Source organism: Hevea brasiliensis, chromosome 1 (genome assembly GCF_030052815.1).
Source record: "Hevea brasiliensis isolate MT/VB/25A 57/8 chromosome 1, ASM3005281v1, whole genome shotgun sequence".
In the NCBI taxonomy this organism is placed as follows: domain Eukaryota; kingdom Viridiplantae; phylum Streptophyta; class Magnoliopsida; order Malpighiales; family Euphorbiaceae; genus Hevea; species Hevea brasiliensis.
Window position 1 is genome coordinate 116,166,644 of NC_079493.1, and position 122,716 is coordinate 116,289,359.

The 122,716-nt window shown below is 33.4% G+C and overlaps 10 protein-coding genes across 26 annotated transcripts; 7 read left to right on the forward strand and 3 right to left on the reverse strand.

Moving 5' to 3' along the window:
- The first annotated feature begins 3,709 nt into the window (after positions 1 to 3,709).
- Positions 3,710 to 28,607, forward strand: LOC110640779 (pentatricopeptide repeat-containing protein At1g76280). Of its 15 annotated transcripts, none has more exons than XM_058148246.1 (20): positions 3,710 to 3,870; positions 4,292 to 4,458; positions 5,799 to 5,860; positions 6,798 to 6,950; positions 9,600 to 11,076; positions 11,872 to 11,957; positions 12,066 to 12,113; positions 12,219 to 12,279; positions 12,409 to 12,496; positions 13,085 to 13,278; positions 14,863 to 14,970; positions 15,363 to 15,545; positions 15,811 to 16,320; positions 16,860 to 16,955; positions 17,083 to 17,256; positions 17,685 to 17,912; positions 26,716 to 26,859; positions 26,961 to 27,149; positions 27,455 to 27,574; positions 27,827 to 28,607. In XM_058148246.1, the coding sequence occupies exons 7-20, from the start codon at positions 12,100 to 12,102 to the stop codon at positions 28,235 to 28,237; spliced, it is 2,520 nt and encodes an 839-aa protein (XP_058004229.1). In that variant the 5' UTR covers positions 3,710 to 3,870; positions 4,292 to 4,458; positions 5,799 to 5,860; positions 6,798 to 6,950; positions 9,600 to 11,076; positions 11,872 to 11,957; positions 12,066 to 12,099; the 3' UTR covers positions 28,238 to 28,607. The 15 variants fall into 15 exon arrangements, with proteins under 15 accessions (XP_058004229.1, XP_058004193.1, XP_058004217.1 ...); XM_058148210.1 differs by having other exon boundaries at positions 9,600 to 9,751; positions 10,975 to 11,076; positions 11,872 to 12,113; XM_058148234.1 differs by lacking the exon at positions 11,872 to 11,957 and having other exon boundaries at positions 9,600 to 9,751; positions 10,975 to 11,076; positions 12,022 to 12,113.
- An 866-nt stretch (positions 28,608 to 29,473) lies between these two features.
- On the forward strand, positions 29,474 to 35,361 carry LOC110640786 (Golgi SNAP receptor complex member 1-1). 3 transcript variants are annotated; one of them, XM_021792276.2, is made up of 5 exons: positions 29,474 to 29,708; positions 30,879 to 31,131; positions 32,190 to 32,357; positions 33,610 to 33,701; positions 34,903 to 35,361. In XM_021792276.2, exons 1-5 carry the CDS (start codon positions 29,674 to 29,676, stop codon positions 34,904 to 34,906), a joined length of 552 nt encoding a protein of 183 aa, XP_021647968.2. In that variant the 5' UTR covers positions 29,474 to 29,673; the 3' UTR covers positions 34,907 to 35,361. The 3 variants fall into 3 exon arrangements, with proteins under 3 accessions (XP_021647968.2, XP_021647966.2, XP_021647967.2); XM_021792274.2 differs by having other exon boundaries at positions 29,481 to 29,708; positions 33,588 to 33,701; XM_021792275.2 differs by having other exon boundaries at positions 29,483 to 29,708; positions 30,892 to 31,131; positions 33,588 to 33,701.
- A 24,960-nt stretch (positions 35,362 to 60,321) lies between these two features.
- On the forward strand, positions 60,322 to 61,675 carry LOC110635554 (zinc finger protein 1). The gene is made up of 2 exons (XM_021784938.2): positions 60,322 to 61,397; positions 61,555 to 61,675. Exon 1 carries the CDS (start codon positions 60,532 to 60,534, stop codon positions 61,390 to 61,392), a length of 861 nt encoding a protein of 286 aa, XP_021640630.2. The 5' UTR covers positions 60,322 to 60,531; the 3' UTR covers positions 61,393 to 61,397; positions 61,555 to 61,675.
- A 2,049-nt stretch (positions 61,676 to 63,724) lies between these two features.
- On the reverse strand, positions 63,725 to 66,165 carry LOC110635564 (uncharacterized protein At2g39795, mitochondrial). Its single transcript, XM_021784949.2, has 3 exons — positions 65,827 to 66,165; positions 64,752 to 65,074; positions 63,725 to 64,407 (listed from the first exon to the last, which is right to left on the reverse strand). The coding sequence occupies exons 1-3, from the start codon at positions 66,064 to 66,066 to the stop codon at positions 64,245 to 64,247; spliced, it is 726 nt and encodes a 241-aa protein (XP_021640641.2). The 5' UTR covers positions 66,067 to 66,165; the 3' UTR covers positions 63,725 to 64,244.
- A 10,763-nt stretch (positions 66,166 to 76,928) lies between these two features.
- Positions 76,929 to 78,765, forward strand: LOC110635572 (deSI-like protein At4g17486). Its single transcript, XM_021784957.2, has 3 exons — positions 76,929 to 77,355; positions 77,855 to 78,142; positions 78,321 to 78,765. The coding sequence occupies exons 1-3, from the start codon at positions 77,217 to 77,219 to the stop codon at positions 78,563 to 78,565; spliced, it is 672 nt and encodes a 223-aa protein (XP_021640649.2). The 5' UTR covers positions 76,929 to 77,216; the 3' UTR covers positions 78,566 to 78,765.
- A 3,118-nt stretch (positions 78,766 to 81,883) lies between these two features.
- LOC110635578 (uncharacterized) lies at positions 81,884 to 87,176 on the reverse strand. The gene is made up of 11 exons (XM_058148287.1): positions 87,036 to 87,176; positions 86,780 to 86,864; positions 85,270 to 85,354; positions 84,172 to 84,246; positions 84,040 to 84,076; positions 83,561 to 83,644; positions 83,378 to 83,438; positions 83,187 to 83,293; positions 82,735 to 82,800; positions 82,203 to 82,355; positions 81,884 to 82,092 (listed from the first exon to the last, which is right to left on the reverse strand). Exons 2-10 carry the CDS (start codon positions 86,862 to 86,864, stop codon positions 82,260 to 82,262), a joined length of 696 nt encoding a protein of 231 aa, XP_058004270.1. The 5' UTR covers positions 87,036 to 87,176; the 3' UTR covers positions 81,884 to 82,092; positions 82,203 to 82,259.
- Positions 87,177 to 88,954: 1,778 nt separating this feature from the next.
- LOC110635606 (nuclear pore complex protein NUP96) lies at positions 88,955 to 96,094 on the reverse strand. The gene is made up of 6 exons (XM_021785024.2): positions 95,801 to 96,094; positions 92,496 to 95,104; positions 91,475 to 91,598; positions 91,171 to 91,319; positions 90,446 to 90,543; positions 88,955 to 89,349 (listed from the first exon to the last, which is right to left on the reverse strand). Exons 1-6 carry the CDS (start codon positions 95,829 to 95,831, stop codon positions 89,154 to 89,156), a joined length of 3,207 nt encoding a protein of 1,068 aa, XP_021640716.2. The 5' UTR covers positions 95,832 to 96,094; the 3' UTR covers positions 88,955 to 89,153.
- A 106-nt stretch (positions 96,095 to 96,200) lies between these two features.
- Positions 96,201 to 106,807, forward strand: LOC110635615 (protein RAE1). The gene is made up of 12 exons (XM_021785035.2): positions 96,201 to 96,389; positions 96,513 to 96,574; positions 96,827 to 96,913; positions 97,151 to 97,228; positions 97,349 to 97,542; positions 98,211 to 98,352; positions 98,976 to 99,056; positions 99,583 to 99,711; positions 101,591 to 101,668; positions 102,459 to 102,530; positions 106,075 to 106,155; positions 106,271 to 106,807. Exons 2-12 carry the CDS (start codon positions 96,518 to 96,520, stop codon positions 106,319 to 106,321), a joined length of 1,050 nt encoding a protein of 349 aa, XP_021640727.2. The 5' UTR covers positions 96,201 to 96,389; positions 96,513 to 96,517; the 3' UTR covers positions 106,322 to 106,807.
- Positions 106,808 to 110,283: 3,476 nt separating this feature from the next.
- LOC110636356 (ethylene-responsive transcription factor ERF003) lies at positions 110,284 to 111,271 on the forward strand. Its single transcript, XM_021786019.2, has 2 exons — positions 110,284 to 110,453; positions 110,737 to 111,271. The coding sequence occupies exons 1-2, from the start codon at positions 110,371 to 110,373 to the stop codon at positions 111,191 to 111,193; spliced, it is 540 nt and encodes a 179-aa protein (XP_021641711.1). The 5' UTR covers positions 110,284 to 110,370; the 3' UTR covers positions 111,194 to 111,271.
- Positions 111,272 to 115,760: 4,489 nt separating this feature from the next.
- Positions 115,761 to 120,532, forward strand: LOC110635631 (ATPase 9, plasma membrane-type). The gene is made up of 14 exons (XM_021785049.2): positions 115,761 to 116,070; positions 116,163 to 116,282; positions 116,375 to 116,473; positions 116,564 to 116,701; positions 116,799 to 117,440; positions 117,529 to 117,648; positions 117,865 to 117,987; positions 118,080 to 118,184; positions 118,267 to 118,576; positions 118,671 to 119,185; positions 119,293 to 119,466; positions 119,556 to 119,738; positions 119,818 to 119,996; positions 120,083 to 120,532. The coding sequence occupies exons 1-14, from the start codon at positions 116,017 to 116,019 to the stop codon at positions 120,177 to 120,179; spliced, it is 2,859 nt and encodes a 952-aa protein (XP_021640741.1). The 5' UTR covers positions 115,761 to 116,016; the 3' UTR covers positions 120,180 to 120,532.
- Positions 120,533 to 122,716: the final 2,184 nt, after the last annotated feature.

Consider the following 122,716-nt stretch of genomic DNA (forward strand, 5'->3'; position numbering starts at 1 on the left):
CACCCTCTCTTCACAAAAAATCTCCCTTACCACTAGAGCAACACTTGGGCAGCAATTAGAAGAAGAGAATGTGAAAGAAAGTGAGGGTGAATAAGCTAGAAATCAGTCAAGAGGTTAGTGCCATAGTCCTTGTTCTTAATTCCTTCTAAACTTGAATTTAAGCTAAGTTGAAAAATTGATAGAAATTGAACGAAAAATCCATGATTATATTCCATGAAATTTCGGCAGCCTTAGGGTACATTAGGGTTTCATTGATTAAATTGAATTATAGTTGTACATGGCTGCCATTTAACATGAATTTTATGTCTTAATTTATTGATTGCATGTATATAGAGAATTAAAGTTATTGGAGTTAGGGTTTGGGACACCAAATTTGGGATATTGCTCATGTATTGGTGAAAGGAAGTTCTAATGGTCAATTAGTGACCATTTGGTTATGTTTGATTAGGAAATGAAGTTATTTGTGATATGGGAATTGAGGTTAGATGTGCTGCCTTGAGTGACCTGCAGGGCTGGATGTGAGTCCAGCAAGTTTAGGCAGCTATAACTGGAGTTGTGTAGGTTCAATTAGTGCAAAGCCAATTAAACATGAAATTAGATACATAATGGCACAACTTTGATGAAGGAATCCTGCCCAGAAAACCACAAATAGACTGACATAAAAATTGACCAAATTCGGGTAACACATATTCTGCCTGGACAAAATGACCAAATAAACAATGTTCATTCATTTGGTTATAACTCAGTGTAGAAAGGTCAAATTGACCTGAAATTTATATCAATGAAAAGTTTAGACAATTTAGAACAACTTTCATGTAGAACATAAACTCAAATTCTGAACTTAACCAATTAAAATTGCTAACCAAAGTTGAGCTACTAAATCTAGCAACACCAGAATTGCCCAAAAAATTCTGGGTAAAAGTCCATTCGACCAGTTATGATAAAAAAACCATAACTTGAGTTAGAAAACTCCAAATGGAGCAATTCAAAAAGTAAATTAAAGAAGACACATAAATGAACAACTTTCATGAAGATAATTTTATCAAATTCCTACTGTACAAATGACTAATTGAACAGTAAACTTAGTACTTGAAATCTGAAAATTTTAAAATAACCAACACTAAGCTTTATAATGGTATTGTCAACCAATGCCAACAATTTTAGAATGCAAAATTGGTATGTTGGGGATATTATAACCAATATACCTATTGTTTATGAAAAAGTCAACATTTTAGTTGACTAATGGAATAAATAGTAACAATTAAATTTCAATTTCAAAAAAAAATTGCATAATTAAAAGTGTTAAATGCCCTAGTAGGCCTAGTGTGATTGGTTTGGATAGGTTGGCATGCCAATAGGGTTCTGATAGCAGTACTGCGTATGGCTTCACCCCATTCTATGATATGATAGCCTATGACTATACTGATTATGATATTATACTTGGCTTTATGCCTTATTACTTTTATGGCTTATTAGCTATTCTGTCTGCACACAGGGAGACACATTGTGACCGATGGTGTGATGGCCCGAGGTACCTGATACCCAGTGCTAGTTTACTCGTTTATCCAGTCCGGTCAATTTGTATAGGTTACTTGGGCATGAAAAAGTATAAATGTAATTAAATTGATTATTAAAGGAAGTAAGGAAATTAAATATCAAGATAAATAACAAGAACGATTACAATAAAAATAGGCTCAAAATCATCAAGAAAACGATTAATAAAATGCTAGAAATAGTTAATATTATAAGATGTAATTAGTTTTCGACTGAACAATAAGTTAGTAATTATTTATTTCTTATAAGCACAATAACTAGGAAATATTTTTTTACTTTTATTTGTATATTATATTTTCTTGTATTATTGGCACCACTAAGTTTTATGCTTAGCGCGTCGCTTTTGCAACGCGTAAGTACTGAAGATTTGGCTAGAGAACCCAGTAGACCATAGACTGGGAGATTAGAAGTTTTGATCTGCATTTGGGTCCTGAGTGTCACCTCCTCAGCAGTGTATATTTTGGTGGTGTCCACCAGCTTGTATTTTATTTTTTATCATTGTAATTAATTTTGGATATGTAATGTAAATTATATATTTTTGTACATTAAATGTGCATATGATGTAAATTAATACAGTTTCAAATTTCATATTTGGATTGTGTATGTATGAAAATGATTTGAATTTCTTATGTATTTATATGAGTGAAATTTATTGATGTTCCGAATGAGAAAACGAATTTGAGAATATATATAAAGAGAATTGTAATTGTTTCACACATGTGGAAAATCATCAAATTATTAAGAAATGAGGAGAAACTCCGTCAGTTTCTTCATAGAAATTTAATGAAAATTGAATGTGATAATTAAGAAGTAATAAATTGAGATAAGATAAGATAGGGTACTCCGACACCAAGTGTGACATGCCTTGTTCGGCTATACTATTGACGGGTGAAAGGTGTCACAGTATTACTAAAAATGACAAAAGTCAGGTTCATTATTTTTTTTTTTCATATTTTATTAAAATATAATTAATTAGCTTAAATTTGAAACTTCACAATTTAAAAAAAAAATTCTAATAATTTAGTTACAGGAAGATTTCAAATTAACACATTGGATTTTGAATTCAATTAACAAAAATATTAATTTTATTATTGGACCCAGTTCGATTAAAAAAATTAACAAATAAACTCTGCTTAATGAAATTAATTATGCTACAAAATAACAAAGAAAACATGAAATATTGAAAACATGAAATATTTTTTTGGTTAATTATGTTAATAAAATAAACAAATAAACTCTTCTGAATCAAGTTAACTATGTTTTAGAAAAACATGAAAAACATGAAAAACATATGATTTAATTGATAATTTTTTAATTTAGAGTGAAATTATAAATTTTTAGAAAATTCAAGGTTTTTTTAAATTTTTTTCTAATTTTTAAAACATTTTTTATTTATAAAATTATATTTAATTCAATTCAATTAATCAATTAAAAAAAACTTAAAATTAATTCATTCAATATTTAAATATTTTTCACTACAATTTATTTTTAATTCATAGCATAAAACACTTGAATGTGTTGCATACTGAGGCAAAATTGCTTAACATATCAAATCTATAATTTTTTTTTTTTCAAATGAATTTAAATTTTTAATAATATGTAATAGAAGATTATTCAAGTTATTATGTAAATTTCATAATACCTAAAAATTTTAAAATAAATTTCAAAGAAAAGTTACTAATTGTTAATATTTAATTTATTATTATTTTAATTTATTAATGTTTTGGGTACATTAATAATTTTTATTTAAAAAATATTATAAATATTTTTGTTAATACTATATTAATTGAAATTATTTTAATAATAATATGAATATTATTATTTTAATTTTAAAATTAAATAAATAAAAAAATCTTATAAATTTATGAAAATTATTAAAAAAATCTGAAATTTTAAATAATTTGTAATTTTAACCTAAATTAAAAAAAATTAACAACACTAATTAAATTCTACATTATTTATTTTTCTAATTACAACACAGCTGATGTGGTATATTGATATGATTTTTTCGTTATTTCACTAATGAAAATATTAATGGTAGAATATAATTAAGAAAAAAAAATATAAAAAATATATTAAATTTAATTGATAATTTAATTAGTTGCGGTAAAATTAGAAAAAAAGAAAAAGAAAATAGAGTGGTCGGTATCCAGCAGAGTCCCTGTTGAACTTTTCATCTTAAGACCCTCGGCTCTCTTTGTCTCGACTTCCTGCAGGTTTCAGCCGGCTCCCCCGCTCTTCACTCTCACAGTCACTCGATTCACTCAGTACTCTCATCGCCATCCGTTCCTCTCCCTCAAATCGGCAATGCAGTGTGTGAGTGGATGTGTTTTTGTGTTTGTTGGTTGAGCTGCAACAGAACCGGCAATTTAAGCACATTATTCACTTATGCTGGTGTCTTTGATTATTTTTCTAGGGTTTTTTTTTTATTGCTCTGAATTGCATATTCTTCTTAGTGATAGCTATCATATTGGTGGCTCTTTGACTTTGCATGTTCATTTTGTGATCTGGGTCATGCCGATTGCGGTGGCATTAGCCTTCTACATCTGAATTTCCTCGTTGGGATTTGAGAGACAGTGGTTTGTTTTTTAAATATGTGATGTAAATCGTAGCAACTAGAAGTTTTAATTACCACATAATTGTGATTTGGTAGGGTAGGGATAGTGATGCTCTGATTGTATTATGGACACTCAATTGACAAAAATCAACAATTTCTTGTGATGTTCACAATTTGCAGAATCTAAGGATTTAGGTTTATATCAGAATCCTTCAGTTGAGCATTCTATTGATACCAGAAGCAAGGCAGCGCCAGCTATTGGAGCATGTTTAGTGCTTAACATATTAAAGAGGAGATTTTGGGCTTTTAATCAAGCAACAGAAAGGTTTACTATCTAAAAAGATATTGTAAGTCTCTCCAATGAATGTTCTAATTTCTAACTAATTAGTGCAATTGGGTTATTGGGATGTTGTCATATGAGGAATTTTAATCTGTCAATAAAGTGAGTTACTTCATTGGGTGGTTCGGCCTTATACCTCAATATTGCAGCAGGAGAACCTACTTTCTTGTGATGATTAACAACTCCTTCAGAGTGAATATAGCTTAAATTATATTATTTTTTCTTTTTTTAATTCGTTTATTACTGAATAAGAAATTCTAGAGCTATTACCGGAATCAACTGTAGTAACTGCAATTATACAAGACACATTCAGAACCCAATCAAAACAGAACCTAAACACATGAAACAATGAGACCCATGAAGGGAAATTTTCCCCTTTTCTATTATCTGTTTTATAGCTAGGAAAAGTATAGTACCTTGATATGATGAGTTCTCGAGGAGCCTCTCAATGAGTTTTCTTTCTATTAAGCTGTCGTCAACAGCTAAAACATGAAACTTTAAGTCTGCAGTTATGGACATTGCAGCAAATTGAAGATCCAAAACACTACTCAAGAAGAACAATGAAAGGAGAAGGCCAGCGATAAGGATGCTCTTTTTTTTTTTTTTTTTTTTTCTCTCCAGTATTTTGGATTGGTATATTATATTGGTTTCTGTTCCTACCTAAGGTGGAGAGGAAGAAGAGGGAGAGAAAGCGTAGAGCTTTTTTGTATTGAAATGAAACCCAACAAAATCCACAATCCACAAAGCAAGATCTGACCAGATTTCTTTCCAAATCTTGCAAAATTTCCAAACAGAATTAGAGGGGAAGAAATGGTAAAAGAAAACAGAAACAACAAAATAATAAAAGAATAACAAAAAAGGAAAACAAATCTTTATAGAAGATGTTAAGGAGAGGAGGGAAGGTGGTGATTATATATATATATATATATATATATATATATATATATATATATATATATAATTTTATTGGTATGGATAAATTTATGATTTGGTGAAGCATCATTATTTTCACCACAATTTTATTAGTTAATGATTTTATGATGAAAATGAAGCAGATTCATATGTTATTGAACAATAATTAATTCAATAAGCCTGCCTCAAATATTTTGAATATTGCTTGATGTCAAAGGTATTTTTATCAATTGTTAGGTAATGAGCTACATGGTTCTTCTGAAAAGCTCAAATTCCTCCACCAATTAGTGGCATATTATGCTGTTTAGAGGTTCCTAATTTTTTTGGCTGACTGCTTTGTGTGAAGTTATTCTGACGTGCTAGTAATTTAAGCAAACTACAAGAGAGCTGCAATTTTTGCATTGCTAATGGGTATTTTTTGGTTCTGAAAAATAGTTATTCAAACGGCATGGAAGGTTGGGAAGGATGGTGTTGAGGCAGGAAGTAATCTGGTGCCTGTAAGTTCACTTTGTCTCCTTTACTCAGTTCCTTCTTTTGGCCTTTTGTGGTTAGTATGTTGCAGTTTAATTTAATAAATATATGTTTTTTATTGTTTGGTTGAAGGACTCTATACCTTAAATTTTAATCCTAAAATTTATAATGCTTTCCTGAATGCCTAATAGATGTGTGGTGCTTTCTTATTTCATTGGGTTGCTTCTTGAATTTAATGCCTAATTTTGTTTCATTTCATATCACCTTGTGTATATATATGTTCATATCAACCTTGCGTATTTAGCCTTCTAAATCAATTATTTTCTTGTAATTTTCTAGATGGATAATGAGGCTAATTAATTTAGTAACATGCTTGCATTTTTCTAATTTTTTTTTTTTTCAGAATTATGTCAACCAACAATGGGAGAGTAGCACCTGTCTTGCCTATTTAATGTTGATGAAATGTATATTTTGGACAAAGTCATAGAATTGGGTTAATGCATAATAGTTAATTAACATTTTGTAATTTGGATATTTTTGCTAATATTGATGAAATTTATATTTTGGACAAAATCGTAGAACCGCATATTTAGTAGATGCAAATGGACTGTACTTCAGGGACTGTATATTTATTTAATATTTAATTTTTCTTACCATAAATTATAATTTTTAATGATTGTGTTTTTTAAAATTTTAAATGATTATTTTTGTTTATTTAATTTTTTAATGATGATTTTTTAATATTTAAACTTTAGTGGTATCTATGGTGGATCATAGTTTTATAGGTAATGAATTATTCTACAAAAGTTTTATAGGTAATGATTATATTTGGCAACTACCCGTCCGGCCATCCATTCATTTTTGACAACGGGTTGGGTCGGTTTTCAATATATTCACAATGAATTTTTCTTAGATTGATTGTTGGTTTGGATGGAATTTTCATGCAAACCGACCTCATAACAGGCCTAATTTATCACAGCCATCCAATCTTTCCGTCACCCTTCATTCTCGCCTCTGCTCAGAAGCAAAGTGTCACCCGCTCATCAGCCTCGCTGCTGCACATAGGCAATCTGCTGCCCCTCATTCTTCCTGCATCACAGTGGCAATCCATCGTAGGTGAGTGGTTCAGTTTTATTTAGAGAACAAAAAAAAATTTGGGTTTATATATATATAATTTTTGGGTTCACAACTCTTTGTTGTTCTTAACTTGTAGTTGTTTATTCCCTCTTGTAAATTAGATTGTAGTGCTAGAAGTTTTGTGTCTTTTAAATTATGCTGGGGATCTATCTTGTCAATAGATGAAATTATGAGTTGTTCAAGCGAAGTTTGATGTTGGCTTGCTATGCAATTTACCATTTTCTTATAGTGGCGTAAAATCAGTTTGTTTAGCATGTAATTATATAATATTTTATTCAATTTTTGAGCAAATGCCAACTTAGAATTACTTATAGCGAAGCATCTCTTTGCTTTTAGATTTAGAGATTTCTATATATGGTTTATGTTTACTTTCGAAGCAGAACTATATGTGGTAAAACATTTCATGTTTGAATTCTATTTGTTATTTTAAACTTATGCTTGATAAATAGCAAGCAAAAATGTTACAAACAGCAGCAGGATCAGAAATTAGACATGGATGGTGGAATTTTTATTTTAGAGTTTCGTCCTTCCTCCTTACTTTTAGTTGTTACTTTGTACGTAAATTACTAAATAATTGGATTCAGGCGGGTTCGGGTAGCATGCAGGTAGTAGTAATTGGATTTTGGACTGGTATGGGTAGCAATAAATTATATTCTAATTGCGTTTGGGACAGATTCGGGTTCGGATAGTTTTAAATTTGCGGGTAAAATATCCATTGCCAACTCTAAATCCGACTCACAGCAACTTTAAGCTGTGATACATGCCTTAAGGTAATGCTAGGTGGAGTAACATCCATTCTGAGATGTATTTTCTCCATGTCTATTCATCTTATCAATTAAATCATTTATTTTTATGGTATCTCCTCCATCCTTGTAAGATGCTTTCTTCCTTGCAATCCTCCCTTTGTCTTGCTGAGTTCAAATGGTCCTCCAAAATTAGTAATCTTCTTAAAGTGTGGACCAACGCTAGTATGTTCAATATCTGCTAAACATGAGATGCCATACTTCCCTAAGGCCTGCGGAGCAAACAAATGTTAGAAATGTTAGAACCATTACAAAACTTCAAGCAGTGTAAGGTTTATCTGGATATATTAGATACCTGTTCAATAATGCTGTTATCAATTAGAGGAACTCTCTGCTTGTTTAGCATTCCATTCCATAACCCTTTTTGTAAATTAGCTCACTCACATTCTTAGGATTCAGATATCTTGAAAAACAACAAAAATTTTGTAAGGACAGTGGATTAATTGGCAACAATTACAATGCTACACAAACAAACGCGTGGATCTCATGCAGAATGATGAAATGATTTTCAGGAACTTCAAAAATCATGGGATAATTCTGAGGGAGACTCATGATTTCTCCATAATTAGCACATGACCCATGGTAAGTTTCATTCGGATGAGGTCCAATTCCTATTTGCAAACAGAAGGTTAGTAATTATTAGAGAAATAAACAATGTCAAGTTTTATGTGGACGAGAGAATATTATATGAAATGTACACCAGAAAATGCACCATGTCATGAGACATTTAGCAATATAATTAAAAAAATTTATGACTAAACTGATGGAAATTTCCAAGATTATGCAAGTATCAAAGGGCTTTCAATCATTATGGACCTAACTCTAGGATAGGATGGGTCTAACTGACTGAATTAGGGGCTCCCAGTAGAGACATAACCCCATCAATGAATGGTAATGATGATTTAGGCCACATGGTAGAAAACCTGAAGTTCGAAATAGCTGTGCTAAACAAGGGATGATATGTGCATGCCCTGAACATGCAAACCTTAAAACCCCTGATCGTATGTCAAATAATGGAACAAGATTCCAACAAGTGCTGTTTCATACTCCTTGAACAAAAAAAGTACGTACACAGTATAAAAGTTCATCGCCGTTTAGACTTGAAAACATACACAGAAAACACACATGCACATATTAAAGTCAACAGAGGTGTGAAAAGAATCCTAGATATGAGCAAAATCCATTTTAAAAGTTAATAGGACTACCAATAGATAACCTAAATTGAAGCACCTTTGATGGGGCAATTGTTTTATTTCTTGTCTCTGGGTATTAATTTCAAAGCAAAAAATAAATTGCTCAAATATGATAGTATTTCAATCTTCACTCTCAAGATGCATTTCAAAAAAAATTTCCTTCAAACTATAGGGAATGAGCTCGAAATTCCATATAAAAAAACACTAAAATCATCTAGAGCAAACTAAAACAAATCAATTGGGCCTTCTCTTTGAACTCCTTGATAAATTGTTCAGGCCTTTTAATATCCTCCACCTTTGACCTTCCTCTTCTTGCCTCCATATTTCCCAAACACGAACTGTGTTTTCCTTGGAAGTGCTAATGATTCTTCCTTGTGTTTTCTTTTCTTCAAAATAACCTCTGGTAATTTGGTATATAAGCCAATGCTTTGTGTCCCCTTCTACCATTACAATTCTCTTCACCCAGAGTGAAAATCTGAAGTTGATTGATTCTCAATGAAAAATTCGAAACGCACAGAACATTATCTGGGGGCTGTTTTGGGTTGCCCAGAAAAACATTCATTAAACTATTGAATTTAACCTCTGTTTGGTTGCTGAGGAGAAAATAAATGCCTCTTTTTTTTTGGCTGTAGTTAAAGGGCAAGTGAGTGAACAACAAAATTGAAGAAGAAGAAAAGTATAGAAGTGATAGTTTACTTGTAAGAGCTGAAGGAGAGGTGGGTCGTGAGCTTGACAGTGATAGTTTTCTTGCAGCTTAGTGCTCACAGTGAAGAAGAAGAAGAAGGTAAGCAAGAGAATTGATACAGTGTCAAGTTCAAATTTTGATTTTCCTGTTAAAGTTAATTTGTGAGAGCTTAAAATTCTTTGTCTAATTCCCTTTGAACATGATAATTTTGTTTACTGCATTCAAAATCCCTTAGTATTAGAAGCTTTATTCCTTTTAAGAGCGCTTCTCTAGCCCCATAAGCTCTATTTTTCCCCTGCAAACTATGCCATTAACATCACCACCAGCACCTACTGCCGTTGCTAGAATTACTACCACCAATTTGATTCATATGGATGAAAACAGAAGTTTGGATTGATAAATCTTACTGGTCGTTCACTTTTCAGATAGTTGAAATTTATTGGGTTTTCAGTTCTGTGGTTTTATTGGTTAAGTACTTACAGACAAAATGGCCCTTTTATACTTTTCTTTCTTCTCTATTCAGCATATTCCATTCTGATTTACAGTCTTCTAATTCTTTCCATCATCTTCATTCTCTGCAACACCTCCCTAGAAATCCTCACATATATTTCTTTTCAGTTAAAAGGAATCAAGACCAAAAAGGCAACTTAAAAACAAGCTTGATATTTCTCTCTAGCTTTGTCCAAAGAGTCGTTTAAGATATTTGATTTTTTCCTTTGTTTTTGTCTTTATTTGAGTTGGAGAATTTCTTTTTTTTTTTTTTTTTGGAAAGAGTTTTATTCACAGAAATTGTTGCTTTACCTTTGGAATGTGCCAATGTCAATGAATAGTATTGTCAAGAGGAGCCTGGGCGAGGCGAAATCTAGGCACCGGAAGCCCCCAGGCAAGGCGCCTTCAACTAGGCGCTGCCTAGGTGAGGCCCAAGCGAGGCGTCACCAGGCTCTCCCAAGGAGAGAAAAAGGCAAGAAACTAAAAAAAAAAAGAAAAGAAAAGTTGGGAAAGAGAAAAGCTGACTTGATTTGTTTTCACCTTTCGGCATCCACATGATGACTAGAGAATTAGGATTTTGAGTTTGCATGGCATAATGAATGAAATTGAACTATGCATCTAGATTTTTAAATTATATTATGTGCATTATGGTTTTTGCTTTAACATTTTGTGTTATTAGAGGAATGTTTTGGTATTAAGCTTAAAAAGTATAATCTATTATGAAATATGAATATGAAATTTGACAATTTATTGATTGTGTAGTATGTTAGACTTTTTTACATTGTACATTTGATTATTTATTAACGCCTCACTTCGCCTGGGTGAGCGCCTAGGGCAATGGAGGATCTTCTCGCCTTAAGGGTGCCTAGTGCTTTTGACAATACCATCAGTGAATATTGATCACATCAGTTGAAGAAGAGAACAATGTTCATGGGGTAAATATCACCAAACCAATGATTGAGCTCTAGTTGTCTGTTTTGAAACCTTAATATGGCCTCAAGGTCAAACCCAAGGGCCAGTAATAGACCAAGTTAGGGGCCTTTGAAGAGGCTAATGGCTTGAAGGGGTGTAATTGTTGATGGGTTAGGCAATGAGGGTTTGGAGAGAGAAACAGAGTGCTTTGATTGATGAATTAATTTGGAATGGAAATTGGGTCTGTAGAAACTAGGAAGGGGGAGCAATATATTTGTTGATGTTTCTTTTGTAGTAGTCCAGGTAACTAAAGCATGCTTGACAATGGAAGAAAGAGAACTGCTCAAGTTGAGTTGAGAAGGATGTGAGGGAGGGTATTTGGTCAAGTTCATTTGTTTGGGGATTCAATCCAAGTGCAAAATTTAGGTAATTCAGGTAGTGGATGTAGAAGAGAAAGAAACTGATACCAAAGAGAGTCCTTTGCTTGAAACAGTTGATGTAGAAGAGAAAGAAATTATACTATTAAAGAATGACTTATTCTCACCTTTCAAAGATCCTAGTTATGTTTGCACTGGGTAAACTTTCAAGTTCTGACTCTATGGGGTATTAAGCATTGGAATTTGATGACAAGCATATGTATAGGTGAAAAAGAAAACTGGAAAGGAGTAAATGAGGGTAAAAAAATATTTTACTCATTAAAGGGGCTGTGCTTACAACCTTTTTGGCTGTGGCAAAGCAATAGCTGCGCCTAATTTTGTAGACAATTTCAATTTCCCCACAATTATATGGTTTTATGTGGTTGTTCCTGTGTTTTCTAGATTAGGGGAGGATGTTCAAGATGATGGCATCTTGCTTCATTTACCATTGCCCAGCCATTACATGGTGGATGTCTTACCTGATACAGGTGGTGCTCCTTTGCCTCATCTAAACTGGGCTAGTTGTGACATCTATGCATTTATCCATTTCAGTCTAAATATTTCATCCAGACAGCACTGTTGTATATTGGTCTCAGTGAGCTCGGACTTTTTGAAAAACTTTCTGAAAGCATGCGCAGATCTCTGTAAGTATAAAAATCTAGATATACACATCAATAGTAAATAATAGAATGGGTCTATCTCAACTTTTCAAGTCCCAATATTAGCTTTTTTTCATTTGATTTTTACAGGGGAAGAGTTCCTTTGTGGTCAATTGCAGACTTGTTTAGCAAATCAAAATTGCTTAAACATGTATGGTATTTTAAAATGTTATCTCCTTGTTAATTGCAAAATAGTTAATGGTTCACAATTTTGACTTTTAATGGTGTTTATACAATTAATGACAATGTTGTTTACTGCATAACAATTATGTGGTCACAGGGGCAAATAAATGTTGCTGGTGAACTGGGATTCTGTCGAAGTATTGCCACTTCAGTTGGTAATAATGTGCATATCTTCTATCTGGAATTTATATTACTGATTCATTTGCTTGTTATGCTAATTATGATATGTATCCTATACATGCACTAAAAAAAATAAAGAATAATTTTAATGTGCAAGTGTTGTTTTTTTGCATGCATATTTAATTGGTCTTTGAAAATATTTCTTACAAGCTAAAGAAAGTTTTTTTGCATCTATCTGTTTTTGTTTTTAGAATTTGATGGACTTCACCATTTTCAGAGTAAATTGGGTATATGACTGTAGTTGGATGAATACTGCATCAAACACATTACAGATAAATTCTCCTAGTTATATATATATACTCCATCCCCCGTTCCATCTTCTACCTGTTTGGGGTTATCATCAGGACCTTTCACCAACTGCTTTATAATAGGCACTATTAATCGGCATTATTTCTTTCACTTTTGGCTTGATAAATGCATATATCACTACTTCTGTGATGTTGATCTGAATAAACGTTTGAGTGCTCATACTTATCAGTGTGTTTTATTGCACTCTTGTATATGTATGTTTATAAATACTTAAAGAAGGGACTAAGCAACATGTAAATCTTTCTTTTTAAATGATATTTAGTAGTGCATGATCTGAAATGCAGGTGGTGCTATTTTGGGGTATGGAAAAGAATTGACTACAAATTCAATTCAGAAGCAAATTGTTGATGCACTTGACTTGGGTGACAGAGGCAGAGCGTCCAATCTGCTTTCAGATCTTGGCCATGCAAACAAGTCATTAAGAGCTGCTGACTTTGTTGATATTTTTAGATACTGTGCAAGATCACCTGATCCATTGGTAAGCTAATCAACTAGGAAATTAGGTTATCTAATATTTCTTTCTCTTTCATTTTTTTTTTCATTTATGTCTTCCGGATATATGATATAATTTTTATTTCATTAAATTGAAACATGTCTTAAACTACATTTCAAAATCAAGACAGGATTTTTTTTTTTTTGCTTTTTTACCTTTTTTTCTTATGCTGTTGGGAATCTAAAATGGAAAGCTAAAGTGAACATGAAGACCAAACAGTTCAAATGCTTATATATATATATATATATATATATATATATATATATATAACATCCTATGTTAAGGGTGACCTGGCTAACATCTCTCCATGGGTGCATTAAGTAGTCGATATTGAATCTTGTGGCTGCCATGCTTATGAAGATTTTGAAAAAAGGATCACATGATCAGTGTGACTTGGATCAAATTCTCTGATAATGCTTTGGATTATTATTATATAGATGCTGGTAGTACCTTCTAGCTTATATTGGTATTTTGCTCTAGTTGATTTTCAACTCAAAAAAATAAGGCTTAATGACCAAAAGCTCTTGTATGCAATTATGGTCATTTATTTTCTGTTTTGTCAATTACATATATACAACCGTTTATAGTGTTGTCAATTGTAGCCAAACTTGGAAAGGTACATGCTAAAAGCCTAAACCTCTCAAAATTGCAAACATGACGTGTCTCTTATTAAAAAAATTTCATATTAGTATATGATATATTTGAGGACCTAATGGCTAAAAAATCCAAACCTTTGCTGACATTTTCAATTTTAGTCAAAACTTTTAATTTTATCAATTAGATCCTCAACCTTTGACATTTTTTTTTCCCGATTTTAGCAATCAAGTTAATTGATAAGCGAAAATACATGATATGGCTAACATGGCAATGGCGTGCTAATTAGGAAAAAAATATATTTTATTAGTGTTCCATATTTGTCATTTAAATTTATTTTTATAAATTAAAAAACCTACTTCAACTTGAGCAATTTTGGGTACAAATGACCTAATTGCTAAAATTGAAACTAATATGAAGTTTGAGGATCATATTGATAATATTAAAAGTTTTAGCTAAATTTTAAAATGTACTTGATGATTTTGGCTTTTTTTGGTCATTTGGCCATAAAAGAGGGTAAGAAGCTGCAAAAGAATATTAATTATATATATTTTTTGTAAAAAATAATTTTTCACAAGAATCAAAAGAACTTAAAAAAGTCTATTTGTTTTCACTTCATTTTCTCACTCTGCTTCTCTGTCGTCCCTCCCTCCCTACGGTTTAAATATGGTTATGTGAAATTTTTATGAATAAAAATATATGCAACATAAGCAATTTGGGGATTATTGCACATGTAGTTTCAAGTTGGCTACAATTTACACCAATATGAAAGGTTGTGTATATGATTGAAAAATTTAAAAGGATTGGCCATTATCACCGATTGGAGCAAATGTTTGGATATTCTTTATCATGGATCAAAAAAATAAGTAGTTAATCTGGTGCCACAAGGGTCCTTTTTAGTTGCTATAGTTACCAGAGTTAATCAGTCCTTTTTAGTTACAATAGTTATATCGTTTTGTTTGCTTTTGGCTGCAGTTTGCCATGGAGATATGGAACGTAATGCAGGAAAAACAGATTCCCCTCAATAACATATCCTGCCTGTTTATGACTCAAGCCCTTTGTAAAGGTGGTTATTTGAAGGAGGTATATTCATTTGAATTTATTCTGTGAAAGTATTTTGGATGTCGTCATGTTTATGCATTGGAAATATTGTCATTATTCTGATCTTGTGACTAGTTTACAAAATTTTATGAATAATTGCGAATGTTGGAGATTTAGTCTTCTCACCTCTTCTAGATTGTTGACTGATTTTTGTTTTTGGGATGACTGGGTTTTCTGATAATCAGAATGAAGTTGTTTTTTCATGAGGGATGAATGTGAATGATGTTTGTAATGAAAAATGCAATTAAGCTGCCATATGTGTTGTTGAAAATTGTGCTTGAAACGCATTACTCCCTTTTCTTTGGGATGGGGATGTAAAGAGATTGGTATTTGATTATTAAGTGTTTGTTCTCTTCTCCTTGTGGTTTGTTCAGGCATTGAATCTAATTAATGTTATTGGAGAAAAATATGGCACGAGTCCTAGTCTTGCTGTTTATAATAGTTTCTTGGGAGCATGTGCAAAATTGTGCAATATAGTTTATGCCGATCAATGTTTGGATTTGATGGAGCGCAAAACAATGGGGAAGAATGAAGTTACATACACAGAGCTTCTCAAGGTTTGTAAAGAGTACTGGTAATTTAATTGCTTTTCTACTGAAAGGCATGCATAAGAGCAAGTCTTAACTCATATTTCCCCTTCCCGCCTAACACCCTCTCCTACACCCCAAATAAGTGCATAAGTTAGAAAGCTAATAAAATGAAGATAATTTACAGTTGAGTGACTAGTTTTTTTGTTGTTTTGTTTCAGCTGACTTGTTTGTGAAGTATTGAGAGTATTGCTGGCCAAGTTCATCATTCTAAATTTTCCCCTTTCTCTTGCAGCTTGCGGTCTGTAAGCAAAACCTGTCTGCAGTCCATGAGATATGGAAGGATTATATCAAATACTATAGTCCAAGTATTTCTTCTTTGAAAAAGTTTATATGGTCATTTACAAGGTTAAGAGATATAAGTTCTGCATACCAAGCATTGCAACATATGGTAGCTTTGGCCCTTCAAGGAAACACTTCTATTACTAGCACTGCCGAAGGAAGGTTGTATTCTTCAAGATTGGACATTCCTATACCTTCTAATGTTGAATTAGGCCTTCAGAGATTTGACATGAAGGAGTTTGATGAGCAGTTTGATCCCGTTAAAGTAGATCCCTGTACTAGGAGCATAGAATGGAGCACTATTTCTAAAATCGGAAAAGAAGTTGACAGTTCTGGAATAGTTGGATTGGATAAAACTAAATGTGTTCCTGCCATGAAGGTTCTGAGACCATCTTTTACCGATGTAATATATGCATGTGCACAAAACCAAAATTATAGATTAGCAGAGCAGTTAATGATTCAGGTCAGACATTTTCTTAACCTTAAAAATATTCTGTGATAGTCATTTGATGTAATGATATTTTTCCCTGTACTTGTGTAACATCTCTTGTGCTTGTTTTAGTTATACCTTTATAGAAATGGAATAAAAAGGTTTTTGTACTAGTATTGTTGTGCTTGGTCATACTGGAATCTTCTCTACTACCTATCATAATAATTAAAGCAACTAAATACAATGATATTTTGTGCTCTTCTATTTTCAGTTAGTTTTCCATGTTCAATCGAGAAATCATCATTTTACACACTACAAAAATATTTGATGGTTGATCTGAATACTTCTATGTTGTTTATGCACCTCTATGAATAGTTAAGATTATCATTTTTAAGTTATGTTATTATTAATATGAATCATGATAATCATTATATATTTTTTTTCTGGTACTTCTGTTTGTTATGTTCTCCCCTTGTTTTTTCTTTTCTTCATATTTAAATTTTTTTTGCATGGCCAAATCTTTTGATATACACTTCTCATTCAGTTAAAATTGTTTTCTCATTACTGTGTAGATGCAAAATCTTGGGGTGCAGCCTTCAAGCCATACATATGATGGTTTTATTAGAGCTGTTATTTCTGGGAGAGGTATAAGTGAAGGCATAAAAGTGGTAAATTTTTTTCTTTTCATTAGGTGCTTATGCCATTATGTTTATCACACTTTTCCCCATTCCACCAATATATTGACATTCATGTTTTACATGGATGAAATGATTACCCCCCTCCATGTTTCAACAGTTAGAAATAATGCAAGAGAGGAATTTGAAGCCAAACAACTCGACTCTTGCGACTCTTTCAATTGCTTGTTGTCAAGTCTTAGAACTTGATTTGGCAGAGAATTTACTGGATCAAATTTCAGATTATCAATATCAACATCCTTATAATAGATTTCTTGAAGCATGTGATACTATGGTGAGTTAATTTCTGTAAACTTGATACTTCACACCAGATTGGCATTCCTTGTAAAGTTCTGTTTTTCTCTAGTAAGAAGTTCCACAAAGAAAATATGAAAGGGGAATTTCCTCACATGGGACAGAGAAAGAGTACTTATAATCCACTTAAGTCAATAGAAAATGTGTGCATTGAATTGAAGAGTTGTTGATTGGTGATTAGAAACAGTATTGCTATGTGATCTTGCTTGATCTGCTTCACAGCTATTGATCAATTGTTTGCGTAATTAAAGTGCTATGCCATATGGATTTCAATTATAAAATTTATTGGTTCTATGTAACTTGTAATGTTCTTCAGGAATATTATTTGACAACTCAACTCAAGCTCATGGGTACTTGAATTGAGTGTTCTCATAATCAGCGCAAAATTGTTGTTCAATAATTGTGCAGGAGCAACCGGAGCGTGCCATTCGGATGTGGGCTAAAATGAAACAACTAAAAATCCAGCCAAATATCTGGACATATGAGCTGTTATTTTCATTATTTGGTAATGTGAATGCTCCATACGAAGATGGCAATATGTTGTCACGTGCAGACTCTGCTAAAAGAATTAAAGCTATTGAGATGGATATGACGAAAAATGGTGTTCAGCACAGCCATTTATCAATGAAGAATTTGGTAACTCCATAATTCATGTTTTTGTTGATTTATTTCTTTTACTAGGTACTGGCCTTGAGTAGCTGACTTGTTTAAGTATCAGTATTATTGTTAGATATGTTTGTCTGTGAAGATGAATGCTATCCACTACAAAATTATAGAAACTAACAAATCATGATTTTCTATTTTGTTGATAAATAAGTGGATCCCTCCTGCATAGCCACAGTACCTTCTCATTTAGTAAGTTTCTGGATGCTGCTTTTGGGTAGAAGTGCCTTGATGTAACTGTAGAATTTGGAGAATTTCTTTTATATTTCTTCATACAAAAATGATTTATAAGGATTTTAATTTATATACAAAGGCTAGGACTAAATAGGAAACTAATAATTGCCAATAAATACAATGATTCCTAATTATATTCTAATTTATAGCTAATTTAAACTAATTAAGGAATTTACACTAATTAAGGGATTCTGACACTCCCCCTCAAGTTGGTTCATATATGTTGCACATGCCTAACTTGTAAACTAGGGTATGAAACCCCTTACAACTTAATCCTTTAGTGAATGCATCAGCTAACTGGTCTTTCGACCCTATGTAAGAGATACTTAAGGAACCATTGACAACTTTTTCTTTTATGAAGTGTTTGTCAATCTTTATATGCTTGGTCTAATAATGCTGAACTGAATTGTGAACTATACTGATGGCAGCTTTGTTATCACAGAACAAGGACAAACCATTAGCTTTCAGCAATTTTAATTCCTCCATCAACTTTCGTAACTATAATAGTTTACAAATACCTTGAGCCATTGCTCTAAACTCAGCCTCTACACTAGATCTAGCTGTCACATTTTGCTTTTTGCTTCTCCAAGTGACTAGATTACCACTAACAAAAGTACAGTAACTAGATATCGATCTCCTATCATCAAGAGATCCAGCCCAATCTGCATCTGTAAAGGCCTTAATCTGAAGATGGCTATGCTTTGAGAAAAGAAGTCCTTTCCCAGGTGCAGATTTTAAGCATCGCAAGATGCGGAAAACAGCCTCCAAATGAGGCTCACGAGGATTATGCATATACTGACTCACTAGACTCACTGTATATGCTGTATTTGGTTTGGTATGCGAAAGATAAATCAGTCTGCCAACCAACCTCGAATATCTCCCTCAACTCAACTCAACTCAACTAAGCCTTTATCCCAAAAATTTGGGGTTGGTTATATAGATTCGCTTTCTCCACTCTAAACGATTTTAGGTTAAATCCTAAGAAATGTGTAATGCTTCTAGGTTATGTTGTACTACTCTCCTCCAAGTCAATTTAGGTCTACCCCTTTTTTTCTTTCTATCCTCTAACCTAATGTGTTCTATTTGTCTAACTGGAGCCTCCGTATGTCTACGCTTCACATTATCAAACCACCTCAATCTCCCTTCTCTCAACTTATCTTCAATTGGCACCACTCCTACCTTTTTTCTAATACTCTCATTACGGATTTATCTAGTCTAGTATGGCCACTCATCCACCTTAACATTCTCATCTCTGCAACTCTCATCTTAGACGCATACGACTCTTTCAGTGCCCAACACTCACTACCATAAAACATAGCCGGTCGTATGGCTGTACGGTAAAATTTTCCTTTCAACTTATTGGGAATCTTACGATCACATAAAACTCCCGTAGCACGTCTCCACTTCAACCATCCGGCTTTAATCTTATGACTAACATCCTCCCCACATCCCCCATCTACTTGAAGGACTGAGCCTAGATATTTAAAGTGATTACTTTGGGACAGTATCACTCCATCAAACTAACTCCTTCCCTATCACCAGTTTGGCTTTCACTGAACTTGCAATGCATGTATTCTGTCTTCGTTCTACTTAACTTAAAACCCTTTGACTCTAGAGTACTTCTTCAAAGTTTTAACTTTCTATTGACTCCTTCTCGTGTCTCATCTATCAGAACAATATCATCCGCAAACATCATGCACCAAGGAATATTCTCTTGTATATGTTTCGCCAATTCATCTAAAACTAATGTAAAAAGGTAAGGGCTTATGGCTGATCCTTGGTGTAATCCAATTAAGATCGGAAAATCTCGTGTCCCCTCCCACTGTGCGCACAATAGTAGTTGCTCCTTTATACATATCTTTCAACACTTGTATGTACCTAATAGATACCCTCTTTTGTTCTAACACATTCCATAAGACATCTCTTGGCAATCTGGCAACCTCTATTCCAAGAAAGTACTTTAGCCTTCCCAAATCTTTGATTTCAAACTCCTGTGCTAATCGCTCCTTCAGATGAGCCATTTATTCCCTATCATCACTAGTTACCGCAATATAATCTACATAGACAATAAGCAGAGTGATCTTACCCCTATAGTGTTTTATAAACAATGTGTGATCAGTATTGCTTTGGCAGTATCCAAAGGAAACCATAGCCTTACTGAACCTGTCAAACCATGCCCTAGGTGACTGTTTTAAGCCATACAGTCTTTTCTTCAATCTACAAACTTTTCCTCTGGTCTTCTTATCCTCAAATCCTGGAGGAATTTTCATATACACTTCTTCTTCCAAATCACCATGTAGAAAGACATTTTTAACATCAAACTATTGCAAATCCCACTCAAGATTTACTGCACATGATAGTAAAATTCTGATAGTATTCATTTTAGCAATAGGAGCAAAGGTTTCCTGATAATTTACCTTATATGTCTGTGTGAAGTCTTTTGCTACCAGCCTAGCCTTATATCTTTCAATTGAACCATCTGTTATATGTTTCACAGTGAATACCCCATAGTTATTAAAGGCTCAAGGCACACTAAGGCGCCAAGGAGTCTTGGAGCCTAGGCGCAAGGTGCAACGAGCAAGCGTACGCTGAGCGAGGTGAGGCGCAAAAGTAAAAAAATTTAAAAAATCCATAAAAGTCAAATAAATGTGATGCTTTTCTTTTTTTTCTTTGGCATATATCTTGAACTGGGTTTGTTAGTTTGAGTTTTAAGTGGTAGTCCTTTTTGCCAATGAAAGTACTCGCTAAAGATGGAAATAAAGAAGGCATGCCTTTCTAGAACCTTGTGCCTGGAACAAAGGCGCACACCTAGGGGCATAAGGCGCTAGGGTTCGAGCCTGGCGAGCCTTGAGGCGCGCCTTTAATAACTATGGAATACCCACTCTTGCATCCAATTGGTTTTTTTCCCTGTGGAAGAGTAACAAGTTTCCATTTCTCATTCTTTGTCAGAGCTTTCTATCTCCTTCACCATGGCTGCCTTCCATTTTGGATCAAGACACGCTTTCTTCTAATCCTGTGGGATAGAAACAGAGGAAACAGACAATAAAAAGACTCTATGGGATGGAGATAGAGAATAATAGGAAATAAAGTTAGAGATGGGATGTTTAGTACAAGTTCCAACACCTTTTTTGAGAGCAATAGGAATATCAAGATCATTATCAGAAGAAGAAAAAGTAGATTGAGAATTAAATTAGACTCTTCAAGAATCAAAGGAGACTCATCACATGCCTCATGATGTTCAGGAATTGAATTCAGGGATTCCGATTGATCAACAGTTTCCTACTCGATAGCTATATTTGTCTTGTTTCGCCGAGTATAGATTCTCAAATCTGATCTATTTAGTCTCCCTCGAGATTTAGGTGACTCCCCCTGAGTGTCATTATTAGGTATAGGCTTTAAGTCCATATTTTCACTTTAAAGTTGAAAGTTGGGAGAAGACAAAGAAGAAGGGAAAGACACCTATTCTTCCTTCCTATGCTCCCCTTGAAGAGCTGGATGAAAATAAAGATTCAGATTCCCTAAAGGTAACATCCATGCTCACAAAATATTTTCGTGTAGGAGGGTGGTAACACCTATACCCCTTATGAGTACTAGAATAACCAACAAAGACACACTTGAGGGCTCGAGGTTCTTAGTTCCCCCTATTAGGCTGATGAACAAAGCAAACACAACCAAAGACCTTTGAAGGAATAGTATATGAATTTTTATCTTGCAAAACCTCTAAAGGACTCTTAAACTTTAAAGTTCGGAGTAACATCTTGTTAATAAGTTATGCAGCAGAAAGAATAGCATCCCCCCAGTAAGGTTTGAGAATATTCATTGTAAACATGAGACTTAACAACCTCAAGTAAGTGTCTATTTTTTCTCTCAAATACTTCATTTTGAGCACTAGTGTTAACACAACTAGTCTAATGCAAAATTTCATACAACTTCAAATATTCCTGAAAAACTCCATTCATATACTCTGTGCCATTATCAGTTTTCTGTATTTTAATATGAGCATCAAACTGAGTGTTAATCATTTTGTGAAACTGCTGAAAACATGAAAATACTTCATTTTTTTATTTCATTAGATATACCCAAGTTAACTTACTACAACAATCAATAAAGGTTACAAACCATTAATAACCCGATAAAGACTCAGTTTGAGTAGGTCCCCACACATCAGAATGGATAGTCATAAAAGGAACTGAAGCCTTATTATTTATTGCTGGATAAGATTGTCTATCATGTTTGGTAAACTCACAAGTATCACATACTAACAATTCAGTTTTGCATTACTTACACAAAAGAGAATAAAGTTTCTCTTAAACAGTAAATGAAGGATGTCCAAGTCTACTGGTCACTTGATAATTTCTTCCTCGGCACCCATATACTGTCCCAACATGGCCTGATCAACACAATCATTCAATAAATATAACCCATCTTGTAGTCTACCACTGCCAATCGTCCTCCCTGTTATCAATTCCTGAAATATACAGTGAGTGGGAAAAAATTCAATTTTGCAGTTGAGAGCTTTTGTGATAGAACTGACAGAAAGAAGATTAATAGAAAAGTTAAGTATATGTAAGACAGAACTAAGACTTATAGTAGGAGTGCATTTAATAGAACCTGTTTCAGAAAAATTGGATAAGGATCCATCCGCAGTGCAGACTTTTTCTTTGCCTGAACATGGAGAATAGGATATGAATTTATTCGAAGAGCCTGTCATATGTTTATTTGCTCCAGAATCTATAACTCAAAATGAATTATTATGATTGGCAAGAAAAGCATTACTTGAGTTGACGAAGTTAGAAGAGGCAACTGTAGTGGATTGTGATTCAAGCTGTGACAGGAATCGCCTTAGAGTTTGTACCTTTTCATTGGAAAATATCCCAGTGATAGCAATATCTTCAGAAACACTCACAGCCTCAGATGCATTTGCTTGTGGTCTCGCCGAGCCCATCCTTTTTCCTCCACGCCCTTTAGTTGGGTGGCCATGCAGCTTCCAACATTGTTCTTTGGTGTGCTGGGATTTCCCACAGTAGTCACAATACAAGTGATTCTTATCTGATGGATCATGTGACTGTTCTCGTAAGGAGTTAGCAGTCAGCCCAATCTTATCAACAGCTGTAGAATTGATCATGACACTCCTGCTGAACATAAAAGTGTGTCTACCTTAAGGTAGGCAAAGGATTCTTACCAAGCACTTGGACCCGAATCTGATCATACTCTACATTTAGCCCAACAAGAAAATCATATATGCTCTCTTTCTCAATCAATTTCTGAAACTTAACTGTATCAGCCGGACATGAAGCCTGAAAGTCCTCATAAAAATCCAACTCTTGCCATAGACCACTCAATTCCGCATAATACTGAGCAACAGTCAACTCACCTTGTTTCGTTCCGTGAACCTTGTTCTTAAGCTCATGAACTTGTGCATCATTCCCAACTTAAAAATAAGTCTAAGAAACAACACTCCAAATGGTAGTTGCACTGTCCAACAGTAAATATCCATGAGCTATATGAGATTGCGTAGAATTAATGAGCCATGACATAACAAGAGAGTTTTCCGACTCTCACTGATTGTAGGTAGAATTAGCACTTTCTGGCTTTTTTTTATCTCCAGTGATATACCCCTGCAGTCTTCTAGCCTGAATGAACAGCAGACAGGATATAGACCATTCCAAATAATTAGTTCCATCCAACTTTACAGGACTAATTTGTAAAGAGGGATTATCACTGACAAATTCAGCCTTTGTTTCAGATGTTTTCTTTTTTCCATCAGTCATTTTTTCAATTAAAGGAATAGGTATCGAGGCAGACAGCAAGAAACTGAGCAACGGAAGGTACCAAAAAAAATAAATGTGCAAACCAGGTATGAAAACACGTTGGTCAGAGGCGCGCCGGACAGGGAAGGTCGACTGTAAGAGGCACAGCCGGAGAAATCACTGGAAAAGGGTGCACGCGTCTGCGCGCGAAGAATGACGCGAGGCTTCTAAAGGCGCGTGAGCTCATGAGCTTCACCGGACGGCGGCGGGACTCCGGGCGTAGGCCGATCGGTTGGTGTCCTTCCTCCTCAGGTGGGTGGTGACAGTCACCTACCTTCCTAGAACAACGTAGAAGCTTGACCCACAAAAAACTACTCAGAACTACACTGTTCAACTCAACTCAACTAAACTTTTATCCCAAAAATTTGGAGTCAGCTATATGGATTCTTTTTCTTCACTCTAAACGATTTTGGGTTAAATCCTCGGAAATGTGTAATACTTTTAGGTCATGTTGTACTACTCTTCTTCAAGTCAGTTTAGGTTTGCCCCTTATTTTCTTTCTATCCTCTAACCCAATGTGCTCTACTTGTCTAACTAGAGCCTCCGTATGTCTATGCTTCATATGACCAAACCGCCTCAATCTCCCTTCTCTCAACTTATCCTCAATTGTCACTACTCCTACCTTTTCTCTAATACTCTCATTACGGACTTTATCTAGTCTAGTACGACCACTCATCCACCTTAACATTCTCATCTCCTCAACTCTTATCTTAGATAAATATGACTCTTTTATTGTCTAACACTCACTACCATATAATATGGCCGGTCGTATTGGGAATCTTGCGATCACATAAAACTCCTGTGCCACGTCTCCACTTCAATCATTCTGCTTTAATTCTATGACTAACATCCTCACATCCCCCATCTACTTGAAGGATTGACCCAAGATATTTAAAGTGATTACTTTAGGGCAATACCACTCCATTTCCTATTACCAGTTCGGCCTTCACTGAACTTGCAATTCATGTATTTTGTCTTCGTTCTACTTAACTTAAAGCCCTTTGACTCTAGAGTACTTCTCTAAAGCTCTGGTTTTCTATTGACTCCTTATCGCGCCTCATCTATGAGAACTATATCATCCGCAAACATTATGCACCAAGGGATACTCTCTTGTATATGTTTCGTCAATTCATCTAAAACTAATGTAAAAAGGTAAGGGCTCTTGTATCTCCTCCCACTGTGCGCACAATAGTAGTTGATTCTTCGTACATATCTTTCAACCTTGGTGTAATCCAGAACTAAACTGTTCACGTAAAAAAATTTTGACACAGCTCTGATACCATGTAGAAGACAGAGAATTTGGAGAATTCCTTTTATGTTTCTTCATACAAAAATAATTTACAAGGATTCTAATTTATATACAAAAGTTAGGACTAAATAGAAAACTAATAATAGCCAATAAATACAATAATTCCTATTTATACTCTAATTTACACTAATTAAGGGATTTACACTAATTTATGGATTCTAACAGTAACTAACAAAAGAAAGTTATGACCGCTGGAATAACATGTAAATCAAGCATGGCATAGTTTAGCAACAGTATTGGATGCCTTTAGACTACTGATATTTAACACCTCTTTGACCTAATGAATTGACACAGAAAATCTGGTAGAATGGAAAATGCAGTTTGTTGGGAATGCTTACGCATGTCTGCATGTAGAGGTTATCCATAATAAAAGGTGAAAATGCTGCATGGGAAAGCTTGTTCTCTGTCATCCTGTCTGGGATTTTTCTGTAGATTATTTATAATTGCATTGTTTGCTTAATTTTTTCACCAATCCATTTGAAAAGTTAAGGTGATATTTTAGCTAGTTATGAATTAAAACTATTATTTGGCCCTTACATTGTAAGGACCTTATATTTTATTACAAGTTCTCATCGTACACACTATTTTTGCTTGCCCTATGATGTTCACGTATGCACGTACTATTTCCACTTGCCCTATGATGACTATCCTGTGAAACATTTAATATATCTTTTTTTCATTGCTGAGGACCTGATGCAGTCAAGGAAGATTAGATTTAATATTTATTCTTATTTTAATTTTAAGGGGATGTTGGTACGACGTTAATAAGGGGTAATTATTACCTTTGTAACTTTTAATCCCTTATTAATATTGTTTGGATACTTAAAGAGATTAGGTTAACTTTTCATCTTATTAATATTTATAGTCATTTGAGCTGTTAAATGTTAACCTATGAGAGATTAGGTTAGTAATTACCCGGTTTAAAAGTTAAAACTTACAAGGGTAACATTTAACCCTTAATTTTTTTAACATTCTACCAAATACATTCTAAGTGTAAAATTAAGATCTTTCATTCAGATTTTGTATTATAATTAGGAAGTTTAGGTTTCTATTTTTAGAAATTTTATTAGGAAGTAGTATTTAAATTTTTTAGGAATTCTGGTGTTTGGAATTTCCTAGTTAGTGTTAGTTTGATATTCCTAGTTAGATGGTTTAGTAGTTTTTTTATTTGGGATTTCTAATAGTAGTAGTAGTAGTAGTAGAATTAGTTATTAGTTTTTTAATACCTATGTAATTTAGGTATTCTTCCTAGAGAGCTTATTATGATTATTATTGACAATTGAGAACTGAAGTAATAAGAAGTTTGAGAATTTTATTCCATTCCCCTTTTTTTATAGAATTCCTTTCCCTTTTGATTGTTCTGTTCGTTCTACATCAAGACCTCACTATCGTATTGGTATTTATTTCTTTTGGTTCCTTTTAGCTGAAAGCTTTTGGAGCGGAAGGGATGGTAAGAGAGCTTATAGAGTATTTACACAGTGCAGAATACCTTTTCTATCGCAGTAACACTTATTTGGGAACGCCTATCTATAATACAGTCTTGCATTCACTTGTTGAGGCCAATGAAGTGAGTGATTTTCGTTGTTTCTTATCTTTAGTTGTTACTATTTGATTAGCAGTGGGGATATCCTTTTTTTCTACTGATTGTATGTGTGGTTGACGATGCAGAGTCACTTGGCAATTGGAATATTCAAAAATATGAAATCAAACGGTTTCTGGCTAAATGCTGCAACTTATACTATAATGATTGATTGTTGTTGCAACATTAAGTGTTACAAATCTGCATCTGCTCTACTCTCCTTGATGTTGCGTGATGGGTTTTATCCACAGGCAGCGACTTATACTGCTCTCATAAAGGTATTTGTCTTTTTGATTTCATTCAGAGCCTCAGAGGGTCTTGTCCCATCTAAATTTTTGTGCATCTATTTGAAATGTTTCACATTTGAATGAACAAACCAGAGAATTTTGCTGTTGGATGTGCATTTTTCATAGATATGAAAAAATGGAAGATGGAAGTTTATATCTATTATTTACTGGTGCATGTGCCATATGTTAGATTCTCCTTAGTTGCAGCAGTTCACTGCAAGCACCTGCAAATTATGTAATTAGCTCTGGATCGGGAAATTTTCTCACTGCTAGCCTTTTTTTTTTTTTTTGGTCAGAATCTGTTGGATGATGGAAATTTTGATGAAGCCTTGAAACTTTTGGATCTAGGGAGCTCAGAAGGGATTCAGCCCGATGTATTGTTATATAATAGTATTCTCAAAAAAGCATATGAAAAGGTATCTCATATTCCTAATTCTCTACAAATGATTCAGCCCGATGTATTGTTATATAATAGTATTCTCAAAAAATCATATGAAAAGGTATCTCATATCGTGTGCGCGTGTGAATATGCATGCATGCACAAATCAAAAGAAAAAAATTTTTTAATTTCTATGAATTCAAAAAACTGGATTTGAATGTTATAAAACTACTTGAATATTGGCATGATATCTGTTTGAGTGTTGTCTCTTGTGTGAAACAAAATCTAGGGAAGGATCGATGTTATTGAGCTTGTTGCCGAGCAGATGCACCGTGAGAAAATAGAACCTGACCCATCAACCTGCCACTATGTGTTCTCTGCATATGCAGAACGTCATTTTCATAACACAGCAATGGAAGCTTTGCAAGTTTTGAGTATGCGGATGATTTGTCAAGAGGACCATGCTTTTGATGAAAAGAAAGCTGAATTCGAGGACGATTACATTCTTTCTGAAGATGAGGAAGCTGAGTCACGAATACTTGAATTTTTTAGAGGGCCTGATGAGAATATAGCTTTTGCTCTCTTGAATTTAAGATATTGTGCCATTTTGGGGTTCCCAATTTCTTGGTCACCAAATGAAACATTATGGGCAAGAAGACTTTCTACTAACTATGATACCATAAAGAGAATCACACACTAGATATTAGCCACTGAAGTTCTTTTCAGATCAACTTGGCCATTAGCATTTACCCTTGATCATGTTCACGGTGAGGGTTGCAATTTTGTCTGGTGAGCAATGATATAACTGCTTCATATTTAATAGTGATGGGCTCTGTGCAGCACAATATTTACAAATGTAGATCTTTTTACTTTATTATTTTTTTTCGAGAATCTGAGGTTTTATAGCTTGACAATGTTGTAGAAGAGCCGGATTTGGTTTGAATCCTTTGTAGCTGTCGGAGGTTGTCTTGTGTTGGTTAGGACTTAGGAGGTCTAGTTTTATTTGTTATTCTTGTAATTTGATTGAAGGAATTATTTGTTTTTAATAAAAGATATAGAATATTTCAGAAGATATATATATATATATATATATATATATATATATATATATATATATATATATTCTAAATTTAGTTTCTTACATCAAGCCTTGTCTTTTTATTATTACAATATTAATCCTAATCCATCAATATTTTCAAAATAAATCATATACTAAAGAATTTCATAATTAAACTCTCAATTTTATTAACACAACCAGGCTAGCAGCTTTTTTTATTAAAAAAAAAGTGAACACTAAAATGAAAATTTTAAATATATTAAAAATTTCCTGACTTGCAAAACCATCACTTTTAACACATAATTCAAAAAAGCTGATTTTTTTCTTTTTAAATAAAGTGGATAGGTGATTGACTTCAGCCAAATTGTGTGTATATATATAATTGATAAAATGTTTAATTTAATTACTGTATTTATTGAAAAAATTTAATTTAATTTATTTTAAATTTTTTGTTTAAATTAATTTAAAATTTTAATTTAAATTTAAATTTTTTTTTATTTCTTAATTTAAATAAAAAAAATTAAAAAAATTCAATTTTTTAATTTTATGACTAAATTTTTTTATTTAAGTCTAAAAATTAAAAAGTTTAATTTTTTTAATTTTTAAATTAAATTTAATTTAAATTGAAAATTTTAAACTAAATCAATAAAAACTTAAAAATGGATTAAATAGGTTATAGAGCTTTAATCCATGTATAATTATTCTCAAAAAATAATATAATATGAATTAAAAAAAAATAACGACAAAAAAATGGGTAATTAATATTTAAGCTATCACAGCGGATAATAAAGAAAACAAGAAAAAACACTAGTCAAAGAAAAGGCGAAGACTACATAGGAGGCAGCCAATGATGGAAAGGTGATAAATAAGAACGGTCGCATACTAAATTAATCAAGCAATGAATTGGGAATTACGCAATCCTCCGCGTGCACCCTACAATTGCCGTTGAGGGGAGCGGACCAACTGTCTCCGTCCGCAAACAAACCTCCCCTCTCTTCTTCTTCCATCGGATCTCAGATACCAAATCCTTCCTTTTCTTCATTCTTCAAAGAGTAAGAACACAGATTCAGAGCAAATGGATGTGCCTAGCTCATGGGACGCTTTACGCAAACAGGTTCTAATATTTTCCTTTTCTTTTCCTTAAATTGAGTGGAATTGAATTGAATTTTCCTTCGGTTTCTGTTTGTCTGCTGGGATTTTATGGGAATTCACATCAAAATTACAAGTTTTTAATGGTTGCCTTATAGTTGATAGATTTTTCATTTTCTAAATATTTGAGAATAGTATAAATCTTTGGGATGATCGGTTGCTATTAAATTGTGAATTCGTATATTCGACTGCAAGGTAAATTCTAGGCGTGAGCCTTTTTTTTTTTTTTTTTTAAACTACTGAGTTTTGTTTTGCTGAAGCAAGCGTGCAAGCATGGTGGGTTATTGCATTTGCATTAAGCATTGAATTGGCAAAGAGTAGTTGAGTAGTGATTTGGACCAAGGTTGAAAAAAATCTATGGTTGAAGTTATTTTGAACCTGGCTTGCAATTTGAATAACATTGGAAGTGATGTATTTAAACTAGCATTAAAAGTTCCATTCAACGAAATGCTTGGATGGTTTTACCTGGACTAAACTTGTTCCTCAATGGCTTAATCCACACTAACTTATCTTCTTGAAGGGTCGAAGCACCATGGTTACATTGACTCAAAATACAGATAATGCATTTACTACGAGCTTCTAGAGGCCCAGCGATGTGAAGAGATTTTGCCTGGTGTTGGTTGTCTTAAGTTTTATGGAATCTTGAAGATCGAGCTCCAGGGATAGCTTTAACCTCTTGAAAATTTAAATATGTGCAAGATGATTGAATAAGGATTATCAAACCTATTGGGATGTACTGGTTCTGTGGCTTCAAATTTTGGAAAACAAAAATGGAAAGAGTGTTTTGCCGATGGGAAACTACTTTATTATGCATTTCTTTTTCTTTTTGAATTATTGGTCCCAGAACTTATTTCCCTTATCCTAATTAAGCTCTGTTCATTTCAAATTTGGGCAGAAGTACTTATACTTATTTCCTCATGTAGCAAAAATAACATCTATTAACCAACCTTTGTACTACTCAAAATCTTTTATGTCTTGAAACATGGAGTTGTAATGGTGGGTTTTCAAATTTTTTTCTAGGTGATTGGTTTGTTTAAGATAATTAGAACTCTTGCTCTTAGAAATCTGCCTGTCCTATCCTTTTTTTAAAAAAAAAAAAACTAATTCTTGCCGAGCTCTACTAATTGGTTGCTAGGCTATGCATGCAGGCAAGGAAACTTGAAGCTCAGTTGGATGAGCAGATGAATTCATACCGTAAACTGGTTTCTGCAAAGGCTTCTACAAAAGTTGATGCTGCGGAGAATGATCTTGAATCTGGGTTAGACCGACTACTAAAGCAGCTCCAACAAGTGAATTCACAGATGCAAGCTTGGGTGTCATCTGGAGGATCAGAAATGGTTTCTCATACCTTGATCCGGCATCAAGAAATTCTTCAAGATCTTACTCAGGTATTATGGCTATTGTTTGATCTTTTGGAAGTGTACTTCACATTTTATTGTAATATGTGACCTTGGGTGTAAAGCATTTTATGTGTGGTCCTCAAAGATGATTTGGGTTGCTTTATTAAGATGTAGATACATGAGTTATGCATCTAATGAACGTGACACTACACTAATTGTGATTTCATTTTTTCTTTTCGCTTGTATTCTTTTAAACGTTGCCTACTGAGAAGACATCATACAAACAAATTTCATTTTGTTCCTTTTACCCCCTATTTAGCCATTCTTTTTCTTTTTTTAAGTGCAATATATCTTTTCCAATTAATTGGATTTTTTTTTCTTTTTTATTTGAGTTAGTGAAAAGAATAAGGGCCTGGGTTTATTTCTTCTCCTTTGGGAATGAAAAATATCTGCAGAAAAGGATTTATATCTCCTATCCTAAACTTTGAAAAATGAAGTTTTTTTTTTTTTTTTTTTTATTAACCGAGATGCTTGAAATATGTTGGCTTTATCATGAGATGTTGTTAAAACGCAGGCACATTTCACATGGGGCATATATGCATTTAGTTTAGTCAGTTATGCTTAGACCTGGCCACCTAGAACCGTCTGATTCGGTTCCGGTTCAATCTGGGCTGGTTCATTTGGGGTTCGAATCAAAGATGGGTTTGTCCAGTTTCGATTCTGAACTGGCCCTTGGCCAGGTCTAGTTAATGCTGACTTACTATTCTCTTCAATTCACTACTCTCTCCCTTTTCCCTTTCATTTCATTCATACATTAGTTTACAGAAGCATATGAATCTTTCACATTTATGCATTATCTGCTTTATTGTCCATTATACTTGTTTGACATGTCACTGGATTTTTCTTGTAATCTTGTATTTGCCCTTTGAGGCCTGAGCCTCTCTTGTGCCCTAAAACAACAAAAGAGAGAAGATTGACTTTCTTTTTTTGTGAATTTGGTGGGATTGGTTTCTAGCTTTCAACACAGTAAAGAGTTCCTTAGCAATTCAATGGATCATATTTCCCTAAAGATCACTAATTTTGGTGTTCCACACAATTAAGTGCAGGAGTTTCATCGACTCCGTGCCAGCCTCAGAGCTAAGCAAGAACACGCTTCACTCCTTGAGGATTTTAGGGAGTTTGATCGAACTAGATTAGACTTGGAAGGTGGTGTAGGCTCTACAGAGCAAGCTCTTCTTAAAGAGCATGCATCCATTAGCCGAAGTACAGGACAGGTATGATGTACAAAAAATGTCTCCATTTACTGTGGTTCATTATGTCTGTGTCTTGAGCATGTCAGTACACATTCATATCTTTATTCTCTGTCCCCCCCTTTCTTTCTTTCTTTCCAATTCCTTCAAATGCTATAATAAATGCCAAATTGGGAAATGTAGAACTATTACATGCATATCACACTTTCATATTTGAAAGCACTGTGGGTATCCAAAAGTCTATGCCTCACGGGCATCTTTTCATGCTTGAGTGTAATAGTATACTTAGATGGCAGTTTTGAGATTAGTTTACCACATCCTTGGTTCTGATAGTGCGCCTCTTCTGGTGAATTTAGTTTAGCTTTAATCTTTTGGTGATTACAAATGGTTGCTCAATGCTCGCTTGTAGCCCTATGATTTAGGTTTGGCTGTTTCTCGTATATGTACTCTATGTCAATAAGCATGTGCATGTGCTGTGGATAGAGAGGAGTGAAAGAGGCTTTGAGGAGGGCATGCATAGGCAATTTCTTCACGGTGTCTGGATCAAGGCGAACTACAAGTTTGCATAGGTGTTTGTTATTTGACCCAAATGGACTTTTAGGCACACCTTGGTCAAATGAGAAAACATATTCACCTTTAATATTTGAAAAAGGTAGTCCCTTTGAAGGTAACACTATGATTTAGGAGTGTCAAAAGATTGAATTCCCTTGCATATAAAATTCCTCAATGCTGTTGTTTTTTTGACATTGATATTTTTTTCATTGTATGTTGTGCAACATGGGTTCCACCTTTTACTTGTTAGTGATGTAGGGAAAAAGATTCCTAGGTGGATTCCTTAGTGCGCCATAGTGCCATCTGTTCGCTACATTGTGTTGTGGGAGTGTAGCACATTTTATGTAGATAAATGTGGCGATGTAACTTTTTTGTCCTTCTTTTATAGCTTACAGTAATTATGTCTGTACCATGCATTTATCATTTGCTTCCTATAACTGGCTATTAACCTTCATTTTTCTTTTGGCAATTCCCTGTGATACTCATTTGCTTGATAACATTTGGTTATTCTTTCTAATCTGAGCTACAATGACACAAATGATGTGTTACTGTGTTAGTGTTATGTTCGTTACACTTGGTATATCATGATAAATTTGTTTGATAAAGCAAAATTAAAAAAATGAAGCGGACAATTTAAGAATTGCTTGGGAGTTGTAAAATGCTTTTTTATTGATGTCCTCTGCTTGTGTTCTGGTACTGAAGACGGATAATGTGATTTCACAAGCTCAAGCAACTCTTGGTGCACTTGTTCTTCAACGTTCAACTTTTGGGGGAATCAATTCAAAGCTCAGCAATGTTAGCAGCCGCCTTCCAACGGTATAGAAACTTTGCCTAAATACTTACTGATGTTTAAATATTTCTCCATTACTGGGTGTTGTCCTAGATTGATTTATGTGTCCACCAAGAAGGAATAGTTCCTTTCTGTGATCTGTAATGCATGAACTATTTAAACTGAATTTAGATGTTTGATGATCAGTTGATTAATTATTGGCAACACCTGTGAAGCATAGAAATGCATCTGGAGCAGTACTTCAACGTTTCTGATGTGTTTCTGAAACGGAAACTCTTGGATGCATATGATATGTCCCTGGACCTTTTTTGCAGTTTGTGAAAAATTGGACACACGTTTATATATATATATATATATATATATATATGGGCACTTTGTTCCGTCATGCTTAGAAGGAAAAATTCATTCCTTCCTTTCTCACTTGTTGCTACCGCCACTCTTCCTGGTCTCTTCATCTCTCACCTGTCCTTGAGAACGCCGGTGACCAGCTTGTCCTCATTTTCATCAGTTGACTGGTCCCAACATGTTGTCATGCTTTGAAGAAAAAATTCATTCCTTTCTCATTAGTCGCTACTGCTATTCTCCTTGAGCCCTTAGTCGCTACAGGTAAATCACAACCTGTCATTGGAAACACCGGTGACCAACTTCTCCTTGTCGGCATCATTTTGGCATCCCAACCTCAATCCCTGCTGGCTGCTATGAGTTTTTATTGTCTCTCTTTAACCAATTTCTGTTCTTTCTTTTTTCCCATTTCTTCTTTCTATTATTGTCCACTTTTATAATTGTATTTTCCCCTCTTTTTTAAGGACAATAGCTGTTTTTTTTTGTAATAATATTCAATTAAAGAATTCTGATTAATTGATTTAATGATATTTGTGTAATTAATGATAAAATTTACTTGAATATATGATTTTTAAAAAAATTTTATATAAAAAAAATTTATAATTGTATCCCTATATTTTAATATTGACACATTTTCCCCATGTTTCTGTTTCCTATATGTTTGAGAAATCACATTTCCCCATGTCTGTTTCTGCATTTCCGCATATCAGTGTTTCCTTTTCTGTGCTATCTAGGGTGATGCCACCATAGATTAATTAATGGCTTTAAGAAAATAGGAACTTTAAGAATCAGATGTTAATGGCAATGAATTTCATTTGGAATGTCATAACAAGTGAGATGTTGTTTATGCACTTTTTGATGTACTACTTTGATATAATGGTGCAGGTAAATCACATCCTTGCTGCAATAAAGAGGAAAAAGTCAATGGATACCATAATACTTTCCCTGGTTGCATCAGTGTGCACTTTTCTTATCTTTATTTATTGGTTGACAAAGTAAGAATGTCATGTTGTGTTCCTAGAGGGTGCCTGTGGTGACACAACCCTATCCTTGACTTTTGACGTTCTTTCTTTGATTAAAGAGGGTTGTGGGTTTTGTCAAGTCCACAGTGATATCATTGGTGGATAATACGTCGTATTTTCATCTTCATAATAGTAATGATATGCCTTGTAAATGTCAACACAAAATTTGTTTGGACAAGATGGTTAATAGGAGGCTGAAACTGAGGCATCAAAGGGATTACTCTTAAACTCTGTAGTGGCCTTGGATTAGCCTGGGATATCAAATAAGCTGTAATTTGTGATGCAATTCATGAAAGGTGCATATGGTTCAAATTCGTAACAACATTTGGATTATGGACAGGGATGGTAATCACATTTGATAGATCAAGAGATCAAGGTGTATGATTTCAGAAAAGATGGGCTACTAGTGCAGTTATTGTGTAGCATAATGGTTGCTTGCATTTGATGTTCTGGGTGCATCAATTTGGTTTTGGAAATAATCTCAGGACAGTATTATTGTAGTCGGAACTTACTGTTCATTGTTAGAGTTCTCAAATCTCAAATAGCATTTTTGTTGAGTGTCAACACCTCAAAATCATGGAGTCTAACTCTTGTCTTGGCTTCTGCGAAGGATCAAGGTAAGTGTTGGATTCTAATCTTTTTCTTCATTAAAATATGATAATCCATAACATATTATTGAGACAGTGAACACTTAATGTACACCTGTACTAGTGGTCGATGCAAAAGAGAGAGAAAGCAAGAACAAAATGTTACTTAACAGTGCATTTCATCCACTATTTTTGCATATAAATCAATTGACATTTTGATTATAGAAAAAACGATCGACTCTTGAATGTGGTGTCTTCCAATGCATCTTCAAGTCTATTTGTTTGGCAACTTCAGGATGCATAAATTGACAATACTCTTCATTGCTAGACAGAACACCCTTTGAAAATGGTACATCTCTTTCTTCAAATAATAAAATCACCGATGATTCTAGGGTTTTGAACATATTAAGTGATCAAAGCATGGAGTAACTATAATTCTCATATGATGCCTATTGTTATCAATGCCTTAGTTTCACAATTTCATTTGAAAATAAAAAGAATACTTGAGAATTTTAAATTAAATACTGGGTAATTAAATATTATTATATTTCTAAAAATGAAAAATTTTATGAGATAAATATTTAATTATGGGTATTTTATCTGAAAAGTGAAATTTGTAGGAAATTCTAATCATGATTTTTTAACAATCGTGTTAAATTTGGAAAGGTACCACCGAAGAAATTACCAAATTTTCAATGAAGATAGAATCAAATTATTGGCCTTTGAGCAAATCCATGTGTCAACAGAGTTAATTTTTTCCAGAGTTATGATGATTCCACCACCAGAAAGAGAAAAGAGAGAGAAAAGGGAATTGAGAGTGACATATAGAAGTGGAGAGAAGTTGTCATCTTCAAGTAGCAATTGATAAGGTTTGATATTTGAAAGTGGGTCAGATAGTGATGGAAAAGTTGATGACCTTCTCTTCAAACTGCTTCCAAATCAGCAATGATACATACAAGATAGAGAGACAGAAATCTAAATTAGAGATTTATGGGTCCAATTTGTTTAGACAAAGCAAGCCAAACCCAACAACACAAAGTAATTTGTTTTTCTATTCCAAATGAAATTCAAAAGCAAGCAAGTGCACTCATACCCCGTTGCTTCCCCTTCTTTTCCTTCCTTATTACACCCATCAATTTCTCTGTTTCATTACTAATGTCAATTATGGAGATTATCTAAAGAAGATGTGATCATTTTACACTTAATATATATAGGAAGCACATTAAGAGAGTCCCTTTACATCAAACTTGTTGATCTACTTGTCGGCCACTCACAGTCTCCATTCATACACAACCATGAAACGACAAAATTACATCTCTTGTTTACATGTGGGAATGTCCCATTTGGGTTTTATTGTTTAGGTCTCATCTCGTGCACATGGGAGTTTCTGTTTGGAGTTATTTCCCTATTGAGAGTGTCCTAATCCAATCTAATCCATGGGACTGAGGAGGTGGAGGAGGAACAATGGTGTTTTTGGAGATGGGGATTTTTTTTTAATGGGGATTGTAGTTTGTACTTTTTTCTCTCCATTTTACTTTCCCACATTAAAAAAAAAAAAAGTTCACTTAAAAAAATCTCTCAGCACTTTAAATTTTTAAAATTTTCGTGACACACCTTAATAATTCTGTAAATATCTTATTAAAATATTTTTTGAATACTATTCATATGAACCACCTCCAACATATCACCCATCTCCTTTGTTCAAACCTACTCCGACACCTGCCAGATATGAGCAAAAGAGTCCATCTTCCTCAGAAGAATCCCATCCTCCAAAAAGGAAGATTGATAAAGGGAAGGACAAAATGTATCCTGATCCTCCTCCTCAGCATATGGTGTCCATACCCTCTGAGCCAGAACCAGAAGAAGATTCTTCTAATGACTCGTCTGATGACAGTGAGGACGGACGAATGGATATCACGACCTTTGCTCATGGTGATCCTCGATATGACCTCCCAAACAGGTCCTTCACCGACTACAGATTCTACAAGTGGCACTACAGGCCCTACAGGGCCTCCTCAAGACCCCCATGTTGAGATCCCTGATGATGAACCAATTCTAGTTTGGGCTACCAGGCGCTCCACAACAGGCCAGGCCCAGGTCAGGCCCATGGTTCACCTTAGATGATGTTCCCCCATCAAGGTGGAGAGACCGCCTTGCAGAATTTAAAGCTTGGCTTGATGTTCAAATGCTCCGGGAAGGTGCTGACTCCCACACCATACTCAGAGAATTCATCTCTCGAACTGTTGGCACATTGCAAGACTGGTTTTCCTCCATTGGAGAATATCAGAAAGCTCAATTTTGCCACCTGACTCCCTTACAAGCAATCAACGCTCTCTTTGCTGAGTTTCTTGGAGATGCATCCTTATACAGCAAGCAGTTAAGACAAGAGTTCTTTGATATGCGCTGCTGTTCTTTGAAAAGATCAGACATTGAGCAACACTACCAGCGCATGACTCAACATTATTATTTGCTTAATGGTTACAATGATGTCAACCTCCGGCATACCTATATTGCCTCCCTACCAGAAGCATTGCAACCAGAACTCCACAGAAGTATTGCTGCTACCAGAAGAGCAATGAATGCTATCACTATAGGGGAAATTCATCAAATGACTCTGGCCTGTCTTGACAAAATGTGTGAACAACAGAAGTTGTTCAAAGATATCATTGACAACAGCAAAGCTTTGAAGAATGTATGCCAGAAGTCTCACCTTGCCATTAAATGCAAGGAAAAGAACTGTGAATGCAAACCAAAGAAGAAAGCACATTACAAGAAGCATCCCTCTGGATTCAAACCCCCTTTCAAGCAAAAGAAAGGAAGAAGGTCAGTAAAATACTTCTGAAAGAAAAGGACGGGTACAAAGAAGTCCGACAGATGCTATATCTGTGGCAACCGAGGCCACTATGCCAAGAACTGCCCTAAGAACCCCAATAAGGCAGTTAAGCTATTACAACACATACAGCAGGCTTCTCACATCTCCCTGGAGCATGATGATGTCGAATCCTTGTTCTCTGAACAGGATGAGCCCGATGAAGATACAGTCTTTGCCCTTGGAGTAGACACTGGATCAGAAGAAGATTACTCATTCACTTCAGAAGAATCCAGTTCAGAGACTGAAGCCCATTACCCGTCTTACCTGGCCCAACATATCCAATCCTCCCAATCCACCTATGGCCCAGACACTATTCCAATTCCTTTAGTCCCGATCCATATTCTTCCCAGCAAGTATGAATGGCCCATTAGTGTCATTGGCTTCTTGGATACCGGGGCTCACAAGAGTATGATGAACCCAGCCATCTTACCCTCAGAATACTGGGTCCCTCATGAAGAATACTTTAAGGCTGCAGATGAAAATGTTTTCAAAACTAGCCTTATCACTAAGCACCCAATTGGGATCCAGTTCTTCCCCACTTGTATCCTTTGGACTAAGGTCATCGGGTCGGATCTTCCTGACAAGGATTTGCTGATAGGCTTTGACTTGTATCAACAGGCGAAGCATTTGAAGATCCTCCCCACAGGATTGAAATATAAGAGAAATTTTCAGCCATTTACTTCTGTCCCAAGGTTATATTCTCTGGCTGATGCCTCAGCCGAATTCCAAGAGCACAAGGAGCTCCTTTTAAGGTCCTGTGCTGACTCCCATGCACATTTTTACCATCACCATCCCCTATGGAAAAACCCGGAATTCTTTGTCAGTCTCCTATTCAAACTCAATGAAGATATCAATCCGACAAAGGCCTCACACCCGGGAATGAATCCTACAGACTTGGCTTTAGCCCAAGAAGAGTGCAGACAGCTTCTCCAACAAGGCCTCATAGAACCCACTTCCTCCCAATGGGCCTGCCAGGCCTTTTATGTTGAAAAAAGATCGGAACGACTAAGAGGGAAGAAAAGGCTTGTCATAGATTATAAGCCTCTGAATCATTTCCTCCAAGATGACAAGTTCCCATTACCAAAGCCTGAAGCCTTGTTCACTCAACTACACGAAGCCCATATTTTCTCCAAGTTTGACCTTAAAGCGGTTTTGGCAATTGGGTATTAATCCCTCCGATAGGCCCAAGGCGCATACGCATTCCTCTGACCCAATACCAATGGGCAGTCCTTCCATTCGGCCTTAAGCGGCCCCATCGCTTTTCAAAAGTCCATGACAACGATATTCGAGCCCTTACTGCATAGTGCTCTTATTTATATAGACGATATCCTTCTTTTCTCCAAAGATGTTACAAACCATAGGGCACTCCTCTCCACATTCCAACAATTGGTGGATTCCTATGGAATTATGCTATCAGAAAAGAAGAGCTCACTGGCCCAAACTGATATCGACTTCCTTGGAATGAGATTCAAGGATGGAAAATACCAACCGGGACCTCACATTGCAGAAGAATTCATGAAGTTTCTGATAAGGACTTGTGATAAAACAAATACAATTCCTTGGTATTATCAATTACATCAGGAAGTTTATCCCGCATGTGGCGCCCACACTTGCCGGTATCAAAGATGCTTAAAAGGATTCCCACCATGGAGGGAAGAAACGGACATGTGCGATCAAAAAATTAAAAGAAGTGGCTTTAACCCGCCACCACTAAAAATTCCTAGCATTGGACACCGCATTCTTCAGACTGATGCTAGTGACACCCACTGGGGTGCAGTCCTCATCGAAGAAATTCAAGGAGAAAAGCACATATGCGGACATGCTAGTGGAGAGTTTCCAGAACCTCAGAAACATTATCATTCAGTCTATAAAGAGATATTAGCTGTCAAAAATGGGATAAAGAGATTCGAATTTCATCTGATTGGCCACCACTTCACTGTGGTTATGGACAGCTCATCATTCCCAAAGGTTCTAGACTTCAAAAACAAGTCTCTTCCTGAACCACAATTACTGAGGCTTAAGGACTGGTTCGCCAAGTATAAATTCTCAGTTCAGCATATCAAAGGAAAACACAACTTGGTTCCTGACCTCCTATCCAGGCCCAAAAACCTCCACCTGATTCAGTCTTTCTCCACACTTCCTTTGATCCTTATGGCATCATCCTCTTCCTCTCCACATACTCCTTCTCCAATGCACAATTTCCTGGTTCCTACTCCAGACAGTTTTCCCCCTGGATGTTCACCAAACCAGCCTATCTCAAAAATGGCTAAGTTCGCAAGGGATCATCTGTTTCACTACCTGAGTGCAAGAAACACCCTTTATCCTTGATAACCCTTTCCTCACCTGTTTCAGCATCCAACTTGGCAGAGAACTCATCCTAGAAGAACTATGGCTCCTCTGGTGCATGGTTACACTCTATTCCACAGGACTGGAATTCCCGCTCATGGCCCTGTATCAGTATGTTATGAACAATACTAACAGGACTCTCCTGTCCAGATTTTTAGAATGGTTCAAGCCCATTTCAGCATGGCGCTACAGCCTGAAACGCATCATAGACACCCATGGAATAGAAGACAGGCCCATTGCTGCTCAGCCCAACATCAAAACCTTGTTCATTTTTCACAAGCCTTTCTCTAGAAGGCCCGATGGACTCCTCTGGACCCAGAATACTGAATATGAGTGGAGGACTTACGAAGGGTCAATTATTGACAAAGATGCCATGGGACCCTTGAGAAAGCAACTAGCTGAGTACCTCTATGAAATCAACAGCTATTATTGCCCGGTGCCTCCCCATGTGAATTGTACATCACTTAGTCCCATCCGGTCTCTCACTGATGAGCCCATTGACTGGACCCATCCCATGTGGCAAGATTCTCAGGATCCAATGGACACAGAGTCACGAGAGTCCATTCAGAGTGCGGACCCACCATCTCCTGTTCACCAACAGTGGCCAAAGGACTTTTTTGGAATCGACTCTGATGATTCCGACTTTGACACCCTCAATCTGTCCACCACTCCATGATAAAAGTTAAAGTTTGTCAGTCAATAATGTAATAATGTGTATCTGTCTTTATTTATGTTGCTTTAAGAGTGTCGGTAGCCAGTTTCTAACCGGTTGCCTGTAATATCAAGAGCCTCCTCGCCTATATAAGGAGTTGCTCTCTTCAGTTGTATCCAGACTCAGTTTTTTTTCAATAATATTCTCAGAAGTTCTCTTCCATGGCTTTCTAAACCCTTCTCCTTCTCTCTGAAAATCTTTAAATGTGTATCATACTCTTATAATCAGAGATACGTATGCTCTACACTTGCCTCTTTAAGAGGATCCTGTGTATCAGAAATATCTTTATTTTGACATTAAGGTGCGACGGTCCCATTATCACTTATATAATGAACAAAAGGGCACAGCCAGAGAGTACCTATGGATAGGGAAGAGGCATAGCATGAGTTCATTCTATGAGTGGTAAGGGCTCCCGGCTTATCTTGGTATCAGAGCCTAGTTATGATTGTATTATACATACTTTATTGGTGAGTAGGGGAGAATTTTTCCAACTCTGGTATTTTCTCTTAATCTTTGCATCTCTGTTTTCTGCCATCTTCTCTTACCTTGGTATATCGGCTGGAAACCAGTAACTGCTTAATTCCTTCCTAGAAGGTAGAGCGATCTCTGGCCACAACGCCACGTACCAAATATGGCTTGCCAAACACCTAACCCTGTTTCTGAAACTCATATCCAAACCCCTTCTCCCTCTGAGATTGTTAACCTCACCTCTTCTCTTTCTTTCTCTTCACCACTTCGAAGGACACTATCCTCCAGAATTGATAATCTCGTAGAAATATCCACTTTACCCGAAGATGCTCAGGTTGGAGAATCTCTCCTTCCTCTTCTCAGTCCATACAACATCTACAGACGATCTGGATCTTTAACCAGATCTATCAGATCTCTCATTTCATCTAGAAGATCTTTGTCAAAAGAATATGTTCAGGCCTCCAGGATGGATCAATGCTCTCTCCAGAGTTCATCTGCTGAACAATATGTGACTTTAGAAATCCCTCCTCAGCTTATCCCCAGATGGAGACAAGAAGGGTTTTCTCATCTTCACTTTGGAGCTGTTCGACTTATCCTCAGTCTACATGGGAGACGAGGTCTTCCAGTTACAGCTAGAGTGTCTCTCCTTGATACACGGTTCTTGCAGTATGAACATGCGGTTATAGGAACCTGCCTCACCACCTTACATGCTGGGAGTGTGGTGCTAACATTCTTCCCAAACTATAATCTCTCGCTAAGAGATCCACATCTTAGCGCCTCTTAAAGTTCAGGTTCAACTCACTGGCGCCGCTCAGGTGACCTCTTCGATGATGGCCACCTTACACCATCAAATTATCTACAGATTGCAGGATCATGCTGTAGATCTCTCACAGCCATCTGTTTCCAATGATGCTCTGCTTGTATTGGCTGATACTGAGACCACCCCAACAATTGTCCAGATACCTAGGCAACTGCCTAGAAATGAGCTTGAACAGCTCATTCCAAAAGATTGGTTAACCAATTACGAAAGGCTTCATTCAACCTCTCAGCCAATCCAGATTACTGAGTCTTCTTTCAGGAGAAACCCTGACGGAACGGTGCAGACCACGTTTCAACCTCCTCGGCATTCTACAGGCTCTTTGCCTGTATTCCAGACCATGATGGTCCAGCCATTAGAAAAGGAGCAAGACTACTATCCCATTGGAGCAGTAACACCAGACAATCATTACATCTATCCTCAGAAAATAGATGGTCACTGCCCCTGGGATCTCCCAGGTTCTGGAGCATGCGATGAAGATTGTGACTGTCAAGACAATTACTGGGAAAATGAGTATGACCATCCTCTATCTGATAAAAATTGGAGGAAGCTCACCAAGCAAACAAGAAGAGCCTCTTGTAGGACTCAACAAGTTCTCAGAAGAGACTATCCAGATAATAGCCCATGGATTGGTATCCATGAGGAAACCAAGCAGAAGAAGCCTCTTCCCATCTATGAGCTTGCCCTTGAGATCATCAGAAAGGAAGGAAAGAAACTGCCCCCTTTTAAACCAGTTTCTTCTCCTCCTCCTGCACTTCCCTTAGTACAACCTTGTATGATGTTCTCACCTGCCTCTTATGAAGCAGACTTTCCTCCATTAGCACAACAGACCGACCAACAGACCAAGATCTCCACCAGACCTTTCATTCACTCAACTAAAGTTGATAGTGAAGGTCAGACAACCCCGATCACTCAAGCTGAAGAAGTTTTAAACTGGCAAACCAAGAATGCTGCTGTCCAGAATAAGACGCTACAGCGTATTGATTCCAAGATTGACCAGGTCCTCACCAGGACTCAGCATGTTGATCAAAAGATTGACTCCTTCACTGCTTTTGCCCAAAACATGTACAAGGACTTACAAAGTAGAATTACCCAGCTTGATAGAGATTTGAAGGCTTTAATCCAACAACGGAGATTTGGTGTGGAATTCAACCAAAAGGAACAGGAGATAAGAAGGCTGAAAAAACAGTTGGCCCAAGTTGAGGCAGACTTGCATAAGCCCACAGAAGCTCCAGTCTCTTTCAGCCCATTCAGCCCTTTCTCTACTCAAACAACTCCTAACCCTTTCCTTCCTACATCTGAACCTGCTTACTCTCCTTTTGGACCTTTTAACTATTCATATGAACCACCTCCAACATATCACCCATCTCCTTTGTTCAAACCTACTCCGACACCTGCCAGATATGAGCAAAAGAGTCCATCTTCCTCAGAAGAATCCCATCCTCCAAAAAGGAAGATTGATAAAGGGAAGGACAAAATGTATCCTGATCCTCCTCCTCAGCATATGGTGTCCATACCCTCTGAGCCAGAACCAGAAGAAGATTCTTCTAATGACTCGTCTGATGACAGTGAGGACGGACGAATGGATATCACGACACTGCTCATGGCTGATCCTCAGCCAACAGCCTCCCAAACAGGTCCTTCACCGACTACAGATTCTACAAGTGGCACTACAGGCCCTACAGGGCCTCCTCAAGACCCCCATGTTGAGATCCCTGATGATGAACCAATTCTAGACTTTGGGCTACCAGGCGCTCCACAACAGGCCAGGCCCAGTTCAGGCCCATGGTTCACCTTAGATGATGTTCCCCCATCAAGGTGGAGAGACCGCCTTGCAGAATTTAAAGCTTGGCTTGATGTTCAAATGCTCCGGGAAGGTGCTGACTCCCACACCATACTCAGAGAATTCATCTCTCGAACTGTTGGCACATTGCAAGACTGGTTTTCCTCCATTGGAGAATATCAGAAAGCTCAATTTTGCCACCTGACTCCCTTACAAGCAATCAACGCTCTCTTTGCTGAGTTTCTTGGAGATGCATCCTTATACAGCAAGCAGTTAAGACAAGAGTTCTTTGATATGCGCTGCTGTTCTTTGAAAAGATCAGACATTGAGAAACACTACCAGCGCATGACTCAACGTTATTATTTGCTTAATGGTTACAATGATGTCAACCTCCGGCATACCTATATTGCCTCCCTACCAGAAGCATTGCAACCAGAACTCCACAGAAGTATTGCTGCTACCAGAAGAGCAATGAATGCTATCACTATAGGGGAAATTCATCAAATGACTCTGGCCTGTCTTGACAAAATGTGTGAACAACAGAAGTTGTTCAAAGATATCATTGACAACAGCAAAGCTTTGAAGAATGTATGCCAGAAGTCTCACCTTGCCATTAAATGCAAGGAAAAGAACTGTGAATGCAAACCAAAGAAGAAAGCACATTACAAGAAGCATCCCTCTGGATTCAAACCCCCTTTCAAGCAAAAGAAAGGAAGAAGGTCAGTAAAATACTTCCGAAAGAAAAGGACGGGTACAAAGAAGTCTGACAGATGCTATATCTGTGGCAACCGAGGCCACTATGCCAAGAACTGCCCTAAGAACCCCAATAAGGCAGTTAAGCTATTACAACACATACAGCAGGCTTCTCACATCTCCCTGGAGCATGATGATGTCGAATCCTTGTTCTCTGAACAGGATGAGCCCGATGAAGATACAGTCTTTGCCCTTGGAGTAGACACTGGATCAGAAGAAGATTACTCATTCACTTCAGAAGAATCCAGTTCAGAGACTGAAGCCCATTACCCGTCTTACCTGGCCCAACATATCCAATCCTCCCAATCCACCTATGGCCCAGACACTATTCCAATTCCTTTAGTCCCGATCCATATTCTTCCCAGCAAGTATGAACGGCCCATTAGTGTCATTGGCTTCTTGGATACCGGGGCTCACAAGAGTATGATGAACCCAGCCATCTTACCCTCAGAATACTGGGTCCCTCATGAAGAATACTTTAAGGCTGCAGATGGAAATGTTTTCAAAACTAGCCTTATCACTAAGCACCCAATTGGGATCCAGTTCTTCCCCACTTGTATCCTTTGGACTAAGGTCATCGGGTCGGATCTTCCTGACAAGGATTTGCTGATAGGCTTTGACTTGTATCAACAGGCGAAGCATTTGAAGATCCTCCCCACAGGATTGAAATATAAGAGAAATTTTCAGCCATTTACTTCTGTCCCAAGGTTATATTCTCTGGCTGATGCCTCAGCCGAATTCCAAGAGCACAAGGAGCTCCTTTTAAGGTCCTGTGCTGACTCCCATGCACATTTTTACCATCACCATCCCCTATGGAAAAACCCGGAATTCTTTGTCAGTCTCCCATTCAAACTCAATGAAGATATCAATCCGACAAAGGCCTCACACCCGGGAATGAATCCTACAGACTTGGCTTTAGCCCAAGAAGAGTGCAGACAGCTTCTCCAACAAGGCCTCATAGAACCCACTTCCTCCCAATGGGCCTGCCAGGCCTTTTATGTTGAAAAAAGATCGGAACGACTAAGAGGGAAGAAAAGGCTTGTCATAGATTATAAGCCTCTGAATCATTTCCTCCAAGATGACAAGTTCCCATTACCAAAGCCTGAAGCCTTGTTCACTCAACTACACGAAGCCCATATTTTCTCCAAGTTTGACCTTAAAGCCGGTTTTTGGCAATTGGGTATTAATCCCTCTGATAGGCCCAAGGCGCATACGCATTCCTCTGACCCAATACCAATGGGATCCTTCCATTCGGCCTTAAGACGGCCCCATCAGTTTTCCAAAAGGCCATGACAAGGATATTCGAGCCCATACTGCATAGTGCTCTTATTTATATAGACGATATCCTTCTTTTCTCCAAAGATGTTACAAACCATAGGGCACTCCTCTCCACATTCCAACAATTGGTGGATTCCTATGGAATTATGCTATCAGAAAAGAAGAGCTCACTGGCCCAAACTGATATCGACTTCCTTGGAATGAGATTCAAGGATGGAAAATACCAACCGGGACCTCACATTGCAGAAGAATTACTGAAGTTTCCTGATAAGGACTTGACAGTAAAACAAATACAACAGTTCCTTGGTATTATCAATTACATCAGGAAGTTTATCCCGCATGTGGCCGCCCACACTTGCCAGCTGTCAAAGATGCTTAAAAAGGATTCCCCACCATGGAGGGAAGAACAGACATGTGCAGTCAAAAAATTAAAAGAAGTGGCTTTAAACCCGCCACCACTAAAAATTCCTAGCATTGGACACCGCATTCTTCAGACTGATGCTAGTGACACCCACTGGGGTGCAGTCCTCATCGAAGAAATTCAAGGAGAAAAGCACATATGCGGACATGCTAGTGGAGAGTTCCCAGAACCTCAGAAACATTATCATTCAGTCTATAAAGAGATATTAGCTGTCAAAAATGGGATAAAGAGATTCGAATTTCATCTGATTGGCCACCACTTCACTGTGGTTATGGACAGCTCATCATTCCCAAAGGTTCTAGACTTCAAAAACAAGTCTCTTCCTGAACCACAATTACTGAGGCTTAAGGACTGGTTCGCCAAGTATAAATTCTCAGTTCAGCATATCAAAGGAAAACACAACTTGGTTCCTGACCTCCTATCCAGGCCCAAAAACCTCCACCTGATTCAGTCTTTCTCCACACTTCCTTTGATCCTTATGGCATCATCCTCTTCCTCTCCACATACTCCTTCTCCAATGCACAATTTCCTGGTTCCTACTCCAGACAGTTTTCCCCCTGGATGTTCACCAAACCAGCCTATCTCAAAAATGGCTAAGTTCGCAAGGGATCATCTGTTTCACTACCTGAGTGCAAGAAACACCCTAAGGGGATTACTCCCCTCCTCGACTGTCTTTATCCCTGATAACCCTTTCCTCACCTGTTTCAGCATCCAACCTGGCAGAGAACTCATCCTAGAAGAACTATGGCTCCTCTGGTGCATGGTTACACTCTATTCCACAGGACTGGAATTCCCGCTCATGGCCCTGTATCAGTATGTTATGAACAATACTAACAAGACTCTCCTGTCCAGATTTTTAGAATGGTTCAAGCCCATTTCAGCATGGCGCTACAGCCTGAAACGCATCATAGACACCCATGGAATAGAAAGCGGGCCCATTCTTTGCTCATTTCAACATCAGAACCTTGTTCATTTTTCACAGGCCTTTCTCTAGAAGGCCCGATGGACTCCTCTGGACCCAGAATACTGAATATGAGTGGAGGACTTACGAAGGGTCAATTATTGACAAAGATGCCATGGGACCCTTGAGAAAGCAACTAGCTGAGTACCTCTGTGAAATCAACAGCTATTATTGCCCGGTGCCTCCCCATGTGAATTGTACATCACTTGGTCCCATCCGGTCTCTCACTGATGAGCCCATTGACTGGACCCATCCCATGTGGCAAGATTCTCAGGATCCAATGGACACAGAGTCACGAGAGGCCATTCAGAGTGCGGACCCACCATCTCCTGTTCACCAACAGTGGCCAAAGGACTTTTTTGGAATCGACTCTGATGATTCCGACTTTGACACCCTCAATCTGTCCACCACTCCATGATAAAAGTTAAAGTTTGTCAGTCAATAATGTAATAATGTGTATCTGTCTTTATTTATGTTGCTTTAAGAGTGTCGGTAGCCAGTTTCTAACCGGTTGCCTGTAATATCAAGAGCCTCCTCGCCTATATAAGGAGTTGCTCTCTTCAGTTGTATCCAGACTCAGTTTTTTTTCAATAATATTCTCAGAAGTTCTCTTCCATGGCTTTCTAAACCCTTCTCCTTCTCTCTGAAAATCTTTAAATGTGTATCATACTCTTATAATCAGAGATACGTATGCTCTACACTTGCCTCTTTAAGAGGATCCTGTGTATCAGAAATATCTTTGTTTTTGACATTAAGGTGCGACGGTCCCATTATCACTTATATAATGAACAAAAGGGCACAGCCAGAGAGTACCTATGGATAGGGAAGAGGCATAGCATGAGTTCATTCTATGAGTGGTAAGGGCTCCCGGCTTATGTCAACAAATCGTGAAAAAATAATATGAGATTAAAGTGTGTCACGACACGTTTTAAAATTTAGAGGCCCATAATTTTTTTTTTATAAAGTTCATCATGAAATGGTATATTAAAAAAAAAAAATTTGTTTATCCCTTCCTATGCTATTCATTGTGTCAGTGATTGTTTAATTTGTGGGCTCAAAACTAGATAATAGTTGGTGAGCCTTCTATTGTTCTCATTGTTTATTTGTTTCTGTTTTTTAGTCCTCGAGTAATTAATGAAGTGATGGGAGATTTTTTTTTTAATGAGATTTAAGATTATTTAGTTTAAATTTTTGAATTTTAAAATTATAAAATAAATACTTAATTGTTATATTATCAACTCATTATTTAAAAGATTTTAAATATCTCTATATTGTAATTTTATCAATCAAGTTTCACTTTGTTAATGAGCATTCGACAAAAATTTAACTCTATTAAAGAATATTTTTTAAATTATTTTAAAATTTTAAACATATTAAATCAAATTTAAATTTTTTTATATTGAAAATTTAATTTTAAACTCCATTTATCTAAGGAAATTTTTTTACATTTTTTAACGTTTTAGCACTCAGAAAAATTATTAAAGAAAAAACTATGTTATTTTTATAAAAGATTACTTCCTCCTTTTAAAAGAAAAAATTATTTTTTAAACTTTGATAATCCTATTAAAATATAAAAATAATTATAAATGTATGATATAAATATATACCATTAGTTTAATACTGTAACTAAATAATGAAAAATATTTTCATATTTTTTTAAAGTAATTTTTATAAAAAAAATATTTATATATGTAAATTATTTTTGTGAAATAAATGGAGCCTTAATATTTAAAAATTAATTAAAAATACCCTGATGATAAGCACTTAAAGAAAAAACTTTTACACAATAGAAAGAAAGGCCTTAATTTATCTCCCTTAATTTCCTTTTTCCACCTTTTAGGGCAAAAGTAATTAAACCACGCATGGTTATCTTTTGTGTGTATATATATATATATATATATATATATATATATATATATATATATATATATATATATATATATATTTTCCTATTATCTTCTTCCAAGAAATGAGTTCTCCATGAAACTTTAAGCCATAGTTATCAAAGTTGAAGCTTAGTAATTAAATCCCATTCAAAAATTGTAGGCTCAAAAGAAAAAGAAAGTGATAGAAGAGAAGATATCATTATGCACTTTTGATTTACATAAAATGCCATAAAAGTGACTAAAAAAGTAGTGCAACTTGCTTCATATGGTATAATGACCATCTATTATAATTAGCCAAGCCAACCAAATTAATGTTGCTTAATATTCACATCAAAAATATTTCAAGATTGATGGCAAATATATGCATAATTATTCTATGTTATCTCCAACTCATCAACAACACACAATTTGGGGTGTGTCTATATATATATATGTATAGAACATAGTGTTTTGAACTTTAAAGAATCAATTAAGATAGTAATATTAATAAACTAATACAATAAAGTTAAAGAGGTATATCATCTTTTTCTTTAACCAACATACTTTTCTTAGTGATTAATAGGATCCTAGTCATCACCCCAATTGAGTAAAATTGGTAGATACTACATTCATCCATTACCATATATGAATAAATTAATGACTAAAATAAATTTAGTATTAATTGTAACATTAGAGTATTCTTAGGGTTTAGAATGCTTTGATAAAGGTTGGAAAAGTTTTTTTTGGATAAAAAGTTTGATAATTTGTTAATAAGTATTATAATATAATTACAGTGTAACCTTTTTATAAAAGAAAAATAAATACAAATGTATATAATTAAAAATTTTTGTTCGTACATGATTTGAATAGAGAAAAATATATTTTCATGTAGTAATTGATATTTTTTCATTTTGGCTAATATAAAAATTTTCTACAATATTTATTTTTTGTAAATTTACTATCTTTATGACCGTATAAGAGTTTAAACCTTAAAATATAATAGGTCACACTATCAGGTTCTGTTGATAAAAGTTCATTACTTATATTTGAAAATTTTATTTATATTATATTTTGAATTGTCAAAAGTCTATGGAACAATAATAAACAAATAATATCTTGCAAAGAGAAAGAAAATAAGACTCAATAATGGGAGAGTAGAATCTTGATTTTGAGATGAAAATCTTAAATATGTTTTTAATGAATATAGTTATGAATAGATAAAATTATATTTGTTTCATGTGGATATAAATATGAGAATTTATTAAAAATAATAAAAATAAATGAAAAATACAATTTGAGAGTAATCATTCGTGAGAAATTCAATAAAAATATTTAAAGGAGAAAAAAAAAGAAAAAAATGATATTAAGGTAAAAAAACTTAAATTTGGAACGGATATATATAAAAGAGAATTTAAAGTTTTGATATTTATACGTATAGAGAGAGAGAGAGAGAGAGAGAGAGAGAGAGAGAGAGAGGATGTTAACATATTTATTATGACATTATTCTTTAATCACATATTTTATAGATAATTTTAATATTATTTATTTATTTATTTAAAGAATTAATTGTTTAATTTGATAACTTGCTTTTGATGGAGGGCTAAAGGAGAGGCCCACCAAGAAAGGTTTTGATTAGAACCTCGGACACCATAAAGTGCAAAACAGCATGCTGTTCTAAGTCTTGATCATTAATCAATCTATCAATTAACATTCCATTGTTCCCGCCAAATGTCCTCTCATTTCTCATTATCCTCCTTTTTTTCTTTTAATTACAAATTTTTATTAATTAGATTATTTATTTCAGGGTTAAATGTTAATGATTTTAAAAGTTAATGTATTCTTTTATAGTATCAGAATAATATTAATGGAAGCTTAAAGTAATAATTAATTTAAAGTAATAATTAACTTTATTAATCTCATATCAAACGCATTTTAACAGTATGAACATGAAATGTGTTAATTAGGAGTGAGTATTATTTGATTTGAATCGAATAAATTGAATCAAATCATCCTAATTTGATAATTCAGTTCGATTTTTAAAGTAATTCAGTTTGATTCGATTTTAAATTTTAAAAATTTTAATTATTTCGGTTCGATTTGATTTTGAAGAGAAAAAAATCGGTTGGACCAAACCTAATTATTTTATTGATTTTTAAATTACTTTATTTTTATAGGAAATTTATATATTATAGGCATTATTATATATATAAATTATCTAATTTCATTGATTAATAGTTATTAGGTTCAAATCAATGTCAAAATCAAACTAAATAACTTGAAAATTAAGTCTAAATAAAAAATAATCAAAATTCAAAAACCGATCAGTTCGAACCGAACAAAACCGAATTAGGACGGTTCAATTTTTTATACAGTTCAGTTCAATTTGATTTCTAAAATATTATAATTCGATTAATTTAGTTTTGTTGGTTCGGTTCAGTTTGGTTTAAACTGAATGCTCAGCCCCGCCAATGAAGTCGCGATGATGATAATAATAATAATAATAATAATAATAATAATAATAATAATAATAATAATTATTATTATTATTATTATTATTATTATTATTATTATTATTCATCGGGGGATTTTCATCATCCTTTGTTCACAATAAAATTCATAAAATAGTCCTTCAAATTTCTTAATAAATGATTTTTAGAAATGATTCTACTATACATATATATATTAGTTAGAAAAATGTTCATGATTTCAAATTATTTATTCATTTATTTATTGTTTTCCTTGTAGTGCCCATCATAATTTTTGGCACTATATATAATTTCCAATCAAATTACTTGTATGCATATTATTATTGCTATTATTTTAATCAATCTGAAGCTTACAATATTAATAAAGCAACTTCAATTGAAGACACAACCTATTAGTTAGGTAGCTAGTTAGCAAATCCTCAGAATCTATATGGTTTGTTTGGTTTAAGAGATTTGTTTTGTTTTCTTGTATGCTTCTAACTATAATTAGCTAAGTAATTAATATATGAAAATAGTGTTTGTTTTGTTTTCTTCTTTTTGAACTTTATTTGATTGATTTTGTTCTTTTTTAATGCCAATCAATTTGGGTTTAACTTGATTGATTTCCTTATATTCTTTAAAGGAATATCAAGAGTGAAGATTTTAAATTTAAATTTCTTTATTCACTAATATAGTATTGAATTTACAATTAATTTTAAATGTTGTTTGATTTAACTTATGAAAATTAATTTTTTTGAGCTTACAAGCCTTTAAAATTTTAAGCAATTATATATTTAGTTAAAGTGCTTAAAAATAACTGATAAATAATTAATGTGTTTAATAAAAAATAGTTTATACAAAATGAGAGTCAGAGACATTAAATGAGAATGTTACCAAGATATGCTTTATTTTAATTTAATGATATTAAAATTCTTTTAAAATTATAATATAATTAAATTGTAATCAAAATTAAATTAAAAAAAAAAGAAAAATAAATTAATCCATCAAATTAGAAAGTTCCATTCAAGAAAAATAATTAGTGATTAAGATGGGTTGCAATTAATTAATCATCTAAACTAGTATGATAAAGAATTATTCAAAATAGATTAATTATAGCAAGGATCATGCCTATTGGAAATATTTTTAAATTTTTTTATATAATATGGGAATTAGAAACCTAAATTCTCAAGTTATAATAAGAGTGACATGACCATCGAACTATGTTCATACGATACCTACCTCAAATTTTATTGTAATCTCTCCATCTCAATTATTATTAAAAGGTACATCCTAATAGAAATAAATAGTTAAGTAGGGTAATCTTCATGTACGGATATAAATCAACCCAATTAATATATATATATATATATATATATATATATATATATATATATATATATATATATATAAATTTCCAATTTCTTGTCTCATATGGGTTAGCAAAAATTATAATAAAAAAAAAGAGAGATGTTATAGCAATTCAAGTTTAGTTGAGAAAGTTTTAATTATAGAGGATGGTATAGCATAACAAAAAGTCACTTAAAACCACTAATAGGATTCACTTATGTGATTGCTATGTGAGGTTATATGAAAATTGGAAAATTCTTGCACGCAAATTGACACATCATTTAAAATTAATTATGATAGATCTCATAAAAAATATGGTAGAATAAGATTTTGTTTGTTTTTCAGAAGATAATTTATATATAAAAATATTTTTTTATGAAAATATTTTTCATTATTTAGTTGTATTATTAAATTAATGTTATGTGTTTATATCATAAATAAAAATATATATAAATATTTTTACATTTTAATAAGATTATTAAATTTTAAAAAATAAAAAAATAATTTATTCTTTTGAGAAGAATAAGTCTTTTTCCTTAACACCATTTGTTTCGTTGAAAATAATTTATATATGAAAAATATTTTCTATGAAAATTATTTTTTAAAAATATATTTTTCATTATTTAATTGTTATATTAAATTAATAGTATGTGTTTACCATGTATGTATAGCTGCCATCACGTTTTAATAAGATTATCAAAACTTAGAAAATGAAAAATAACTTTTTGTTTTGAAAAGAGAAAGTTATTTTTAAAAAAAAATAACTTAATTTTTTCTTTGAACTGAAAAATTATTTCTGTTAAGTCATTTTCTTGAGTGCTCTAAATGTTAAAAAGTGTAAAAAAATATTTTTTAAGAAAATATTTTTTGTAAAATAAATGGAGATGATTTAGTCTTACATTGGCCCAATTTTTTGAATGCTCCAAACACTAAAAAATCTAAAAATATTTTAAAAAAATTTGTTTTTCTATGAAACAAATAGAGTTTAAAATGTATAAATTAATTTATACTATACCTTGATGTATATAAGAATTTTTTATAAAACTTTTCCTCTTAATTTGAAATAAAATATGATATATATTTTTTAAATAATGTTGCTCTAAGACGGTATATAAGTTATATAAATAGAAAATAATTCTTCAACATTTCATAATTTTTATTATATATTAATTAAGAGATTTTAAAATAGGATCCATCACTTCCTTTTAAATGATATAAACTAGATCAATCAGATTAGCAATTATAATAAGCTATTAAATTATTAATTTAATGATTGAATGTCACAGAATATCAAGTATTTTAAATTTGCTTTTTTATAAAAGAAAAACTTTCCTTTTGTTTTTTCAAAAAAAGCCTTTTTAAGTTATTTTAAATTATGGAGGCTATTAACAAAAAAAAAATATTTGACAATTATCTTAATCAGTTTAATTGATCTTTCTCCATTTTAAAGGAATAATAAGTGAAAAAATTTTAAATTTAAGTATATCGTCTATGATTTTAAAATTATTCACCTTTATAAAATAAAAAGAAAAAAAAGAAAAAAACTACTCTGACTGAATAAAGCTACCTCTCATTGAATATTTTATCAATTATACTTATCGATTTTTGAGTCAACTTAGGGTTGGGTGACTGGTTAAAATTTATTTTTGAATGGGCAATATAGCATTAAGGGGAAATATAATTTTCTGTCTTCGGGTGAAATGAAACCATCTTTTTAAAGTTCATGACTCATCATTACTTTACTTTCTTATGTTGGTAATCACTTAGAAATCCATACTTTCCATTACTTAGTTTTTCTTACAATGGTAATCACTTCCAAACCCATACTTTCCACCCATTACTTGATTTCCTTATAATGGTAATCGCTTCAAAACACATTCTTCCCACTATTAGCTGCTGAATTAAGACCCATAAACTCTGCTCTTTAACTATGCTTCAAGTTAATGCAATTTAATTTATCATTCTTATCTAAGCCAAATATTCATTGAACTCTTGTTACTATTTTTACTAACTTAAAATGAATATTATTGCATTACTTGTAAGAAAGGCAACCTTTTTATATAGGAAATTTATCATACAGTAATTTTATATCATGATAATCTGGTACAACTAAATTAATATTGTTCACTTTACTTCGCTTAGTCTCATGAATCTGTCATTTAAACTTTTTTTTGAGGCTTAAAAGCAGGTTATCCAGTAAAGCGGTCCCTTTTTATAAATATCTTAATTTTTTCCTTCCTTGTTTAATATGAGAATTCAGTTCATTTCTAACCATTTTTCAGCCTTAGGACGAAGAATCACTCTCTTCACGAATTTACTTACAATATGTTAGATATATTATATAAAGGAATGTGAATGTGTTAGTCTTTTTCATCATCACATACAATATTCGCCTAATAAGTTTCTCTAATCTAAAGCCGACAGAGATTACACTTGACAAACCAAGTTCCATTGTCATCAACAAGGGAAAAACAAGCAAAAGAGAGAGTTCTGAAGTAGCCATCAAATGTCAAAGAATTATTTTCTAAGGAAATGAGAGGTAAAAAAAGAGAAAAGGATGGAGATGTACAGATCCCTATATCTTTATCTATGGAAAACTATCATTTCAGCTAGTGTTAGGGATGATTAGATATGTAGACTTATAGTCTCTTAACAGATTCTTAAGCTAATTAAGCGTACACAGAAAAGCTAGAAGTGAATTCCACAGGAATAACTCTATTGATTGATCCCAACCTCTCTTTCTTTTTTGAAGTTGTGGAAGCTTACCTAACGTCTACAATGACATATATTCAACTATATATGTCACCTAAATCAACAATGAACCATCTAATATATATATAGCTACTAGTCTCATCTTAGAAGAGTATTGTGGTGTTTGTAGTATGATGGGAATCTTACCAAACTTCACTAGGCTTATGATTTGATTGTGGTGCATTTCCCTTGCAATATGGATGGTGAAGAGTTCAATTTTTGTACCAAAATAATAGGTTGGTTTAACGATAATCAAATCAAACTACTTTTCAATATTAGCTTAGGCTATATTAGTTCAATAACTGAAGTCATATTATTTTTTAGTAGAGTCAGATTCAAATCTTCACTCTCCTCAATTCTCTACTAAAGAAAAAAGTACTCTTAAATATGGAGAGTTCAAATCTTTTTTATCATTAAGATTGGAATTAATAGTGTATTTACTACTTATATTTCAAAAGTATTTTAAATTTTGGCAATGAAATTCTTTTAAAATATGTGTGAATGTAATAAACATAATAATGTTCCTTATTAGAAATATCAAATGGTGTAATTAACTTCTATATATTTTAATTGAAAAAATATTAATCTTTTCATTTTTTATTTAAGTATGTAGTATTTCCACACTTGAGTCGAGAGTGATATTCAGGTAAAACTCTTACAAGATTAGGAGTAGGTAAAACTCTTATAAGATTCGAACTCCTAATCTTACAAATAAAGTTCATATGAAGTTCAACAATCCACGCCACTAATTTAACCAATTGTTGATAATTTTTTCATATATTTTAATAGTGTGAAGAGTGAAAATATTATATTAATTAAATACCTATATACTTAAATATAATGAAAGACCATCAATTGCATGTGTTGCTTCTAATGCGCTCATAAAACCTATTTGGTCTCCTTGGAGTCCTTGTTAAAATAAAAAATGCATAAATATTTTTTTTATCTAACTAATCTTGAGATTGGTTATGTCTAAGCGATAAAAAATAACATTTGATGATTGTGAAATTTAAAATGCAAAATTTAACTCTTTCTGATATTAGAAAAAAAAAACTAAAAATTGAATTAAATAGAGTAAGAAAGTAAAAAGCAATTGAGATATATATGTATACTGTGGATTGGAAAAGATTAATCACAGGCTTGGAAGTACATAAAAAATCCTAAACAGGGCATATGCTAAGTTACTCAACATTAAAAAAACTGAGATATTCATGTCAGACACCTTTCAAAAATTCCAAGAGTAAGAACTAAGGCAAAAGACACATATAGTTAATATAATCATATTATTATTATTATTATTATTATTATTATTATTATTATCCTTTAGGAGGATTGTTCATTTTGGAAGCTCAAGGCCCTGTTTGGCAACATTAATTATTCTAATAGTTATTAGATATTTTACAAGCTATTATTAAATATTAGTTGTTAGTTGTTAATTATTTATATAGTGATTAAAGTAGAAGTGTTTAATAAAAAAGAGCTATTTAATTAGTTATTAAATGTAAATGTTGTGATATCATCTCGTTGATTATAATTAAAATACTCCATCAACCTCTAAAAGTTAGAAAGGTAATTTTTCAAAAAATGCTCCTTCAATCTTTAAATACTAATATAAATATTATGTCACCGAATATTATAATATACATAGGGTCAAAAATTGTTACCGAACAAGACCTCTCTATATAACTAAACCTGCAAAGAGTTAAAATGTCAATCTCAGTTAGTACAAATTTGGTGCTTTGAATAGAAATCACAGTGGGTGTTGTCATATTATGCACTTTAAATGGTTATGATGGATGGTCCATTTTTTGGACCCTTCTCTAATTGTTTTAAAGAAACCCCTCAAAAACAAATACTAGTGTTATCAATAATAAACATTTCATGGGGGTAAAGGACAATATAATCGATGAGACCTTTAATTAAGCATGTCTAGTCCCCACATAAAAAAAAAGCTTTGTGAATGATTAATTTGAGATGATTTTATAAATATATCTTGAAATTTAATGCATTATTAACTAAAAAAATAACTTATATTATTATTTTGATAAAAATAATATTATCCCTTAATATGATATATTTATAAAATTAATTCTATAATTTTTAAAATTATCTTTTATAGGTATTCTAAAAGTAAATGTCCTTGTGACCTAATAAGCTTAAAGAATCATAAAATTGATTGCTGCAATCTGTTTCAAAATTGAAAACCCAAAGTGATATGATCAAGTGACCTTAAAGTGTTAACTTATTGAAATATATATAGTTGCATAATTCATTTTAACTAAAGGAGCATATTTCCATAATTAAATAAATTATTCCTATGATTGTCAAGTACTGTGAATATTAATTAGTAGGTAAAAAAGAGCTTTGGACATTGAGAAAACTTCAATTTGAAACTTCATTTTGAGAAGTTAGCATTTTTTTTAGTTAGGATTAGGGAGTGAGAACTCGAATCTGAGTCTATCAGGTAAGCGATATATATTTAATTACTGAATCAAATCAAGTTAGCCAAGAAATTAGTACATTTGCATTAGTACATTTGCATCAGTGGAGTGAAGGAAAAGTGCAAATATTAATAGCAATTCATGTAGAAATTAATTCAGCAATAAAATTAATTAAGATAGAAGATTAATTTTGTGTGTGCTTAATGAGTTCTAATCTTGAAGATGACCTTGCATCACGCCTAAAAGCCCCTTAATGCATGAATGCTTGCACATGAATGTATTGCTCAATTGCTTGACTGAATAAAGATTCTTTGATTTGCAATCCACAAGTCAACATAATTCATGATTATAGCCAATAAGATTGTCAACAATCGCCCTTGATGACCATTCTCTTAGTGATCCCACACTAAGTGATCATAATATCTCAAGGTTCTTTAATCACACATCTAAATCGTTGTGTAAATTTGAAATTGAAACTAATCAAAATTGATTTTGAATTAAATTAAAATTGACAGCTTTAATTTTAAATAAAATCAATTTATTTATTAAAAAAAAATCAACTACAAATTAGAATTTGAATCGAGAGGATCTTACAATCCGATTCTGATCCCTTGAATTTTAAATCAAAATTGCTGATTCTATGGCCATTCATATATATATGAATATTAAAAAAAATAAATTAAATCTAATTTGATTAATGTATTCATACCTTTTGGGTCTCCCTATTCATTAATATGATGAAAATGAGCTTAATACCACAATAAACATAAACACATAGATAACAATTTTCACGGGATTATTTTTGTTACCCTTGATTTATCAAGTATTCAAAATACAAGATATATGATAGAATACATTTATTAAATATACGAATTCTACATATGAAATGAGTTTGGGCAAGAATTTCCCATTCTCACGTAGCTGCCCTAGAAAATCTAGGGGGGCAATTTGGAAAAGTCATTGTTGGTATGATGGGTGAGAATAAGATGGTAAGTATGCAAGATAATAAGTAGTAAGTAAGCAACTCCTCCTTATGGGTTTAGAACTTTACATGGCCAGGCCACATCTTTTCTAGGATGAGTCCATTCAACTGCCTCACATAATTCAGGAATCGAAAAAGAAAGACTAATAATTATTTTATCTAGGATTTTATATATATATGTCACCAAGTCATAGCCCATGAACATATCCATCCAAAAAAAGGTGTAAAACACAAAACCAAGAAATATAAAGAGACAGGAATGTGAAGACAAAGAAAAGGTAGAAAAAAACATCAAATGGGTATATATGTAAGGAAACAGAAGGTACATAATGTTCCTCATGAGTTTCAATCAAAAGCCTCGTGACACAGGAAACTCTCTCTCTCTCTCTCTCTCTCTCTCTCTCTCTCTCTCTCTCTCTCTCTCTATGTGTGTGTTTGTCTGTGTGTGAAAAGTCTTAGTCCCCATGTCCTACTATATATATTAAGACATTGTAACTGTAAAACAGTAGTATATATTCTTGCACAGATAGAGCCCAGCATTTATTACCATATCAATTAACATTTCACCTTCCTCTTGCTATTAAACCCAACCCCCCTCCTCCTCGCTCCATAAAGAGGAAATTCTCACTTCATAATTCACCACATGGAGCCTCCAAGATCAGAGGTTTGCCTCTCTGAAACTTCAAGCATCGTCTCAGTTTCAAATGCTCCTTCAATCCCATCCCTTAAAGTCTCAATGGACAGCCCAAAAGAGGCAAAACAGTTAGAAGAAGAAGAAGATGATGATGAAGAAGAAGAAGAAAGAGACCAAAAGCACCAAGAAGACACCAGTCATGATCTTGTATTGGATCTAAGCCTCTCTGGCAAAGATTCCAAGCCAAAGCTCAATCTCATCAATTCTTTTGACATGGAATCATCGCAGAAGTCGTCCTTGGATACTCCTCAAGGTAATGAAACTGAGCCTCGAATATTCTCATGCAACTATTGTCAAAGAAAATTTTATAGCTCACAGGCGCTTGGGGGTCACCAAAATGCACATAAGAGAGAAAGAACACTAGCTAAACGTGGACAAAGAATCAGTGCAGGCTCTTTCGGTCTTGGTCATCACCCTAACTCACACCTAAATCGGTACTCTAGCATGGCCTCCCTTCCTTTGCATGGCTCCTTGAATAGATCACTTGGAATCCAGGTGCACTCCATGATCCACAAGCCAACTTTTGTACCATTTTCCACCATTGGTTCTTCAAATATTTATGGGCAGAATGGATGGTCTAGACAACCTATTGATCAGCAACCGGCAGTTGGGAGGCTGGCATCGGACAGCTTTCATACGGGAACAAATATGGGATCATTTCCTAGTAATGGGGTTGCAAGATTTGAAATTGCAGAAAAATTTTCCCCGGCTGGGGAAAGAATTGGTGGATACTGGTGCGATGCTGGTGTTAACCATTTGAAGACTAAACAAGAAGATTTGCAAAAGCTTGACTTGTCACTCAAGCTCTAATATAAGTACAACCTCTTTCTTTCTTTCTTTCTTTCTTTTTTACAGTTCAAATACTCTATCTTCTCTTCTTCTTTGACTTTGTTTTGTTCTTTGCTACTACAGAATTTTTCATATATCTTCTTTAGCTGGATCTGTTGTAAATCCTTTCCTTTTTGGCTACAGAATACTACGACTCTAAGAGATTGGTTTCTTGCAATTCTTTAATTGGAAGATTGCCAAATTATGTACGTTTGGTGTTGAAACCTTGAACTTTGAAGGTGCTTTAGTGCTAGCCAAGTCATCATCTCCTTTTCTCTCTAAATTTAGATAGTTCTTAGTAAGAGAAGTTATTACTCCATAACCTTCATTTCCCATTTCTCTGCACTATTTCAGAATTCAAATTGGAATCATAATAGCAAAATAGCTAGGAATATATTTTAAATGTAGTTTCATTATAAAGAAAGAGAAAGAGGATTTTGGATATTTTAATATTTTGATATGCTGATACTTGTGTATAGTGAACCCAGAAATCAACCTTGGGGGTCTTTCATTGATGGGTTTTCGGTCTGTTTAACTTTTGTGTAGGATTGTTTGGATGCTAGTGATTGTCCTTTCAATTTTTTTTTTCTTAAGTTATATTTGCAACATGGTCCACTACACGTATAAAAGTTGGGACTAGCTACTGGACAAGGTCCACTAAATGTTATACAAAAGGAATGGTTGTGATTATATAAATGGCTACCATCTTTGACCCACTAGCAGTAGCAGTTGAAGAAATAGACCATCTCTATTTGGAAGGTGTGGCTCAAAGATGTAAGAAGAAGAATTGAAAGAGGTAGGTATAGCTAGCCATGTGAAAACAAGGGCACATAATGGCCCCTCAGGCCTCAGCTATGCAATCCACATCATTTTTCCTAATATATTATGTTGTGGTTAACTCTTGATATCCTTGATTTCTTACCTAAGAGATCTCATAAATGGGGTCCACTCAACGGTGGGTCCAAATCAATTTGATGCATACAATTAAGACCATGTTAATCATCATATTACAAACTTAATCTTTCCTAGAATCAAGATATAAATTAACGGAAAACCCTAATTATTATGACAGTTAATCCACACAGAAACCCTGCAATTAACAAAGGAAGTGATAGGGTAACAGGTGTATCACACAAGTCTTGACAATGGAATGGGACTTTTGGTGGGGTTTGGCCACGTGTTGAAATTCAGTTCGGCTGTCTATTTCTTGTGTTAGACTGGCTTTATCCCCCCTATATATTTTTGGCATTAAAAAATTGGCAACCTATGATTTTGCCTCTCATTTAAGAAACGCTTTCTGAAAAAGAGAAAAAGAAAGAAAAGTTAGAAAGAGATACAAGAAAAATGTGTTGTTATCATTTTGCTGAACTCAGTTTAGGTGAAAAAATTGAAGCAAGAATTAGTCTTCCCTCTTAAGTTCTTATAATATATTAAAGAATAAGAGACTGTTTGTTCATATTTACATTTAAAAATTAAGATTTGAATCCTTTTAAGATTTTATTTGTCCTCTTTCATTAACAAAAATCCAAATCCATCTTCCATAATACACAAGAAATGTGGAGCTATCATTCTATTGAAGACTTGGAAGTCGGTGAAAAATTAAAGCAAGAAATGGTCTTCACTCCTAGGATCTTTGATAATCAAAAGGAGATTGATAATCTTTATTTTATTTCAAGAAATAATCGTAAAGATTATTTATTTATTTATTTATTTATTTTTGGCCCAGATTGATCTTGGAAATATTTTACAACACCAAAAACATATATGACAGTTAGCATTTGTGTTTTACTATTTTTGGATTATTATTGTTTTCTTTGTTTCTTGGAAGGAAGGTAGTGAAGGGAAAAGGACTGGAAACCAAAGAGCTACTAGACCATCAAGATCTCTCCCTCTCTCTCTCACACACACACACAGATATATAAATAAACATATTGATCTTCTGTTCTGTTGTGATCAAGCTATAATTTTGGCAATTGAATATTAAGAAAGAGAAATATAAATGGAAAAAGAAAAAAGGAAAGATCAGACATATTTGCAAGATGAAAGTATCCTCCAACTCAAAGTAACTTTATCTTAAGGAGGAATAATTATAGTCCTATAAATTAATCGAATGCTACTAACAAACCATTAATTATGAAGCATACATTTGTTTTTCCATACAAAGCCTGCATATCTGTAAGCATTGTAATTGTGAAAATTTGAGAAAATCCATCGTCTTATATAATATTACATTACTTGTTCATTTCTGTTAAGTAAGGTTTGAAAGTTCAATATATTCAGAACACAGCAAAACCAACAGTTACTAAATGCAGCATTAAAATAAATAAATCTTTTATTTTCAGAAATGCAATGTACCAGTTCATTTCTAAGTCTCCATAGTCCTCTGTTTGGCACCTGTATTCACTATATTCATACTTACACGAAGTAAATCAATCTAAAAAAAGGTCAATTTGCTTGCAGAAATGATTATCTGTGATTTGGACATGTCAACCCAGGAGTTAGATGTCTCGTTCCCACCCCAACAGTTTAACTTCATTGAAGGCAAAATAATGTGCTTCTGCTTCACTTGTATATATACTTTCATCAGGTTGAAGAATAAGTTACAATCCAACATTCAATCATTGTTTGAACCCAGATAAATAGAGAATGGCATAAAACTGAATGATCCAAATTCCAAACAACTTTTAAACTCAGAAGCCCTTCAATTCTTCCCACCATGGAGATCCCCTCTTCAAATTCTAGTGAGATTTTGTATAGGTAGCCAAATTGACATCCTTGTTTAAAGTTCCATTAACCAATACACGGGTTAATGGATCATAATAAGAAAATAATCTTTACTTCTTCTCAATGTAAGATTTGACAATACCCATCCACTTAATGTACTCAGTTCTATCTTTGTTCTTCATGTATTCGTGCAAGAAAGCTGACATTTCATCATTTATACCCCTTGCGTCCAAGAATTCGTAGAGTGAATCTTGCAGTTCATCATCCAATTCCCTATAAACAATTAACAATCAGAAGGGTAGAAGGAGGAGAAGAAGAGAGGAAAGCATCCATGCTATCAAAAAAGAAAATCATGTGCCGCCATTTGGATTCTCATAAAATAGAACCAGAATTTAAATCCAAAATGAGCTGCTCTCTGGTTAGGGAAAAAGGTTTTATTCTAATGCTTTGGTAAAATGAAAAAGGAAGTTAGTGACTATCAAGTCAGTAATGTCACATTCATTTAGTATCTGTTTCTATTGGTTTCATGCAAATAACATCTCAATTGTCTTTCTTTTTCTTCCAGTTTTCCAGTAAATTAAAAGGTGCATCTAAAATAAATCAGTAAATTATCATACTTGAAATCAGGACCAACATAAGCTTGAGCTGGCATCTTCTCACTTGTGCGCGTGAAAAGCTTTGTAATTTCAATGGAATCTGGCCAAGCTGAGCACATAATCTCTAAAACATCGCCATTACTCTTAGAGATATTAACAATCAAAGTAATGTGAAGCTGCACATTGTCCTTGGTGATATCACCAGATATTGGACTTGGAACGCTTCCATCAAACATGGTTGCTTCTACCTTAATCTCCTCATTCCTTGCAAACTTCCTTTTTAACGTAATCCATTGCTCCCCTGGCTGGTCATCAATTGTAAAGGAATTGAACTTGGTAACGGGCTGAAAAATTAAATTTAAATGCATTATGCCAAAATCATTAGTCTGCTTAACCATTTGGTCTCTTTTTAACATTTGAAAATGGATTCTCTGTCGAACAAACAATCTATAATAGTTGAGAAAGAAAAAGGCTGGAAAAAAAAAAAACTAAAATTGGAAATTTCAGCTTAAAGCAGCATTCAAGATAACTAATAATTCTTTCTCCAATTTGAGTTGCTTTTCTAATCATAATTCCAGGAACAAAATAGAGGGACAGTTCCCAGTTAACATTAATAGTAACAGAATAAAATGGTCTTATAATCCTTCCAGTTATAGGAAATTAGCTGATGGAAAGAAAACAATAGTAAAAAATCAATGTTGTTGTAAATGTTTAATTAATTTTGTCAGTTAATTATTTTAAAAACCAAATGAAAACAGTAAAAGACCATAACCAACATCAACCAAGCCTATTAAGTATATACTAAAGAGCTCTTCCTGTGCAATTTTTCACTGTATACAGCATTTATAGTTTGCTTCTGATTCCAACTAATATTGTGATTCTTGAATAATACAAACCAAGAAGCAGACTTTAGAACTCAATGAAAACACATTTGCTACCCAGTTAACCAAAAAACAAAATCTTTAGGGTTTTAAAATTTCAGATTTTCTTTCCATTGTTATCATCCACCACAGATTAAGAAGAAAAAATAAATAAACAAAATTCAAAACAAGCAGAGATGAAAGAGGTATTTAAAGAAACAATGAATGAAGATTACTTCTTTAGGAGGGCCACGTTCCAGCTCGTATTGGATCTCGTTACGAAGGAGCCTGAGGATGTTATCTTGAAAGGCGGATTTGCGCATTTCTGATATGTAATTTCTGGTTACACTTGTTTGGGTTAATCCCAATTTGTCAGGAAGTGAAATGGGGTTTTGGCGCAATTGTTGAAGATGGGGAAACAGGGTTTTAGAAGGGAAGAAAAGGGTTCTTCTTAGAGAACGAATTAGGCGTGCCATTTTTTAAATGTAAAGAGGAAAAAGGCGAGCGTTTCTTCGTAGGCAAAGGGTTCAAGACTTCAGTGGGTTTCATTTCAGTAGGCTTTGAGGATGACGTGGAATGAGGTCAGAACGATTAGTCGTTTTTATTGAATTTTTAAGTGTAAAACCTCCACCTAGACTCAGCCAAGGGCCTATTCGACCGAGGCTGTCCTGGATCAACGGCCTTAAACTGGAGTTTAACTGGCCCCCGCTTCTTAAATCAAGACTGTAATCGATTTGGAACCGGCTTAATTCAATTTTTTTTAATTTATATTAAATTTGTATTTAGATCTTTTTATTTTTTATATTAAAAACTAAATAAATAATATTTAATAATTTAATAATACCTAGAATCAACTCGAAATTGAATCAAAATCATTTCAAACCAAAACTATTTCATACTGAAATCAAATTAAATTATAAAATTAATTGAACTAAATCAGAATCAGTCTGTGGCCAAGTCTCTTTCTAGCAGTCAATTTATTACCTGTTCACAGATGCTAAAATTTAGTGAAATTGCATGTGTTTTTTTATATATATAATTTTTGGTATTTTGGAAATTCTTTTGACAAATGCTTGATGAATTTGCTATTGGACCAATGGCCATATAGCATTTCTCAAATCATATGTTAGACAGGCACTCATTCATTTTTTTTAAGTAATAAATACAAAGAATTTATTAAATTAATTATTAGATAATTGTTAATTATGATAAGATTCACCATAATTAATAACAATAATATTAACATTATATATACAATGGTATATTTTAAAATTTCAAAATTTTCCATAGATATGTAATGAATCTTGGAAGGTCTTTTAGAAGTAGACAAAATTCTACCAAAAAAAGAGAGGAGAAGATAAAGTACAATTCTACCCCCCACATGCATTAGAACATCCAAACCATTTGGTTTATTATAAATGGAGAAAAATAAATATCAAGCCCTATGTGCTCAAGCTTAGCCACGCCTAGCCCAAGACTAGGTTGGAGTTGGAGTGGATATTGAATTTGAGTAACATGAGTGGAGCTATTTACCAACTTTGCCTAGCCACTAAGAAATTGGTGTTCAAATTTGGTAAATATTAGGGAAATGATGAGGGTAGGCACCTGAAGTTATGCTGTAGACACCAAATTTAATCGGGAACCACAAAATTTGCAGAATAAGCAAACTCTTAACATGTGACATGTTAGTTCAAAGGTTTCTCCAGGGAAACAAAATGAATTTTACTGGTAAAATAAAAACCTGAAGTGAAGTGCAAGATAGGCAATTTTAAACCATCAGTCACAGCTTAAGCATTAAGCACCTTTAAGCATCTTACACAACTCACAGAGTCAATTCTACAATGAAATTTAAATGAAATTTTTTCTTATTTATATTCGATCTACTATGAATCTAAGACACAAAATGTATAATGAAATTCACATATTAAATACATGAATACTACATATTTATATATTACATAAATGACAGACTAAATTTATACAAGAATTTTCCGAACTTTACTTTGAATAGATTTTGCAATAAGTATCACAATAACTATAAAACACTAGAGAAACTTCACTTTAAATTTCTTTACACATTGTTTCATGTATGACATTTTTAAATTTATTGAATTTTTTTTTTTAGAAAAAAAGTGTATTATACTATACATGTAAATTTAAGGCACATATATAATCGTATAAAGAGAAAAAAATTAATATAAAAATTTACGTGGTTCGACCATAAAGTCTACTTTCACGGATAAAATGAGAGAAAAAATTCAACTATGATGAAAAAGAGTAAGATATAGAACTCACAAATTTTAATTCCAGTGTGTTTCTCGAATATTTCATAAATCAATCATAAAAGTAGAATAATATAATATTTATACTAGTTTATACTGTGAGGGAAATTGCCTCACATCATATTTTATTCAAATCAGATCGCAATATGAAATTTTCGAATCGGATCATAATTCAGATTCATGAAAATTTATCCAAAATTTAGGTCACATAAAATAACAATGTGTTACTACCATTTTTAATATTTTCAACTTACTGCCACATATAAAATTCTTTGATGTACTGATACATGGGTGCACTCCAATATTAGCTAACCACACTTGCTTCACCACTGATTTAGATTGAAATTTAAATTCCACCTTATAATTTGCCTCTCTCCCTCTTCATTTCCTTTTTGCTGTCTTTTTATTTATAATTGACAAGTAATGGAGAGACAGTTTCCACAATCCTCAATCACTTTGACATTAACAATTGGCACATGTATCAGAATTACCCTTCTCATAAAAGAAGAAAATTGAATTGTCACTCTTGTTCCTATAAAAGTTTGAAAAGCCTATTTCCTTTTCCATGACAATTGTGCCATTATACATTGTCACTAGATAGCCCGTCTATCATCAACCCAACACATACGGGCTCTGTCAAACCAAAACTCCCTTCACTATAGGAAATTTATATAATATTTCAACGGTAGATAAAAATAATGTTGATTTTTTTTATAAAAATATGTTCAATAATATTAACTGTTTTAATAGTTATTAATTATTTTAGTGACTGTTAACTTTTAGAAATTAATTATTAGTGTTAACTGTTAAAGTAAAAGTGTTCAATAAAAATAATTATTAAATTAGCTGTTAAATATAAAAATAATTATATAATCTTATTATTTTAATCAAAACGCTCTTCAACCTCTAAAAATTATGAGGATAGCTTTTCATGAATCACTCTCTTAACTTATAAATATTAATATAAATACTATACTATTGAATAATATAAATAAAAGAAATAATATATTAATTAAGTTTAAAATATTAAACATTACCTTAAAAGTTATTATGAAATAACGCGCGAACTCTTTTTTTCATAATATGGAAAGTCGATGCAACATATTTTGAAAGATAGTTCATATATATAAAATATTAAAAAATATATAATTTTTTAAGTTGTAATGAGCTTTATGCTCATTTAAAAATGCATCATTTGAATTCGAGACATGCATTTAAGAATTAATTTTTGGATCGCGTCATAAAAATAAAATTGATAATGATAAATTAGAAAGCAAATCAAGATGACATTACAAAATATTAGCCACTTTCAAATTTAAATTTTGTAATTTTGACAAGAATAATATATTTTTTATTGAATTTAAAAACTAAATTTAATATAGTATATAAAAATTATATAAATTTACAAAAAATTACCAAAAAAAATCTCTATTTTCAATTTTTTTATAATTATACTCTATACTAATTAAATTTTTAAGTAAACTCAACATATTTTTTTTATTTTACCAATTATATATCCTATTGTCACTTATACCCTTAAATCACTAACGGAGCTGCCACGTCATGCAACATTAGATGCTATGTTATGCTAGTGATACTGTATAATTAGAAAAAAGTTGAAAAGTATAGAGTTTAATTAGAAATTTAATTAATATATAATATAATTGCAAAATAATTTAAAGTACAAGTTTTTGTGGTAATTTCTCCTAAAATTACTCACAATCCATTTTAATATATATAGAATTTCTAATTATTTTTAAAATTGAGAATTAATAGAGAAATATCTAAAATGATATGAAAAAAAGTAATGTCGAAAAGATTTATAATCTTAATATTAATATGGAATTAATTTCCAACATAATTAAAAGGTAAAAAAGATTCATATAGCTAACTTTAACTAGCTTAGGGGACTTAATTACTATTATCGTGGTATATAATTTAATTAATTATATATAACTTTTTGTAGTAAATATTTTATGATAAATTATTTTTTAGTCTTTAAATTATATTAGAGACGGCAATATATAAAATATTCATGAAAATCATTATATTCGAATCCAATTAGTATTTTAAATATCCAAACTCATCATAAACTCGATTATATTACATAACCAATACTTAAATATGTTTGAATTTATATATTTTAATTATTAATTTACATAAAATATATTTATAATTAATAATTTATACTTTAAAATTTAATAATTTTAAAAAATTAAAAAAAATGATTAATTAAACTTTATACTTTTCAACTTTTCCTTATTATATCTTTCTAGTGAATTAACGGTACAATTGGTAATAGTATATAATTAATTAATAAAAGTTAAAAATATAGAGTTTAATTGACAAATTTAATTAATATAGAATATAATTTAAAAAATTATGAATACATTTTTTTAACAAATTTTTCAAAAAGTTATTTAAGATAATAATTTTTATATATGTTATGCCACCCATTCTTAGTAATGGGTTTTATAAAGTAAGATGAAAATTCAGAACTCATTTTCATAGCAACCTTTTAACAACTTAAGATAAGATTAATTACCAATTAAAAAGATGTTTATCTAATAAAATGCCAATGAAATTATACAAGTTTTCAATAATCTTATCTATTATTACAATTAAATATGGCAACTCCTTTCCTATGAAAGGACAAATATATAACTCAACAGCGAACTCAAGCCTAGATTTACTATTCAAGCAAGCAAGACACAAATATACGAATTTTCTTATATAAACTTGGTCTATTATGAATTCAATATATAAGAGATACTAGGATTATACTCGGGAGTTTTGTCACACCTACTTCTCGTAAGATGTAACATGATTCTATGGTATATCTAATAAATTACCGTACTTCGCCTACCGATAACCCATTAAATATAATACAAGGGATTTTAAAACAATTTTCGATCATTTTTATGGTGGTGAGAACATTGAATATTTATTAAAAAGTTTTTAATTGAAATTTTGATCATGGATTAAATACTCAATTAAAATCTGGTGTTACGAAAATTTTTCAAAATTTCAACAGAGTGCCAGCTATATTTTGAGAAAACAGTTCTTCAAACCTGAAAAAAAAAAATACTCCCAATATAGTTTCTCAACCACAACTCCAATAAAATCAATTTAATCTCCTGATTCAATCTCAGCAATTAATAAATCATTCCCAACAGTCAACTCAATTCATTTTCAAGCCAAACTTATCATGAAAGAAACATTTAATTAATTACAGAACTCAGGAAGAAACTTGAACATTACATTCATTAGGGTAATAAAATTAATATTACAAAACTATACAGGTAAATAAAATCTCAAATTTACGTTATAATAATTTGCATTTAATTACATACTAAAATAATATTACAAGAATTTTTGTACAACTACTTAAATAATTTACATACATATTATTACATGAATATATCAAAATATAATGTACAAGGGTATACTTATGATATATCCGGAGCTAGTCCCAATGTGTCTTCAAGGAATCTTACTCAACTGCTCTATATTTCTTTCACCTGCGATAGCATACAAAGTTATCGCTGAGCGGTGAACTCAGTGGTGCACAACTATAATTTAAAACATAATACACTATACATTGAAAAAAAATTATAGCAAAGAATTTGGACATCTTGAAAATTCATCAAATCAAAATCAATATTTAAATGACATTAATCAGGAAATTCAATTTAGCAATCATAACTGAATATTTAAAATAATTCCATCAATTTATGGAAATAAAGAGAAAATTTCACTAAAATCAATTATGTACAATTCTCATTTTAAAAAATCACCATTGCTCATTTTTTAAAAACCATTCTTAATCTCACTAACTCTATGCAAGACTAATCCGTAAGAGCCATCTTCGAAGTAATTCTCACTCTCTATGGTCGGGGAGATCGAATCGTCGTGCACATTACATCCACGCAACAAGTTACTTCCGAAAAGGGCCAAGTTAAACTTATATATAACCTCTGATAAGAGAGGATCTAAGCATGTACACATACCATGGTAATCAAAACAAAGTTAACTCTAGTGTCTCCTCAACAAATGAGAGATAGGTAATAACCAAGTCAAGCATCTATAGTGAGATATAAAATAATCTCGTAAATTTCATTATTCTTTTTGTGAGCATAAAATTCACAATACAATTCAATTCAATGTCAATTCCAATATCTAATATTTTTTTTTTTTGCCCATCACAATTCAAAACATATTTTATCCATTTCCCATTTAACCATATTCGAATCATAATTTCCCAAGCAAAATTCTTTTCAATCCATAATAACTATAAAGTCATAATTTAAACATTTCCCAAAACTAAACTCATTCTTAATCTAACACATTTTCATACTTGTTGAAATAAGTTCAATGCTTAAAAAACATAATGCATAAAGAAAATAAACTCATTTAGTCAAAGGAAATATGCAAAACATTATAAATGAAAAACTAGTTGTGCACGAACCTCTTTATTGACTTAGTTTACTCCAATTTTCATTTTTCCTTCGAATATCCCTTTCCAACTAAAACATATAAATTTAAAGTGTTTCAGTATCCATTCAATCCATTTCTAATAATTAATTCCAAAATTTTCTTTGCAGACTTATCCTACCCATTACAGTTTATAAATTCGGGTCATTTATATTTTTGTGTATAGTGGCACTATTCATAGCATTATTTAAGCCAAAATATTGACTTTTTCCTTCTTAATAGGTATGTGAATTCTAATTACACCCACATACCACATTTTGAGTGTCAAATTTGTTGGCATTAATTGTCAATTTAATTTCTAATTTCCCTAGGTGAAATTCCAAAAATTCAGTTTTGATTCATTGTTTTCTATTGTTCTATTGGTCTGTTTACAGTGGAAATTTGGCTAAATGTCCCCCATCAAAGCTATTCCTTATTGTCTTAACTTTAATTTCCTTTTTAAATAACTCAATTTGGAGTTTTTTAGCTCAAGTTATATCTATTTTTCTAAGGCTGTCCGGATTGGTAACAACCCAGAATTCTGGGCACAATTCTGGTTCTGGCAGTTTTGAGCAACCAACTTTGGTTGACAATTTGACTTGGTTATGGACAGAATTTGGGTTTATGTTCTTCATGAAAGTTGTAGTACTATGTTATGGCTTTCCAATGGTTTAACAATCAGATTATTTGGACCTTTCTACACCAAGTTATGACTAAATGAACAAATATTGTTCATTTAGTCATTTCTGTACAGTGGCAATGTGCCGACCTAATTTTACACTACTTTGTGTTTAGTTTTAATGTAAGGTTTCTTCATCAAAATTGTTGCATTATGTTATAGTTTTCATCTCCAATTAGCCTCACATCAATTAGAGCAACCAATTTCCAGTTATACCTATTTGAATGGATAAGGGTCAAGCTGTCTAGAATTGAACATCACACATTCACAATCCCATTTCAATTTTTAACCATTCAAACACATTCTAAATTACACCAATTAACCATTTTAAACCTCAATTAGGTCAAGGTACATCAATTTACTAAATTCTCAAAAATTTCCCCTAAAATCCTAAGGGTCAAGAACCCTAATTTCCTAATTTCTTCAATTCATGAAATTTACACATACACATCATCTATACAACATTAATTCACCAAGAATTCATGGTTAGTTTAACTAAACACCATCAATTCCAACTTATCCCTAGCATGACCAAAATTCATGGGGTCTCTTTACTTGTATAATTCTTTCAATTTTTCATCAAATTTCAACTTAATTCAAGAATTTAAGCATAAAGATAAGGAAAGAATTGAAGGAATAACACTAACTTTTGTACAGCTTTTCAATCTTCTTAATTCTCCAATTTTTCTCAAATTTCTTTCTTCTACACTTCTTACCAAAGCTCAATTACTAATTTTCTTTAAGGAAAGTAGGGGATTTAGGGTTGAAATTAGGGTTTAGGAAGCTTAAACATAAGCTTCCATGGTGGAAATTGAGAGAGAGAACCAAGAGAGAGAGGGGGCGGCAAGTATGGGAAGAAAAAGACCAAATTATTTTGATTTTGATTTTGATTTTATGTATATTTATCTTAAATTTGACTTAGTCAAATTAAATAATTAAATGATAATTATTTATAAGGTCATGCCTATGTCACTTGTATGATGTCATTAATCTTTTATTTTATTTTCTTTTCTTTTTCAATTTAATTATATATTTGACAATTTTAATTTCTCATATTTTATTGGATAGTTAGGTCATGAGTCACCTCTAGGGGTGAATTGATCAATTTGCCCTTCGCCAGTCTGATCCGGTTTACTAAAAATTCAGTATTTCTTCGAGAACTCTGACCTAATTATTTGATCTACTTATTAACTCTTTTCTGTGATTTTCTCTTTTCTTATAGCTTTGCAATAATTCTTAGGCTTGCGGTGTCACAATGCCATATACAAAAATAGAGTTATAACTGATCTTGCAGTGATACGGTCACCCATCGCTGTGACCCCTGGTTCATTTAACCAATTATGCTTTATTTCTTTTATTTCCTTTTTACCTTCATGTATGCTATTTATTTTTGTTCAGAGCTTTTTCTAGATGGCTTCAATATAGTTCTAATCCTCTTAATTGTCCAGACCTACACCGGTCATCGAAACAGTGAGATGCACAGAACTATGCATATAGGGGTGTTGCAAGTTTTGAATCAAATCAAAAAATCATATCAAATTGATAGAAGTCATATTGAATCAGAATTATTTTGATATTTTGATTCAATTCTGATTTTTCATTAAGAACTGAATTGAAACCATACCGAATTGAAACTGAATCAAAAATCTAATTTATATATATATTTTTCTATATATTTTTAGATATATTATATGCTTTTAATATATATATATATATATATATATATATATATATATATATATATATATATATATATATAAACTAAAGACAACCTAGTATTGTATTTTATTTCTCTATTTTTTTAAATAATTTTAGTTATAAATACATCAAATTACCTTATAATTCTTAATTATAAATATACTATTATACTATATATATTAATTCATAATTATAGTGATATCTTATAATTAAATATTACATAATTAATAAATAGTTAAAATGTTATTATATGATATACTTATAGTATTATATTATATATTATACTTACACTTAAATTATATATGCACTTTATAGTTAAAATTATATAATTTAGAAATAGTTAGAAGATATATTATATTATATATTATGTATTAATAACTCAATTTAAAAGTTAAATGCTAATTAAATATGACTTTTTTAGAGAAATAATTACAAAAAATTATTTCAAGAACCGAGAATCAAACTGAAACCGTACTAAACTTAATCAGAACTAAAGAACCATACTGAACTAGAACTGAAACAACGAAGAAGCGAATTGAAATCTTAATGAAATTTTGATTCGATTTCAGTTCCTAGGCAAATTCAAAACAAACCGAAATTACACACTCCTAAGAGATATAATAAAACTTCTTTATTAAATAGGTAAATTTTATATATTTATATTTTAAATATGCATTCGTGTATACACGTTTGGAGTTTTTTTTTTTTTAATTTTATTTAATTTTTTGAAACCTCCCCTTCAAGGGGACACTTAACTACTACTTGGTTCTTTCGTCAAAATAATTCTTAAACCTATTGACTTTAACACAACAACACAAATTAGAAGACTTTTTTTATTAAAGAAAAAAGAATAAATTTATGATTAATTCGTGTGGTAATCTAGTTAATCATGATTACACCAAAATCACCACCATCTGACTGGGTCCCACTTTAATTCTCTGCACCTAATCATATGATTGTATTCCTATTCCTTTTATCCTATATCATAATATAATATCATACCCCACTAAGCATCATAATTAGTAAACCTTACTTTCTCCCAAAAATATTTCAATTATTAAAACTCTTAGATCAAACACTCACATACGTGAGTTAGATATGCCGGGGTTGGTCATTCAGAATCTCATATTGAATATAAATTATGTGTATAAATTATATAAGTATAAGAATTCTGTTAAAATTATAATTTTAACAGAGTTCATTCCTATTATTTATACGTATTTTATCTATTGAAAAAAAAAAAAAACTCACATCTCACTAATATACCCCTCCTTTTAATTGTTCCTCTCTTCTTTTTTACAAGTGATGTCATAAATTAATTTATGCATATTATACTAAACAAGTTCTTTATTTGAAAAAAAAAATCGTTTGTAACATTTATAAATATTATATTTATTTTTATTTACCTAGTTAAAAATAAATTATTTGTATGAAAACATAATATAATTGATCTTTCTTCACTTGCAGGACATAAGGAGAGAAAATCTCCTTATCTATTTATTTTAAAACTAGTTAAATGCTTATACTATACACAAATTTAATAAAAATTAATTTTTATATTTAATTTAAATTCAAATAATTTTCTTTTTATTAAAATTATTTTTAATATTTGTTTAATTTGATCATTAAAATTTATAACATATAACTATAATACTCTCATTTAATATTTTATTTTTAATATTTACAAATCCAATTTAATATTTCTAATAAAATTACATTTTTTTATCATTTTTATAAAATAATAGCCATAAATTACAAATTAATTATCATTTAATATAATTTATTATTTTATTTTAAAATTATAAATTTAACATAATTAATTAAAGGAAAAAATAAAAAATTAATATAATAACATTAATTAGTAAATTAAACTCTTTTTAAAAAGTGACACGTGACAATTTTCAAAGAAAATTTGACCTATTTTATTTTATAATATAGACTTATAAATTATTCACTTTTATAAAAAAAAAAAAAGAGATTATGCCTTTATTTATTGAATTCAAAAAATAAATAAATTATTTACAGCAAAAATAAGATATTTGAGAAATAAAAAAAATGTTTTTTGTTTTACTTAAATTCATTCATCAATTGAATTAACATTTAAAAAAATATATTTTTATATATTAAATCCAAAAGCAAGCTATGATATTAATAATTCACTAAGCATAGTCTAACTTTAAAACAAATACATAGAGGCACTACCAGCCGCCGGTGATGTCCCTAAATAGAGGATTATCATTCCCTTTAACCAGATTTCAGAAAACTTAAAGAAAAAGGAGAGAGAAAGAAAGAAAGAAATCCATAATTTAATCAGAAATCAAAACCACACCCACTTTTAAGTAGTCTTTTATTTACTTGTAAAGAGTGAGAGAGTTCATTTTTTATACCAGTCGAAAACGACACAGCTATCATGTCATCTATCATATAATGCATTTTCTTGCATAAGGAGGTTGGCTGCTGAGGCCTGAGGTGATACAAAACAAAAGAAAAGAAAATGTTGTGTAGAAAGAAATTGAGTTCTGATGACGATACAGGAGGATCTGTGCCAGTGTATCTTAATGTTTATGATCTCACTCCAATTAATGGCTATGCTTATTGGCTTGGGCTTGGAGTCTATCATTCTGGGGTTCAAGGTTCTTGAATTTTCTAATTTACTTTTTTTTTTATTTATTTTATTTTAAATTTGGTTTCTTTTTATGTTGCATTGGCTGCTAGTTAGATCTGTTCTTGTGTAGGATTTTGTTGTTCAGATCTCTTGCTGTGTTTTAGTTCAATTCTTGAATGGTCATTTGTTGCTTTATTTTGAGAGCTATCTTATTGTTTGGTTAATGGGAATGTGCAAGAAAATGAAAAAAGGGATACAATTTAGGATTTCATATGTTTCTCTTTCTTCCCCCTGTCATGGGATTCATGGGGACATTTAGACTTCATTGAAGCTTTAGGCAGAATTGGATTCTTCCGTCTGGAAATGCAAAAATCTTTCGGGAATGATTGTGAACTGTATACAATACTGTTTCTCTTTTACCTTTCTGGGTTTCTTTCTTTCCCCTTTTTTTTAACATTTCTGTGTCAAATACCAGAAAGTGCAATATGTTCCTGTAAGATAACTTTCTGTTTTTCTTTTGAATGCAGTTCATGGTGTTGAGTATGCTTTCGGGGCTCACGAGTACTCAACAACAGGAATTTTCGAAGGAGAACCAAAACAGTGCGATGGATTTACATTTAGAAAGACAATTTTGATTGGAAAAACAGAAATGGGGCTTGCAGAGGTAAGGGCAGTAATGGAGGAACTTGCAGAGGAATATAAAGGAAATGCTTATAATTTGATTACCAAGAACTGTAACCATTTCTGCAATGATGCTTGCATTAGAATTACTGGTAATCCCATCCCAAGCTGGGTTAATCGCCTTGCAAGAATTGGTAAGGGACTCATCTTCTTTGAAATGCAATTCGAACATTTACTATTTGAGTTAGCACATCTAGAAATACAAATGTTCTCATGAGATCCGTGCATTAGTGCTGGTATAATTGTATGATGGCGCCCTCCTAACATTGTAAGGTGTTCTTATACATGATTTTTTTTTTTTTTTTTTTGCAGGTTTTCTATGCAAATGTGTTCTTCCTGCAAATTTAAATTCAACAAAAGTCAGCAACCATAAAATGGAAGAGAAGGTTGATGAAACAGAGAAGGAAAAATTGACAAGTATGTCCAATAGATTTACATCATCTTCTAATTCATCATCATCTTCTTCATCATCTCCTTCTGGAAATCAAATCCGTGGTAGAAGTAGAAGCAGACGTGCTCTTCCACCATCTTCTCCCTTGATTTCTTCATCACCTTGATGATCATAAATTTCAAGAATTGATCTTTTTTTTCTTTTATTTCTTGAAAATTTCCAAAGAAGGGGAGAAAGTTTTTATTTATATTTTCCTTTTAATTTTTTTTTGGGTTCATTATTTTCTGGGATTATTTATGGTGCTAACATTTTCTTGAGTTATGCAGGCATGCAGCACATATACGTACGTGTGTATGCTTTTTTTTTTTTTTTAAATAATTATGTCTCTGTAACACTATCCAAGTTGACCTAATTTCTTTGGTTTCTTGTAGCCACCAAAACTTTGCTTTTGACAAATTTATATCGCATGCATGGAGAAATGAAATTGAGCATGAGATATTATCCCCCTGTACATTTTCATTTTCAAGAGCATATAAGCAAAGATTTACATGTTCTTCAATTTGAAGGAAAGATCTTGTGAAAAAGGGCAAGGTGAAGTTAAACTTATAAAAAAAATTAAAGGAATGCTTGGAGACTTGGAACTTGAAAAGTCTTGCAAAATTGGGGAAAACAAAGAAAGAAAGAGAAAGCAGAGAATATGTGCTTTATTCTTTGCTTTCCCTTGCAATGGAATTCAATAATCAGATGCGTCCCAGTCCACTATTTTTAGTCTGAAATGGTTCCATAGCAAAAAGAAGGGAATAGCTTGTCATATTGTAATGGAGGACTCTTGGTTTTTGTGATTGAATATGCTTCAACTTTAATTTGGTGCATCATATGAGCAACCCCTATATGCTTTCCTTCAAATTGTAAAAGAATAGGTAAAATAAATTTAATGTCAAAAGAAGGTTACTATCAAGTACCAACTCTTCAATTCTTCATCACTTTTTTTTTTTAATTGTACCCGATAATAAGTCATTATATGTTTTTATAATTGGGGAGTAAATATCACGCGCTAATCCAATATCATGGATATTTTCATAAAAATTATTAAATTTTATTTTCATAAAATTTATTAAACTTTAATTTAATTTTATAAAAATTATTATGACTAAAAATTAAAAATTTTCAAATTAACTTATTAATTTTTTAACTATTTTATAAACAAAATTATTTTATTTTATTAGTTTCTTATAAAATAATATAAGATGCAGAAAATGTATTTAGCTATTTCTATCATTGGCAAATCACTTGATTTATATAAAAAAAATTAAAATTTAATAAAATTTTATAAAAACACTAATAAAGTTAAGGGATAATACGTGATATTTACCTCTAAGTGAAAAGAAAACATCGCCACATCCCCTCCCTTTTGGCTAGGTGGGCGTCACTTGATTGGACCAACATCTCATACCGCTACATGGGATTAAAAATTATTTAAAAAAAAAAATAGACAATTTTACAGAGTAATTTTTTATAGAGTTAAAAATTAATAGAGATAACTACGTCTCATCTATGAAGAGAAATTAAAAAAAAAAAAAAACTATATATATGAAATATTTTTCAATATCTAAAGTCAATCACAACCCAACATTTTCACAATGCAAAAGAACGTTTTTGAATTTTAGGGATCATTTAGTATAATTTTGTCCTTTACTTTTAGCTTTTTATCGTTCAATTTTATTTTGGAAAACAAGAATACATTTTCTGGTATATTTTTTATTTTAAAAAACCAAAAAAACACATATATAAATACTTTAAATCTATCAATTTCTTTATTAGTTGAACAAAAACCTCAAAATATAAAATGGAAGCCACAAAATAGAGTTTTTTTATGTTTTGTTTGTTGAGCTTCTTATTTTTCAATTATGTACTACTGAGCTCTTTAAACACGTTAGAGACTTACTTAATGGCACAAATAAAATTCAAGAAACATTTGTTAATACAAGTGTTTTTTTTTTTTTTGAAGGAATTAAGTAGGCTCTGTTAGGGGTGGCCACGGTTCGATTTTGAACCGGAACCAGTTCGGTCAAAACCGAACCAAAACCGGTCAAAACCGAAACCGGCTTCGAACCTAATCGAAACCGTCATTCTGCTGTTTAGTTCAGGTTCGTATTTTTTAAGAACTGTGAACCGGCGATTCCGAACTGGATTAAACCGACGATTTCAAACCGGATTAAACCGGCAATTTAAATATAAAAAAATTCAATAAATATATTACCTCACTCCTAATTCATTTATATATATCATTAATTCTCTACACAATTATTCTCTGCATTTTCTTCAATTCTTAATATTTTTTCAATTTTTCTCAAATTCTCTAAATAATTATTTTCTACACTCATTTTAATTTTCAATACTCTCTCAATTTTCCTACTTTATTATTTTATATACTTACTGAAATTTTCAATACTACCTCATTTACTTTGTTATTACTTTAAATCCTTAATAAAATTTTCAATACCCTCTATTTTAATTTTTTTTTCTTTTATACTTTTTAATTATCAATTATTATATAATTTAAAAAAAAAGGTAAGTAATAAAATTAGAAATTTTTATTCGTCTAAATTCTAAAGGGATATTTAGGCAAAATTAAGTTCGTAGACTTTTTACTAATTTCTTTAAAAAAAATTAATTTAATTTCTATTTTTTTAATCAGGTTCAAATCTTTATTTATTAAATTTTTGTTAAAGATAAATTATTTTCTTTTTTATTTTATTTTATTTTGATTGAAAGATTTCTAAGAAAAATTAAAATATTTTTACAAATATAACTTAAATTTTGAATCAATAAAATTTTTCTCTAATTTTTTTTGTCTAAGCTACCCTTAAACCATCCCTAAACTACTTCCAAACCGTCCTCTAAACTGTCTTGATCTGTTCTTTTTCGAACTACTCTTCAGACCGTTTTAAACCGGAGCTCAAACTGGAATCGACAGTTCAAGAACCGTCTTCCAAACCGTCTCCTAGCAGTTTGGATCAGGTTCATGATTTCATTGAATTTAAACCGGCGATTCAGGAATCATAACCCCTAGGCTCTGCACTTTCACATACAAGTAGCCTTGATGGACAGGTTCATTAATAAGGCTCAACAAAATGAGAGCCAGCTTAAGTAAAAGAAGTAATTATTCCCTTACCTGTTCTCACATGTCAGGTGTTTCCCACAAGTGGACCATCTCAATTTGCACATGAAAAAGTAGACAAAAAATCAACTTTGAATACAACAAACTTTGGGAGTCCATCTGTGTATATAGGTAAAGAAGGAGACACATGCAGATGCAAGTTGGGAATGCCATGAACCAGCAGTTATTTTACTGCTTCAAATTTTAGCTCATTAAAGGATATAGGTAATACGCTCAACCACAAAATCTCTCCAAATCATTTTCTCAGGCTATATATAATATAGCCAACTCCACACAAGATCACCCCAAATTCACTCTAGCTAGTTCACTTGAACAGTAATTATAGTATATCAATGATGGAAGTTTGCATGAACAATGACAAGGTAATAAATTTCCACTCTCTCGCATATCAATGACAGCTGAAATCTGAGGGATTTGAGAAAGAGTTTAATGTTTGCAAAAGGAGAAAATAAAATTAACATGGGAAAATAAAACATGCTGGTGGAGTTTTTATGTGTGTAGTTTCAACAGTCCTGCAAGCAGATCAATCACATGTTGATTAAACAACAAATTACAGGTGAAGGCGTAAAAGTAATACAATTTCTAAATTGCATGAAACATAAAGGATTTCTACAGTACCTACTTCAATGAAAATGATGGTTTACAGTAGACAATTGAGTCGACCTAAGGACAGTAGGTTTTAAGTCCTTTTCTCTTGCATCCATTCTACAAAATTATCCAGTATCAAAGGCCAAGCAAGTTCTGGATCATAATTACTGAGGTCTGGAAAGCTTATCTGTCAAAAAAAAGTGTGTCAACAAAGGCATAATAAGATCATCATAACAAGCCAAGACTGCTATAGGATGCGGTTGCTACGCAAGAGCAAATGGTGCAAACAGCTTATAATATAAGAAGAAACATGAGAACAGAAATTTTAATATAATACTCAACTCAACTCAACTAAGTCTTTATCTCAAAAATTTGGGATCGGTTATATGGATTCTCTTTTTCTACTCTAAACGATTTTGGGTTAAATCCTCGGAAATGTATAATGCTTCTAGAAAATTTTAATATAATACACAATAAAAATTTTAATCTAATACACAATAAAAATTCTTCTCTCCATTCCCCTACAATCAAGCTAGTAAAACGGTTAAGTAAACAATAGAAAGTACCTCAGTGCAAAAATGGTAAAAGCCCATCCATTGATCCATGTTTATGACTTTGTAATCATTCTGAATCTGCATCAATGAAAAAGAATGACACGAGATAATTATCATTTTAATTCAAAGTGGGGTATTACATAGTAAGAAAATACAAGCATAATTATAAATGGTATGTTCAATCTCTTTTCAGCCCATTAAGTTGTCTAGACCACCTAGTGCATCAAACTACAAGACTGTCAGATCTCTAACATGTTTTCCACTGAAAGCAAAACATTGACATTTCAAAATTGGCCATAGAAAACATTGATGGCAGACACAGGGCTCCTCAGCAAAACTACGCTATAGTCAACTCGGTAGGCTAATTAAACAATATCAACTGATAATTAAAAATATATACAGCATCAAACTTGGAAGACATACAGCAACATACTTGGAAGACATACAGCAATGAAGCTACTCACCTTAAGGTACTCAATGAAATAATCAACTTGGGCTCGGAAGTGAGATCCTAAAACAAGATCCAGTAACTGACAGATGCTCTCTATGTCTATACTCTTTTGTTTCTCCTCTGAAAAGGGGAAAAAAAAAAAAAAGAAGGTGAAGGTGGAAACACAGCATTACATTATGTTTCTACATGCCTAATACATGATACCTGTTAAGCAATACCGGAATGAATAGGAATAGAAATCCACAAAGTTCGATGGCCTCTTGACCTTATGAAGATAAAAGAAAACACCAGCCTTATTAAACTTATTCACTGTATATATAGACACCCATAAACGAAACCTGTCCAGTAACTGAAGTGAGTTCCAAAGGGGAAAAAATCATATTGTACCTCCTTCTCTAACTCTGGAAGAGCCTTCTTTAATTTATTTACAGTATCAGCCCTCAGTGCTTTAAGTCCTCTTCGCCACTCCTCCTATCAACAACAAATTAGAGATACGAAGAAAAAGAAATTGATAGATTGCAAATATTGTGTATATATTTATGCATATGTATAATATATAGAATTGAACAAATGTGCCATCAACTGTTGTAACTCAATTATCACAATGAACGTTCATGGGACCCTTGTGAAAATTCCAAACCACCATGCCGCAGACGCCATGAGACTGGGGCATTGAAATTACAGTAATTCATGCAATCCAGCAACTAGTTAGTTGAATTGAAAATAGAAGACAGCCAATATGCTCCATCAAGCAAGAAGTGGTTAATTGAATTGGGAAATAAAAAGATAAGCAGATAACAAATTCATTGAATAAATATATAAATGCTGTTACAGAGACTGATGCATATATGAGTGATGTTCCTTACCACTGTAAAGTATCCCTGTTTTTCAGCTTTCATTTTCCTGATATGCAGAGAGTCCATCAGTTACAGGACATATGTAATGTATGACAACAAAAGTTAAAAAGTACAATGTCTAATGTCTTTGATTCAACTTACCAAGCTAGCATCAAGATCCTCACATCAGTATGATCTACCTCCATATCTGAACATAGGTTTTCAATTCCTTCTGGGCTGTTTAAAGGATAGTTTTATAACATCAGAATTCCTTTCACAAACCTTAAAAGTGCCTTAAGATTAAAAAGAAGAAAAAAAAATTTTCAATTATAACAACTAAGACAAATTTCAAACATAACATTTAGCCAGTATAAATGCTATACCTTAAGAGAGCAAGATTACAAATTGAATTACAGTTGAAGAACTATTTACATCACATTTCTTCTTTTTTAGGTGGTACCATTCCTATAGATCCCCCAGTTGGTGGCGAACCATCACATTCTCATGACTAATGGCAGTCCAACCAATCATCATTTATTATTTGGGGTTCACCCATTCCCAAATCACAAGAGTAAGTTTCACTTTTAACTTTTTATTTTTGTGAAAAAGAAAAAGATAGTCTCCTGTAAGATAATGGAATTCTAGGATTCTTCATACAAAATGGGGGAGAGAGTTCTAGTAAATCTTTCAACTACATATTCTCAATACTTTCAGAACATCTGTTTGAGTTTTTCCATCAGAATTTCCATTCCTTTTGTAGATGCTCACCACTAGGGACACTTTCATATCTTCTTTTTCATTGTAAATCCTCCTCTAATATAGTTTCAACCATCCATTTCATATTTTCCCCATTGTTTGGCTTCAATCCTCACTTTAATGGTGAGATCAAAACAGGGACAGGTGACAATGATTATTAAAAACCTTTCAGTTATCTATTCGTATATCCACAAAGTGCTACCTTATTAAAAAAAATCCATAAGAACTAGAATCTTTCTCCTCACTTTATTATTTTTCCTTCCAGCAATAAAATTAGCATTCAAATGCAGAGACAGAGATGTATTTTAAAACAGAAAGTGAATTGTTGATCCATAAGTCATCATTTAGCTTCAGGCATAGATTATCAAGTAATTAACCAATATGTCATTCCCTTAGTTTCAAGTGAATATTCAACAGATGTAAATGTAATGCAGCTGACATTTGCAAAATAAAATGCTAAAAGGCATCCCAAAATTGAACTGCATGTTTCATAGAAAAACTTACTCAATCAAACCAGAAGACCTATTTGCATAGGAGTAAAACAGGTTATCAATTCGCTCCATTTCTTTTGAAGATGCTTTACTTGAGGCTGAACAGATAAAGACTTACTCAGTTACAACAACCCTAAAATTGCATTATAAATGCATTCAGAAAACGATCAGTTGTTGATTGCATTTGAACTATAATTAGATAACTAAAAGGCTACAAATCCCAAACGAGAAGCTTCTTAACAGCCAAAAAAAAAAAAAAAAACCTGCTTCAAGCTGGCATAGAGCACATAAAATAATAAACTAACCAATTCTAGATCATGAACATGTAGTTAGACACAATCCTCAAAATGGATCAAACTCATGCAGAATGAAATTTCATTGGATGAACAAGTTTCTTGTTTGCATGCTTGTGAGATCTAATAAGATATGCAAACGCAACATTTCATGAGTGCATCAGATTTCAGACCACAAATCACCAACATATAGAAAAGAAAAAGAACAAAAAAAGAACTATATATTACCTTAATAAAAGGGACAGATCAAAAGTCAAAGGTTCAATCTGAAAATTGGCTGCAATTATCAGATTTCAATAGTTCAAGTTTTCAACAACTGTCTTAGGAAGGACTTAAAGTCCAGAATTTGCAGTCAACTTTGTACCAGATCAAATGAAGTAGCAAAGAAACTATAGAGTATGATTAAGCATGTGAACACAATAGGGAGCGGGAACTGTTTAACCAGCACTCATGTAGGAAAAGTAAAGAACCCCATCATAAGTACTGTCTTCATGCTGCAATTGACTGTTCAATTTTTTATTATTTTTCAAGGCAAAAAGAAAATCTATTAAAGCAACCATAAAAGCCCATCTACTAGTGGAGTCAAAAGTTTTCATTAGCCTAAGAATTCCCAATCGAAAAGAGCATATATTCTTTTCTCTTCCACTCTTTTGCACCATTAGCTACTCCCTTCTAATTTCCCAGTTCCTATTAGCATGATCAACACTCCAACACAGATACTTTGTTGCCAAACGGACAGAGGATATTTTCTATTTGCGCATAACTTATCTCCACCAAACTTGCGCTTTAGCTCAAGCAGTAAAATAACTCAGATGGAGTTAGATTAGTCCCTAAATTCAACTGGGAAGTTATCATTAACATGATCAGGTATACTTGTTCATTGTTTTGATGTAGAATTCAACGCAAGAAAAAAAATTAAAAAAAAAAAATCTACTTTTCATCATACGAAAAAAAGGGGAAAGAGGGAAATCCACTAGAACTGCAATAACCTAAAATTAAAGCAAAAATTATGAATAATGATTAAATCAGCTAGTGCATCAAACAAGCAACATAATTTAATAAATGAAAAAAAAAAAATATATATATATATATATATATATATATATATATATATATTTATTTATTTTTCAAAATTACATAGGCATCCCAAAACTGACTTATAGAGAGATGGGATTGGGAAGATAAATTGAAGAACAAAAAATAAAGGAGAGAGAAAAGAAGGAGAGGTACCGGAGCGAAAAAGATCCGTAGCTGAAGAAGTGATCGGAGCGGTGGAATTGGATTGACCCGTTTTCCTGGCTGCAGAGCGACGCATCTTCACAAACCAAAATAATAATAATAATTTATTTTTTGATATTTAGAGAGAGAGAAAAACAGAGAATTTTAGAGAGAGAGAGTAGGTCGATCTATATATCTATTTATCTATTCATCAATCTGCAGATAAGGAAAAAATGAAAGCTAAAATTTGTAATAAAATAAAAATTACCTCGAGATAGAGAGCAAGCTGAAGGAAGCTTCGTTGCTCTCTTCTAAAGCTGATGCGCAGCGCCGATTTCTAGAGAGAGAGAGAGAGAGAGAGAGTGTGACAACGAGAATTAAGCTAAGGAATTTTGCTTTTTTTTTTTTTACAATTTTTTTGATTGGTGGATTTTTAAGATTGGACTTTTCACGTGTGCCCTACAGAAAGTTGTTTATCGTAACATGATTTTACCAAGCTGTTTTTTTTTTTAAATTTAAAAATTTAAAAAATATTTAAATTTTATAATTTACTTTCATCAATAATTTTCTTTTATTCATAAAAAATAATTTCCTTTTAATTTATTATTATATTTTATTATTTTCTTATTTTTAATTTTTTATAATTTTTAATTAATAATTGTCATTATTATTATTTTAATTTTATGCTAATGTGCAATTCTTGCCTGGCTTAATGTGCAATTATTTTGTTTTTTTTTTATTTATTGGGAGGTGATCTAATTAAATTAAAATGTTATCTAATGTTGTTAGTTTTTGGGCTGCAATCTGAAAATAGTATTTTAAATAACAGCAGGTCCACAAATAAATGAAAATTATAAAATTAAATTTACAATTTTTTAAAAATATTATTTAAATAAAATTAATACTTTATATTTTTTAGTAATTGCCAATCCAACTTCTATTCAATTCGATTATTATTATTGTTTTTAATTTGATTTTCAGTTACTTAAATTCATCTTGATTCGAAATTAATTGGTTGCATACTTATATAAGCATACTTCTAATCAATCATCAAGCAAGCAGAAATTATAGTAGTAGAGACAGCAATAAGTAGGCTATCTATAAAAATTGCCCATTCAAATTTGTTTTAAACACGATTAAAATTTATTTTTAATTATTTAAATTCATTATAAATTTAATTATTATTATTCAAAAAATATTTGAATTTATTTAATTTTTATATATTTTAATTAATAATTTATATTTTAAAAATTTAATAATTCCATAAAATATTTAAATTTTATTTTATATAAAATAATATTTATAAATATTATTATAAAAAAATATATTTTATATTTAATTAACTATTTATGTAAATATATTTAAATAATGAATATCTAATATGTAAAATTTGAATCTAACATTTTAACATGTGAAATTAGAATTCAATCTGAATTAATATTATAATTTAAACTCATATTTATTTTAAATCTTATTATATATTATCTAAATTAATTTTATTAAAGTCGATCTAATTGAGTGTGATAGTAAAGGTATTGTGTGGATTAGTAATAAAGGGCAATAAATAGAGTTGAGACTGAGAGGATGAGAGTTGGTGACATGATAGGGATGTAAGGACCTTAGAGTTGCTTTTTACATATTTTTTTAATTATTTATTATTTTAAATAAATATTTTATAAAAAATAAAAGGTATAAATTTAAATTTTTAAAGTTTTATAATAAAAAAAAATTATTTTAGATTATTAATTTAGATATAAAGTGTTAATGGAAAGTCGTAAAATACCATTTTGATTCAATTTGAATTATGAATAATTTAACAAGTTAATAATTTTTTCCCCTTCGCTTTTACTTAAAAAATACCTTTACTTTTATTTATTAACATTTGATACCTAAACATTATAAAAATATTAATATTTGACGCCAAACTTTATAAAAACATAATTATTAAATCCTTAAACTTTATAAAAAGTATAATGAAATATCAAAACGCGTATAAATCAAACATCAATGCATAAGAAATATCAAATATTAGCAAAATTTGAAACTAACAAAATCAAGGTAGATCTTCAAGGTGACTTTTCGAATAAATGCCAAGGACTAAAATATGTATTTGGCATTTTTTTTTTTTATTTAAATGGCTTTGATGGAGATTCAAATCCAAAACCTTTTTGTAGACAAAATTAAGGGTTCCTCAGAAATGACACAATGGCACGCAACTTCACTCTTGCTTTTGGAGTCAAAATTTTTCATACAGCTTGATCAATGCCTGTTTCGGCTATAAAAAGATTTAAACGTGGTTACAGGAGCAAGTTTACAACAGAAATGCTTTGCTTTTGCATGCTGTAAGTTATGAATTTGTAATCTACATCAGAACAAGGCACACAGACTAAGTAGCCATCTCTGAAAGATATAATGTAAAGAGAGACACGGCATCCTGCAGATGATTCGAGCGGAGGTCTTCTGGAACTGGTGCATTAAACACGGTGTCGAAGCAACTTAACTGAGCATCACGCGTGGAGCCCTCGCTAAGATCAGATAGAAGCAATTCACTGATCTCCTCTGCCATCTTTGAGTATGCTACCCTGCAACACAAACAAAAGCATGCTAGTAATGAACCAAGACCTATCAGCAATAAAGGGAAGTGCTAAAGCTATCATCTCCAAATTGTATTCTTTTTTTGCCTTAATTTTTCTCCTCTTTCCAAACAACATATAAAGCCCAAGTATAACTTATCCTTCACAAATTGAAGCTCCTGCCTCTGCCTTTTAAGGAAAAATACTACTAATTCTGTAGAACAGTGGTCTTCAAACTGTTTTCAGCAGAAATTACGGGCATCATCTTTTTTTGAGTTAAACCACATGTTAATTTATCTCTGGGAATGACATATGCATCATTATATCTATAGAACAGGTGCTCATACTTAGTTCAAATCAAAACCAAATTTATGAATGTAAATAATGAAAAGGAGTTTCATCCTCCTCATCCATATTCATTGACTTCATAAATTTTAACCAACCCCCTTCTTGCCAGTTATCACTGTTCTTTATTCATTAACATGACAAATAAGCCATATAATTATCATCTTCAGAAAAAACCAAATTATCTATGGTGAAATTAAAGATTAGCAATACAAGATTGTTTCTGGTTAATCCACTTTAAACAGGACCAACTTCTCAGACACGATGCATATTATCTTTCATTGTTGTGAAGGCCTCGATCTTGAAAGTTCCAATGCCCGGAGTAACGATTTAAACAATTAGCTAGGCACAGAAAAAACCCTTAATTCATAACACCTTGTGGTGGATGGATAACATACTAGCACAAAATCAATAACGTTGAACTGTAATCCCTATAATAAACACTATAAAAAGGGAATTCCCAAGTGCATTGTGCTCCCTGCTTTGCAAGGGTCTGGAGAGGAGCATCATGTAACCAAATAACCAACTTCTTCATGAGAACAGTATGTTTGGATGGGAGTGCAAAGAAAAAGAAAGAAAAAAGTGGATGGTTAAGCATTACCCACCTTTGAATATCTGATCAGGAAAATCCAAAGGCAAAGAAACTTTGTTTTCCATTTTCACAGGCAGTATGTATGATCTTATAAAACAGTACAACTAAACTAACAAGCAACTGGCAATAATAACAGTAAAGAATATGGTGCAAAAAGTACTAAAGTACCTTCCATCAATTGGTAATCGATCACCAAAAACTGCCAAAGATCCATTCAGATGACCAAGGAAGTCTCTACAGGTGGAATTTTTGCTCTCAAGAGAATCCTGCAAAACATGGTGTATGTTCTTTAACACTCATAAAAGAGAGAGAAGGAAGAACAAGGTTACATATTTTGAGCCTCTATATGCTTTTTCTTGTCATAAAAATATTTCAAAACTTTATTAAAAACAAAAAACATTGACTCGTATCTTCTATTACTAAACAGGCTTTAAGTGATTTCCTGATCTTTTTTTATTTTTATTAAATTGACATCTTGCAACCAGATTAAAGTCAGTTTTGCTCCCTGTTGTAGGCTTCTTACATGCCAGTCTAATAGGAAGCAAAAGCAACCGTGTGCATGAGCAAATAGCCAATTTAGAAGCATTAAACCAAAAAATCTATATAAAGGGGGAAAACTGTTGATGCATCAATGCTCTACTGAAAACCTTAAGAAAATTCATAGACCACGTCAAGCCCATTTGACTGCAGGGGTTGAATTGAGTTTGACACAGCATACTTAAGGTACAACTATTACTTCTGAACAAAGCCAATAGCACAACTTTATTGAGTAAAACCTCAATTGTGAGTCCAATTTACTCAGCATTGGCTACTAACTTGATAATAATGCAGAGGATAGACTACATGGCTATGCTAAGGTCTGTCGAATTAATATTAAGATTACATTTTCTTACCAGTTCACTCATAGTATTATCATTTTCTTGCAATGAACTCCTTATCAGATAAAAAGATATATAAATTCCAGCTCCCAAGTCCCAGTCTTCAATTTCAGACTTGTGGTCCTCCATCGAAGTTGCAAGCCTCCATATCTCTGAGTGGTTGCCTGCATTAAATTGATTAGGAGAAAACAAGCAACTTAACAAACTTATCACCACTATAACAATGGCAAGCTTAGCCATCAGGATTTCCCAGCAACAAGAATATGATATGATAAAACTTATACATCGCAACTTAATATGCAAAAGAAGACACTTTTACCTGATAAAAACAATTTATGTGAAACTGAAGTTATGAAAATATAATGAGCCTTCTGCCAATTTGCACATTCAAGATAGTGCTCAAGGGCCTTCAAGAGGTCCCCATGGTAACTGAAGTAAACTGCCTGCATTCCATAGAAGGCAAGATGCTTATGAGTGAATAACATCGTGAAGACTATAGGAAATCAAGTCTACATAAAATTCCAAGTTCATATAGTCTCAACAAAGATTTCAAAATTACAAATTGGCCATGAACATTGATGTGCTGCATTATTGACGAATGGATAATGGCACAATAAAGTTCATAATTAGTTTGTGCCATTTATGCAAAATGAGAGCACAATTTTGTTATTTTTATTGCTGCAATAGCAAAAGAGTTAATCAGGTGCAATGTATAGCAATAATTGCTGTTCACATAAGTTAGCAGGTACATCTAAGTGAAAAGACAAGTCTCACTCTTCTGAAAACAATACCTAGACATGGGATTATGGGCATTTGAAAGGAGGACAAGGGGCATGTAAGGGCTTTTCAAGGGCGCAAAAATGTGAAGATTCACTTGATTATATCAAGTTACAGCTTTTGAAGGGTTTTAATAAATTATTTTGCTCATATCTATGGATGCATACATGGGCACCTCAAAGCATGTGAAACATCCAATTTGGTCATCAAGATGTTCACACAAGTTGGCAGATGCAGCAGAGTAGAGGAACATCTCTTGCTGCCTTGGAAGGGATACCATTCATCTTTGATATCGTGCATTTGGAATTTTGGATGAGAGAGAGGTGAATAGAAGGGCACTCGAGGAATGGAGCACATATACCAAACATGGTTTCATAGGTCATAGGAACCTCCTTTAAAGATATCTAGTGAATTATTCTTTATGCAGTGAGCATATGCATGTGTCTATGTCAAAGTAGGTGTAACATCCAATGCAATCATCCATGACCAAGTTCATGAGCCAGACAAAAGCTTGAGATGTACAATATCAGCACAAATCATATCTGCAAGAATCATTGGCATACCATAGCTTCATGCAGCCATGACAGAGGAATGTCAAGGTTCTCGATAAATTGGCGTTGTGATTCATCTGAACTCCAAGTTTCGCAATACTGAAACAAAATTTCCCGAATAAGGGTAGCTTGGAGATATGGATAATCATCACGGTATGGCATGTGAAGGACCACATAGACAGCCCAATGACATTGCCCAATACACAACAGCTGTGAAACAAGTCCCATGTCAAGAACTTGAAGATCATTAGAGGATAAAACACCAATAGCTTCCAACACTGCTCGCTGATGCCAGATCATATGGTAGTCAAGTGGGTCATTTGTCGAAGAGAAGGCACTAAACATGGTCTTCATAAAACCAAATTCACCCTCTCCATTGGCATGAAGAAGCATAAGATAATATGCGAGATCGAAGTGTCTCCCTGTGAAATTTACAGCCACTTCTACTGGTCCTTCATCAATGTAAATGGGAAGAGGATATGGAGCCCTATCGTCATCAAGAAGGTGCTGGTATGTCTGAAAAATAATGGGCAAAGATGTGTGAGGTGCTAGCCGATACCACATCAATAATCCTAAGAACCTCTTCCAGTCAATTTTAACATCATTTAATGCATCATGAACATTACCAGAAAGCAACTCATACAGCCTTATTCTTTCCTTTTCAATGAATTTGAAATCTAGCCCATTGATCCTCCAAAGATCAAGCTGCCGTGCAACATCAGCACGGTTTACTGTAGACCCACCAGCTTGACTCAACAAACAAGCTAGTCTAACATCTCCTTTAGAAACAGCCATTTCCACAGCTCCATCCAGTTGTCGCCCAGTCAAGAGTGAGAAAATGTGTTCAAGGTAATTGGAATCATTCAGAGAGCTCACTTCCTCTTGGACACGATGACAGACACTTTCTTGCAACCAACAACTGAACTCTGCTCTTCGGATAAGAGGAAGTGATTCCTGGTCAATTTCCAAAGAAACTTCCCTCATATCCTGCACCATGTCTTCCTCATTATCATCACCCACAGATTTTGACTGTCCACTATTTTCCCTTTCAGAAAAAAGAACTTTAATCAATTCCCAGATCATCACTTGATGCATCAAAACCAAACGTGCAGATGACGGAAGCCCTGGAACCTCCAGCTGCTTTTCAATGATGTCTATGTAACTCCGACAAATCTCTGAAAGTATTAAGCGATTAGAAAGAACTTTTTGGAGCTTTAGTTTAAAGGAACCAACTTCAACTTCTTTTGTTTCATGATTTATTGTTTTGTGGAGATTTAAAGGGGAGTCAAAAGCAAACTCAACTAGATCCTTTTTGGTGTTATTATTTTCATCTCTGACTACTCTGTCTATTGCAACCTTCTCTACATTAATTACAGAAGCTAACAACCTTTGAGAACCATTAAATCCAACAGGGGCACCAGGGTGAACAAGGACACCATTTGGACCCCAACCTACACGAAATGACCTACCCATGAACAAACCAGCATCAACTATGTTGCGAGAATGGCTTCCAGTTATTGGTGTCTCATGCTTCAGGTCCAGCCTAAATCCTTCTCCCCTCATTGCCTTTAAAGGCAGGCCCTTATTTTGTTGGGTCATCAAAATGGTTCCAGGGGAACTAGAATCAAAACTACCAGGATTGTACTCGAGCAGACCCAATGGTGTTTTCCTTGCAACAGGAATGCTAGATCTATGGCTCATTTTCTGAGCAGAATTCAATAAAGGATGTCTTGCATGTTCCTTACTAGAGGACAGCTTATGAAGTGTAGGGCCATTGTAACTCCCAGCCTCCTCATCTTCCTCTGCTGGAAACATCAGCATCCTCATCTCTTTCATCTTTACTGGATCAAGGCCAAGATGTGCTGGAAGAGAATGATAAAGCATTGTTCCAGTGGGTTCTAATTCCACTTGGGTTTCTTCATTTGTCTCTGAAGTCTCACCAGCATTCATCTCAACTGGTTCTTCAACTGCTACAACATCATCCATTATAATATCTTCCTCATCATCATCACTCAATCCAAATCTGCTGAAATGGCGAACTGAGAACTTCCATTCACTAATTGCTGGGTCAAATGAAATGAAATAAGCCCCCTGTCTCTCTGTACTCCCCCTCAATTTCTCCACAAAATTTTTGACCCGCCCTTCATGGAAATCTGATATTCTTATCTGTAGAGTCAAAGTCACTTCAGAAGGCTTGTTAAGGCCTTGTCCAACTGGAGGCTTAGCAGTTTCATCTTTATAAACTACTATTTCATGCCTATGAAACTTCACAATCTGATCCAAATCCAACCCCCTAATATCAGTCATGCCAAGAAACTTGACACGTCCATAACCTAATCTCCCAACAGTGAAATCTGGAACTCGGCTGCAATAACCAGGATCCACGAGCTCTTGGGCAGCCAAATCAGTCAAGGCAGGTTCCATATAATAATCTGTTGAGTGCAATATGGGTAATGAAGATTCAACCTTTTTTAAAAGTTCATATGATTTATCATTGTTTGGAGATATTCTTCTTTTCTTGTATTGGGTTTGTAAACTAGAGGACCCTATTTCGCAATCTAATCCACAGGAAATACCAACATGGGCATTGCATATTGTATTTCGTAGTTCATTGGAATCCCCTGAAAACATGAAAATAACACAAATTTTCAATTTTATAAAGATCATCATCATGCTTTAGTAACTAAAGTAAATCATTAATCTTTTATTAGATTCAATTTGGCTGCTGAGAAAAAAGATGTAACAATACCATATTAGTCTGATTATCCACATTAACGCTACAACGGCTCCAAATTTTCATTTTGTAATATCAACTGATATCTTAATAAAAAAGACACAAAAATCAGACCACTTTCTTTCACACAAAAAAAAAAAAAAAAAAAAAATCAGACCACTCCTCCCTCTCCTTAAGTGAAAAAAAACACCTTCGGTTCATACAAAACAACGGAGTATTGTTAATTCATCAAGGAAAATGACCAAAAAGATTCTATTCAATGACATACAGACACCCTAACTCTTTGTTTTTGGCGAACCCAGTACCCATCTCCCTCTTTTGAACACTTCCAAAACACTAACAAACAACTTCAGCAAGCAAAAAAAGTTTGTTTTTCCCTTCAATGCGGCACATTTTTCTCAGGAAACAAACAGAGCACTAAAAAAAACACAAACCCAAAAGAAGATCTGATAAAAAAAAGACCATAAAATTCAAATGAGCCATAGAGTTTTCAGGTCTTCATAAAATAAAAGCAACAAATTCAAAGTTTTCGAACGATAATGAGAAATAGAAAAGAAAAATCCATGGTAAATTAGAGAGCTACCAGGAACCGGGAGGAGAGAAGGAGACTCCATGATCGATTGATCGTCGAAGAAAAAAAAAGAGAGTAGAGTGGAGGAGAGAATGGTTTAGGGTTTTTTTTGTCAGGGCGGAGGTTAGACGGTAGCTCCGGTCTTCGGTGGATCTGCTTTGAGCTCTAAACTTTGGGGGCGCATTAACAGAGGCACCCAGTGGCGAAGAGCGGCCAAAGCACAGAGAGGGAAATTGGAATAGAAACAAAACGAAGTCGTTTTCTAAACTTCACATTTAAGTTATTTACCAAGAAATTAGAAATTGAGTGATTAATCTAAGGTGTGGAATTCAACTCTTAATCGTGTGTGTGTGTGTATATATATATATATATATATATATATATATATTGAAAATAACTTTAAAATAATTTCTGTCTCTTCCCCTCCAAACGACCTGGCGTTCCTATGACGCTACTCATCCAAGGTTAAAGAAGGAAACACGCATATATGAACTCCACGCCAGTCTTCTGCACCGATACTTTTCCTTCCTTTCCCTCCCTGCTTTTAAACACAGAGTTCTTCTTCTCTTCTCTTTCGTTACTCTTCATTTCGCTTTTACTGGTACATTTTCCCTTTTCTTCATCTATTTGCCATATATATTCCACTGTCTGCTGCATTTATTTATTTATTTATTATTCTTTTCATTTTCAGTTTCTAATTGATTTCAATCTTTTAATTTGGTAGCTTCAATGGCCACTTTTGGTGCTGCTGCGACTTCAAATCCAAACCCTAACAAATCTATTGAGGTTATTTTATTCTTATTTTTTTATTTTACTGTTTCTTTTAATTCATATTTTAATCTGGATTTTGTGGTCGATTGTTGTTTTTTTTTTTTTAATGCTTGGAAATAATTTTTAAATGGAAATATTGGGTTTATTTTGAGCTATTAGGCCAAGTTAAGTGATTGGAGATGTAGTTCATTGTTATTTGCGGTTGTGGGTTTTGTAGTTATTTATAAATTGGAAAAATTGGGTTGGTGTGAAACCTTTTGATTGTAGGTTACACAACCTCCTAGTGACTCAGTTTCTAGTCTCAGTTTCAGTCCCAAGGCCAACTTCTTGGTTGCTACTTCCTGGGACAACCAGGTTTGTTCTTTTCTTTTCTTTCTTCTCCCCCCTTCTTGTTTTATGTATTAAACTGTTGCATGCAGTTGCTTTTTTTTTTTTTTTTGGGTTTCTATTCTTAAAGCTTAAAATTGTAGCTTAATTTTAATTTTCGAAGTTGTTTTTGTTACTCCAATACATCATATTTCATTTCTTACTTCCATTATTTATTTATTTATTAATATTATCATTCATTTACATGTTTAAATAACTTTTTAGGTAAGATGTTGGGAAATCACACGGAGTGGAGCCACTGTAGGAAGTGTTCCCAAGGCATCAATATCGCATGACCAACCAGTAATGAATTGAAGAAGAAGAGTTGTTTATAAATCTGCTCGTTAATTATGAATTTGTGATCAACAAGAATTCTAACCCTTTCAACTTTTTTTGTTGTTCCATCATTTTGTTCATTTTAAGGTTTTATGCTCCACTTGGAAGGATGATGGAACAACTGTCTTTTCTGGAGGGTGTGACAAACAAGTGAAGATGTGGTCTCTACTATCTGGTGGTCAACCAGTAACTGTTGCAATGCATGATGCACCAATCAAAGAGGTTGCATGGATTCCAGAGATGAACATGTTGGCCACAGGAAGTTGGGACAAGGCCTTGAAGTAACTTATTCTTTCTGTAATTTAGGTTTCCTTTGTTCTATTAATTTCTTTTTATTTTGCATGTTGGTTAAATAGGTTATTACATGTCATGATCATTGGTCAGTTGTGCGTTTCAGATGCTGTTCTCTGTGTGTCTTGTTGTTTATTATTATTAACTTTTATTATCATTGAAGAGCATAAATCTCTTCAAAAATCAAATGCAGTGTGTTGATTGTACAATATATATGGTACTTTAGAAGAAACTAAAAGTAAAACAAATTTCTTTCAAGTTGAAGTATAAACTTTTTATTTTTGAAGCTCTCAAAAGTCGATATTATTAACTTAAGTTCAAATGAATATAGATTTTATTTTAATTTTTGTTAAATTAATTATCCTCTATAATGAAGCGTACATTTTAAACATTGGTTTGCCAAAGTAAAAAAAGCTGAAAGCGATATAAGTATCTAATGTTTTATTTTTTTGCTTGGCATAAGGTATGTAAGTTTTACATGTGATCCTTAGCAGTCTTAGGATTGGATTCTGGTTGAGATGCCTCAAAGTGTTGCTGTGCTTGTGATTATTATATCCCTTGCTGTTGGTTTGTGCATTCATCAATTACTTGCTATGCTTCTGGTGATATTTTGCATCTATCTCCTTTTGTCTGAAGTATTATTTTTGTCTATATTTAGGTACTGGGATTTGAGGCAGCCAAATCCAGTGCACACTCAACAGCTTCCTGATCGCTGTTATGCAATGACAGTGAGGCATCCCTTGATGGTTGTTGGTACTGCAGATAGAAATCTCATAGTCTTTAACCTGCAACAGCCTCAGGTAATGATTTCTGATGTTACAAGATGATTAAATTATCTTTTTAAAATGGCTTTGCTATGTCTTTAAAAATTGGCTTGTTGTAGTAGCATAATTTATAGTTATTATAATTTTTTCTGATAAATGCACTGTACGTAATTGTAATTACTCTTTATGAAACAACAAATCTGATTATGCTGGAAAGTTGATGATATAAATTTAAATTGGCCATTTTATATGCGGTAAGAGCTACTTTGAATTTTTCTATGTTCTTTCAAAATGGGAGGGATTGGGAGTTGTTGATTGCATGTTTTCATTAGATAATTTCTTGATGCCTCTTGTCCACACAGATTTGTTTTACCTCATACTGCCATAATAAAAATTAGGCACAAACTTGTGGATTTAAAGGGCTCTTATAATACTTTGAGTTGAGATTGTATAACACAAAGTATTATAGAATTCTCTCTCTCTATCTCTCTCTCTCTCTCTCTCTCTTTTGTTGGGGGGGGGGGGGGGTGGTGTTGGGGGAAGTGGGGGTGTTGAGTTGTAGTAAAATAAGAAAAATCATCATGGAAATAGCTGATTGTTAATTCTAGTTCTTTCTTCCTTTCTACTGTTCAATTTTTATCATTTTTTGATGGTAACAGAATGAATACAAGAGAATCACTTCTCCCTTGAAGTATCAGACAAGATGTGTTGCAGCCTTTCCTGATCAGCAAGGCTTCTTGGTAAGTGCTTGATTTTGTTTGCATATATATATATATATATGCACTGTGTAGTTTGAAGATTTATTTTCTAATAACTCAAATTTGATGGGTTTCTTTACTTGCTGAGTTCCTAGCATACTCTGTGTCTCTAGCTTAGTAAAATAACAGATGTATTATTGTAAGGAGCAAGAAAGGATGGTGTTTGTATATTTAAATAAATGTTAACATATTTTACACTAGAAAAACAGGACAGATTTGCACTTTGATCCTATTGTATATTCATGGCAAAGTTCTTTACTTATTCTTTCACTTAATTCTATTCCTACAATGTGGAGTTAGTGAAACTTCCTCAAGATTGGTGTTCAAACAGAATTTGTCGACAGCCATGAAGTTAATGATTTAATCATTCAAAATTTTTGATAGAATTTATTTGGTTTTAGCTACTCTTTATTTATTTATTTATTTTCTGGGTTCATAGTCATATACTGTATTTTGTTATTATTTATGAATTCTCTTAATAGTAGAGTTTGTATTTTGTTTTGCTTAGGTTGGTTCAATTGAGGGAAGGGTTGGTGTACATCATCTAGATGATGCACAACAAAGCAAGAACTTCACTTTTAAATGCCATAGAGATGGCAATGATATATACTCGGTCAACTCCTTAAACTTCCATCCAGTAAGTTCTGTTATCGCAGAAGATCTTATTGTTAGCGATAGTAGCTTTATAGAACTTAATATTTGTCATATTCTGTTGACTGGCATATTGAATTTTTAGTACTATAAATTTTGTTTGATTGCTTGGAACATGGAACATATTATGGCTTGCACAGGAACAAGATCCAGTTTTAGATTTATAACACACTATTGTTATGTTTCCTCATGTACAACATCTCATTCATGTCACTTTCCTCAATGTTGGAATACCTGATCAGTTTCTGAAGGATTGACTTGTTGTGTGGGTTTTAGTTCTTCTTAGAGCAAAGTTTAGTTTGGGTGGTTCTGGTTAGGGCTGAGCAGAGATTGGTTATAACCGAAAAAGCGAATTGAATTGTTCTAGTTTGGCTTTTCAGTTCGTTGGTTGGTTACCTTTATCGAGAGAGTTCGGTTTTTAGTTCGATATGGTTATTTTTACCAAAAAATAAAAGAAAAATTGAGCCTTGCCCAGAGGCCCAGGAGCCCACTTCTGCCATCAGCCCCTGCCCACACCTTCCATTTAAAAATTCTAATTTCATTCTCTTTTCCTTTTCCTTCCCTCTTCCTGTGCTGCCCATTGCCCTCTTCAGCCTTTCTCTTCCTTTCCAGTTTCCTTGAAGACACAAATTTCTCCTTTTATTTCCTTTGTTTGTTGCATTCGTCATTGCAACCCCTTTCCTTTCTCTGGTAGAACCATTCTTGAAGACATAGGCATTGAGTTTTGAAGTCGAAGACACGCCATTGCCCCTTCACTCTGTTTCATTTCCACAGTTTGGCTCTTCACAGTTTCTCTTTGACCTTTGCTGTTCACCCTTCACAGTTTCTATCTCCAAATCTCTATCTCATCTTCCCTTTCCTCCCTTTTTGGTTCACTACTCCGTGGCCATGCCTCTCCTCTGTAGGCCCGTGCCCCTCGCCCTTCTGTCTGGTCTCGCCTCTCTGGTTGACTCCCCTATGGGTTTTTTTTTTTTATTATTATTATTATTATTATTATTATTATTATTATTATTATTATTATTATCTTTTTTTAACATCGATTGTTGCTGCTTCAATGCCACTAGTCAAGGGCTCACAACTCTCGTTTTTAAAAGGCTGCTGTTGTCATCGATCAGCTTTGCTTTGGCTCTTCCATTTCATTCCGCAAGCTGCTGCTCCAGTGGGTGTTGTTGCTCTGATGGGTTATGGGTGTTGGGTTTTGCTGCTGATCTCTCCTTCATATATTTTTTTTTGCTATTGTTGTATTCCTTGAATTTCTTGCTCAATATTTTTTATTTGATTGTTGGATTGGGTTTGTTTACTATGGAATAAGGATTGTTGCTCAGGATTTGGTTATGCATTTGTTTAGAATTGTTGGAAATTTAAGTTTGGAGTTTGATTTGAATGTTGAGATTCAATCTGAGCAAGGGGCCAAAGGCTGAGAGGTGAGAAGAAAAATGAGGGGATTGCAGATGGAAGAAAACAGATTGACCAAACTGGTTTATTTCAGTTGGTCTCTATAGAAGTTCGGTTTCTCATAAAATGCAATTTGCTTTTCCGGTTTAGAACTGAACTGACTGATTACATACACCTAATTTGGGTACTTCAATCAAAGCATAGCATTTGTGGCCTATCAGCCGAAGTGTTACATGATCACTCCTTTAGTGTCTAGTGTCCTTGGAAATTGAAAATTTTCAACAATGTATTGGATTTCCTCTGCCACATATTTTGGAATAGATGGCTTTGCTGGAGACCTTTCACTGTTTGGGAACTTCTAGGATTATTCATACATATTTTCTCTTCCTTTCAGATCTGTTAACTTCACTAAGTTTTAAACTAGTTTGGTCATGCCTGTATTTTAACTTGCAGCTGCCTTTTTGCGTCAGGTGCATCACACATTTGCAACTGCAGGATCTGATGGTGCTTTTAATTTTTGGGATAAGGATAGCAAACAGAGACTCAAGGTTTCTTCAGATTTATTTCATGATATCACTTTAACTCATTTTCTGCTGAGATTACATTAGTTATATTTTCTGTCTTCTACTTCTGGAAAGAGCACAAATCTATGATTTCTTTTATATATATATATATATACTTGTTTACATCCTTTTATTGCAAATGTGTTTTATTCACAAAAGCATTCTTTTGTCTCATCACCCATGTGGTGCCAAAATAATAATTATATTTATGATGTTTCTTGATCTCTGGCATTTGGCGCGATGAATCTGTATATGTTTGTTAAAAGGCTATATTTGGTAAATGGAAATCTTAGTAGTCTCTGTGTGCATGGGCATGCATGTACACAGAATGGCATTTATTTCGTGAGTGCTTGTGTATCACTTAAGGTTCATTCACTTGCAGTGGCTGCAATAAGTCACTATATTCTTGGTTTAGCTGGCTGCCTATTTTTTCATTCTGATTGAACCCCAGGGGCTATTCTTGCACAATGCATTGGTAAAATATTTGCTAGGTTTAATTCAGTGCATAAGGTTCTCTAATTTTCGCAATGTGACACCAATTTATGTGTCATTGAATTCATCCTTTGTACTACACTATCACAGAATTGTTGGCTTTCTTGCTACACTAAATCACGAGGATGGATTTTGCTAAACTTGTCAATAATGTTTCAGTAGTGGTGTAAAATTGCCTTGATTTAATCCTGGTGGCTTTTTATTTGTTTGTTTATTTATTTATTTTTATTGAGATTCAGGGATGTAATATGCATAGGTAATTTGTTCTTGATGTGATTTTCAGGCCATGTCACGGTGCTCTCTTCCAATACCCTGCAGTACTTTCAACAGTGATGGTTCAATATTTGCATATTCGGTAATACATAATTTTCTTTCGCAGTTGCCAGTGGCAGTGACTGTGTTCCTGGAAATACTCACCACCAAAACCACACCCCACCCCCTTTCCTTCTCTTCCATTGACTCAAAACACGCATCCTGACAGGTGAAACCAATGAAGTGATATCAACTAAAAATGAGTGAAAGGACCTATGCCCATGATAAACAACAGTTTAAAGTACCTAAATCTATATAGGGGGTTGGGGAAGGTTTTTAATTTTATTGTATTGAGCAGTAAGCAGTGATGGACCTTGTTTCTACCTGCTGTGTTGTCATGTTAAAATGCATGTATAAGCATAATAGAAAAGTGAAAATCTTCCAATTGCTTGTCCTCATTGTTGCTTTCTTTGGCTTATCTTGAATTAATAATGTAACACCCTAGGCAAATCCCACATCAGCAAAACACGAGAGAGATGCTGGGTTTATAAGTTGGCGGTTCGTAACCCCTAATGACGCGTTTTAAAACCGTGAGGGTTTCGGCCCAGAGTGGACAATATCACTAGTGGAAATCTGTAAAGACTCCGCAGTTTACTTATGGGATATTTATGATGTTTATTCAGCATTTTGTTTACTTGGATTTTTGTCTATTTTTGGGATTAGTAAGTGACAATATGTTCATTCAAGATACTCTGATAAGGCTTGCATGATTTAAGAATACTTAAATTATGCGCTGATTACGGTTCAGAATTTTGGGTCGTGATTAAGTTGGTATCAGAGCTCGGTTGAGGTCTAGTAAACTTGCGGAGTATAGGATCCTTAACGTCTTTTCAGTTTATCATTGCTTTAGATATCTGCGTCCTTCATACCTTTTCACCTGTCTTAATTTGGCTCACATTTTCAAATTTAATGCTTGTTTATTAAAATGAATAAGTGCCTGGGTCTGTTAGACGTAAGAGGAGAACTAGGACCAAGGGTCTTAATGGTATAAACCTTGATCCAACAGGGGAGGTACCACCTCAAACTATTAATTAGACATCTGAACAGACGCCTATGGCTAAGATTGGGGCACAACCATTCCAATTAGCTACTGTAGCTCAAGCACCTAGGGCTGGTCAAGTTACTGTGGCAGATCTGGCAGCGGGATTGCATGCAGTGAATCGTGCTGTTAATACTATAGCTGAGTACCTTCCAACTCAACCACAACAACCAGTGGTTCGCTCTATTTCAGCACCAGCTCAGGATAGGGCTTGATTTCTTGACTCTACAGACTTTCTCAAGCTAAAACCAAAGGAGTTCACTGGAGAGGATGCATTAGCTGATCCCTTAGATTTTCTAGATGACATGGAGAGGTGTTATGACACTATGGGTTGCAGTAGTGCTAGGATGGTGATGTTGGCAGGAAATCAGCTTCAGGGAGTTGCTCGTGAGTGGTATATCTCTAAGAAGAATGGGCGACCTGAAGGTTCTATCCTCTGGCCTGAGTTTCACTCTCTCTTCTTAGAGCAATTTCTCCCTCCTAGTGTTCAAGAGGCTAAAGCTTTGGAGTTTGAAACCTTAAAGCAAGGTAAAATGACAGTTACAAAGTATGAGATCAAGTTTACCAAATTATCCCGTTTTGGTAAACACTTGATTCCAAATGAGGAGAAGAAGGCTCGCAAGTTTGAAAGGGGCTTACGAGACAGGCTAATTGATTGTGTAGCTCCTTTACGACTACCTAAATATGAGGAGGTGGTTGATCGGGCTAGACAGATGGAGATGTATGATGATGAACGTTGGGCTCGTGAGCAGCGCAAGCGGTTTAAGAAAGATAGTCAAGGTAATCAATTTAACAGAGGACAGAGTCATCAAGGTTCTTATCAGGATAATAAGCAGGGTTCTCAGTCTACAGTTGGCAATAGGGCACATCAATCTGGAGTTGGTCAGGGACGTGACCAAAGGACACATGCAGGGAATGCTCGATATAACCAGATTAGCACTGAGCCTATTACCACTCCTTGTCAGCATTGTGGTAAGCCACATAGGGGCACTTGTCATTGGGTCACTGGAGCATGCTTTGGTTGTGGACAGTTAGGACACCGTAGACAGGACTGTCCTACTAGTTAGACAACTCAGGGTGCTGGTCAGGCAGCACATTCTGCTCCCTCTCAGGTTCAACTAGTTTCACAGTATAGTGGTAGAAGTCAGGGTTTTGGTGGTAGAGGTTCTGGTGGTAGAGGATTTGTTCAAACTCAGGGACAGACATTTGGTGGTAGAGGTCAAGCTAGAGTTTTTGCTTTGACTCAGCAGGATGCTCAGGCATCTAATGCAGTAGTAACAGGTACACTTCCTATTTGCTCATTTGATGCTAGAGTACTGTTTGATCCTGGTTCCAGTCATTCCTTTGTTTTTCTATACTTTTCCATGAGATTTAGTACACCACCTACTTTGTTAAGAGTATCCTTTATCTGTATCAATACATATGGGGGATGCAATAGACACTGATATGGTGTATAGGGGATGTATAATTCACATTGTAGATAGGGAATTAGCTGCAGATCTTGTTTCTTTGGATATGTTTGAGTTTGATGTGATTTTGGGCATGGATTGGTTAGCCACTTATCACGTTTTATTGGATTGTCATAATAAAGTTGTACTCTTTAAAATTCCTGAGAAGTTCTTCATTCCACCTATGGGACAAAACCGTGAGGCTTATGGCCAAAGCGGACAATTCCTCTAGTGGTTGGAGTTCGACCGTTATAATTGGTATCAGAGCCGCTCGCATGTCCTCTTGGGCGATGGTGGGGCAAACCTCAGCGAAGACGCTGAGTCTCGAAAGGGGGGGAGAAAGGTCTCTTAGGCAAATCCCACATTGGCAAAGCACGGAGATGGTCTTGGGTTCAAAAAGTAATGATATATAAGATGGGGGAACTAATCACTAGAGGCGCCTTTTGGTAGAATGGCCTAGAGAGTTGGAAGAACTCCAGGGTTAAGCGTGCTCGCTTGAGAGAAATCCTAGGATGGGTGACTTTCTGGGAAGTTCTCCATTCCACCTATGGGACAAAACCGTGAGGCTTATGGCCAAAGCGGACAATTCCTCTAGTGGTTGGAGTCCGACCGTTACAATTGGTATCAGAGCCGCTCGAGTGTCCTCTTGGGCGATGGTGAGGCAAACCTCAACGAGTACGCTGAGTCCCGAAAGGGGGGGAGAAAGGTACCTTAGGCAAATTCCACATCGGCAAAGCACGGAGTTGGTCTTGGGTTCAAAAAGTAATGATATATAAAACGGTGGAACTAATCACTAGAGGCGCCTTTTGGTGGAATGTCCTAGAGAGTTGGAAGAACTCCAGGGTTAAGCGTGCTCGCTTGAGAGAAATCCTAGGATGGGTGACCTCCTGGAAAGTTCTCCATTCCACCTATGGGACAAAACCGTGAGGCTTATGGCCAAAGCGGACAATTCCTCTAGTGGTTGGAGCCCGATCGTTACAAATAATAATGAGCCAAAGCAACAATTTGACCATTTCCTTATATATTGATGATGCTTATACTCAGATACCAAATCTTGCTTGACAAAATCCATACTAAAATTTTGAACTGATTTTCTTTAGGTGTGTTATGACTGGAGTAAGGGTGCAGAAAATCACAACCCACAAACGGCAAAGACCTACATCTATCTGCATTTGCCACAGGTAATTTAAATGATATTTTGAGTTATATGGTCTGTTATGTGAGTTTACTAAGCCATGAGAACATATGGATGATGCTCCAATCATTTTTTGGTATTAATGTTCTTCTTCTTTGCAGGAGTCTGAGGTTAAAGGCAAACCACGAGTTGGAACAAGTGGTAGAAAGTAGAGCTGCATAATATCATCAGAGGAAATATCGCCTGTTTTTCACTTGAAAAATGATGCATTATCGCACTGTCAATACAAGGTTTTGACTTAGGAGTTTTGTGAGTATTGGCAGGCGTCACTGTTAGTAGAATTGGCGATATAGATGTAGGTACATGTTTATCTCACCTAAATTTGGATCCCAATACAGTGATCAATGGCTTATTGTAGCATAGAAGTTGGCAATTCAGCTTGACGTGTATGGTGAGATTTCTACAGTAGTTGGTGTCTAGGGTTGATCTATGCTTTGCAAGATTCTGCAGTTTGTCATGAAATCTGTTTCGCAATTCCTTTATCAGAAGAAAATCCACTCAATGAACCAAGTGGGTTTGGTGTAATGGTGAACAGTGAACGGGCACCATAGCTCATAAATTGGTCATGTGTTCCATCCATGGAATGAACAGTTTAAGAATCCACTCAATGATCTTATAGTCTTATCTCATGGTAGAAACTGAACCTCTCCTGTTGAGATCTATTAAATATGATGATTGCATGAACTGAGGTTGTGCTTTCGTCGATTAACAAAAAGATGAAAAACAATCATTTGTTGATCCATGGAGCAAGGTTTTGTCTTTTGCTAGAATGAAAATAAATTTGACCATCACCAATTGCAGAACAGTAGTATGGTAAATATTTAAAACGCATATTTGTGAGAATGTCTGTAGTCAATAGCGTGCCATGAGAAAAGGTAATACATCGATATATTTTTAAGTAATTTGCCCAATTTAAAAGATTATTATTATTATGGTTTTTGAAATACACTAATCATAAATAACAGATAAAGCATGTTTGAAAAAGGAAAAGGAAGGGGAAAATCTTGAGAAACGCGAAGTAATTTATTTATTGGATGATGAGAATCCGACGACAGAAATTCTTTTTATTTTCCAGGGTTTGATTAGTGATTACCAGCCATCTTTTGCATGCACTGTAGGGATTAGCTCAAATATCATAAAATATTATAACCCACTAGTGACAGGGATATATGGGTCCACCTCATGAGACATCTGTTTAAGGTTTTGCATGCAATCACAGTACATAAATCTCTCTCTCTTTCTTTCTCTCTCTAATCTCCATTACTTGATTACTTTGAGTAAATTTCAAGAAAGGAACGGAACACAGCACAGCACAGCACATCAACAAATAATAAAATGACAATGAAAGAACATATTTCCTCTCATAGAAAATATTTAGCTCTCAAAAGATTTTTGGACTTATTTATGATTATCAGAGCACGCGTTATCTTTCTTTTCCTTTTATTCTCCAACTACCCTTTAAAAATTCTATATCTTTTGGTAGAAATTTTGTTGCTGTTACATGTTGAAATTTTAATCAAATTCCATCTTATTCTTTCTTTTAGAGATTTTCATGTTGGATTGTTTTTTTTTTTTTGTACCCAAAGCTCCCAACATATTGAGGACAACTCTGCTACAATCTCATGCTCATTACTCATTTCTTAAGTAGGCTGTTGCAATTACAAAGGTTCCTTTTCGACCAAACCAAAAACATATATAGTCTTGTATATGTTTTCTGCTTGTGGGAAATTTTGTAGGTCTATGCTGGTCTAGTGTTTGATAGAAAAACAATTGTTGGGTTATTTTATATATATATATATATATATTTATCAACATATGAACTTTATTTTATGTGATTCATAATTACTCATATATTAATTGATTGTCTGTATTCAAATTTAGAAATTTTTTTTAATTAACCACATAGTATCTTACTTGCATATATGAATGAGATTAATTCACATTCAGAGCAAAATATTCATATAAAACCCTTCCACAAGAACAATTCTAAGATTTGAATCTTTGATCATGGGGTAAAATCCACCTGGGAATCAACGAAATTACCTTAATGAAGTTGTTATAATCAAAGTTGTTTCAATCAGAAGCAATGCACATGAACTCAAATTTGTTGCCACACTAAAAGAAATGTTAATTACCAAGCATACAAACTCATCATTCCCACACGTAGCTAGACCGTTATATATGATCAAATCATATGTGCCGTTTCAATTTTCTGATACGAATGATCATCTTTTTGTAAATACTACTAAATGCCTTCTTAATTACTGAATGAAGTTTTGTTCTTAAAAAAAAAAAAAAAAAAAAAAAAAAAGAGGCCAATTGTAGAAGGATAACATATAATATCTTCTCTATAAGCTAGGTATAATGATCACCTTTTAATTATTTATTTCACAAGTATGATTAAGGGCATTATATTTTATCATCCAACTTGTGATATACATTCAAAATTTCTTCCTATATCCGTACTTTCTAAAGTTTGTCCTTAATCATGCATTTGGCTCTTAATTTTGTTGAACATAATTTGGTTTAGTTATTAAAACTCAATCAATGCTCCTATTAAGCTAGAGTTAGAGTTTTACCGATCATTTTTCTTGGTGAACGATTTATAAATTTTATTATTATAGGTGACCCTGAATTGAGAAGTCTCCCCCTTACCTTAAATTTTTAGAAAACTAAGAGGTTTGGGAATTATAAGACTTTGTATGGACTCATTTTTAAACTTTGAAGCACCATCCTAAGGGAAGGTTTACAAGAGATACCAAATATATTTTATTTGGGTGACCCCTATGATCTCATCCAAGGGGCTCCTATATATATATATATATATATATATATATATATATATAACTGACCCATATGAGACCCAGTATTGTTTATGTTTCCTAGACAATGATGGATACTGTTTAAAAAAAACCCACATCAAATTGCGAAGAAAAAGCCCAAAAATATTGGCATTCAGGAGGTGAATTGAATAATATAGGTCATTTAGGTAAGACCTGCCTCGCTCTCTAGGGCACCAATTTCTCATCAAGCAAGAGCCTGAACTTACGCAAAATCACCCATCATCAATCCTGTGGAAGTTCTGCAAGACACATGGTATGATGTAAGGTATAATCTCATCAAAAATTCAAGTATTCATTCAAAATATGCATTTGGCTATTGCATGTGGGTCTGACTTAACCACAGATTTTGTTGATGTCAACATCTAACATGTTGCAATCTTAGATATATATATATACGTTGCCTAATGCAACAAAAGAACTTTGGTCAAATATAGCAGCCGCTTGCCTACGAGCCCAAGGCGTCTCAAGATTGATGAGAGAGCTATGCAGATAAAGAAAGGGCATGGGCTTGAAAATTACATCATACATTGCATAATTTATGTCTTCACCTATAAATATGACTTGTGGATAGGTTTCCTATGTTTAATATCTGTGATGTGAGCCACGTTCCAATGTCTTCTAACTACCTCATTTCATTAAATTTTGCTGCCCTTAAATTTTAACTGTCTAATATATTTATTTCATCAGTTTTTCATAGAAAATACATACACAAAATAATGATAGAACACAATTTTAATAAAATTATAATAATTTTATCAAAATTATAGATATCTATTAATGATATTTTTATTGTAAACTCATCACTGTCTCTACAAAATATGTATTCTAAGAGTAAAAATATAGATATTTATAAAGACGTACTAGGTTGTATATCATATAATTATATACATTCTTCACAAATAATATGAGATTTGAATGATTATGACCACGTATCGAGATGACTTGAAACTCGTACTCCACTCGTCTAGTATGTTTATATGCAAATGTAAAAACTAGTAATATTTTTACACTATATTATGTGATATCTATTCATATGAAATTTGAATTTATTGCCATATGGTAATGATATAAAAGGCTAGACACCTATCATATATCAATAGCACATTTACTACTGCCCATGTGAAATAGATTAACTATAACCAAAGATAACAAAATGAATAAAAGGACCAAGACCTTAGTGGACCCCATTTTTTCAATTGATGGCCAGAAAGGCCGCAAAAGAGGCTTATATAAACCTCCATAACTGTGTCATTCCATAACCCCTCCAGGCCTCTCTTCTCTGCTCCTCTCAGGACATTTTCACAAACACTTTGATTGATATCCAAGGCTTTAATTTTTGAAACGTTTCTTTCTGCAACATGACTAGACAGCAACAGCGATACCGCGGTGTCCGTCAAAGGCATTGGGGCTCTTGGGTGTCTGAAATCCGCCATCCTCTGCTGTAATTTCACTTTCTTATGATTTGCTTCTGTGGGGTTCTTGCACTTAGCTGCCGCAAGAACGTTTCCTTGCCACATATGTGGCAAGATTAAGAAACGTTTCTTTATTTTGTTCGCTAGTAGAATCACTAGCACCCTTTTAAAGCCCTTTTCTCGGCAGCAACACGGATGCTTTGATACAATACACTCAGACGCACACAAATACACTAAAAGAAAAAGTTTTAGTGCAAAAATTATGTGTTTCTTTTACTAAAAGAAACGTTTCTTGTTTTCTTGGGACTACAGGAAGACTAGAATATGGCTAGGCACATTCGAAACGGCGGAGGACGCGGCGAGAGCCTACGACGAGGCAGCTAGACTAATGTGCGGTCCAAAAGCACGCACAAATTTTCCATACAACCCAAATGAGCCACAATCATCTTCTTCAAAGCTTATCTCAGCAACTCTGGCAGCTAAGTTACATAAATGTCACATGACATCTCTACAAGTCACCAAGAAAAATGTCACTAAACAAACACATGAACAACCACAATGTAACCCATTTGCCACTAGCAATGGCATTGCCGGAAAAAGTGTAGAATCCGGCTCTACTTGGCCGGAGGGGAAATGGGTTGGTGAGGAAAGTGAAGTTGGGAATAGCCAGCAGCAAGATAAGACACTAGAAGATCATCACATAGCGCAAATGATAGAGGAATTACTTGATTATGGGTCCATGGAGTTTTGTTCTGTTTCTTCTACATAGATTAGTACTCTTAATTAGAAAGATTTAAAATTGTAGCAACCTTCATCTATTTGGTAATGCAACTTATAATTATAATTACTTTTCGTTTCAATTTTTATGCTTAATGTGAAATTGGAATTTTGGATTCAACACAAAGTAGTGTGAAAGGATGTGAATACAAAAATGCAGCAAATGTTAAAATTTCCTGATAATGATATATTTCCATTGTGGCTGAAGAAAAGGAGAGGGATCAAAAAGGGAAAAAGAAGATCATGAGATAGTAGTTGGCATCATATAGATTCCTTCATTTTTCTTGTTTTTTCACTTTCATGTGTTTCATTTAGGAAAATAACCCAAATCCCAAAGTTGCAAAAGCGAGGTTTCAGTTCATATATATATATATATATTACTGTTGAGTTGAGGTTTGAAAGTGCATGCTTAGTTTAAATTATTGTTACACATTAATTTGGGTAAAAATTTTATGTTAAACATAAGATTTAGACAAATTTTCTTCTCTTTAACTAATTTTTTAGGTGGAGTTAAACCAGATTCTTTTTTCCTTTTATAATATAAACTAATGACTTAATTAGTTGGGTATTACTACAAATGAAATTATCATATAATCCCTCATGTAAACATTTTTTTTCCACTAGCTTTGATTTATTTATTTATTTTTGTTGGATAAGAGACTTGATAGCTTTAATATCCTTCCAGCTTAGATATATCCTTTGATTTCTTCAAAAGCATTACTTTTGACCAAAACAAGCATTCTCACTTGTTCACATAATTTTTTTTCTTCATACATGTTAATTAATTCTAAGTATAGAGACTTGTTATATAATTGGTTTGGAGCTTTTTTTTAATAATCCAATCTCTCAAAATTCTTCTAAAGAATAATTTTTCATCAAGTAAAGCATTTTCTTTTTGGAAAATAAACACTGACTATATATAGCACACATCACAGAAATACACTTTGTCTGTATCTTTTGAAGGACTAAATCTCACAACTTTATATTATGCAATGGGAATATAACTATCAGACTCTTGTTCCTACAAACATGAGGTCTTGTGCATGCCAACCAATTGAAGACTTATTCATATTGGTTCACATATCGATTTTGGAGTGTCACGTTCGTGTACAGGGAAACATAGTTTACTGGTAATTGTATATATGTTGAATTTGAGAGACTCAAAATCAACTCTCCCAATGATATAAAATTAAATTTATAAGAGTCATAAGAATAATTTTATATTAATTTGCAGTGCCTTGAAACCTCCCAATGAATAAAAGGAAAAGAATTGGCAATTTTCATTACATTGGACCTACATGTCATGTTGTTGGAGAGTGCTTTTACTAATGTCACACTCACACATCATCAACACATGAATGTGACAAAAATCATCACCTACTCAATATACAGCTGTTTCTTTCTTGAGACATTTATCCCAAAAACAACCGTTCTATTTGGGTACCATTTCTAAGTGCAATTGTGCCTAAACCCACCCTTTTAATTTGCATTATTACTGTACTTATTACTTACCAATTTCCCACCCAAAATTGTTAGGTGTATTTAGAACATTGTCATGTGAATGTGTGTTTCCCATTCAAGACACTGCTCAATTTTGCTTGTCATATTTTGCCAATATGTCAAATATAAAGATTTGGATAATCTTTTTCCTTGAATTAGTTTTTGAGTTTGAGTTAAATTCGGTTTATTTTTTCTATATAATATCAGGGCCAACTCTTATTTCGATATTATTCGAATACAAATATTCAGTTCTATAGACTTTACACTTTAGATGTTTATATTTACCTTGATGCATGTGCAAATGCATGCCAAAGAATTAGGGTTGCCGGGAAGACAAAATGAGTTAAAATGGCTGCAAACCGCAAAGGCAACAATTTTTGGCTTCTTTTTTCCATCAATTCCTCTAGTGCAAGCTTTGATTAACTTGTTGAAATAATGGTGGGTTCCACTCTTCTAATCTAACATCCTCCATGCTTCATCATTAATCTTCTATCTGGGGATTGATTTTGTCCCCCACAAACATTCACAAACTAATTAAGTTGGCAGCACCTTGTAATTAATCCTTCTCAATTAATCCCACTTTAAATTTTTCAATCCACATGCTTTTCAAGTTTTCCCTCAACAATTAAAACCCAATTTGTACAATTTTTACATATTTGTAACATACACACCCACCACCACCACCCAAGCATGGAAGAAACTTCATATATATCTTATGTAAACCCAATTTTCACATCTAAAAGAGACATTAGGATAAGGTTAACTAATTAGTTAGTTCTAACCTTCTAACAATGGTTTATCCAAACTCAAATAAGTCCAATTTTCATATTTTAGGGACTCTTACTTTTACCCATTCATTCACCTCCACCCTCTCATCAGTGTAAAAATAAGCATGTAATTGGCTAATAAAATGACAAAATCATGGCACACATCATGGTATTTTTATTTTCCTTGAAAAGCTAAAAAAAGCAGTAAAAAAATGATCATTGTATGTGGAATCTCATGTACAAATCATGGAGGGAAACAATCATCATATGGCATATAGCCTGATTAAACCTTAATCATGCCCATTCCAATCCCATGTTTGAACTTTGTATCTATTTTATGATTGGATTTAGATACTTGGAATTGAGTGAGCAATGCATTCCAAGATATGGGTTTATTTTATAATTAAGTAAGGTTGGTGGGCAAGTACTCTAAAAGGGCAAAGCACTATCTATATCCCATATTATAATTCAAAATTACTAATTTTATAACAAATAATTATGAGTTTAATAGAGTAGACACAAATGGTTTTACGCTCACTAGAGTTTCTAGACAAGAACAACAACTAAAAATCCCTATGGGAGGAGCAAGAAATATTTTAATTTTGTTTTAAAATTTTTGGAAAAACAAAATTAAATGTTCATGTTGGAAAAACAATTTGAAAATTTTGTTTTAAAATTTTTATTATTAAAATATATTATATTAAAATTTAAAATTTTTTAAAGTAATACTTTTCCCAACAATATTTTAATTAAACGGCAAGGAGAACACAATTTCTTGTTTCCTTCTCGTCAAAACTCGTATTTAAATTATATTGCACTTTGCACATGCCCATTGGGAGGAGCAAGAAATATTTTAAATCAGGATATTAGGGTAAAAATTTTGTAAAATTAGAGTGAAGGGAAAAATAATTTGGAAATCAGAGTTTTCAAGAACAATAGGTTAGAGATTCTTCGCCAATCTAACTGGTGAATTGCCTTCTTCATGCAATTTTTTTTTATTTTTTTATTTATTGTTTTTAATACAAAATTCATAAAAATATTTTTATATATTAAAAAATTATGGAAAAAAAATTTTAGACTCTTTACAATATTTTTAATTTTTTTTAACGTAAAAGTTTTTATTTTTATTGCATGAATAAGTAAGCATTAAAAATATTATTTTATTGTGTTTTACTTCTAAAGTCATGAAAAAATATTTTTACACATCAATAAAAAATATTTTTGTGTTTCTCATAACGTTTTTTATTTTTCTAATGCAATTTTTTTAATTTTTGAAGAGGAATAATTTGAGCATTAAAAATATTAATTTTTATACAAAAATTTTGAAATAAAAGAAATAAGAATATTATAAGAAATAAAAAAAAATTCATAATATTCTTATACTAAAAGAAGTTCTTTTTCACGTGTTATCTCATATTGATTTGGGATAAGATATTTAAGTTCTGTATATATAAAATTTAAACAAATTTCTTTTCCTGAAGTTAACTTTTAGGATGGAATTAGATTCGATTTATTTCTTTTACATAATCCTTACCCTATTTCAATATTGGGCCACCTGCAGCTTATTTGTGAATTATTAATTTGGGATAAGATATTTAAGTTATATATAAAACTTGGAGCAAAACTCTTCCTTTTAGCTAGCTTTAGGTAGCTTTAGGGTGAAATTAGGCTAACACATTTTCCCTACTCATGTTTAAAAAGTAAAATACAATAAAATAATATCTTTAATGCCCCATTTATTTTTACATTAAAAATAAAATTTTTCACGTTAAAAAAATTAAGAATATTGTAAGGGTTTCAAAAATTATTTTTTTATAATTTTCTGATATCTACAAATATTTTTGATGAATTTTGCATGAAAAACAATAAATGAAAAATAAACAAAAAAATTGCATGAATAAGGCAGATTGTTTTCGCAATCATATTGGCGAGGAATCTGTACCATTGATCGCCGCTTTAAATGACGAAGAGTGAGATGAAAACCCTAGTTATACAAATATTTTCAACCTGATTTTGAAAATATTTTCTTCTTCATCCTGGTTTTGCACAATTTTCTCCCTAGTACTCTGATTTGAAAAAATCTTCATGGAGCTATAAGCAGCTTAATGTTTCCATATGAGTCTGGTGTTATAAGATAGTAATTTGTGCATTTCAGATGATAAAAAAATATTCATTGTGATACTTAGCTTAGTCAAATGCTTATTTTATAACTTATAAAAATAAATTTTATGTAATATATATATATATATATATATATATATATATATATATTTTAAATAAGAGTAGTATATGTGCACCACAAGAGTCCCAGGTCATTCGGTTCGAGCTACAGATGCCAAACAAAGAAGAATCGAAGGTGGCCATGCAAAGAGATCGAAGAGGGGTGGAAGATCAAACCACACACGCCCACAAAAAGAGTGTGAGAGTGAGAATAGGATCAAACGGAGAAGTTCTAACCACACACATATGGATACCCTTAAATGTTTAATTTATAAATTGACTCTGTATCTGCTGCTTTTTCCATTCTTAAACTCCACTTCTTTTAACCATGGCTACCAAGAACATTAGCTTGGAGGAAATTAAAAACGAGAATGTCGACCTTGTGAGTCTTCCCTTTTTTCCACTTTTTCAATTTCAGATTATTATTCTTTCTTGATTTACGTGAGGAGGGGTAACTGTGATTAAATGTAACAGGAGCGCATACCAGTTGATGAAGTGTTTCAGCAACTGCAATGCACCAGAGAAGGTTTGTCAACAGAGGAAGGAGAGAAGAGGCTGCAGATCTTTGGGCCCAACAAGCTCGAAGAGAAAAAGGTCTTCATTTTTCGGATTTTTTGGTTTTTGTGAATTGGAAAGCAAAAACAAAGCTGACTCTTTTTTATTTGTTTGAAAATAATCCTGAATAGGAAAGCAAGCTTCTGAAATTCTTGGGTTTTATGTGGAATCCGCTCTCATGGGTCATGGAAATTGCTGCAATCATGGCCATTGCTTTGGCTAATGGAGGGGTAACTTAAATCTCTTCTCCCTTTCCTATTCCACTCAACAACATTCTCTTACCTTGCATTTGTGTTAACATGGATGAGCAAAAATTGCAGGGTCAGCCACCAGATTGGCAGGACTTTGTGGGTATTGTGGTGTTGCTTTTCATCAACTCCACTATTAGTTTCATTGAAGAGAACAATGCAGGTAATGCTGCAGCTGCTCTTATGGCTGGACTAGCTCCTAAAACCAAGGTATATATTTTAACAAACGCAATTTTACCGGTTCACAATCTGTTATAATCATATGGGCTAACGTTTGACTGCATATGTTTAATTTTAATGATTCAAGGTCTTAAGAGATGGAAGGTGGTCCGAGCAAGAAGCTGCTATATTAGTTCCAGGGGATGTGATCAGCATCAAGTTGGGAGATATTATCCCAGCTGATGCTCGTCTTCTGGAGGGAGATCCTCTGAAGATTGATCAATCTGCTCTCACAGGTGAGTCCTTGCCCGTGACCAAGAACCCAGGTGATGAAATCTTCTCCGGATCTACCTGCAAGCAAGGTGAGATTGAAGCTGTTGTAATTGCCACTGGGGTGCACACCTTCTTCGGTAAAGCTGCTCATCTTGTGGACAGTACCAATCAAGAAGGCCACTTCCAGAAGGTGCTGACGGCTATCGGGAACTTTTGCATATGCTCCATTGCATTAGGAATGGTCGTTGAGATAGTAGTAATGTACCCAATTCAGCACCGCAAGTATCGAGATGGAATTGACAATCTTTTGGTGCTTCTCATTGGAGGGATTCCAATTGCCATGCCAACTGTCCTGTCTGTGACTATGGCCATCGGCTCCCACCGGCTTTCACAGCAAGGTGCTATCACCAAAAGAATGACAGCCATCGAAGAAATGGCTGGAATGGATGTCTTGTGCAGTGACAAGACTGGAACTCTCACTCTCAACAAGCTTACAGTGGATAAGTCCTTGATTGAGGTTAGAGCTTAAATATATTTTAAGTGCAATTTTAACTTTGTGATATTTATTGATTCAGTGATCATTGAGGTACTTCATTTAATTTCAGGTATTTGCAAAAGATGTGGACAAAGATAGTGTGATTTTGTATGGGGCAATGGCCTCCAGGGTTGAGAATCAAGATGCTATTGATGCATGTATTGTTGGGATGTTGGGTGACCCCAAGGAGGTATGCTAAAATAAAGATATGAAATCACTCTTCTATCGTTTTTAACCTTTCCTGGAGGTAGAAACAAAACATTTTTAATTTGAATCTTGATCCTTGAAAGGAAAAACCTCTCTGAGGGAAGATAAATATCCGAGATGCTTAATTAGTGGCAGCATAATACTAGTGAAGAAATAAAATTTAGTGATTTCCTTCCTTTGGCTTTTCTTCCCTTTGCAGGCCAGAGCAGGCATCACTGAGGTACATTTTCTGCCATTTAACCCAGTGGAAAAGCGCACGGCTATAACATATATTGACTCAGAAGGCAATTGGCACAGAATTAGCAAGGGAGCACCGGAGCAGGTTGGAGATCATCTAGTGCATGACATTTATTTATTTTCTTCTGTGCACCATGTATTTTTTTATTTAATGTTATTTGCTAAACTCTGTACCAGATCATTGAATTGTGCAACCTCAGGGATGATGCAAAAAAGAAAGCTCATGCCATCATCGATAAGTTTGCCGATCGTGGACTACGCTCTCTAGGTGTTTGTAGACAAGTGAGTCGTGTTTTGTTTTCATCAGAATCAAATTTAAATGTTGAATTTACAAGTTTTTAACATAAATCATTTGCATTTACAGACTGTACCAGAGAAAACCAAGGATAGCCCTGGAGGGCCATGGCAATTTGTTGGTCTCTTGCCTCTTTTTGATCCTCCAAGGCATGACAGTGCAGAAACCATTAATCGTGCCCTTAATCTAGGTGTCAATGTCAAGATGATCACCGGTGACCAGCTTGCAATTGGCAAGGAAACTGGTCGCAGGCTTGGAATGGGAACCAACATGTATCCTTCTTCTGCTCTCCTTGGACAGAACAAGGATGAGTCTATTGCTGCCCTTCCTGTTGATGAGCTTATTGAAAAGGCTGATGGCTTTGCTGGTGTCTTCCCTGGTAATTGGACTAAGTCCCACAATTTAATTACCAGTTAAAATCTTTATCTGCATTCATTCATACCTATGAAACTAACTGATGGACTCGCATTCAGAGCACAAATACGAGATTGTGAAGAGGCTGCAAGAAAGGAAGCACATTTGTGGGATGACTGGAGATGGTGTGAATGATGCTCCAGCATTGAAGAAAGCGGACATTGGAATTGCAGTGGCTGATGCTACTGATGCAGCTCGGGGTGCATCTGATATAGTCTTGACAGAGCCAGGATTGAGTGTGATTGTGAGTGCTGTCTTAACAAGCAGAGCCATTTTCCAGAGAATGAAGAATTATACAATTTATGCAGTTTCTATAACCATCCGAATTGTGCTGGGTTTTATGCTCCTTGCTCTTATTTGGAAGTTTGATTTCTCTCCTTTCATGGTTCTCATCATTGCAATTCTCAATGACGGAACGATCATGACGATTTCCAAAGATAGAGTGAAGCCATCTCCACTTCCTGATTCATGGAAGCTAAAGGAGATCTTTGCTACTGGAATTGTACTTGGTACCTACCTAGCTGTCATGACTGTTGTATTCTTCTGGGCCGCTCACAGTTCTGACTTTTTCTCGGTAAGAAAATTTCACAAAACATAAGGTTTTGTTAATTCCTTGCTGCTAGGCTATCTCTGGAGTTAATTTATTGTAAAACTAATGTCAGAAACTATTCAAATTTGCAGGAAAAGTTTGGTGTTAGATCCATCAGAAACAACCATGATGAGCTTACAGCTGCAGTCTACCTCCAAGTGAGCATAGTCAGTCAGGCACTAATCTTCGTTACAAGGTCCCGCAGCTGGTCTTTTGTTGAACGCCCCGGTCTCCTACTTGTGACTGCTTTTGTCATTGCGCAACTGGTGAGTTGTATTAATCTTTTATGTTCTTTTAATTTTCAGACATTAGACAACAACAATATAGTGATTTATGCATCTCATCCGCAATTCAGATTGCCACTCTCATTGCTGTATATGCCGAATGGGATTTTGCTAAAGTAAATGGTATTGGCTGGGGATGGGCTGGTGTTATTTGGATCTACAGCATTGTCTTCTACTTCCCTCTAGATATTCTGAAGTTCCTCATTCGATATGCTTTGAGTGGCAAAGCCTGGGATAACCTAGTCCAAAACAAGGTATATAACATCTTCAATTTTTTCACGTTGTGCCTTGTCTGGAAATCTTACTTGGATCTCACTTGCACTGATTTTGCAGACTGCATTCACAACAAAGAAGGATTATGGAAGAGGAGAGAGGGAAGCACAATGGGCTGCAGCTCAACGTACCCTGCATGGACTGCAGCCTCCGGAAACTGCAGAACTCTTCCAAGATAAGAATTACAGGGAGTTGTCCGAGATTGCTGAGCAGGCCAAGAGGCGTGCAGAAGTAGCAAGGTAATAATAACTACAGCCAACAGCTACTTTCTCTATCCTATCTATGAATAGATTATTCTAATTGTTATGCTCTTTTTGGCTACCAGGTTAAGAGAACTTCATACACTTAAAGGGCATGTTGAATCAGTGGTGAGACTCAAGGGACTAGACATTGACACCCTTCAACAGCACTACACTGTTTGATGAGAAGATGCAGATTAATTAAGAGTCTGTTGGCGAAGAGTTTTGGGCGAGGAGAGTGTGAAACCTAGATTATGAAGATTAGGATGCATTCTTTTTGTTTCCAAAAAGAAATCCTTTTTTCAGGATTTTGTAGGAAGCAAGGGTTGGGGAATAAAATTAGCATTGTGAGTTGGAAAAATAATTTCACCAAGATAACGTCTGCAGCTATCTTTGTATTCTTGTTACATTAATTTTCAATGGGATTCCCTATTTTTGCTTTTATCATCTCTTGATTTTGTGCTTTGTTACATTTGTTAAATTTCAATGTTCCAGTTCTGACTTCGAGCATAATGATACTTTATTATTCTATTGCATCCCGGAAAACCCTAAATTGGAAAAAGAAATAAATTATTTTAACTATTGTTAATGCCGATTTCATACAAAAATCCCTCAAGCCATAACTTATGAAAGTTATGAATTAAATACAGGAATTTTTTTTTAATTTTTATGTGACTCTGACATATATTTAATAAGTGAACAAGAATGACAATTGAATGAGTCGGGGCAGAGATCGCCCCTCCCGTCCCCGCCCCATAAAAGTTCGGGCCGAGGCGAGGTGGGTTCGTGCGGAGAATTTTCTTTTTATTTTTTATTTTAATTTGTTAATATATAATGTAAATTTATTTATTAAAAATAAAATATAATTAAAAATACAAGTTTTACCTATTATTTTAACAATATATTTATATATTTTTTAAAAATATAATATTTAAATATATAAATATATAAAAATAAATTATTTTTTAATAAAAAATAATAATATATAGCAGGTTATGGGGTTTTGGAGTGGGGAGAAGGTCTTCTCATCCCTACCCTGCACAAAATCGGAGTCGGGGTGAGGTCGGAGAAAATTGATTAGGTTTGTAAACTTTTGCCAGTCCTAGAAGTGAACCCCACAATATATCTTATATCTTGAATTCATAATAAACTTAGTTTAGACAAAAAAAATTCATGTATTATGTTAATTTATCTTTCATTTAATTTAATCAAAATATCTATAAAAAAAATTATAATGGACAAAAATTTACTAGTGATTTCTTACGTAGATAGATGGTAACTAAATTTAATACCAAAACATTAGAAAATCTCAATTTATAACGAAAGAATTTATTAGTTTGATTAACAATTTTTCAATTTAGTTTTTATTCGTTTTGTAGTTTTTTTTTTAATTTTCTTTGCATATTTCTATGTATTACAAATTTACATGAATTCTATAATTAAAAATTTTAAATTTATATAAATTTTAAAATTAATTTAAATAATAAAAATATAATTATAATTAATTTTAAAAATGAAGGGCAATTTAGATAAAACTTGTGACACCCCTTACCCGTGTACAGTATACCCGAGTAAGTAATGCCACACGGTGTACTGGCACACTCTAATATACCTTACTTAATTTGTGTCATGCTTTTGAAGCTAATTTATGAAAGATGATTTATTTAAGCCATTTATCGAAATTATTATTTATTTGGGGTTCCGAAAATTTTAAAGAAAATCCGGTAGAGTACCGGCTAAAAATGGAGAAAACAGTTCTTCGGAACCTGTTTAAAAACACTTCCAAATAATTTTCAAACAATCCCAACTTCAATTTATCAACAAATTATCAATATTAAGATCTCAACAACATTTCAATTCCAGTTCTCAATCATCCATCACATGTGATGATCACATATAAATCACAAGTACAATTTTCATAATTTACATAAACATCAATATACATTACACAAGTTTAATTACATATGAGAAAACAAAGTTAAGTTACAAAATGTCAAAATGACACCTAATGTCCTACCAATGCACTGCAGAAGTTGAGGTGACACGGACACTGTGCAGAACTGCAGGATGGACTCACCCAGTCTACGGTCTACTGGGCTCACGATCTGTATCTCCAGTACCTACGCGTGGCAAAAGCAACGCGCTAAGCAATAATGCTTAGTGGTGCAATAATATAATAAAAGAAAATAGTAAGAAATTAAATGTGTAGTGAATGTATATGTTTCATTTGCTTGGTATTTGTATATTATTTACTTTGTCCACTTTTATTCATTTGGTTGCCCCAAGTGACCTACACTAGACGATCGGATCGGATAACGTAACCGCACCGGGTATCAAGTACCTCGCCGTCACACCATCGGTCACATATGCATCTCCGGTGTGCAAATGTAACAACTAACAAGTCAGAAATATATCGGGCACAAGGCCAAAGCTCAATACAAAGTCGAATGGCTAAAAGCCATGAAATCGCTGAATGGCAAATTGCCATGTGCGATCGCTAATCGAACCCTATTGGCATGCCAAACTATCCAAACCAATCATGTTAGGTATACTAGGGCATTTGAAACTTTTAAATTCTTCAATTTGTGAATTTCAAATTTTTAGTGTCACTATTCATCTTATTGGTCAACAAAAATGTTGACTTTTAGAATAAAAATATGTACATTGACTTTGGCACTCCCAACATACCACATTTGGCATTCCAAACTTGTTGGCATTAA

Coding starts and splice junctions, on each gene's coding strand:
- LOC110640779 (XM_021792257.2), top strand. Junction 14,971..15,362: donor AAGGTGGTTATTTGAAGGAG/GTATATTCATTT, acceptor TGGTTTGTTCAG/GCATTGAATCTAATTAATGT. Junction 16,321..16,859: donor CAGAGCAGTTAATGATTCAG/GTCAGACATTTT, acceptor ATTACTGTGTAG/ATGCAAAATCTTGGGGTGCA.
- LOC110640786 (XM_021792274.2), top strand. CDS start 29,674: ATGTGCCTAGCTCATGGGACGCTTTACGCAAACAG. Junction 31,132..32,189: donor TTCTTCAAGATCTTACTCAG/GTATTATGGCTA, acceptor AATTAAGTGCAG/GAGTTTCATCGACTCCGTGC. Junction 32,358..33,587: donor TTAGCCGAAGTACAGGACAG/GTATGATGTACA, acceptor CTGGTACTGAAG/ACGGATAATGTGATTTCACA.
- LOC110635554 (XM_021784938.2), top strand. CDS start 60,532: ATGGAGCCTCCAAGATCAGAGGTTTGCCTCTCTGAAACTTCAAGCATC.
- LOC110635564 (XM_021784949.2), bottom strand. CDS start 66,066: ATGGCACGCCTAATTCGTTCTCTAAGAAGAACCCTTTTCTTCCCTTCT. Junction 65,075..65,826: donor AACGTGGCCCTCCTAAAGAA/GTAATCTTCATT, acceptor TTAATTTTTCAG/CCCGTTACCAAGTTCAATTC. Junction 64,408..64,751: donor TATGTTGGTCCTGATTTCAA/GTATGATAATTT, acceptor AATTGTTTATAG/GGAATTGGATGATGAACTGC.
- LOC110635572 (XM_021784957.2), top strand. CDS start 77,217: ATGTTGTGTAGAAAGAAATTGAGTTCTGATGACGATACAGGAGGATCT. Junction 77,356..77,854: donor CTATCATTCTGGGGTTCAAG/GTTCTTGAATTT, acceptor TTTTGAATGCAG/TTCATGGTGTTGAGTATGCT. Junction 78,143..78,320: donor TAATCGCCTTGCAAGAATTG/GTAAGGGACTCA, acceptor TTTTTTTTGCAG/GTTTTCTATGCAAATGTGTT.
- LOC110635578 (XM_058148287.1), bottom strand. CDS start 86,864: ATGCGTCGCTCTGCAGCCAGGAAAACGGGTCAATCCAATTCCACCGCT. Junction 84,247..85,269: donor AGGTCTTCTGGTTTGATTGA/GTAAGTTTTTCT, acceptor TCCTTTAAACAG/CCCAGAAGGAATTGAAAACC. Junction 83,645..84,039: donor AACAGGGATACTTTACAGTG/GTAAGGAACATC, acceptor TGTTGTTGATAG/GAGGAGTGGCGAAGAGGACT.
- LOC110635606 (XM_021785024.2), bottom strand. CDS start 95,831: ATGGAGTCTCCTTCTCTCCTCCCGGTTCCTG. Junction 91,599..92,495: donor CATGGCTGCATGAAGCTATG/GTATGCCAATGA, acceptor TATGGAATGCAG/GCAGTTTACTTCAGTTACCA. Junction 91,320..91,474: donor ACATAAATTGTTTTTATCAG/GTAAAAGTGTCT, acceptor AATTTAATGCAG/GCAACCACTCAGAGATATGG.
- LOC110635615 (XM_021785035.2), top strand. CDS start 96,518: ATGGCCACTTTTGGTGCTGCTGCGACTTCAAATCCAAACCCTAACAAA. Junction 102,531..106,074: donor GTTCAATATTTGCATATTCG/GTAATACATAAT, acceptor GATTTTCTTTAG/GTGTGTTATGACTGGAGTAA. Junction 106,156..106,270: donor TCTATCTGCATTTGCCACAG/GTAATTTAAATG, acceptor TCTTCTTTGCAG/GAGTCTGAGGTTAAAGGCAA.
- LOC110636356 (XM_021786019.2), top strand. CDS start 110,371: ATGACTAGACAGCAACAGCGATACCGCGGTGTCCGTCAAAGGCATTGG. Junction 110,454..110,736: donor GAAATCCGCCATCCTCTGCT/GTAATTTCACTT, acceptor TTGGGACTACAG/GAAGACTAGAATATGGCTAG.
- LOC110635631 (XM_021785049.2), top strand. CDS start 116,017: ATGGCTACCAAGAACATTAGCTTGGAGGAAATTAAAAACGAGAATGTC. Junction 118,577..118,670: donor CTTTGCTGGTGTCTTCCCTG/GTAATTGGACTA, acceptor ACTCGCATTCAG/AGCACAAATACGAGATTGTG. Junction 119,467..119,555: donor CTTTTGTCATTGCGCAACTG/GTGAGTTGTATT, acceptor TCCGCAATTCAG/ATTGCCACTCTCATTGCTGT.